The following is a 144,179-nucleotide window of genomic DNA, read 5'->3' as shown; positions in this document are numbered from 1 at the left end:
GACTCAACACCTCTATCCACTGTGTCATGGGCCCCAAAGAGCAATCAAGGTTGGATATTTTTGGTCTTATGAATCCAAGTTTTCGTTCTTATTTGGTCTCCCATCATTGAAAGATGACGATGACAGTCTGCAAATAAATAAATAAATATACAAATTACTCATCTCAAAGGATTCCAATAAAAATAAAAATAATATATAATATCATGAACCTGATGATAGGAGACCAGATAAGGACAAAAACTTGAATTTATAAGACCAAAAAAAATCCAATCTTGACCACCCTTTGTGGCACATGGCACAGTGGATAGAGGCGATGAGTCTCTACAGTCCAGGTAATCATTGTCTGAAGATAGTGGTTTCAATCCTACTCAAAGCAGGCCAGAGGATTAGTTTGCCAAAACGTGGTGAGGCAATAACAACTTTGGAAGGCAGTAATTACTGAGAATACAGTTAAGAAACTCAGCATTCCTATCCTGTTGCGGTTAACCACCTGATGAAGGCCAGAAAAATAGTTGGCTGAAACGTCGTGAAACAATAACTATGAAGATGAGGATAACAGTTCGTAAATAAACAAATAAATGTACAAAGTATTCATCTTAAAGGATTCCAAGAAAAAAATAATCCATGGGGTGGGGGTGAGTAGCATTCTCTTGTTCCGTCAGTCATGACTGTGTAGAAGTCCTGAGTAATTTGCAATTGTATTTTGAGTGTCGGACCATTTATTTATATATCATAGATTTTTTAAAGATTCTTTTGTGTTCCTTCCTCCTTATCCTTATCTGCCTCCCCACATTCTTTCTATGGGCATTTCTTCCATTTTTTTCTGCTTATTTGATTGCCTCATTCTTTTGGTTCTCGTTCACCCCCACCTTCTATAAGATACTATTTTTTAATGCTCCTCATTTTAGTTTCCAATTTCAGATTCCTTCTGGCTTTAATTTTATCCCATAGCAGCTCAAGAGATATTTCCAGATCCTTTCCTGACTTCTAACGTTCTGGCATCAATATATCTCCCTCATTATACTAGAAACCATCACTTCCTTTTCCTCTTTCTATTACCCCCCCCCTTTATCCTATGTATTTTAACATTCTTTTCCTAATGTATCTTAAGCTAGATGTCACATTTTTCTATATTTGTAACCTAGCTCCTTTCTCTTCTTTCTGATAAGAAGCATTAAGCTTCAAAATGCCTAGTATAAAAAAGATTTATAACTTACAACCCCACCTACTACTGATCCTTTTTTCTTATTGAACTGGCAAACAAATTCATATACACCAATATATATTTTATCTTGTCTATATGTTTTCTTTATGTTTGTGTGTGTGTGTGTGTGTGTGTGTGTGTGTGTGTGTGTGCGTGTGTGTGTAAAGAAAGAGAGAGAGAGAGAGATGAAAAAGGAACAAACCAAGTTGTATGTCCATCAACGTTTCGTCTTTATTGTAAAACTCCTTCCAGATGAATAAATTGAAGAAAATGAAATGCCAGTGCAATATTTTGTTATATTACAAAACTGAACATATAGAAGCAAGCAAGGGACAAACGTAAAGGTTGAGTTTAAACCTTTTATTCAAAGTTTAAACGATCGTGAAATGAACTGTTTTGGTGTTAGGATATTCTGGCAAAATACTGTTAGAAACTCGCTCAATATATGTTACCGTGACATAGGCTGACATATATTCAGTGGTGTTTTAACAGTATTTCGTCTAGTTTTTTAGTTTTAACTCCTTTTCCCAAACTTACCGTGTCAAAGAGAGAGAGAGTCAGGCGCCATTTTTAATTTTCTAATACATCGGTAAACACTTAATTTTTTTTCGAACTGAATAAACATAAAAACATATCCAGTTAGGTAGAAAGGTAAATTATATTGCCTTTGATAACATTTATTTGTTATATATTTGTTTTTTGACAACTTTTACGAATCTATGTGTACAGTAATATAAACGCACATTTTGACCCCTCCCTTTACTTAAAGATTCACCAAAAATCAGGAAATCAACCAATTTTAATACAATTTTCAGAATTTATTAAATAATGATCACGGAATATAATGAACCTATTATTTGTATTTAAATCTTAGTGGAAATGTGTTATTTTGTCTAAACAAAAAAATACCTTTACTAAAGTTATAGTTTTCTGTAGTAAAAAAAAAATGAATTAATTTATTTTTGCTTTTTTTTTTTTATAAAAATAAAGCATTGTAAATTATAACAATTAAAAAAATTAATTTTACAGGAACATTACGAAGAAAAGCCCCTAAAGTCCATATTAATGAATTTGATATAACTCGAAGAAAAATGAATTTCTCGAACTACCGATATTATCATTGAATTAAGCATTATTTATTTAATATTTTCGCACAAAGAAATTATAACTGAAAAAAAAAATTTCTACATTTTTTTAAATTACAGGTTTCACATAATTTTTATATGTAAGATTTTAATATTTTCCTTGCTCGCATGAATGTGAAACTTTCGACGTAACATAATTTTTATATAATCTTAAACAGTAATTAAAAAAACATTTAATTTAAAAAAGGAACATAGAAAAATAATTAAATTGAAAATTGGTAAAAATGATACAAACGTTCAGACTAGGAATGTGCGGATGCAGAAAAAAAAAACTAAAAAAAAGAAAACTAGCACCCCTCCCTCCTTTTAATTACATAACGTCACTTTCGGCTGTCTGAAATTTTGGACTTTGTATAATCCGTGCTTACAAAATTTCCATTTGTTGTAATTTTGCAAAGGGAAGAATCCCTCGTTTTGGGGACTAATTAAACTATTTTTTGTACAAACAAGGTGTTTTTTATTCAACTCAATATCTTAGGACTTTACTAATTATCTTTGAAATAGACCCAGGAAACTAATATTTATCTTTTAAAGGATTTTTACAATGAATTTATTTAACTTCAAAATTTAGCTGAATTGGTTGAATTTTTCACAACTTTTTTTTTCACGTGTACAAATATTTTTTCCCCCTTTTGGAAATTAACTTTAATCTTTTTTTTTTCTTTCAAATACAATAAAAAAAAAGTAGTCAGAAACCTATAAAAAAATATGACAAATCAGCTTTCAAATCTAGGTCCCCCTATCTTTATCCATCCATTTTTGCCCGTACTCAGTTTTGTGCATATCAAAATTCTTAAAAAAGTAATATACAGAAATGTAAAGAAAAGGTGAAATATGGAAAAGAACGATTCGTGAAATGCCGATGTAAAAAAAAGCAAAACGCATTTACAATTTTGTTTTTATTTGCATCTTTCAAATGCGAAAAAAAAAAATGTAACATACCTTTAATCGCCCAATTCAACCTTTGCCCTCGTAGAGATGCAAGTAAATATGATTTCTTTTTTATCTATTCTATTTTTGTAATACATGAATATAAAATTTACTTAGTATTTTAGTTTGAACAGCACTAAATGAAAAAAAGGAAACAAAGAAAACACTTAAGCAGAAGGAATTTTTAATTTGTAACGCAGACCAATTTTAAAAACATTATTTTCGGTTTTATTTATTTATTTATTTATTTATATGTTTATTTATTTACATTCGTTTTGTTTATGTTAGGAGTGTAGAAAAATAAAATGTATAAATCTATTTAAAAATATAAAAAATAAAATGTGTTTAAAAATATAAAAAATAAAATGTGTTTAAAAATATAAAAAATAAAATGTGTTTAAAAATATAAAAAATTAGAAAGAAGACGATTCGTACATTACCGATTAAAAAAAAAAGGTTTATGGCTTTTTTTTTATTATTTATTTATTTATGCATGCATGCGCAGAATTTTTGAAACTGGAACTCGTAAACTGGAACGGGATGGATGGTTTCAACGCCCAATCAAGACGATTTGAGTTATATATATATGTGTGTGAGTGTTTTATTTTTTTATTACTGTTTTATCTGTTTGGTTACATATGTTTCGGATGTTGGACCATGCTTACGATCCAACAGCCTTGTCAGATCTTACAGAAATGGTTGTTAGTATTTGGAAGAAGTGTTTTATGATCCAACAGCCTCGTCAGATCTTACAGAAATGGTTGTTAGTATTTGGAAGAAGTGTTTTACGATCCAACAGCTTCGTCAGATCTTACAGAACTGGTTGTTAGTATATTTGGAAGAAGTGTTTTAGAAGCTTCTATTTATTACTCACATTTTTCGTAAATATTGTTTCAAACCTATGAAATTAAACTGAAAACGTTGAAACAATATCTAAGTCGCATTTAAATTCCAAGACTGAATTTGAAATTCCTTCAGCCGAAAAAATCTTCGAGTTTGATGATTTTGTGGTTCTAGGTAATATGTCATCAGATACAATAGAGAGATACAATCTGTTGCTTTTTAGATTTCTAGAAGTGTAAGCCATGTTTAGTTTCAGAACAGTTTCCGATGGTTTGTTGTTCTACACAAGTCCTGGGAGGTGACTGGTTCACAGTAGACAGTTCTCGAGTTGGAATCCACAGAGCAAAACATTCTTCCCATGTTGACACGAAGAAAATATATGCGAAATTGCTACAGAAAGGTTTAATACTTATGGAGCAATTCTGGTTTCTGATTGGTTGGTAGCAGAGCGTGAATTAATTCGATTCGTCAGTTCCTAGCAGCATCATTTATAAATAGAATCTCCCGACTATGGGGGATCATACCCTATTATACTGCAAAAATATTGTAACACTATCAAGGCCCAGAGGCCATTCGAGGATAAGGGTTAATGAATGTACAGTAGTTAGTGGAAATTTGGTGAATTGGATTACTTAGGGGGATGGCTCATCAAGAACTTGTTCACATTGTACTTGAAGATGACCATATTGTAGTTAGTTAGAAAGCAGGAAAACGGAACAGAGTTCCACAGGCATGCAGTTCTAAGAAAAAAACCTTATTTATGGAATCTATGTTTAGGTTTAGGCACAGATAAAGTGGAGGGGAAATTATTGTTGGAATTGCTGTTGTTGGAATTGCTGTTGTTGGAATTGCTGTTGTAAAGTGGCTTGTAGCACTTTGGTTAATTCCGAAACCTGTTCCATTTTATTAACGTATGCACAAAAAAAAATTTCTTCAATTTAATTATAGACAATGAACTTTTCTAAGTACAAATAAGGGGAAGAGGCAAACTCTTACTTTTTGTAAGTGTTAAAAGAATATTTTTTTTATATGTTCCTCGTTAATAAGTAAAAAAAATGTGGAGAAAAATACTCACTTTCTGTAAGTAACGATAAATCCTAACGTTTTTTGTTAGATTTTTTAATTTGTGAGATCGCTTCGAATCCTCTGTCGTCACTGATATTTCCTGCGAAAGGGGTATATTCGTTTGAAGTAACTGAGTGGGCTTTGTTACAGTTTCCAGTAATACTCTGGTGAGTTGCCTTACTTTGTGGTGGAAGCTGATATTTCTAGCATGAGGCTTGTGGTGTACCTTTCGGCGTCTCTCCCAGGTGGCTCTACAGTTTTGTATTTATGATTTAACTGGCCAATTATATTTTTGTAGGAAGGAAGATCCTGGATGTACACATAATCATTACATTAGGGAGTAGTCGTATATGTCACCATCAAAGAGTTTTATATTATTAGACAGGGGCCAGTATTCAGGAGAGATGGAAAAACACGCAATATTATAATTTATCAAGGTCCCTTGTAATTAAAAAGAAGACGAACACGATGAAGCAAAACTTCCATTTCTTTTCTTTCTGAGTGTGTTTTGTAGTGGGCAGAATTTCCACACTTTTCCACAAAACTGTTTTATTTCAGATTACAGCTTATTCTCGAATTGTATTTGGCCTTGTTAAATGGTGGTCTTTTTAGTAGTTTTTTAAAACGCTAATTTTTCATATCTGTTGTACGAATATTTGCATGTTTTTATTTTTGTTCTTTTATTGCTGCACGATTTTTAAACTTGTTATTGAGTCAAAAGCTGGTGTTTGATCAGTGACAGTCGGGTCACTTGAATGAGAGAGTATAATCTTACTAGACTCGAAAGCCATAATTATTCAAGGTACACATAACTAAGGAGAGGCAGTATTTTATTTCAGTAAACATCATGTACTTTATTATAAGAAAATATTAATGACTTTGAGCAGAAATTCTTTACAATAGCTATCCATCTGTGAAACTGTTGTGACTTTGAAGGGTTAATAATAATTTAGACTACATGCTGGTATATTTACTAAGATGAACAATATGTTATGGAAAGTCTGTATCTGATACTGTAGCTATGAATGCTACCAATAACTACCACCATGACTACCACAACACTTAATTGTAACTCTATCCATAGTCTCTGGGATAGTCCATTTACTCCCGAAATAGGATAAATAAACATTGCACTACAACCCTCCTTTTTGCATGGAGTCAATACCATTTTCCTTGTAGTATAAATAGAAGTTGTTGCAGTGTCGTTTCTGCATATGTGCCACATGCTTTTTGAGTGATCGTTTCAAGTGTTGACAAAGCGTTCCACCTGCCTGTTTGATTGTGGGTGGTACTGGGGAGTTGTGAAATATTTAATTTGGAAAGTTTCACAAAACTCCTTGGAGTCTGTGGACATGAATTGAGTCCTGTTATTTACTATACGGTCGACAACTCCAAGCTGGGCAAATAATTTATGGAGGAAAGTGGATCTCATATGGAAGCACTTCCGGCCATTTTGTGTAGCTGTCCACCATAATTAGGTAATACTAATCCTCTAGTGGCCTCGCAAAATCTATATGAATTCTAAACCAGGGTTGGTCTGTTTTGGGCCATGGATTAAAAATGATTGGAGGTGCCTTTGCTGTCAAAGCACAACTCCTGCATAGGTCGACCATGTTTTTTTTTATGTCTATATTGTCAATCGGCAGCATAAAAAATCGTCCATGTAAATTTTAGTGGAACTTTGTAACTGTAAAGATAATAGTAAGAGCTTCTTTTTCGGTTTGTCAATAGTGCTTTTCTGTTGGGTGCAGAGATCTTTACACGTGTGCAATAGTTTGTTTTTTTTTACTTCCGTTCTGCATTTCATATGATACAGACCACTATTACATATAAGATCGAATCTTTTATCGAATGCTGCTTGGCATTCAGGTGTCCATTTCTGCACTCTATCCTTTTTAGTAGCTTATTTAGTGGGTCCCGGAAGTCACGCATATTAGGAAAGAATGTCTTGTAATATTTTTCTATCCCCTAGTACTTAATAATTCTGTAATGTTTTTGGGAGCCGGCATATCTTTTATGGTTTTGGTCCTTTCTAGTTCTGCTATTCTACCTTTTTTTATCAATAATGTGTTCCAAGTATTTTATTTCTTCCATGAAGAAACCGCATTTTCCTTCTTTTAAAACCAAGAGAATATCTTGTGGACATGTTCTTGATGTTGTTATCTGGTCTCACTTATTACGATGTCATCCAGATATGCGATCGCACAATCAAGGCTGCACAACATAGTATCCATAATTTCTTGATAGATGGCGGGTGGTGCCTTGGCTCCAAAAGCTAACCCTTTGAATGCAAATAATCTCTTATGAGTATCAATGCAAAGAAACATCAAACCGGATTGGAATTTGAAAGTGTGCGTCGCTCAAACCAACTTTAGAGAAGATCTTCCTCTGTTTAAGTTAGTAAAAACTTTTCATGGCTAGAAAATGGGTAATTGTAGTACTTTAGTACTTTAAAACTGGTGGAGAAATCAGCGAAAACGTGGATTTCTTTTGATTTCTTTTTGATATAGACAGTAGGAGCTGCCCATTGACTAAATTTAACTTTCACTAAGATGCCGGTTTTTGAAAAGTCTTTTAAGCTTCTTGTTAATCTTCTCCAATAAGGCGAATGATACATTTGTTTTTTGTGTTTTCTTTTTCTAGAATATTAGTTGGGTATAATGTTTTAGTTCATATCTGACTGACATTTGTGCTCATTTTCTCATACCAGCTTAGTAAACTTCAGGGAAACTTTCTTTTAATTCCGACTTGAGAGTTACCTTTTCTGTCATTAGAGTTTTCATTTTCTGACAAAAATTATTCATAGGCTAACCCCACAAATTGCATTGTTGCATCCAATCAGTCACAGAAAGATTTCCTGTACTTTTTCACACAAAAACTTTAAATTTTTTATTGTAACGTTAAATGTAACATTAGTGATTAATTCACCTCCAAATTTATTTTCAACCCAGCCACTGTTCTGGCTGTTTTGCACAGCTTTGGCGTGATAATTTATTTAATCTTTTCTATGTATGCAACGGATTGATAAGTCTAATCCTGAAACTTCTCGTTTTCATTTAATATTTTCACCAGCACACATTTACGTATATTCTTATTGTCCTTTTCGTTTGTTCTAAAGTGTTGTACTCGACTTTTAATTTTGTCCTTTGCTCTTCAAAGGAAGTTTTTCTGTGTAATTCTTTCACAAGTTAGGCAACATTTTGTTATTACCTCAATGTAGGACTCCTGCATTGATAATAATATGGACTTAGTGGTGACTTTCTTTGATTTTCAATGAATTGCCTTTTCTGTGTGCGGGTGGAATAATGTCCTTTCTTTTTTATTTTCTCTTGTGAATAGGGTTTTGATTTGTATGTATCTTTATTATGTATGCAATGCTGAATTCTTCAGTGTTCTTTGAATCTTTTTTAACGCTAATTACTCATTGGCAGTCTTTTACCAACTTTTGTGGTGTCAAGTTTGGCTCACTTTCTAAATTAGCTAAAACTCTGCATCAAATTTCAGAGTCTTTTGCCATATGTCAATCTTTGTACAAATATCAGGCCTTTGAAATCATCTGCATTCAGTTCAGCTACTTTAAATTTGTGGCAATGTTTGTTAGCTATTGATGGAAAATTAATTTAAATAGGTCCTCATACCTTCTAAAATATGTCTTCATCCAGGGTGTAAATGAAATTGCCAATAGTGTTCCAGATTGCGTTTGTGAGAATCCTATGTCATTTCCAATTAAAACAACAACAGAAAATGGAATAAAGATTTAAAAAACTGTTATTGGAAAAACAAGAGAAAACAGACTTATTACTAGAAACTTTAATAAATAAAAACTAAGTCAGTTTTTATTTATTAAAGTTTCTAGTAATAAGTCTGTTTTCTCTTATTTTTCTAATAACAGTTTTTGAAATCTTTATTCCATTTTCTGTTGTTGTTATAATTGGTATTTCCACAGTTGTGCCATAGTTAACTTGAAGTCCTCCATGGTTTCTTATTTTTCACTTTTAAGAAGAGTGAAAAATGATGCTGGCGTTGAATGTGTAAAATAATAATTTACGATCATTACCCACAACACCGGCGATGGAGAAGTCTTAAGGACCTTATCACTCAAAAAATTTAAAAGAACGCCACAACACAGGCGTTAATGATTTAAAATCATTTATTTGAGAAATAGAATCTGTCTTATGTATGACATGGTGAGGCCCCAGTTTAAGAGCTTTGGTGAATATTGATTCACATCTTATTTTTCTTTTTCATCTATCTATCTACTATTATATAAAAGGAACTTTGTGTGTGTGTGTGTGTGTGTGTGTGTGTGTGTGTGTGTGTGTGTGTGTGTGTGTGTGTGTGTTCATTCCCTATGGACTCTGAAACGACTTAGCCTATTTTTATAAAATTTGACACAAATGTACTTTATGTATTTGGCAGTATTCTTAGATAGGTTTTGTATCAGAATGTCTTTGATAAGTATCAATAATCAATAATAAAAAAAATCTGATGAAAAGAAGAACATGTGATTTTTACCCAAGTTAACACCTTATACAGCCTAACATCACAAGTGACTTTGAGAAGTTTTATTACCACACAAGCCGAAAGGCGTGGCATATAAAATCAACAGTAAGTTCTTTGATATGACGGGGGCGCATTCGAAATAAATTTTTCTGCTTAAAGCATAATTGAACTTTGATACCTTACGTTTGCATTTTAAGCTTAAATGCAAGCTATTATAGCTAAAAATATTTTATGAAATGAACAGTAGGTTCTTTACAGTACAATTAACACTATAATGTATTGTGAACTAAGGTACACTGCGTTGGGTTCCCAACGAGAGCAGGAATCCAATCCATCTGATTGAAAATTGGGCAATTTCACTGATTTCGATGACAATAGAAACATAGGAGTGTAAAACATTTCTTGATTATCATTCAATCCAAGGCAACATTGGATCTCTCTGCTAGTTACTATTCACTCCAAACATGGCACATTGCTACTGAAACGTAAGGGTCTACTGTGAATTAGGGACCAAATTTATAGGGGCATCTTAAGTCGGGATTTTCTGCAGCAAAATGTTTGGTGTTATACCTTACTTACTCTTAATCCCATGTCCACTCCTAGCTTCTCATGGCTTAGAAGTAATCTGTCCTAGGTATGGCATGAAACTCTGTTCATTTGTGGGAACTATCAAACAACATTAATCTTTGAGTGACCTATTTGGGGGGTTTGTTGATTGCTGAGTCACCTTTAGTTGCTATTACTCATAGGTCCACTCCTAAGTTAAATAGAATCAGTCGTGGCTGCCACATGAAACTGTATTGCCATTATTCCCTGGTACACTTTAAAGTTTCCATGCATAAGTTAAACAGTACTGAGTCTTGGTTTGACATGAAACTACAACCGGCGATGAGGGCAAAATTTTGGGAGTATTGATTGGTGTGGAATTACTCCTTAGCTGCTATTACTTTCAGACTCACTCACAGTTAGAATGGGCCTCAAAGTAATGACAACTAAAAGATTGACTCCAAATTTCCCAAAGTCCTCAAATTGGAGGCACATCACCAAAGATATTTTCTGGTTATACACATATCTGGCTCATGGTAAATAGTGTTTAAATATCTGATAGTATTAAACATCGAGGTAGGCAAAATAAATAAATGAATAAAAAAATAAAAGTAAACAGAAAACGGTAGAAAGGGCTAAGAAAGATGAATTTCCGAGGGTTGGAACGAGATGAGACAAACCTGCTTCCAAGACACTGCAGGGCATTTCTTTGCATAAAATATCAATCTTATTAACACACCGTGAAATAATTTAATGGAAAAAATCAATCAGTGCATTCATTATGTAATAGGAACAGTATATTTATCGCTTAATTCAAAATGAAATGTAATTTCAACATCTCAAAATTACAGACAACTATTACAGAAACATATTAGTGACAAGTAAATTATGTTAATTTAAATAAATAACAATTTACATTAACGTATTAAGATTCGTTTTTAGTCCATTCATTTGACTCGATCATTCATTTATTGTATCTCCACAGTATAAAAAAAAAACTTGTCAATTTTGCATTTATTATATTTGATAGGACAATTTAGTGTCATGTCCAGGATCAGAAATGACAGCATTAAAATAACAAAATTTGGATTCATTTATGCTCAATCTTAATTAATAAAATCGTCATCAAAATAGTCAAGTTTCTGTTGGACTGATTGTCGAGGTCGAAACCTCAACTGACAAATGACAAGATATGTCACACACATGGTGCAAAACACCTGCCTCCTATTCGACTGAATTCGTTCTTCTTAATGTAGCTCATTCATTCATATGTAAATTAATGCATTTAAACCAAAACTACAGGGTGGAACGATAAAATTGTTGCCCTAAAGAAAATTTATTGAAAAACATCTAAATCAATTCAGGTAACTTTATCATGTAGTAGAGCTGACATCTATTCAATGTAGCCGCCTTCAGCTTCAGCTTCAATCACCGCCTTGATATAAGTCCAGAACTAACTGGGAGCATGCCTTTTCCACAAGCGCCACTGGGAGCTCAGCGAATACTCGTCAGATGGCAGTGATCTAGCTGGTTTTGGTGTTGCGGGGGATCATGTTGGTGATGTTCTCAACATATGATCAAACAAAGTAGTTCAGTGGGTTCAGGTCAGGGGAAGGAGGCAGTGAGAGAAGAGCACAAAGTTGTAGCACTTCTTGTGAAGCCAAGTCTGGATCTCTTTAAACTTGTGTGTCAGTGGAGAGTTCTGCTGTCACACCTGGGGTCTGCCAGCGGTCACCTGATTGCACCAGGGGATCACTACACTTTTCAGCAAATCCATGTGCATTTTAGTGTTGACTTTCAAGCTGACTTCTAAGATGTAAGTGACTTAATGTGGCCCTCACTTGAAACCACACCAAAGATCATAACCATGCCCGGAAACTTCATTGAGCTGTGCCCTCAAGTGTTGAACCGTCCGGATTTACATTTTGAGGGTGCTGGCAATGGTCCTGTTGTCATAACTTGAATCAGTAGAGAGCATGAGTTGTACAGTAGTGCATCTCCAATCTCGCTCGTTGAACATTGTGTCATTTTCAGACATGACAGAAGGCTCCTATCGCTCTTGGGATTGGCAAACAACTGGCCAACTAATAGATGATCTGCAACAAAAAAAAGAAAACCGGTTTTCATCAAACGGAAATGGAATCATGTCGTTTTTTCTAAGGAGACAATTTTATCATTCCACACTATACAAATGAAAAAGAAAATGAAAAATGTTACACTTTAAATATACCAACCATTGTTATATAATATCTACCATGAACATTATCAATGATGATCGAAAACATTCAGTAGAAAAATACACAATAAATAGTGCCTTTTATTCATCAACTAGACCAAAACATATGCAACGTATATAGATATATTAGAAGAATACCTGTCGTGGGATGGGAAAGATTAATTCCGCAAACAGAACAGTTTGTACTAATTTTATGTCCCTTTATGAAGATTAAAATCAAAATGTAATAATACTAAATCTTATTTCTAGAATCCTATAGCATTGGTGGTCAACATAGCTTTTCCTGTGCGGTTTCATTCAGCAGCAACCTGTCCCTTTTGGTCATGAAATGATTTTTTGTGTGTTTATTTAACTAGAGTGAAAATATGTGATCGCTTTATTCGATGCACATGGCGGTGGCAGAGAACATGCTAATGATGGCAATAGCAACAATGAAGCAATGTGCAGTCAATTAATCATGTCGATGACCAACACCACAAACTACCGAACCATGAACCGTAGGTAGAAGACGAATAGAAAGTCGAGCTATTGCTTACTTTCAGCAACGTCCTAACTCTTGCTTCTTTTATTATTTATGTCTTCACATTCCATGAACGAGTTCCTGTTTTTTTGGTTAGAATCTATGTATATGTATATAACACTCATCGTTGGCTAGTTTTTGATATTAATGTGGTGTTTTAAAGGTTCTTAGATCAAGTGGCTTCATACCTCGTCTGAAGCAATTTGCGCTGAGTAATCTAACATTCATGTGTGGTTTGACCTCCATTGCTTCCTCAGGGGTTATTCCTGCGGGGGCTTAGGGCTTGTAGACAGATTTGAGGTTCCTAGTGTAGAGTAATGTGGGCCATCCATAACTGGGTATATTTTATGGAGGAACTGACGATTGGACAGTGTTACTTGATTACTCCCATCTGCTCACACTTGGTATTGTTGGTTCCCATGTGTCTCCATGACTCTCTCCGTCTTCACCCACCGACATGGGTAGTTACCATCCTGGTTCTGGATCTAGACAAAGTCTTTAACTTGGAGTTACCAAAATGAATAACAATGTTGGTTGTACAACTCTCCAAGTTCACCTATTTCTTTTCATTATTCACGTATTTAATATTTATCCCATAGGACAGAAAGGTAGTCTTTAATGACTTGATCATATAGCATTACAGCCAGGAACATGTCATGGTCTTGGACAGAGTTATTGGGATGAGTAAATAATGCATGTGCTATCCAATCATGGCACAGACATCCATAGCTGCCCAGGTTGTCAGCTAGTGTATGTTTTGCTGTCTTACCAGCTAACTCCGAACAGCTATTGCTTTGAGCATAATAGGCTGATAAAGTACATTTCCATATACTCCAGTTCCTCAAAAAGGAGTCTACTGCTGGGATTCAAGTGGTGGTCCTCCATCTGAAGAGATTTCCTCAGGCGCACTGTAAGTATAGAACAAATTCTCAAGATGTCACATACAGTTTTGGCTCTCCTTGACATTATTAAGGCCACTTTCACCCATCCAGTATATCGATCACCATAAAGTTCCTACCTTATATATTGACAGTCAACCACCAATTGTTGCAGTGAAAATTCCAGGTCTGCTGGTGACATCAAGAGTCTCTGGGATGAGATGGTGCAATCGTGTTCCAAGTGCAGCACTGGAATCTGGTTTGCCTGATGTTAAGCATCCAATCCGATCTAGAAAAATTGTTGTCTTGCATTTGCCAGCATATCATTTATGCCTTGATTTGCAAAATAAGAGATTTCAATACCTATGCATAAAATTCTTGTGATATCAGAATTTTATTGCCTTTAATAATAACTCCTTCTACGTAATATAATTTTTCACACAGAAGCCAGAAAACTCAAGCTATAGATGGGAGGTTGTTGCATGATTTAGGGAAACCATTTTGAATTAGATCTCTTAAGATTCTGTGTTCTTCATTTGTGGCTTCCATGGCCACAACCCTTTCTCATGTAATAGCCTTCAATTTAGAACCACTTTTGTACATCAATACGTAAACAGTTTTGACTGCAATATTGATCATGGGTTTTTGGTGGATTGCCTGCTGAGTATCAGGATACACAATCAGGGACTAAATTAAGTTTTCTGGGACGATGTTTTATCTGAAATCGACATCAGCGTCCTTTCTTTGAAATTTAAGAAGATTTTTTTTTGTTTTGTTCTTTTTTTCCAGTGCTTGACTTGAAAATATTTTTATTAGTGGCAAGTGATCCAATATTACCAACAAATCCAGGCATCTGGTAGGATTCTAGCCCATTGACCAGGGCTAAAGCTTCTCCTTCCACTGGTGCATATCATAATTTTGCATCATTTGTAAAATGGGATCCAGCCAGAATAAGCTTTCAGTGACTATCCCCATAACTCATGTTCGATTCATCATCACATCTAGAATGTTTTTGAAAACAGAAGTACAATATTCCTGTTTTGTCTGTAATCTGTTGCCAGTCCTGCCACTCTGTTCATTTTGAATGTTTGGATACCTTTCTCAATCCTCTTCGCTATTTTTGATTCTTGGAATAAGTGCCCAAGTGTTTCATCCCAATAGAACTTTTTGTTCTTTCTCCTCAATAGTTCTCGGAAGGGGGCCATAACTTCTGCTTCTGAAAAGGCATATGCCTGATTTATGAGTCCAGAGTATGACCTAACCCCAGTAATATTCGTGGGGGTAGGGAAGTGAAGGATAATTTGTCATTCTTTTTTGTGGGTTTAGCACCGTTTGCAGTAACCAGAAATCTGGCGAATTCCACTTCCATTTTGCCAAAGTAAAAATTGTCTGGATCAAATACAATTCCCTTGTTTGCACAATGACTGATGTAGTCAACCATGTGTCAGAATGAAGACTCTATTGGGTCATCCCATAGAAGGCTGTAGTCTATGTGCTGGGTTTTATGTGCCATATCCATAGTGATGGTATCAAAATGATGGATTTCACCATCCCTGATCCATGGAATGTTTGACAGTATCTATAGAGTGGAATGATAAAATTGTCACCTGAGAAAAGATGACATGATTCCATTTCCGTTTGACGAAAACCAGTTTTCTTTTTTGTTGCAAACCATCTACTAGTTGGTCAGTTATGTACAAATCCCAAGACCGATAGGAGTCTTCAATCATGTTTGAAAGTGACACAATGTCTAACGAGTGAGATCAGAGATGCACCGCTGTACAACTCATGCTCTCTACTGATCCAAGTTATGACAACAGGACCATTGCCAGCACCCTCAAAATGCAAATCCAGATGGTTAAACACTTGAGAGCACAGCTCAATGAAGCTTCCGGCCATGGTTATCGTCTTTGGTGTAGTTTCAAGCAAGGACCACATCCTGCCCCTCACATCTTCGAAGTCAGTTTGAAAGTCAACACCAAAGGGTACCTGGATATGCTGAAGAGTGTGGTGATCCCTTGGTGCAATCAAGTGGCTGCTAGTAGACCCCAGGTGTGGCAGCAGGACTTGGCGCTAGCACACATCTAAAAGGGTCCAGGCTTGGCTTTAGAAGAAATGCTATGACTTTGTACCGTTCTCTCACTGGCCCCTTCCTCCGCTGACCTGAACCCACTGAACCACTTTGTTTGAACATAAGTTGAGAACATCACCATGACCTCTCACAACACCAAAGCCAGCCTGATTGCTGCAATCCACTGAGTATTCGCCAAGCTCCCGCTAGTGCTTGTGGAAAAGACGTGCTCCCAGTTTTAGACTCATATCGAGGTGGTGATTGAGGCTGAAAGTGGCTACATTAAATAGATGTCAGCTCTACTACATAATCAAGTTACCTGAATTGATTTAGATGTTTTTCAATGAAAGTTTTATAATAAAGCTGTAGCGTTGTTTTCTTTAGGGCAACAAATTTATCGTTCCACTCTGTATATTCGCCACACTTGGTAATGAACGTAATAGTGTCCTTTGTGGCTCAAAATAGTGGTAGACTGTGGTATCCGTTCCATGCATCCAGTACTGTTTTTCTGGTGCGTCATGATATTATAAAAACCTGATTGAATAGGAATGAGGTGTGATGTGTTTCTCTCATGGTGGCATCATTCAACTTCTGTAGGTCCTCCATGCACTTTGGAGACCCCCCCCTCCTTAAATACCAAGTAGTAAGTGTACCTATCAGTATCGGTTCTCTTATCCCCAACATCTATGTCTACGCCTTGTTTCAACTTCTTCCAGTGATGAGGAACGAGTATCGGTGTGTGAATTGCTGCTGGTGTTACATCTGGGATGAATTTTATCTCTAATGGTTTACCTTCCATTGTTTACAGTGGTTGATGTGGGCATGTGTTGAATGCGTTTGACTTCAAATGTTCCATCAGTCATTCCTTTAGTTCGTGTCTGTTAACTTCTGTTGGCTTGAATGAATGAGATGGTTTCTGGTTTCATCAGGAGAGACGTTCTACATAGGGCCAATTCCTTTATGTTTATTTTTCTTAAGGAGCTATTCTGCAATAGCGAGGTCAGAAAATTGGGAGACAATAAATCCAGCTCCTTCAAGGCCGTTTGTAACAAATAAATGACATGTTCTCTGATACATATTCGGCCTGTTATGCTTTTTTCTTCCTACTTTTATGCATAGAAAAAAGTCACATCTGATTTGCAAACATAGGCAAGAGAGAAGATATAATGTTCAAATGGCAACAAAATGGTCAAAATTGGCACAAATTAGGTTGTATTATCAATAATGCTTGATTCAATATACTTAATTGGCACTAATTAATCTCATTTGTGATGTTGACATTGGACTGTCAATTTTTGTTTTTTTTTCAAATGGCCTCCAAATGAATATATTGTGTTACTACAACTAAAAGGAAGAGAAGTTATTGATTTGGTAGTTAGACAAGATTTTCTTCACACTTTTTAAGTTTTAACTGTCTATCTTATTCACCTGATATTGCTTTGTGTGAATTTTTCCATTTCCTTACATTCAAAATAATCTCAAGGTTTCCCTTTTCATAAGATGATGGATTTTTGGTATGAAATCCTGATTAAGGCTGAGGCTGGTTTAAACTCCTGGAAACGTTATTTTAGTATGTCTGATGAATCAAATAGAGTTAAAGTGCCTTTTTTCTGTTACTCAAACAGAGAAACAGGTTTATTTTCAGCAAATTTTTACCAAAAATCGAAAATCTGGAAAAATATCATCATTTTCTATATTGACAGAATGTATACACTGCAAAACCCAATAGTATGTATGATAGGCTTTATGGACTTTTTTGTGCATATGTACTGTCTCGTTTGGGTCGTTGTTTGTGGTATTATACCTTTTCCTAGAAGAAAAATAGGCCTGTTTTACTGCAAAGAAAAATTGTTATAAAAATGTTTTTTTTTTTTTTTTTTTTTTTTTCCCCCTTTTGCAGCAGTAAGCCTTAATTTTTCAGAAATGGTAGAAAATAAATCAATAAAACGACACATATTCTGAAAATAAAACAAGTACTGAATTTGTTGGAATGAAAATCAACACCCAGTTGTCCCACCACAGTTTTTTTTTTTTTTTTTTTTTTTTTTTTTTTACATAGACATCACCACATTATCAAGGCCCGGAGGCCACTCAAGGATAAGGGTTAAAGAGTGTACAGTAGAAATTGGACAATATAGTAATCATTAGTAATGAAAATTTGGTAAATTTGATAACTTATATGGAACGGCTCATCAAGAACTTATTTACTTTAGACTTGAACACAACCATATTGTAGTCAGCCGGAAAGCAGGAAAACGGAAGACAATTCCACAGGCGTGCAATTCTAAGAAAGAAGCTTTGTTCATGGAATCTACGTTTAGGTTTAGGCACAGATAAAGAGTGGGGGGAATTATTGATAGTGTTTACAGCTAGACGAGTGTTTCTTGTGAAAGTTTGGCGAGGAGGGACCATAGATTGAAGCTCAGTCGAACACTTTCCATGAAAATAACGATACATCAGAGTTTGCTGTCTTCATTGAGTGCATAGAGATTAGGTTGGTTGGTTGTTTTTGTTTTACGGCATATCAACCTTTTTCAGCTTATTTAATGCCGAATCTAGTTATTTTGAGGAACGATTTTTAATGGAGTATATATTTTTTTAAAGTCAGATTCTATTTAACCCATAGTTGGGACCCTAACAGGTACTACCACTCCGGGTCAGAGTGGACCTGGGAGCAATGGCAACTAAAGGGTGGCTCCACACTCCCCAAGGACCGCAAGGTGGGGCCTGACCATCGGATATAGTCTTAGGTCATATCCAGGACCATAGAGATTAGGAGATATCCAACACACAGACTAGGCAACAAAACAAAACAGCAAAAGAAACCCGCTTTGAAACTGGGATGTTGAAATATCCAGAAAATGATGGATGATCCTTCTGAAAACCTCCAAGAAGACAACTGTCATAAACGAGATCTCAGTGGATTGAATGTTTTTTTTTTTGTTTTTTTTACACGGTGGTCACCACTTATCAAAGCCCGGAAACCACTCAGGGACTAGGAAACACACATAACAGATTTTGAGATGCTGAAGGAGAAGAACCACACATTTTATGGGCAGATGAAGAACTCTGACTAGCGAAGGGAATATAGAGTTGACTTCACAGTTATCATTAACCTTCTATGTGATAGAACCGTGGCAGCAAATTTTCTGAATGATTGCTCACTCTGTGCCTTTGCTGTAGTATTTTTTGCCCTCAGCTCCCAAATCAAGTTTAGGTCATTCTTGTAATGTCCTTTTTCCTGCTGATTGCGGTGTAAAGTTGATCCTTCGCACCTTCCCTTGCTTTCAGAAGAGATTAGTTTATTGCTAATCTCCTAGGGCGCTTCTACCGGGAATGCCAACTTTTGCAGGTTCAGAGTACTTCTCTTCAGGAGTGCTGAATTTTACAATCCCACTTTCTGATCCTAATGTCACATTTCTCATGATGGGAGAGAAATAAATACAATACCTCAACACTACTCAGTCATCCTCGTTAGTGTGTATGTCCCAACAGTATTTTTCACAACAGAGGCAAAAAATGAATTGTACCAGAACTTTGCATCATTATCAGCAACATACCACGCAAGTTACATCTTTTAAGGCTGGGTGACTTTAATGCCAGAGTGGGAGCAGATCATAACTCATAGTCCTTCTGCCTGGGACAGCTTGAGGAGTCAGAATGGACAAGCATGGCCAACAAATGCTAGAGCTTTGCAGATACTACAAGCTGTGCATTGCCAATTCATACTTCAGAACTAAGCTTCAGTACAAGGTCTCTTGGGAAGATTCCTAAAGAGATATTGCAAAATAATAATAATAATAATAATAATAATAATAATAATAATAATAATAATAATGTATCTTGGGAGAATCTCTCTCTATATAAAGTTTGGTAAAAGTATGTGTTTATACATTAATATGTATAGCATTTACTTCTAAACTAATTAACCATCCATTATGAACTTCGGAACACAGCTTTTAGTTGTAAAGGTGAATGATATGGAATAAAATTTAGTTTAATTTAGTTTTATGCAACGAACTGAAGAACTCGTTTAACCCCAACCTTCATGTTGCAAAACAAGAAACTGACCACTACAAATGCATGGAAAATTACACAAATTTTCTGGTTCACTCAGAGATAACCATGACAGTTCATCCCATCGTCACGCGGGGGAGAGGGAAATATGTATAGGCAAAAGAGTCATCTGCTCCTGATAACAGGAAGTACCTGTGAAGTATCCAGGGAGTGATCTCCTCTGATAGCTGTATACGGGGGGGGGGCATTTACTTTTTAAGTAGATCTTAGCAACGAGTTGAAGGACACGTTTGTCTTACCCTATAACAAGGAACTAAAAACAACAACCTATTTCAAAGTCAAAAACTAGTTAACAATAAGTGTTAAATGAATAATGTGAAATATATTTAGTTTAATTTAGTTTTTATGCAAGGAGGCCAAAAGTGGGTGGAAGCCTTCAGGAAAAATTCAGATACTGATTTGTGTTAAATTTTAACAATAGGTATTATTAATCAATTAATAAATTTTTTCAATTTTTATGTTTCTAAAAATATTTTCATGTTTCTAAAAAGTAATCAACACAAAAATCGTTAAAAAAATTACTCTTCAGTGATTAAACGCATTATAAGCTATAATATAAATCTCACCTGTCTGTTCAAATGCATGTATGTATGTAAGTATGCATGTATGTCTCACAAAAACTTTCGACAGAGGCGACGGATTTCATGAGATCAGTATCATTTTGAAGTTCGACCCTTCGGATGACAAATATCGAAAAATTTAATTGCTTCACCCTCAACTGGGCACTTTTCTACAGGGAGAATCGGATTTTCACTGACATTTTTTTGCAAGTCATTCAATCCTCGCTTTCGCAACGTCGCATAAAAGGCATTATTTCGGCCGCTCGTGATGTTACAACCATGGTAGGCACATCGGTAAGACCATTTGTTTTTATTTTCATCTCTTTTTTCCTCTGGTGCATTACAGGTTCGAGCCTGCTTAATACTCCTATTTTTTTCTTTGTGCTCTCAATTTTCCTTTTTATTTTTTTGCTCAACCAACACCCTTACACCCACCTCCACTTTCTTTTCTGCCTTCGCGTCACGGGTTTGAGCCTGCCTGCTTGCTACAAATTTTTATTTTATATTTTATTTTTATTTTTTTGTCTAACACACACTTCCAAACACCTGGGCAACATCGATCACTGAGGCTAGTCTAATATATAAAGGCAAAATGTGTGTGTGTGTGTGTGTGTGTGTGTGTGTGTGTGTGTGTGTGTGAGAGAGAGAGAGAGAATTTGTATGTCCTACAAAAACTTTCCACAGACGCGTTGGAATGTGATAAAATCGGTATCGTTTTGAAGCTCAGTCTCTAGGACGACAAATATCGAAAAAAATTGGCGAAATTAATTCCTTCACCCTCAACTCGGTCGTTTTTCACAAGGACATTTTCGCAAGTCATTGTCTCCTTTTGATTGACTACCCATAATTCCAACACTTTTTTTTTTTGTGTGATGGATCCATCAGCTAAGACGCTAGGTTATTTTTAATCTTTTTTTCCTCCTTCGCGTAATGGGTTTGAGCCCACCTGCCTACTACCACTTTTTTAGCACTTCCCTCCACCAATTTAACTACAGAATACAAGACATAAGTATTTTTCTGCTTCATTCTGAATCTACCACATTACATCATTATATATATTTTTCTCTTTACGAATTTTCTCATTTTTTTAATGAATCCATAGAAGAAAATGGTCAATGTTGATATACAAATATTGATTGTTCCCCATGAACGAAACAGATCTGTAAAATGTACTGAAGTTTGTTATTTTGAAAAAAATGATTGGTACGATGAACAAAACTTGGGAATGCAGCAAAATTGTTGTTCATTATATATATATATATATATATATATATATATATATATATATATATATATATATATATATATATATATTAAATGGTCAGAAAAAATTTATAAAAATGTTTTTGAATGAGCTAAGATTATATATATTATGTCATATACACATATATTATATAATATAGACATATATATGATGAGAAATACATAGATATATATAGAGAAAAACTTGAATGCCTACTAGACACTATCCTTCAGTACCTAAGATTTCTCTGTACAGGGGTTTGTCAGAAATTCTGATATGAGGACACTTCTCATTAGAAGTAAATCAAAGAAAATTGGTGTGCTGTCTCTTCACGCCATCCAGCACGTCCTCCAGTTTGCAGATGGGGGCACATCTTTTTGCCATAAAGGACAGCTTTGAATATGAAATAAAAAGCCGTGAACAACGAGAAAATCATAAAAATAAATGAAACAAAACACAAAAGAATACTGAGAGGCCGGTACCCAAGATATAAAAGGCCCCTCAACTCATTCATACACCAAGTGGAAAGAGGCACACAATGGTGTAAACCTTCTTTACTCTGGGAGTGTCTCTCCAACCATGACAGAGGACAGGGTCAGCCATCAGGCCTTGATAACAGAGGTCCTGGCCCCCAATCATCAAAGTCAGCAGCCATAAGAAAGAAAAATACAAGAGGCTTAAAAGCACGGCCATGGTTTGTTGCTGAAAAGAGAGTACTACTAAAGTTTGAAAAGTGGAGCAAAATATCAACTCAAATTCTGGCCGAGAAATTGAAAGAAACTGATCTCCCTGAAGAGAGAAAAGCTACACCAGTTGCATGTCTTTGATCACTAGTTTCCCATCTGGGAAACTATATATCAGAAGAATATAACAAAGTAAAAATATGCAACCCTAAAGAAGGCAGAAAAGAACCATCTTCCTATTAAAGAAGAGAAAAACATCTGTAGAAAGGAGTCAAGGTGGACCTGAGAAGAAAAATGGATACTGTTTTGGGCAATGAAGTATGCCCAGGCAAAGTATACAAAACAAAAACGAAGTGCAGAGACCTGGAGGGAAATATTCTTTCATTTCTGTCCAGGCAAACGAAATGTCCCATCTCGAAAAATATGAGCCCAGCGACACAACAGTCTGAAGGTGTTTTATGAGGATGAGATTAAGCACATTGTAGAGAATAGGAACGACCATTAAGACGGGACACACAAAAGAGTGACACCGTCGTCTGATTAGTAGTATATATAGAGCACGCACGCACGCACCGGGGAAGAACGACGACTACGACGATAGTCGACTCGGAAACCTTACATGGCGCTACGAACAGGATTTATTTTTCAACATAATTTCTTTTGCACGATTTTTGGAGTATAATGGCGTCAGGACAACACGAGGACGGCCAATACATGCAGTTGATTCAACAAATAATAAATCTGCAAAGAGAAAACAATGAGCTTCGCGGAGGGAGTGCCTCGAGTCGGTCTAACACCAAGAAACCAGACCGGCCACGTATCGAACATGGATTCACCGACGCGGACTGGGCGCTTTTCATCGACTCGTGGGCCCGATACAAACAAATGTGCGGCCTTACCGACCCCGTGGAAATCCGCAATGAACTAAGGACAGCCTGCTCAAATGAGGTAAATAAACTTTTATTTGACTTAGTTGGGCCTGAAACCCTCAATTCTGTCACAGAGGAACAACTCTTAAGGCATATACAGTTCATTGTGGTGAAAGGTCTACACCCGGAGGTGCATAGACATAAATTTCATAACATCAGACAACAGACGGGGGAGGGACCCGCACAGTTCTTGGCAAAGCTTCGGTCCCAGGCACGGTTTTGCAATTTCACGGTTCTGTGCCCCAACGAGAACTGCCGGCAAGCCGTAAACTATTCGGAGGACATGGTAGCTGGCCAACTCGTAGCCGGTCTGGCAAATGCGGAGTACCAGTGTAAATTGCTGGCCGAAGCAAATATTCTAACCACTGTGGAGCAGAAGCTTCACAGGCTGGTTAGTTTAGAAACTACAGAGACGTCTGCTCCTCAGTTGCAACGAGGCTCAGAGGGACACTCGACTTTTGGCCTACTAACAACCGAGAAAAAACCATCTCGGAAGGAGCAGCCGCTCAAAACCCCTCAGAATAGTCCTTGTGAAGGGTGTGGGAGGACCTCACACCCCAGTGGGTTAAAAGGGCGGAAGAACTGCCCGGCGAGGGGGCTAAAATGTTTTAATTGTGGCGTCACAGGCCACTTACAAAGAGTGTGCCGGAAACAGGAGAGGTCGACGGCGGAGTCAACAAACGATGCCACACGGCAATCGAATATTTTCGGCAGCAGAATGGAGGGGGCACCGGCATGTTACAATCAAAAAGGTAGAATAGCAGCAGTGCCACACCTTGCATGGAGCAGTGGTGGGTTCAGGAGAAGTCCCCCTGAGCCACCACCCTCATTAATGGTCGATGTGTCCCTGATACCAGAGTCCCAGGCTAAATTCGGGTGCGCTTTGGATAAGGGAGTAAGCCGTCGAAAACACCGCATCCAGGCCATTGCAGATACCGGTGCCCAGACGTGTTCGAGTGGCCCAGAAATATTGAAAATATTAGGGTGCACCAGCAGGATCCTGATACCTACCACCCACAGGATACGGGGAATCACAGAGGAACCCCTAGATATCAAGGGGGTGGTCCTGACTCAGATTAAGCTCGGTCAGAAGGAAACGCGACAAGTGGTCTACGTTTCAGAAAACACGTCAGGATTCTACTTGTCAGAATCGGCTCTCAAAGACCTAGGAGTAATCAATCGCGACTTCCCGCATCGAGTATCAAAGGCCGATTTATCGGCTTCAGAAAGTAGGACAGCACCATGTGGATGTCCGAAAAGAGAATCCGTCCCGGACAAGCCAGCGAGGATCCCGTTTACCCCCACTGGAGATAATAGGGAACGGTTAGAGAAGTGGTTACGTGAACACTTTAAGTCCAGCGCATTCAACACCTGCCCCCATCAACCGTTACAAGTCATGGTAGGGAGGCCGCTGAATATAACTTTTACCCCGGGGAACCATCGGCTATACACACACCCATTCCAGTCCCTCATCACTGGAAGAAAAGGGTAAAGGATGATTTGGATCGAGATGTTGCGTTGGGTATTATCGAACCGGTACCAGCAGGCACACCTACGATCTGGTGTTCGAGGATGGTAGTCGCTCCAAAGAAAGACGGGTCACCAAGAAGGACGGTAGACCTACAAAAATTGAATGCAGCAATGATGAGAGAGACTCATCACACACCGTCCCCTTTTAATCAGGTGTCCGTGGTGCCTGCCCAAACCAAAAAGACTGTCTTGGACGCATGGAATGGGTACCATAGTCTGCCACTTTCCCCAAAAGCCCGGGACGCGACCACGTTCATAACGGAATGGGGTCTTATCGGTATCTCAGGGCTCCCCAGGGTTTTCATGCATCCGGGGACGGGTACACGCGCCGGTTCGATGACATCACAGTTGACATGCCTCGAAAGACCCGGTGTATAGACGACACACTCCTATGGGACAGGTCCTTAGAATTGGCTTTCTGGCATACTGTGGACTATATTACCCATTGTGGTAAAAGTGGGATAGTCTTTAACCCTGACAAATTTCAATTTGCTGACGATGAAGTTGAATTTGCCGGCTTTGTGATAACCTCGGACGGCGTGAAGCCAACTAAAAAAATGACGGAGGCTATTCTCAATTTCCCGACCCCAACGAGCATTACTGGTATCAGGTCCTGGTTTGGTTTAGTTAACCAGGTGTCGTATACATTTGCACAGGCCGATATAATGGCCCCTTTTCGAGAGTTGCTGCGGACAAAGAACCGTAAATTTTACTGGGATGACACATTGAATAGACTTTTCGAAGAGTCGAAGAGGAATATCGTTCAGAAAATCGAAGAAGGGGTGAAAACCTTCGATATGAACAGAGCGACCTGCCTTTCAACCGACTTCAGTAAGGTTGGCATTGGGTATTTTCTGTTCCAGAAGCATTGCCAATGCCCAACGAAATTAGGTCCCAACTGTGGTAAGGACCACTGGAAGATGATTTTGGCCGGGTCTCGCTTCACAAAAGATGCAGAATCTCGTTATTCCCCTATAGAGGGGGAGGCTCTAGCGCTGATTTATGGCTTGGAGTCTTGCAGGATGTTCATCCTGGGATCCCCAGACCTATTGGTCACCGTGGACCACCAGCCCCTAGTGAAAATTTTCTCGGATCAGATCCTGGAGAATATAAAAAATCCCCGCCTGTTCTCATTCAAGGAGCGGTCGTTGATGTACAGGTTCCAGATTAGACATGTTCCTGGGAAACTCAACACAGCACCGGACTGCACATCCCGATACCCGGCGCCGTCAAGACACAGCAGACTAAAGGGCACTGACACTTCCCAGCAAATCGAGGGGAGTATACAAGCATCCATCATAGCTGCATACGCACATGACCCCAAGTTCCGAGCGATCACCTGGGATAGGATAGTCGCAGCTGCAGCCACCGATGAGGAGTGCCGAACGTTGGCGTCATACATTCAAGACGGGTTCCCAAGGTCACGCCACGAACTACCACCAGAAATCCGGCAATTCTGGCCGATGGCAGACCAACTATATTGTCTGGAAGGGGTACCCATAAAAGGGGACAAAATTTTGATACCAAAACGGCTTAGAGCCGAGGTGTTAGAGGCATTACACTCCGCCCATCAAGGGGCGAATGGTATGTTGGCTAACGCCAGACAACGGTTATTTTGGCCTGGTTTAGACGCCAGCATCCGACAAACAAGGGCGCAATGTCGGAGTTGCAATTCGATCGCCCCATCCCAGCCTAGGGAACCACTAATGCCACCCATAAACCCGGAATTCCCATTTCAAAAGACAGTCACTGACTTGCTAGATATGTACGGGAAAAGTTACATGGTATACGTGGACCGATATACCGGTTGGATTGAGGTCGCACCACTACCATCAGGAAGGGCTGCAGCGGTGTGTAACGCCCTGAGGGTTTGGTTTTGCACGTATGGTGCGCCGAAGGAAATATCATCCGATGGAGGGCCACCATTCGATTCACTAGAATACAAATCGTTCCTAGAAGACTGGGGCGTAAAAAGGCGCATATCATCTGCACATTACCCCCAGAGTAATGGCCGAGCTGAACTGGCCGTAAAAACGGCCAAAAGAATGCTGATGGACTGCGTTGATGGCTACGGACACCTACATCATGATCGGGCAGCACGGGCGATGATGACTCATAGGAATACGCCCAGTCAGGACCTTGGATTGTCGCCGGCGGAAATACTATATGGTCGAACAGTAAGGGGCCATCTCCCCGCACTTCGCAAAAAATACTGCATCCACAAGCGTTGGACGGAGACCAGAGATTTGAGAGAGAGGGTGATGGCGAAAAGGCACGTACTTAACAAAGAACAGTACGACATACACAGCTGCCCCCTCCAACAGCTCCAAGTCGGCGAGTCTGTGCAGGTGCAGAATCAAGAGGGACCAAATCCACGACGATGGGCGAAAACTGGGAGAGTCGTCGAGACAATGGGTAACAGGCAGTACAGGATACGGTTGGATGGTAGCGGCAGGATCACATTACGCAATCGCCGTTTCCTCAGGAAAATCAAACCGGTCATGGATACGCCGGAGTATCCACCCACTCAACAACCCCATCAACCACCTCCCCAAACACCAAGAAGGGAGGACAGCAAACCACCGTGCAACATGCATGAGATGATGGAGGTGGAAGAAGCTGATTGTGACACATCAGAAACAGATATGGAGGTGGACCAAGATCCGATCAACCACAAGCTAATGCAGACGAGTCCGGTCCCACGACGCAGCATGAGGGTAACACGAGCACCAAGGCCACTTTCCCCTCAAATGCAAGGACCAACTCACTACTACACGGAATTCTCCAGTCACATGACCACAAAATGACGGTAGTGTGGTCACATGGTGGGGGGAGGGCATGTAGAGAATAGGAACGACCATTAAGACGGGACACACAAAAGAGTGACACCGTTGTCTGATTAGTAGTATATATAGAGCACGCACGCACGCACTGGGGAAGAACGACGACTACGACGATAGTCGACTCGGAAACCTTACACACATAATAACAGAAGTCTCATCTTTCATTCGAAAAAAACAATCCACTGGAAAACGCTATAAAAATCCCTGCCATAAATCAATGCACATCATTGAATGACCCTTCTACAAACAAAAACATAAAAACCCCAAATAGCCCTGCACTGGATCTTTGTTCTTTGCCACCAATACCAACAAGTGAAGCACCAGAAATACCACTATCACTCCTTGAGGAAATACCAGAAGTGGATGACGAGTAGCTGGTATTTGAAGAAGAACTCTGTAAGACCATCGAGGAACTCCCAATAGATGGGACTTGAAGGAAGACAGAAGCAGAAAATGAATCTGCTACAGAAATAGCTCGAAAGAGTCGTCAGAAATACACTAAAACATTCCATGACAAAAAATTTGAAGAATGGGCCAATCAACAATGTGCCAAGTATTTTCTGGAAGAATTAAACCATGATTATATAGATAAGGAAGGCTCTATAAGCTGGCTAAGAGAAAGATTGCTCCACTATGTTGAGAAAATTATAATAGCTGCCCAAGATCAAGGCTTGATGACTAATGCTTTTAAAAAGATGAGTGATCTCAGCGATGATAACAAATGCAGGTTCTGCCACACAAAAGTAGAGAGTGTGAGCCACCTGACATCCAGCTGCAAGGTTCTCCTAGAGGACGTCTACTATAAAATGCGACATCATGAAGTGTGTAAATATCTACACTGAACGATCTGTAAGAAGTTGAATATTGAATGCAGCTGCAAGTTTTGAGAACATATACCTGAAAGAACAGCTGGAAACAAGTCATATACCATCCAATATGACTATGCAAACCTTACAGCTATGTATTTAGGAAAATGAGCTATAAAACCTGACATACTGATATGAGACAAGAAAGAGAAGTAAGCAACCTTAGTAGAAGTTAGTGTTCCTAATGATGTTGGGTTAAACAGAGCTGATAGGGAAAAGATAATGAAAAACCGGGGTCTTATGTATGGCATGAAAAGAAACTGGAATTTTAGGAAGATCTCTATCATTCCAGTAATTATAGGAGCAACCGTCGGGTTAGGGTTAGGGTTATGAAAAAGAATCTTAAAAACTACCTGACAAAGATACTTGGTGAACCAAGTTCAAAGGAGAGTCACACACTTGCACTCAAAGGGACGGTTGGAATCTTAAAACAATCTCTCAGTTGAAATGTATAAAATAGCGGGTGAATGTTTGGCATCTGGTAGGATGCCCCATCCCTGACGTGGACAAAACGATAAGAAAAATTTTTAAAAACGAGAATAATGGAAATAGAACAAACCAAGTTAAATGTTCATCAATGAAACGTTAATGGACGTTTAACGTGGTTTGATCCTTTTTCATCTTTCTCTCTCTGTCTCTGTCTCTCTCTGTCTCTGTCTGTCTGTCTGTCTGTCTGTCTCTCTCTCTCTCTCTCTCTCTATATATATATATATATATATATATATATATATATATATATAATATGTATATATCAATTTAAGTATATATATATATATATATATATATATATATATATATATATATATATATATATATATATATACAGGGTGATCCCAAAGTAACTCTCTATTCTAAAATAAGTATAATATATTTTTGAAGTATAACCTCCTATTAATGAATATGAGAAGAAAGTATATTACATGGACTTTTATTCAAAATTCAATATGGACACCACCATTCGCCACCATCTTTTTAGATCGACCATGAACCGCATCAACTGATTTCACAAGAAACTCTTGCGAGATGGAACTAATAACTTCACGTATTCTCCTTACAAAATTAAAAAAAACAAATTCATATAACATAATGAAAAGAGAACAAGAACATAGATTTCATTACCACGCATTAAGTAACAAACACACAAAATTGAGAAACATATTTCAACATTTGAATAAATTATAGTTATTTTAGAATACAGGGTTACTTTAGGATCATCATATATATATATATATATATATATATATATATATATATATATAGATATATATATATATATATATATACCATCAGTTATCATTTCAAAACCAAAAGATGTATTCTATTTACACTCATAAGTACATCTTACAGATGTTTCGTTGAATAGCAGAAAACCATTAACCAACTCCTCAGACCAATGTACGTTCCTCAAAAGCAGTTGGAAAGTCTTTTCATGTGGAATAAAAAAGGATTTAGAGAAAGAAAAATGTAGATAAAAAGAAATGGAAATATTTAAAATTTGTAAAAACATAACCAAGCATGTATTGTAGTGTTTATAGTCACCCTCAAATAATTGAATTTGAAACACCTAAGTTGTGCTCGATGGTCGTACATCAAAACAATATGATATAGATGCAGGTATACCGCAGGGATCAATGCATGGACCTTTATTATTCCTGATAATCATAAATGACCTCCCTGATAAAATTGTCTCTGAGATGGGTATATTTGCTGATGACACCATGCTCTATAACAGGCTTGAGGGGAAAATGAATGAGCACATATCCAAAGCAATGACAGAAATCCTAAAGAAAGACTTTCAGTCTGTAGTAGAATGGGGACAAAAATGGATGGTGATGTCAAGACTTAGTTCCTTTTCTTTTATGGGCTCTCTCTACCATGCTAGAAAGTTACTTACTTTATCCTATACCTTTACAAGGCCATAATTCGCCCATGTATGGAGTATTGTTGTCACATTTGGGCTGGTGTATCTGCTGCTAGTCTCTTACTCTTGGACAGGGTTCAAAAGGGAGTCGCCAACCTAATAGATCCTGAACTGTCGGCTAGGCTTCAGCCTCTGTCCCATTTACAAAATGTTGCATCCCTCTGCCTGTTTTACAAGTATTTTAATGGTAGATGCATCAATGAACTACAAGCCCTTGTACCCTCTCGACCTAAATACCCCCGACAAACATGACAAGCAACAAAATCCCACCCCTATACAGTAAGTATTCCCAGATGCCAGAAAGCCTTCTATTCTAATAGTTTCTTCCCCAGAACTGCTAGACTTTGGAATTCTCTTCCAGGTTCCTGCTTCCCCGTCTGTATTGACATGCAGAAGTTCAAGTGCAATGTAAACAGACATCCCTACATAGTATCCCTGCAATTAAGTCCCAGATAGTAGCCCCCTACATCAAAGTGGCACTTAGCCTTGTTTGGGGTTAAAATGCAATTATATATATATATATATATATATATATATATATATATATAAAGTGAAAATTTGGAATTAAATTCAGTAAATTTTAAAAATACGACAAAATTATTATTCGACAAGGAATATTGCTCTATCCTATATATTGAGTTTTTTTTTTTTTTATCTGTTTGGGATTGTCTTATAAATGTTATACTAATATTTATATGGACTTTAATTTTACAGTATTATACAAGCTGTAATCTGAACATATTTCAAAATTTCAGTTAATTTATATATATATATATATATATATATATATATATATATATATATATATATATATATATATATATATATATATATAATTTTTTTTAAATAAAGATTTTTTTAAACAATATCTGTTTTTCATAGCTAAGAAATTGCGTATTATATAAACGATTAATAATTATATATGCGACTGGAACAACAAATCGAAATATATGACACGATGATCGCTGACAAATATGACATAACGATCGCATTATCTTTGTTGACCAATTTTAGAAATCATAAACTCACATTGTCCGGCTGCAATTAATGCTATTATACATGTCAACAATGTAGTCGTCATAAATTGTCCGAATTTGATGTCAAGTGCGCCAATTGTCTTAATCAATTTGCTGATGTTAACTGGCTGCTTTTTGTCTTATATATATGTGTGTGTGTGTGTGTGTGTGTGTGTGTGTGCGTGCGTGTTATACATATAATTTATTCATATTTATGTGGCAGTTATGGATGTGTTAAGTTAATCATCCTGTTTTGAGTTCTAATCCGTTGTTCATTTGTTGGTTGAGTCTCGCCACTAAATTAACAAAAAATTAACTGAACGTCGAATTTATAATTTAGGACACTCATACATAACTCATAGACATTTTTATCCTGCGCCCCCCGAATAAACAGAGATTGGAACATTCCTGTAATGACCTGGTCCCTGTTGATTTTGCGGTGGAAGTTTAGTTCTGTGCAGTTCTAGGAAGTCCTTCTCTCCCAGGCCCTGCTTTCTCTCTTTAAAAAAGAGTTGGTTTATTTCTAACTAGCAGGCCGCCCGGCATTACCCGTTTGTAAAATATGCTTAAATATGATATTTTGATTAATGCAGATTTCGTATGTATTATCATGTTATATTGAACCCAATATATAGTAATGATTTAAAATGTCACAAAAAAAAAAAAAATTACTCATGTGCCACTAGCAAGAATTGAAACCAAAACGTTTAGCTTACAATTTACTTTTTCCTTTAACATTAATGCCTGAGCTATGAAAACATGTTTGCTGCAAGGCTAAAGATTAAAACATAAATCAATAGATATTACGTTGCGCATGCATATTCATAATGCTGTCGTTCGATGTTCACCTGGCAAATTTCATTTTTTTAATTTTCACACTTTTGCACTGATTTTCCCTGACTAAAACTCAAATATAAAGTTTTGCATGGGTTCGAATACCCAATATATTAAGTTTCATGTTTGTAGACCAAAAATTGACAAAGGAGTTTGGTAGGCAAAATTTTAAGCAAATATATACACATGCATAAATATATATAGAAAGAGGTTTGTGCTTACTATAACCTTTTTGCGCAAATATAACGCACGTATAAATGATGTAGAATATCTGCATGAATATAATTACACATAAAAACCGAAAAAAACTAATAGGGAATTAATGAAAATAAATGTTTAAAGAATATGCAAATTAATTAGATCTTTTGCAGATGAATGCAATTCTATGACCCATATATAAAAAGTTGTATTTTCTTTTTAAATAAATAGAAAAATAAGTTTTTAATATGAATATCAATACACACACACACACACAAAAAAAAATTATAGCAGTATAGATCACTTGGGACGCCTTACTGGGGAATGCCGACAGGGCTGCTCAGGCACTTTTTGCAGATCAATGCCCCTCTTCGGCTGTGTTGACTTCTCAATCCCACTTTCTGACCCTGGTGTCTAATTTCATGCAGTGGGAGAGAATTAAACAACATGCATAACTCATAATTGATGCGCACGCATATGAACATGTGTGTGTTCACATTCGAATGATTTCACATTTGTGACAATATTCTGTCAATAATTCTTTCAACCAACATATTAAAAAAAAAAAACGTTAATTTGAAATATTCAATAATAACAGAAAAGTAAGCAAAAATAAACTCTGCTCACAATTCTAAATCACTTTTGAGGAAGAGGTTTGTTTCGAAATACTGGTTATTTAAAAGAAGAGTTACAAAGACGAGAGTGGTACCATTAAAATAAGCGACCTTTTGTGCTCCAGAATTTATCTTGCTACATAGTCACTACCATTCTTAATTCACTTTTGTCAATGATGGACAATGGTTGTGCATGGGCGTCCAGAGCGTGCTTTGTCATATGAGAATCGTTCCAAAAAGTAAAACCTCCTATGTTTTAACTCAAAATCTTGAAGAGCTACGAAGACGAAAATGATACCATTAAAACGAGCAACCTTTTGTGCTTCAGAATGTGCTTTCTACATAGTCACCACCATTCTCACTGCATTTTTTGCCAAGAATTCAATGACGCATCTCTAGTTCTGACACATTTCCATGACAGGAGTTGCTTTCTAAAAGTCTCACATCGTCAATATTTGCAACAGAGAAATGAACTTTCAGGTCATGAATGCATAAATTCAGTTATTTTAGCAATGAAATTTGCAATCCACTTTGATCTATTGGAGCAAAATAAAAAATAGGAGGCATTACTTTGGAACACCCCTCGTAGTAATAAAAAATGCTCAATATCCTAGATAGAGCATTTATGTTTTGTTTAGGAGAAAAAAGAATTCCTCTGTCTCTTGCTAAGATATTGTAACCAAACATGTAACATGGTGTTGCCTGGGAGTCATAATATTAATAATACAATATTATATTTGGTAACTCGTATAAGTTAGGAAATGTAATGAAAGTGCTCAATATCCTAGGTACAGCAGGAGAAAGAAATTTTTTGCCTTGTGCTATAATAATGTATACTACACAAGCAAAATAGTGTTGGCCGGAAGCTATAATAATAAACTGAAATATTATATCTGGTTAGTCTATGATTTTCTTTTCCTGCTAAACAGTGAGCAAATTAGACCACTGAATGGTTTAAAGTGGCAATTAAAGTGACAATCGAAGCACATGTCCCCACATGTAAGTTCTATAGAAATTCCCTATCACAGATGGTTACATTTCCTACACGTTTCCCAGACTAGCAAGATCAACATGCCTCACTTCTAGATCTATTTCTGAACACAGTGCCTGATGATTGTATAACGAATGCCCACAGCCCACTCAGGAATGCTGATCACGCTGTGATAATTGTAGAAATCGCCCTGAATTCTTGTCCCAAAACTGAAGACCCACTGATCAAAACAATGAGGTATTGCAAAAAGGCTGACTGGGAAGCCACCAGGGATCTCATCAGAGATGCACCACGGGGAAATATCTTTTCTCTTTCAGCTGAACAGTGTGCAAATGAGACCACTGAATGGTTCAAAACTGCAATTGAAGCACATGTTCCCACACGGAAATTTTATAGCAAGCCCCACTCTCCCCAATGGGTTACTTCTACTTGCGCAGCTGCCATTGCTCAAAGGCAGCATGCATACTAAAGACTTATCCTCCAAAAACAAATAGACAAAAGCATATAGAAGCTAGAAGTAATTGTAAGAAGGAAATAGTTACAGCCAATAGAGAAACCACCAGAAAACGCATTGAAGTGCAGAAATTAGGAACACACAACTTTTGAAAAATTTATAGCAGTGTAGTAAATAATGGACAATCAACAATTCTCCTACTATCCAACAATCTTAAAATTATTTGCATGGCAACCAAGAAGGCTAATCTGCTTGCCTGTCGGTTTTCCACCAACTCTATTTAGACTCAGCAAACCAGATTTTCCCTTCCGGATTTTCCTGTGGACAGAAACCACATTAGATTATCTGAAAATTATCCCTTCTCAAGTACATATCATAAAAAACCTCCACAGCAGCATGTAAACCTGATCTCAACCCTGCTGTCCTATTACAAAAAAAATGCTCTGCTGAGGTTGCACCTGTTCTCTCTAACTTTTCAACAAATGCCCTAACGAATTTTGCTTTCCTGACTGCTGGAAAATTGCTTCTGTGGTATCAGTTTACAAGAATTCAGGTGAAAGAACTGACTCATTAAATTATCACCCTATTAGCTTCCTTCCTCCTTTCACCAAAATATTTAAGTCCATAATTAATCAAGCTTTCGTCCACCAATTCACAGCTGCTAAACTTCTGTCCAACCAACAGTATGAGTTTAGGCAAGCCCGTTCTACTGCAGATATTCTAACTGTAATCTCTGAACGTATATACCATGCACTGGATAAAGCAGGGGAGGTTAGGGCAGTAGCCCTAGATATATTTAAGGTGTTTGACAGAGTATGGTACAATGGTCTTCTCATGAAAATCAGATCCTATGGTATTACTGGGCGAATGCTTAACATGATTAAATCCTTCTGAAATAAGAAGAATCCAGGTTGTCCTCGGTGGTCGTATGTCAAAACAATATGGTATAGATGCGGGTGTACCTCAGGGGTCGATCCTTGGACCTTTATTATTCCTGATATTCATAAATGACCTCCCTGATAAAATTGTCACTGAGATGGGTATATTTGCTGATGACACCACGCTCTTTAGCAGACATGAGGGGAAAACGAATAAACAGGTATCCAAAGCAATGGGAGAAACCCTAGGGTTCAGTCTGTAGTGGAATGGGCAAAAAATGGATGGTCACATTCAATGCTGCCAAGACTAAGCTTCTTTCCTTTAATAACTACAAGAAACCTGCTCAACCACTAATAGCCATGGCTAACGATACATTACCTGAAAGTACTATGTTCAAACTACTAGGCTTAACATTTGCGTTGGAACAGATACATTGAGGACATTGCTGCAGCTGCTGCAAAGAAGGTGGGCTCTCTTTACCATGCTAGAAAGTTACTTATGCCTGAGAGTATCCTGTACCTCTACAAGGCCACTATTCGCCATGTATGGAGTATTGTTGTCACATTTGGGCTGGTGCATCTGCTAATAGTCTCTTACTCTTGGACAGGGTTCAAAAGAGAGTCGCCAACCTAATAGGTCCCGAACTGTCGGCTAGGCTTCAGTCTTTGTCCCATTGACAAAATATTGCATCCCTCTGCCTGTTTTAAAAGTATTTTAATGGTAGATGCTCCGACGAACTACAAGCCATCATACCCTTTTGAAGTAACCCCCCCTTGACAAACCCAACAAGCAGCAAAATCCCACCCCTACACAGTAGAAATCCCTAGATGCATGAAAGCCTTCTACTCTAATAGTTTCTTCCCTAGGACTGCTAGACTTTGGAACTCCCTTCCGGGTTCTTGCTTCCCTGACTGTACTGATATGCAGAAGTTCAAGTGTAAAGTAAAGACGTCTTGCTGCTCAACTCCCTACATAGTGTCCCTACAAATTATGTCCCAGATAGTAGCCCCCTACATCAAAATGACGCTGAGCCTTGTTTGGGCTGAAAATGCAATAATAAAAAAAAAAGGCTGGATAAAGCAGATATGGTTAAATGTTGTGTTGCCTAGTAGAATCAACATCATTATATTTCGTCATACTATGATATACAAGAAAAGCTACTTAACGTTGTCATAATTTTCGACACTCATAACAAAAAATACAAGTAAAAACTAGTAAAACGAAATGAATTCATGGTAATTTTTACTCTGTATTAAAGAAGAAGGATCAGAGTTTAAATCGTAAATAAACATTGTTTATTTTATACTCCATAAAACCAGCAAAATTTGATTTGAACCTTCCAAAATGACAAAAATCCTTAAAAAATGACAAAAAATTAAAATGGCAGCAAAATTTTCGTAAATACAAGAAAATCAGCCTAATTAAACATTAAAAATATAGGAAAAAAGTCAGTACAAATATACATTATACCTTGTTAAGTTTTGGTTCAATCATTAACAATGAACGAACGGGTTTGTTTTACTATACACATAGATTTGAGAAAGTTGTCAAAAAGCAAATATATAACAAATAAATGTTATCAAAGGCAAGATAAGTTACTTTTCTACCTAACTGGATAAGATTTTAATGTTTTTATTTAATGTAAAATGTTTATTCGGTTTGAAAAACATACAGTGTTTATTGATATGTTTGAAAAGTATCATGTTGATGGCTGCTCCAGTGCCGACTAAGAATTTAAGGCCGTTGTTACGGACCCACACATAGAAGAAACAACTATGTGAGCTCATACCGACAGGGATCGTTATTGCTACCTTTTGGTTTACTTGTTTCCATGGATCCTGTTGTGTCTGCAGAGGGGTTGGCATCTGTAGGCTCGGTCACCAAATGACTGGTGGTACCAGCATTCATCTAGTTTGTTGATTCGTCCTTGACTTGGGCTGCAGGTAAAGCTTTGATTACATATCTGGGTGGCTGGGCTTCATTGTTTCTGATGTAGAGAGTCTCAGGTCTCGCAATTCTGCCTGTATTTGAGCCATCTCATCTTTGAGGTGTTGTGTGTAGTTTTTGGATCAAGTAAAGAATAGATACCCTGTAGTAGACGCCGCCGCCTGGCGGTGACCGGCTCACATTTCAACTAACACCGGTGATTCGACCTTGACATTAGTACAAGCACATGCCGTTGGTTGTTTGTAAACACGTCAAATAGCAAACATGCTTGAATATTCGCCAGCAATTTTTTTTTTTTTAATATATTTACAAAACTTTTGAAGATTTAAAAGAAAAAATATATATTTACAAAACATGTTTTTTAAAGTAAGTAAGAAAACGAACGTATTTAAATAAAAGATACTTAAATAAATGGGTGTCTTTCTGTTTCGGATTTTTGCGACCAAGATTGATTTTTATGTACCGTGTTTTTTTTTTGGGGGGGGGGAGGGTCTGTGTGCGTTTTTAAGACAATTCAAGATTTATTTAATTATTCTTTAAAACATTAACTTCAGCGACAATTAATATATTTTTAAAATAATATTTTTAAAGATTAAATTTTGACGAATATTCGCGAGCAAGATTTTTTTAAAAATAAAAGATATTTAAATAAAAGGGTGTCTTTCTGAGTGTGTTTTTAATATATTTACAGAACTTTTTAATAACTATTTTATTCTTTTTATCAAACAAAAGTAGAACTTTTATAATGACATATATATTATGGACTGTTTTTCAAACATCGAAATTTTAAAATTAAAGTTAGCTTTATTAAAAAAAAAAAGACGAGGTGGGTTTTTTTTTTTTCAATTAAATTATAAACTTTATTTGAACTTTCAGCAATCTTTTACAGACATAAAAAATAGACTTTATAAATATTTTATAATCATTTTTTAAAAATATATTTAATGAAAAGTTTTTTTTTTTGTCATTTCATTGTTGAATAAAATTTCAAAGTGATAAATGGTGAAAAAAAAAAAAAATATCTCGAAAAAAAAAAAAAGACCCTTGTCTTTTTTTTTTTTTTTTTTTAAATCTCGGTCGCAAAAATCTGAAACAGAAAGACACCCAGTTATTTAAATATCTTTTATTTAAATACGTTCGTTTTGTTACTTACTTAAAAAAAATGTTTTGTAAATATATATTTTTCTTTTAAATCTTCAAAAGTTTTGTAAACATATTAAAAAACAAAAATAATTGCTGGCGAATATTCAAGCATGTTTGCTATTTGACGTGTTTACCAACAACCGACGCCATATGCTTGTGCCAATGTCAAGGTCGAATCACCGGTGTTAGTTGAAATGTGCGTCGGTTGCCGCCGGGCGGCGTTGTCTGCTACAGGGTATCTATTTTTACTTGATCCTAGTTTTCCAAGTAACTCTCCACTTGGTGGACCCTTTGGTAGCCCTAAGCGTAAATTTTGTCGGCTGAATCAGCCACAACATTGAGGGTCAGAACTTGCATTATGTTTGCTGGTAGCCAATCCATCCATAAGCCTCAGAGGATGGGTTCTGCCATGGTGTTGTTCTCGGGGCTTTCTTTTCATTAAATGTAGGAGCTCAGAAGAGCTTCTGTACCCCAGAGACACATTGGAGAATAGGTCTCTGATGAGATCTTCATCTGAACATCCCATACGCTTGAGGATAGCTTCTTTCAGGTGGGTGCATGGGCAATAGTCATGACTGATGATGGTAGAGCCTGTACCACTGAGGCCTACTTTGTCTTCCTGTGTAACCCTCCCAGCTGAAAAGATTTGAAGGTGGATGAACCAACTACTGGTGTTTATTCCATTATATGGTGGTAGTTGTATCAGTGGGGCTGATATATTGATTTTGGGTTCGTCGGACTGTTGTGCCATCTTCTCTGCCAGCCATTTGCCCGTGCCTAACAATCACGTTCAGGTCACCTTCTGCAGCCTTCCAACACCTCCTGCAACCTTCAGCGCCTTCTGTAGCCTTCAGCACCTCCTGCAGCCTTATTCAGTGCCTGTACCCGTCAGGCTACCCGTTCCAGTAACTGTACCCATTCCAGTGCCTGTACCTGCCAGGCTACCCATTCCAATGCCTGTAGCCATCACGCTACCCTTTTTTGTGCTGGTCGACGTCAGGCTACCCACTCCAGAGTCAGTCAATGTCCAGCTGTTTCAGTGCCTGTAGCCAACAAGCTACTCTTTCCAGCGCCGAGTGACATCAGGCTATCCACTCAAGAGCCTGCCAACGTCCGACTACCCATGTCAGTGCCTACTCGAACTAAACACAATCTCCAGGCCTTTCGAATTTGCCACTTGCAATTATTTCTTTTTGGTAAATAAAAGATGATCCGTTGTTTTTAAAAAAATTTCAGTTTTTGTCATTCTTCTTTTGCTATTACCATTACATTATTTTTATCTGTGTCTACCTTATAGTTGTACGATCGATTATCACATCTTCATACCGCCTCCTGACCTGCTGCAATAAGATTTTTATAATCTTTCTTCTTGAGAATACAGCAAAAATTACGATGAATCAATTTTATTTTACAAGTTTTTACTGTTATTACTTGCTATGGGGGTTGAAAATTCCACCTTTATTAGTGTCAAACCTATATTACATTTGGTTAGTGGCATATAGCAACCCCAAAGTGTTCAATATCTTAGATAGAGCAAATGTGTTTCATTGTACAGTTACCAGAGAGGAAAAGTTTCTCTGTCTTTTATATTATGTTATTTACTAGGCAAAGTATATGGTGTGCCTGGGAACCATAATAATATATGCATAGTATCATATCTGTTAAATGGTATAAGTTAGTTAATTCAACGTGTTCAAAATTCTTGATAAAGCATGTATGTTTAAATGCTGCATTGCCTAGGCAAAACACCATCACTGTTTTTAATATTATTTTATACAAGAACGTCTACTCCACAAAGCCTGAGTCATAATAGTAATATTACAGTATTACATTTTGTAAGAGGTATACAGCAATCCATAAGTGATTTTAAATAAACTTATTTTGTCGAATTTGTGAGAATCTGTACGAAATTTCAAATAGATCTCTTTAATTTAATCCGTGGAGGAAGAATGCTCTTGTTCTGTTTTATTTTAAAATCTCTTTTATTGTTTTCAGACTCTGCAAAGGCCTTATTTGCTGAAAATAGACAGAAAGAGTAAGTACTTTGTTTCAATTTGCTTCTCGCACAATTTGTTTTCCGATAGAATTAATTTAGCTTTATTTTTAAACTAGCGGGCTTACCCAGCATTGCACAAGAGGAGAGAGGTGGTATAGTAAGGATATTGAGCAACCCCCAGCTATGAAAAAAAAAAAAAAAAATAGCAGCAAGCGCAAAAAAAAAAAAAAAAAAAAATAGCAGCAAGCGCAAAAAAAAAAAAAAAAAAAAAAAAAAATAGCAGCAAGCGCAAAAAAAAAAAAAAAATGAGATGCAGTAGGTACCCCGGGTGGGGAGAGGTGTAAAAAAAAACGAAAAAAAAAACGTAGTAAGCAGGCTCGAACCTGTAATGTGAAGAAGGAAAAGGTGTAAAAAAAAAAAAAGCGTATGGTTTAGCCGTTGCACCCATGGCGACTTATAACGTCGTGGGCATTTGAAATAAGCTTAGTCATTGCAAGGTGTATGATGACTTTTCAAAAATGTCAATGCAAAAACTGGAAACTTGGACAAAACGGCTCAGTTGACCAGCACAGAATTAATCTTTTCGGCTAATATTTGGATACTTGTCGTCTGAGAGATCGATCTTTCTAACGATACCAATTTTGTCAGTGTTCGTCATGTCTGTCCAAAGTTTTTGAGAGACATACAAACAAACACACACACATTTTGCCCTTTATATATATATAGATAAGAAAATCAGATTTTTAAAAATAAAACAATGCTATTGCAAATAACTTACACCTATATCGATGATGAATAAGCTTTCATGCCATTGAATGACCTTTCAGGATAGATATATCCTTAAAAACCAACCAGCCAACCAACCAACCAACCAACCTATCAACCAAAATATCTGACTACTTATTTTTAAAGTCTTCCAAGAGTATGTTAACTCTTTCTTTCAAGACTTTTTAAAGGGTAATCTCACCAAATGAGCAAAGCACATAATAAATGCACCGACGGCCATGACAACATTTTTATTATGCAAGTTTAATTATAGGAAAAACTCTCCTTTGTATCGCTCAAATGTTTGTCTAATCTAAAAATATCTTTTCTAGTTTTCAGAAAGATCGTATTTACTGAAAACAAAATTGTTTGAGAAAAAAGAAAAAAAAGTGTCTCATCTTTTCATACTATGCCAAGAATGCTTTAGTGTCCCCAATTACTGTATGAAAAATGTACGAATCTCTTAGTAAAATAGTTATCTTCCTTAGAAAAATCAATTAAAGTTCCGAGTTGATGACGTGTTTGCTTTACTTGGATGTCATTACTTATCAAGGCCCGAAGGCCACTCGAGAATAAGGGTTAATGAATGTAAGGTGATGGTGTAATAATCACTTATAGTGTAAATTGGGTAGAATTTGCATTTTTTATGAGAACGGCTTAACAGGAATTTGTTTACATTAGCTTTGAAGGCTACCATGTTGTATTCTAACCAGGAAGCATGCTAGTAACAGTGTTACAAAAGAGAGCAGTTCTGGGAAAGAAGCTTTGTTCATGGACTCTGCATTTAGATTTAGGCACAGATAAAGAGTGGGAAAAATCATATATAGTAATTGTAGCTAGTCGAGTGTTTTTTGTGAAAGTTTGGCAAGGGGAGACCATAGATTGGAGTTAAGTTGAACACTTGCCATGAAAATAGTGATAGAGCAGAGACAAGCTCGCGACGTCTCTTCTGTGGGAAAGAGGTTGCCGGGAAAAAGAAAGGCATCATCTACTAGATTTCGAAGACAGTTTTGAACTTTATTAAGGCAGGATAGGTTGTGTCGGACAGCTCCTGCCCAGATGTGGCAACAGAACTCCATTTTAGAGTGCACCTGGCTCTTATAAAGATAGAGGATTGCATCGACAGTGAGATACTTACTGGAGTAGTAGAGTGATCCAACCATTTTACCAGCAAACTTGGCAACAGATTTGATACATGTGTTCCATTTCAAATCAAGAGTGAAGGTCAGTCCCAGAAGCTTGTCAAGACATGGGGCTTCCCCAAGACGAGAGCCATTCATTTCAATTGGGGTGTGGTGGGGATCAGAGTGATTATGATGAAAGAAGAAAAGCTTGTTTTTCAATGCATTAAATTTAACCAACTACCGTTTTCCCCCATTGCACCACATTCTCAACATCAAGAGTGAGGGAATTAGAAATCATATCCTTGATTTGATTCAAAAGCATAACACATAGAGGTTCCTACCATATGCAGATATAGTTATGAGTTTTGGGAATTTGTTTTGTGTGGTAAATAAATCTACGATATTTAATTTTTCATTGAGAATCTACGATATTTAATTTTTCATTGAGAATCTACGATAGTTAATTTTTCATTGCATTAAATGTTCTACTGGGTCCATACGCCATTAAAAACCAACCAGCCAAAATATTTGATTCCTTATTTGTAAAGTCTTTCAATGTAATATTCTGAGAGTATGTTGACTCTTTGAACGAAATCTTTTTTGTGCACTATTTCCAAATTAGCTAGAGGCATGACAAATATGTTGACAACCATATCATTGTTTTTATTATGCATGCTTAACTATAGGAAAAAACCCGTTAGATCGCTCAAAACCTTCTCTTGTTTTTTTTTTTTACAGACTTTACAAAGGTGTTATTTACTAAAAATAGACGGAAAGAATAACTTAATTATTTCAATTTTCTTCTCACAGTCCACTTTCTATTACATTTAAATATTATGTTTTATAATAAACATGCGCACTCAACGTCACCTTTTTCAATACACGTTACTGCATAGTTTCTTACATTACTGTCGCAAGATTTGTATTATTTGGACGACTATTTTCATCTTGAGTATCATTTTCAAAACGTTTCGGTTGATGTAACTTCCAACCTTCAAGTGTCTGGAGGAATTTGTTTAATTTAGTCTGTGAGGGGCAGAATGTTCTCGTTCCGTCAGCCATGACCAAATAAAAGTCCTACGTAATTCACAATTGTATTTTTGAATGTCGCCTTCATTGAGGATTGAACCTTCAACCTCCAGAAGTTTTCAGTCCTCAGTGTAAGTCACGCTCCAAATACAATTGCACATTACTTAAGACTGCTACACAGTCATGGCTGATGGAATGAGAGCATGCTCTGTGGATGAAAAAGGTTACGTGTAACCAACCAAAATATGATTCCTTATTTTTAAAGTCTTCCAATATAATATTCTGAGAGTATGCTGACCTTTGGACGATATTTTTTTTGTGCACTGACATCACCAAATGACATAACAACTTTTTTATTATGCAGAGTTTAACTATGCAAAAAACTTTCCTTTCTATCGCTCAAATGTCTTCCTTATCAAAATAAATATCTTTTCTGGTTTTCAGACTCTAGAAAGGTCTTATTTCTGGGAAAGAAGCTTTGTTCATGGAATCAGACTCTAGAAAGAAAATGGGTGGAAAGGGTAAGTTTTTTATTTAAATTTTCTTCTCGCATAATCATTTTTCTATTACGTTAATGCTAAAAAAAAAAAAATGTCACTTTAGTACCACTTGCAATATCGGAAGCTCTGACTCCTTGAATTCCAAAATGTCTAAATTCTGTTAAACAGAGTCCATGTAGACCATATATTCAATTTACTGTAAACTCACACTCTAAAGACCATTCTTACATCTTGGAATTGGAATGACCATCTGAATGTTTAGCTTGCAAGACAGGGAAGGGTGATGGTGGTTTAGTGGTTTATGACACAGACTGTCGACTTGGATGTTCCAAGTTTGAATCCAGTTCGTTCCAGAAAAATCACTTTTACTTAGAACTAGTCTGGATGTCTGGCATTGCTCGGGTGTTTGAAGGTGTGTGTTGAGCAAAGAAAAAACAAGTGGTAGTAGGCAGGCAGGCTCGAACCCGTACCGCAAAGGAGGAAAAGAATGTGAAAAAAAAGTGACATCTTTGCCGTTGTGTCCATCACCAAACTGGAAGTGGCAAAGGTTTAAATTAAGGCTAGTCAATCGAAAAGAGGGGCTGACTTTCGAAAATATTGGCAAAAAAAGAGACCCCTGCTAGTAGAAAAGTGTCCAGTTGAGGGTGAAGAAATTAATGTTTTTAGCTTATTTTTGATATTTGTCGTCCGAAGGGTCGAGCTTCAAAACAATATCAATCTCGTGAAAATCCGTTGCCTCTGTCGAAAGTTTTAGGCAGGAATACATACATACATACATACATACATACATACATACATACATACATTTAAACAGATAGGTGAGATTTATATTATAGACTAGCCTGGGTGCCCAGTGTTGCCCGAATGTTTGGAAGTGTGTGTTGAGCAAAAAAAAAAGTGTCAGTGGGCAGGCAGGCAGGCTCGAAACCATACCACGAAAGAGGAAAAGAACATGAAAAAAAAATATGACGTCTTTGCTGTTGTGTCTACTGTGAAACCGGAAGTGGCGAAGGTTTAAATTAAAGCTAGTTAATCACAAAGAGGAATGACTTTTGTAAATAACGCTGCAAAAGTGACCCCTCCTTGTAGAAAAGTGCCCAGGTGAGGGTGAAGGAATTAATCTTTTTAGCCAACTTTTCGATATTTGTCGTCCGAAGGCTCGAGCTTCAAAACAATACCATTCTCGTAAAAATTCGTCATCTCTGTCGAAAGTTTTAGACATACATACATACATACATACATACATACATACATTTAAACAGACAGGTGAGAATTCTATTATAAATGTCGGTAACCTTCTCATGGTCTCTCCAGTAAGTACCTGATGTCTTTCTAGAAAGAATTCTGGCTAGAAAAAATATTGGTGATTTCAATGCCAACATAAGTATCTTTGGATGATGAGCTTGCAAGACAAAATACACAAACACTGTTATATATCGCCAATAAGTAAAGATTATGTCAACTAGTATGAATTTCGGTGAGGATTACATAAGTACATGTCAAACGGAAATAGACCCAATGCAGCTGACATGATTGAAGTGGGGAGGTCAAAGGTTACCTCCCTAAACAAAACGTGCTAGAAATGCACACACAAAATAATAAATGGATTTACAAATGTAAACCAACCAATGTATTCAGAAAATAAAAAATATATTTATGGAATTAATATATGTTATAATATATAATTAGTAATAAGTCTAAACTCATCCTATTTATACATCTCTCTCTCTCTCTCTCTCTCTCTCTTTCTCTTTCTCTCTCTCTCTCCATATACACACATAAAATATTAAGTGGGTTTACAAATGTAAAATGTATTCAGAAAAGAAATGAAAAAAATCTAACGCCTGACTGGCGGATTTGAATTTAGATAAATATCAAATATGACGTCAACGTTGATAAGCAAACTGTGAATTATTTAAAAAGATTCACATGATTTTTGCTCTAAGCAAACACTAAAAATCATCATTACTTCTGGGTCCTAAAATTTTAATCTTATTAAATGTAAAAATAACAACGAAAAAAAAAGGGGGGGGGGTAATAATGCTGTTATGGTCGAAGGGCAAAAATACGACATCAGAGGGAATATTATGAATGAATAATGGAAGATAGCTGACAGGGGCAAAAAAGAAAAAGGAAAACAACAGTGTAAGCAAGATAAAATTGGATTCTGTTGCTCCCCACCACCACCAGTGTGAAATGACATCAACCCTCCCCCTCCTAAAGTCCGACCCTTACTATGGTAAGGAGAGGAGGTGATAGCAACATGGTAGTGTCTGAGCTACCCGCTTAACAGGGCTCTGGTTCAAATTCAGGAGGAGTCGACATCAAAATCTGTTACCCTCTGGTTGTCTCTCCCTGTGTACATGGCAAGCAAAGACATATCAGGCATGAAACTGCATCCCCATGTTATTCACCGTATTACCTAGAATATATATTTCAAAATTCATAATGTTTAGTGCATATTCTCTCCTGATGAATTAACATTATCTGGAAACTGAACTATAATACCCCACAATTAAAAACAACCCATAACTAATTTATGAATGGAAGAGCTACAATAAGAAGGTGACAAAATGATCCATCTTCCAAATCACATTCTTACATCATTCGTAGACATTTATGCTGACAACTCTACAATTTATGGTAAACGACCAAGTTCTCTCTGAATCTCTCTCTCCTCTGATTTTGAGCACATGGTACAGTGGAGAAAGAAGTGGCTGGTTACTTTTAATGCATCTAAAACCAAGCTTCTATCTTTACATCATCAAGAGACTAGAGACTGCAAAGGTAAAATTGTTGTAACTTTGACCCATTAGAACCTAAATTTTCAGCAAAAAAATGATTAAAAAGTTTGCCCTATGTCTAAATACACTTTATGTAAAATTTCAAATGTTTAGACCCAAAATTGGCTGAATAGTTTGCTAGAGACTGCAAAGGTAAAATCGTTGTAACTTTGACCCATTAGAACCTAAATTTTCAGCAAAAAAATGATTAAAAAGCTTGCCCTATGTCTAAATACACTTTATGTAAAATTTCAAATGTTTAGACTAAAAATTGGCTGAGTAATTTGATAGAGACTGCAGAGGTCAATTTTTTAAAAACTTTGACCCCAATTATGACTCCTTAACATTTATTGTTTTGGGCTCAAATCAAATTAAAAAGTTTGGTCCATGTCCAAGAAACCTACATCTGAAATTTCAAGTGTTTAGACCCAAAATTGGCGGAGGAGTTTGGTAGAGTTCTCAAAGGTCAAATCGTTGAACTTTGACTCCTTAACAGCCAAATTTCTGGCCGAAAACCGATTAAAAAGATTTTCCCAAATCTCAATACCCCTTCTGTCAAAGAGTTATTTGGTATGGAAGTGTACACAGATAGACAGACAGACATTTTCACTTTTATATATAGATTATATTAGACCCATTGCATAGCAATGATTTAAAAAGTTAAAAAAGAAATGACTCATGCATCACCACCGAGAATTGAAACCAAATCGTTTAGCTTACGATTTCCTTTTTTCTCTGACGTTAATGCCTGAGTTATAAAGACATGTTTGTGGCAAGGCTAAAATTAAAACAATCCAATAGCTACTACGTTACGCATGCATATTCGTAATGCCATCATTCGACCTTCGCCTGGCGAATTCCATTTTTTAATTTTCACACTTTTGCACCAATTTTCCCCAACTAAAACCCAAATATAAAGTTTTGCATGGGTTCAAATACTCTATACGCCGTATATCAAATTATTAATGAGTTTATATTTTTTTTAATATTTAAGGAACGAGTGAATAAAAATCTATGAAACTTTGAGAAAGTGCCTACAATACTATTCAGCTACTCCACTCAGAAAATAAAAGGATTTAAACTAGTATTAGCGAAACTATGGCAGAAGATAGGAATATCTATTGATATCAGTGTGTCAAGTTATTAACAAGGTTGAGAAAAAAATACAATATGCTCATAACTTGTTTATTTAATAAAATAACTTCCAAACATTAAATGAACTAGGAAAAATGCTTAGAACACAATAACTACATAGCAATTTCTACGTTGACATAATTAGTAGGGGATATGCAATTTTTTTATGAATGACTTGTAGAAGACGTTGGTCTACAAAATTAGTCAAATTTGTGATTTCATCATCAGTTATTCCTTGCGATACCTCTTGGAGAGCATCCCACAACTCATCTTTGCCCTTAAATTGGCATCCACTTGCATAGAGGCGTTGCTTCATGATATTCAAAAGTTCTTAATTGGGTTCAAATATGGTGAATTCGCAGGCCACTCCATATTCCATAGCTCAGAGAACCCCAGTTGTTGCAAATACTCTTTGCTTTTATTTGCTGCATGCGAGGGAGCATTTTCCTGCATAAAAATAATGGTTCTTCAGAACGTCAACTTTGCTTCTCCAGCCATGGTTCAAATTGCTCCTTAAGAAAAGTTATGTAAGCATTTGACGTCATTTTTACGCGTTCTGGGACTCTCCATGAGTCAATTAAAATACCTCTGATAATCCCAGCCCAAATCATTATCCCACCACCACCTTGTTGAGCCTTAAACACTGATGACGATGTCATCCATCTAGGACCCATCCCTTACTCTAGTCATCTGGGCCATCAAGAGTGGCACGCACTTCATCCATGAACAAAACTTTGGAAAAATCCATTTTCATGTTGTCCTCTGCTCATTTCAGTTGGTTTTGTATGTGATGTTGCTTTAATAGAGGCTTTGTCACAGGCTTAACAAACTTCGCCACTTCTTTGAGAAGGTGACATTGAGTACTTTTTGAGACATTCTTCAATCCGGCTTGGTCAAAGACTTCTTGACTTGTCTGCCCAGGGTTCTTAACAACTTCACGTTTAGTTTGGAGTGGAGAACGGCGTGAAACAACTCTAGATTTACCGTTATCAACTCTCTTACGTACTTTTGTAGGGTCCTTGACAAAGTTCTTCACAGTTTGATGGTACCTTCATTTTCGATATTTTGAGGAGTTTTACCTTTTGCTAGCTGTTTTGTAATAGTACTCTTTTCAGAACTACTTAAACCACTTTTACAAACAATTTTATTGACGAAACAAACTGCCTTATTAATAATTTAACACACCTCAAATACCGTGGATTGAGCAATTACGATAGCAATTGTTTACATTGCGCGGATCAGTATGAAAATTTCACAGTATGTGCAGCTTAGCATTGCCAAGGTTTCCAAAGCTTTTGATACGAAACTACTGGTAAGTTTCTGAAACTGGTAAAATAAATGTTATCTTGTTAATAATTTGAGTGTATATTAAGTTTCATGTCGGTAGACCAAAAACTGACAGAGAAGTTTGGTAGGCAAAATTTTTAAACAAATATATATACACATACATAAATATATATATAAAGAGGTTTGTGTTTATGATAACCATTTTACACAACTATTACACAAGTATAAATCATGTAGAATATCTGCATGAATATAATTACACTTAATCTTTATATCTATAAAAGTGAAAATGTCTGTGTATCTGTCTGTCTGTGTGTTTGTGTGTCTGTCTGTGTGTGTACATTTCTCTATGCAATAACTCTGTCAATTTAAAGTCTACGGACTCGAAATTTGATATACAGTGTACTGAGATTTGGGAAAATCTATGTGATCGATTTTCGGCCAGAAATTTGGCTGTTAAGGAATCAAAGTTCAACAACTTGACCTTTGAGAACTCTACCAAACTCCTCCGACAATTTTGGGTCTAAACACTTGAAATTTCAGATATAGGTTCCTTGGACATAGATCTTACTTAATAACTTGATTTGAGCCCAAAACAATAAATGTTAAGGCGTCATAATAGGGGTCAAAGTTTAAAAAAATTTGACCTCTGCGGTCTCTACCAAATTACTCAGACAATTTCTGGTCTAAACATTTGAAATTTTACATAAAGGGTATTCAGAGATAGGGCAAGCTTTTTCATCGGTTTGGGTCGAAACCGTCGTTTAGTTACCAATATATAAATGTATGTATGTATGTATGTATGTTTGCATGTCTGCCCAACACTTTCGAAAGAGCCGATGGATTTTCTCAAGATCAGTATTGTTTTGAAGTTTGACCTTTCAGACAACAAATATCGAAAAATTGGCTAAAAACACTAATACCTTCACCTTAAACTACAGGGGGGGGGGGTCACTTTTTTCACCGATATTTTTTAAAGTCATCCTCTCCTTTCGATTGTCTAGCCTTAATTTTAAAAAATGTCACTTCCGGTTTGGCGGTGGTTGTAACAGCATAGTTATAAGATTTTTTCCTGTTCTTTTCCTCCTTTGCGGTACGGGTTCGAGCCTGCCTTCCTACTACCCCCCCCCTTTTTTCTGCTCAATATACACATCCAAACACCCGGACAACGCCGGACTGAAATGCTAGTAGTTAACTAAAGATGATCACCCCCCCACCAAAAAAAACTAATAGAGAATTGATTAAAATGAATGCTTAAAATAATATGCAAATTAGCTAGATCTTTTACAGATGAATGCAATTCAACGACCCATATATAACAAAGTTGTATTTTTTTAAAAATAAATAGAAAAAAAGGAATTTTAATATGAATATCAATACACAAAGAAAATCAAATTTGTAGAAGTATATCTATATGTCTATAAAAGTAAAATTGTCTGTCTATGTGTGTACATTTCCCTACCAAACTATGCCAATTTTCAGTCTACAGACTCGAGATTTGATATAAGGGGTATTGAGATTTGAGAAAATCTTTCAATAGTTTTCGGCCAGAAATTTGGTTGTCAAGGGGTCAAAGTTCAACAATTTTACCTTTGAAAACTCTACCAAACTTCTCCACCAATTTTGGGTCTAAACACTTGAAATTTTAGATGTAGGTTACTTGGACATGGATCAAACATTTTAATTTGATTTGAGCCCAAAACAATAAATGTTAAGGGGGGTCAAAATTGGGAGCAAAGTTTAAAAAAAATTGACGTCTGCAGTCTCTACCAAATTACTCAGCCAATTTTTGGTGTAAACATGTGAAATTTTACATAAAGTGTATTCAGACATGGGGCAAGCTTTTTAATCGGTTTTTGGCTGAAAATTTGGCTGCCAAGAGGTTAAAGTTCAAAAGATTTGACCTTTGCAGTTTGTAGCAAACTATTCAGCCAATTTTGGGTCTAAACATTTCAAATTTTACATACAGGATATTCAGACATGTAGCAAGCTTTTTGATCAGTTTTTGGGCTAAAATTTGACTGGCAAGAGGTCAAAGTTTACAGAGTTGAACTTTGCAGACTCTACCAAACTTCTCTGCCAATTTTTGAGTCTAAACACTTGAAATTTTAGATGTATGTAGCGACTCGCTACAAATATTAAGTGATTGTACAAGCAATATTTTGGTTCCGCGTACATCCGTGGTTTACACACATAATTTTCGCGATCGTAAAAACTTGTAGTAGCCGACACTGCTACTAACAAGTAGAGCTACATCTCACAAATTCGAGATTTGAAATTCATTTTTTCCTGGCTTGTCCAATCACAAGCCAGCTCTCTATCATGTGACAAAGTATATAAAAGGCAAAACTTGAAACCCTTTTTCTAGCTGATCTGCCCAAACAGCTAACATCGCTGGGGGGCTTTGGCCCCCAGGCCTAACGTGAGTACAAAAAAAACTTCTCTTCAAGCTACTTCTTCATTCCATGTGCCGTACCCAAACGAACATTCTTTGTCATGCTAAAGAACTGTCCTCCACAATACAACTCACCATTCATGACAACACGGCAACACGCTGAAGTCTTTGCTCTTTCTTTCTTTTAACTGGTTTCCTTTGTACCGATGGCTACTAGCTATAAACGTGTGCATGCACCTAAATTCTCCACATGGAAGTATCAAAGCAGCGAGAATTAACATTTACCCTTCAATTTCATTTTGCCTCAGTCAGAGCAAGATTTCTCTCTCTCTCTCTCTTTTCTTTGCTTTACGCATTTAATTCAAAACCTATCAGATTAAATACAAAGATATAGATAGAGTCCTAGCGACCACAGAAGTTACCAACATTAACTTTATTGCCAAAATATTCCTTTCCTTTCTTTATCACTTTCATGAGTCTGGTGCTAAATCAGCACCTGCACAAATAAAAATACATCAACACAATAACATCATTTGCCTTTCTTATATTGTTAAATAAAATCATATTGAACTTTTAAAATTCGCCTTTGTCTTAATGCCATTCCTGATAACTGATAGGTTTTGAATTACCTTTTATTTTCATATTTTTGTTGGGGATTGGGAAACATTTACTTATGCTCACATCACGACCGTGATACAAGGCATAGGTGAATGTTGACCAAGCACCCCAAAAAAGAAAAGAAAATAACGATGTCAAACTTTCCAGAACGCTCGGAAAAATGTACACAGAAAAAAGAAAAATGGAATTTAACGAAACGAAATAAAACGGAAATGAATGAGTAAATGGTATAAAAAAGAAAAGAAGAAAATGGAAAAAAATACCGATGTCAAACTTTCCAGAAAGATCGAAAAAAATGTAAACAGAAAAAAGAAAAATCTGAGGGAACGAAATGAAATAAAATGGAAATGATTTAATGTATGGTTAAAAAAAAAAATGGAAAGAATCTGTTGGTATATACATTTCTTAGTGTAAAAACTGCGAACAACATAATCTATATATGTGTCTTATTGTAAAAATGTGAACAACGTAAGACTAAGCGTGGTTTAGGTGTAAATTTGATATTTTAGATTACGAAAGGCGATAATTACTATGGTATAATTATTTTGACTGGAAAAGTAATATCTAACTGTGGGAGCAGAAATGAAAAAAAAAAAAAAAAAAAGAAAAGAAATTAACGATGTCAAACTTACCAGAAAGTTCGTCAGAACGTAAACAGTGAAAAGAAAAATCGAACTGAACGAAACCGAGTAAAACAGAAATAAATATATAAATATAACGATGTCAAACTTTCCAGAAAGATAGCAAACATGTAAACAGAAAAATAGAACGGAACGAAATGAAATGTAACGGAAATCATGTAATGTATGGTTTATAATAAATAAATAAATAACTAACTAAATAAAAATAAAATGGAAAGAATCTGTTTGTAATTTGTTTGTAATGGTGTAGAAATGTGTAAAACGTGTAAGTAATGTATTTATCTTTCCTAGTGTAAAAATGTGAACAACATATAAGTAAGAGTGGTGGGTTTTACCCAATAGGAAGCAGTTGAGTTTTTGTAAGCAACTAATAAACCCGTAAACAGTGGGCGTCCATAGAAGTTCCTCATGAACGATCAAGCAGCAGTGTAAATGGGGAGTGGGAAAAGGAGGAATTTAATAGAGAGAAAAGATTTTACAACTTCCATTTAATCTAACCGATTTTGGCAGTGGACTTTCACCAGAACAAATATAGGAATGGACGATTATCGAGCAAATGTAGAGGTAATAGGCCTATAGCACACCTCAGATAATGTGCCGCAGTTTGTGCATATCACATCTGCATGAAATCTCTTGATTTTTAATCCTATTAAGGTCAAACTCACACAGGAAAAAATGAGTTCATTTTATTTAGATAGATAGATAGATAGATAGATAGATAGATAGAAGATAGATACATAGAAAGAAGAGGATAGATAGAATAGAAGAAGTAGATAGAAGATAGATAGAAGAATAGAAGATAGATAGAAGATAGATAGATAGAATAGAAGATAGAAGATAGATAGATAGATAGATAGAAGAAGAAGAAGATAGATAGAAGATAGAAAAATAGATATACAGAAGATAGATAGATAGAAGATAGATAGAAGAAGATAGAATAGATAGCGAGAGAGAGAGAAGAAGAAGAAGAGAAGAGATATAGAGAGAAGAAGAGAATAGAGGAAGAAGAGAGAATAGAGAGAGAAGAAGAGAAGATATATATATATATATATATATATATATATATATATATATATATATATATATATATATATATATATATATATATATATATGCACATAAAGTTATGAACAGTACATAGGGCCCGAGCAAAGCCAGGCTGAACTGCATATAATTATTACTATAGTTATTATTTTAATATATATATATATATATATATATATGTATATACAGGGTGACTCCCCAAAAAACGGGACCCAACTCTAATTTGTTTCGTTCGAATGAAATGAAACTTTGGTCATAACTAGTTTATAATATTCAAAACAGCACATCAAAACACTAAGATAGAAGAAGAAGCATATGTTCTAGATGGCCTCCATTTAGCTTCTTTTTTTTTTTTGAGGTCACCCTGTATATATATATATATATATATATATATATATATATATATATATATATATATATATATATATATAATTATTACTATAATTATTTTAGCACACACACACACACACACATATAATTATTACTATAATTATTTTACTTTATATGTATATATATATATATAATATAAAGCTGAATATGTGTGTGTGTGTGTGTGGTCACGAATAGGCTCCTATATGGTTGACTATTTTAAAAAACTGATTACATATAATGATAGAAGATGTATCGAGACACAGGAATGGGTATATTTGATCTGGCAGAACGGTGGTTCATTAAAATTGTGGGGTCTGCGTTTGCACCTGGTCCACAAAGTATGGAAATAAAAAATTAAAAAAAACGTTTACAAGTGTTTTGATATAGATGTACATAAAATATTTTGATAAGTATGTTTTAACTTAAATAGGGGTGGTATAATAAAATTGTGGGGGTCTGCGTTCACGCATGCCGTCCATAGAATGGAAATAGGCACAAACTTTAATAAAGACTTTTCATATCTATCTGCGTAAGTATACTTTGATAATTATGTTTCAGTTTGAAGAAATATGGTATAATAAAATTATGGGGTGTTTGTTCGCACCTAACCTCCATAGAATGGAAATATGTCACAAAGTTTAACAAGTTTTTTTTCATATAGATCCACAGAATATTGTGATAAGTGTTTCAGTGGGAATAGGTATGGTATAATAAATTATAGGGTTTATCTATTTTATTTTTACTTTCACCATATTTTACTTTGGTTTTGATACCCCCAAATTCACAACCCTTCCTTTTCATAACCTATCATATTTTCATAACTCAGAGTCCATTTTCTGTAGACTGTTTTTGAACCCAGTCAACGACGGGTACTTTTGTTAGTATATATATAGACATATATATATATATATATATATATATATATATATATATATATATATATGTATATATATATACTAACAAAAGTACCCGTCGTTAAAAAGTCGGTCAATTTAGCTCTTATGCGTAGATCATCGTATAACGATTTGATCACTGTCTGCCTGACGTAATGAACATTTAAATTAAAATGTTTAAAAATTCAACGCTATTTCACACGGTTAATAGTAGCTGAATGGATATGGCCTCCGCTAATCGAGCCAGAGATGTCTCGTGTCGCGGGGTTCGAATCGTTCGACTGGTAGTAATCGTGACACCCTGCACTGAAGAATCCTGAAAGGATGAAACACTAGTGTCTGTAGGTATTTAATTATTATAGTAAAAAAATAATTATGACAGCCCCTTTAAGAAATTCGTTTCTTATCGTTGAGCACTTTCTGTTGAATTAAAAAGTCGGTCAATTTAGCTCTTATGCGTAGATCATCGTATAACGATTTGATCACTGTCTGCCTGACGTAATGAACATTTAAATTAAAATGTTTAAAAATTCAACGCTATTTCACACGGTTAATAGTAGCCGAATGGATACGGCCTCCGCTAATCGAGCCAGAGATGTCTCGTGTCGCGGGGTTCGAATCGTTCGACTGGTAGTAATTGTGACACCCTGCACTGAAGAATCCCGAAAGGATGAAACACTAGTGTCTGTAGGTATTTAATTATTATAGTAAAAAAAAAATAATGATATATATATATATATATATATATATATATATATATATATATATATATATATATATATATATAACAAATATATATATATATATATATATATATATATATAACAAATATATATATATATATATATATATATATAACAAATATATATATATATATATATATAACAAATATATATATATATATATATATAACAAATATATATATATATATATATATTTGTTATTGTTGTTTTTTTTTTTTATATATATAATTATTATTATAATTATTATTTTAATATATTATACAATGAGGGAGAGGGAGATATGTGGAAATTGCGTTCCGAAGGTAATTACTTGATATTTATTAAAGGATACACATCAATAATTTTAAACGTGTAAAACTATGAACCTTTGAAAAGTGTGCTTAAAAATCGGACTTTATTTTCCAAACAAACGTTATATAATTTTGTGTTGAGAGTTATCTCCCTTGAAATGACCTTGGGAGAAACAGGCAAGGAGATTATCGCCAAGTATCGTTCCTTTTTAGTTTTTGTTTTCGAAAAAGAAAACATCACAGATCGTCGACACGTGTTCCTTAGTGACCGATATGGCTAATTAAGAAAAGCAATTATAGGAACAAGCGGACCCTTTTCTTCCTGAAAAACCATGTCTACCTCGCATATTCTCCAACTGTGTCCAACTTTGTCGCATCGACTGCGGCATTTGCCGATCGTCGTGCAACGCTCCGCTTCTTCACTGACCAAAAAACAGAAACTTCATTTGGCCGACGGACCGGGCCTTGGAGATTTCATAGAAAACCCCGATTTGGGGAAAACACCTGCAAACATCGTCAAAAAGAAAGGCGAAAGGTCAGTATATTTGGGAGATTTTTCTTTGCTTTGTTCGATTGTAGCATAGGTACCATTTGAATATTAAACCTATATTTCGCTTTGCGTTTCGTACGTCTAAATAAATACGACGTCCAACTGGTTCTCGTAGGATCATCGAAGTTAAGCAATGTTCAGTCTGCTTAGTACGTAAACTGGTGACCATTTTGTAGTACGAGGTGCTCAGGTGCTGTACAAAAGCAAACAGAAACACGGCGTAATTGTTATGTAATCAAGTTATTAATGACCGACATATTATTTTAATTATTAAACCATCGACGATTTTTTACTTCATTTTTGCATTTAAACTCATTATTACATTCTGTTAAAGAATAATTTCTTTTTGTATATTTGTAAAAAAAAACAAGAAAAAAAACAATAATGGTACTAGTGCAGTGCACTTATTGATCCGTGCTAAAATAATAACGTTATTATTTAAAAAGCCATTCTTAACATGAGAAGAGGAGGGTGTTTTATAACTATTCTATACTTTAACCTTACAATTGAATAAAACTTTAATTAAACTTGGAAATACGATAAAAAAAAAAAAAAAAAAAAAAAAAAAAATAGTGCGGATCAGTAAGTGCACTAGCACCAAAATAATAATTAATAATAATGTTGTTGTCCAGAATTGTTCTAAACACAACAAAAAAGAAAGGTGCTTATTTTTGGTACCGCGTTATTTTTAAATAGTTTTTTTCTTTTTTTATCAAATTATTAGGTGGAAACACAAAATAGTTACAAAATACCCTCCCATCCCCATGTTAAGAATGGCTTTCAAAATAATAACGCTATTATTTCAGCGCGGTACCAAAAATACATAAGTACCAACAGAAAAACAAACAAACAAACGAAACAAAAAACACATGGAGGTATCTAGATTTCCTTTGTGAACGTTTTTCAAAAGATGCCAATTACGATATTATTCGATTTATAATTTTAAAATTGCATTGCTACTCGTGGGGTTGGGGGAAAAATGGGAAAGTTAATAAACCACGGCGTTAGTTTATTGCGAGAAAAAAAAATGCTGTGTAGGTATTAAAATTTTTTGTTGGTGTTAAATATTATTTTCTGAGAAATCATTTCAAGTTAAAATCTATTGAGAAATACACATTTTATATTGAGAAATATACTAGGTACCTCGCGAAACACAGATTTAACCCCCCCCCTATATGTAACATGATGTAACTAATTTAATTTAATATTATCATTATAACTTTTATACCATTTAAAAGAAAAAGCTTCAAATAAACTAGTAATATTTTTTTACAGCGTACGGAAATAATGAAAACTGCGAGACCAAAATCGTGTTTATATTATCGACGCCTTAAAACAACGAGTTCTTGTTAAATCGATAAAATCAATAAAATATTTTGTAAAAATCAACATTTTTTTCTCAATAATATGTATTATAATTAGTTAAATTACAAAAACAAAAAACAAAAAAACAAAACAGAATTCTAAAAAATAATTAATTTTTAAGATTTAAATAGAATAAAATTCCAATATTCCATGATATGAAGTTTAAAACATAGATTTTTGAGTAAGGTTTTCCAATTCACCTACAACTTGAAATTTTAATTAAAAGATGTTTATTTTTTGGGGGGGGGGTCAACTTGATTTTGCTGCCTAGTTTAAAAAAACGATGTACGGATGTCTCTAATTGATAAAATTAACATAAAACATAGGAAAAAACGCTGATTCCCTGATTCAATTAAAGCGTCTCATGAAAGTTTCATGACAAGTGCTTACTGCTTATCTGCGCTCCAATCTGTCCTCCCTGGCCTGATTTTTACGAAAAACACTATCTAGTTGAAAACACTATCAATAATTTCCCCCACATTAGGTAAAGTTGGTCTAAAAAAGAGACCATATTCGTTAACTTATTTTTACCGAATGTTTACATATCTGAAGTGTGTATTTCTCAATAGATTTTAACTCGAAAAGATTCCTATCAAAAGAAAAAAAAAATGAATGTCTACAGATTTTTTTTCCTTACAATAAATTCAGGCTGTAATTACATGACTGTCCCAAAATATTTATAAAGATTTCATTTGTAGATTAACATCCTAGGTTGTTTTCCCTCGATAACATTCTAATTTTTAGGTGATTATGCAAACAAAACTGACATTCCACTTTTTAGGTGATTATGTAAACAAAACTGACATTCCACTTTTTAGGTGATTATGTAAACAAAACTGACATTCCACTTTTTAGGTGTTTATGTAAACAAAACTGACATTCCACTTTTTAGGTGATTATGTAAACAAAACTGACATTCTACTTTTTAGGTGATTATGTAAACAAAACTGACATTCTATTTTTTAGGTGATTATGTAAACAAAACTGACATTCTACTTTTTAGGTGATTATGTAAACAAAACTGACATTCTACTTTTTAGGTGATTAAAACTGACATTCTACTTTTTAGGTGATTATGTAAACAAAACTGACATTCTACTTTTTAGGTGATTATGTAAACAAAACTGACATTCCACTTTTTAGGTGATTATGTAAATAAAACTGACATTCTACTTTTTAGGTAAACAAAACTGTACTTGTTAAGATAGAGTCGACAGATCGATTTTTAAAATATGTTGTTTTAAGCAAAAATAACAGTAGTACTTACTTGCCATGTCGAAAATAGTAATATATAAAAAAATTACGAAAATTCATCGAGTAGAAAATTATTTATAGTTAAAAGTAATTTTTATGGAAAATTGGAGGAAATTGCATTTTCCTTAGATGTGAACTTCTTGAAGTTGTGAATTTTTTTTTTTTTTTTTTTTGCTAAATTGACTTATCTCTCCTGTTTTGCTAACCTGACTTATTTCCCTTTTCGCCACTTTAATTGGTGACATACTGTTTAAACCAGTGATTCCCAACCTTTTTTATGTTGGCAGAATATTATTGAGCGCTTTAAATTTTCGCGGTACTTCTATCACAAAAGTGAATATTTTTTACTCCTAAAGTCTTTTTGCAATTAAATAATAAAAATTAAGACGATTATATAAAGAAAATTTTTATTCACGTGAATAAAACATATCCTGTATACATTACCTGGTATAGAATAATAATTGTGAATGTCATTTGGACAGTTGTGCCTGATACTTCTCTACTACCGTTGCCATATGTGAACAAATGTGAGTGAGACATACTTCAATGTTTTAAGTTTTTCACATTTTTTATTTTTAATCTTATTTTTATTTTTAATGTTGTTTAGGTAAGAAAATCCCATCTTTTCTTTTTAATCTTGTTTTTTATTTTTAATGTTGTTTAGGTAAGAAAATCCCATTTTTTATTTTTAATGTTGTTTAGGTAAGAAAATCCCATTTTTTTTAATGTTGTTTAGGTAAGAAAATCCCATTTTTTATTTTTAATGTTGTTTAGGTAAGAAAATCCCATTTTTTATTTTTAATGTTGTTTAGGTAAGAAAATCCCATTTTTTATTTTTAATGTTGTTTAGGTAAGAAAATCCCATTTTTTATTTTTAATGTTGTTTAGGTAAGAAAATCCCATTTTTTATTTTTAATGTTGTTTAGGTAAGAAAATCCCATTTTTTATTTTTAATGTTGTTTAGGTAAGAAAATCCCATTTTTTATTTTTAATGTTGTTTAGGTAAGAAAATCCCATTTTTTATTTTTAATGTTGTTTAGGTAAGAAAATCCCATTTTTTTTAATGTTGTTTAGGTAAGAAAATCCCATTTTTTATTTTTAATGTTGTTTAGGTAAGAAAATCCCGTTTTTTATTTTTAATGTTGTTTATGTAAGAAAATCCCATTTTTTTTTAATGTTTAGGTAAGAAAATCCCATTTTTTATTTTTAATGTTGTTTAGGTAAGAAAATCCCATTTTTATTTTTAATGTTGCTTAGGTAAGAAAATCCCATTTTTTTTTTTTAATGTTGTTTATGTAAGAAAATCCCATTTTTTATTATACAATGGTAATTGTGCATATTTCAATTTGAATCCACAATCACTGGAAAGGCTTGCTAATTCTTCCTCTTCACGTAACTCAAAATTGGAAAGATTGATAATCGATAAATCTGAAAAAGGGTTGCAAATCCAATCAAATTCCTCAATGCTGTTGAGGGAAAATATTGTTCAATTTTATTTTCTAAAATGCTTACCAATAATCGGAATCATTTCCGTAACGCAGGTTTTGTGAACTGATGGAAACCTATCCAAATCATCTACCGTTCATTCTATTCTTCCATATTATAATTTTCTTCTTAAAATAATTTATCTGATGCCGTAAGAATGTTTTCATTTTTGCCTTGCATATTGCTTTTCAGACTATTCAGATGTCCAAATATTTCACTTAAGTACTTTATTTTGGACATCTACAATTCATTATTCAGGTATTTACAAAATCTATCAAGTTTTTCATTATCAAAAAAAAAATATATATAAATTCTTTCTGAAGGTCATTTATGTGTGATAGCACCTTTCCTTTCGACAGCTATCTTGCTTCTGTGTGTAAACGAACATGTTGAGAATCAATATCATTGTGCAGCAACTCAAAAATTCTGGACTTCATGGGCCGAGTTTTTATGAAATTTACCATTTCAATAACTTAATTCAATACCTTCTTTAGTTCATTTTATGTTATCTTTGAAACTAAAACTTCTCTGTGTAAAAAAACAAGGAGTTCACATGATGTTAGGATTCTGTTTTTTTTATTTTTCACTAAAGATACGAAACCGTTGACAGAACTAACCATTGATTGTGCTCCATCGGTATATATTCCCACTTATAAATCCCATAAGCTATATTTTTCTAGGTATATTGTGAGTGTATCAAAAATATTTTGACCTTTTGTAGTTGTGAGTAACTGTTTGCAGCATAGAAATTGATTAATTATGGCATCTTCATCAATGACATGTATAAATGCAATTAACTGTATTATTACTGATGTCAGTGGATTCATCGATTTCGAGAGCAAACAAACTATTTTGAAATTTGGATATTACACTCTCCTCAATATTATCAGACATGTCAAGAATCTTTCTTTTAATTGTTTTGTTTAAAAGAGGGATCTTGCTAATTTTTTGTTTTTTTTGCATGCTGGAAGGATCACTGATTCTGCAAAAAATATGAGACTTCGATTTAAGAGCAATAATTTGTTACCTTATATGAAGCTAATTAAGCTTTTTCGGGCACAGTTATTGTTTTTTTTTTTTGTTTTTTTTTAAATAGTTGACTTCGCATTGCATTTAATTCTAACAACCGTTGGAAACCATCAAAATTTTTAGTTTGAAGCCTATGATGATTAGTAGTGTCTTTTCATCTTGGAACCATTGATTTATTAGGCAGCATTTTGGCCGCACACAGCAGAGCAGTTCAGTGAAATCCAAATTCCAAGTAATCATCACTATACAACCCGTGAACTTTTGGTTTTTTAAATGAAGTTGCAGAATTATTGTGATCACCATCGCGTTTTCTTTTTAGAAACTTGTTCATAATAAACGATGAATTGAATCTAAAAATTATTTAAAAATACATCAAAGCAGACTTTTATCGTATTTAATCATGTTTTTTTCATTTTTCCTAGTAAAACCTTAATTTGCAAAACTAAAATATTAAATAAGAAATATGAACAAAGAATCTGTTAATATACATAGATGTTATAAAGCATAAAATTGATGATAATAATAATTATCAAATAATTCAAAATATCCAACAATTTAAACAAACAATTTCTTACACTTTATTATTTTTATTTTTTAGTGTGAACATCATGTTAGTAATAACGTATGAGTTAGTGTTTATTGATACAAACAACTCCGGTTATAACAACATGAAAACTGTTTTCCACCTATAATAACTTGTAACTTTCACCTATAATCTGTTTATGGCACACCAGTAATTATTCCGTGGCACATTAGTGTGCCACAGCGTAATGGTTGGGAACCACTGGTTTAGACCATAGCAATAGACTTTCTTTTTCTAAAAACACAATAAGAGTTCTACTTTTCGTAAATTTTGGATATATTACTATTTTGGCATAACAAGTAAGTTCTGTTGTTTTTGCTTAAAACCACATATTAAAAATCGATCCGTCGACCTTATCTTAACAAGCACTAACAAAACAAACAAACAAAAGATATTTAAAAGTAGTGGGGTCGATTTCGTATATGATACTTCTGGAGTTTACAGGTTTTTTTTTTTTTTTTTTTTTTTTTTTAAGATTATGACATGATGAACGTATTAGCATGAAAATCAATTTAGTATTATGTATGAAATAGGAACGAAATAAAAACAATTAGCAGACATACTGATATAAATCCAAGATGCCCGTTCTGTAAGTCAGTTGATTTAAAACTTGGAATGGATACTGATTAAGATGAAAAAAAAAAAAACGAAATTTTAATCAATTATATAAAAATAATTTATTTAAAACAAAATATTTATATATTCTTATAATTTGAAATATTTATAAAAAATACATAAATATTTTAACTTTAAACTAACAATTATTTTATAATTTTAAAGTGGGGGGGGGGTTCATATGTTACACTTATGCAGTCTATGGACTGTACTGAAATAATAACATTATTATTTAGAAACTCATTCTTCACATAAGGAGGTGCCTTTTTAAATAATCTGTACTTTCTCCTAACAATTTAATAAACAAAAGATACTGTAAAAATTAACTTTAAAATTCTATCTAAAAAATAGCACGATCCGAATGCAGATGCCATATAGATATTATTGTGTTACGTTTGTCCAAACTGAAACCAACTTAAAGCAAAAAATTTTGATTAACGTACTTGCAGAGTATATCTAGCCCTGGCTATCTATCGCCAAAACTCTTATAGGAATTTTGGTACTTTCTGCATTTATGTTACCATGCTAAAATAATAACGCTATTATTTATAAAACCATTCTTAACATGGGGAGGGGAGGGTGTTTTGTAATTATTCTGTACTTTCACCTAACAATTTAATAAAAAAAAAGATATCATAAAACTTGAATTTAACTTGAAAATACTATTTTAAAAAAAAATAGCATGGTTACATAAGTGCATAAGCACCAGAATTTAGGTGATGCAAATAAATAGGTGACTTGAAATCCGCAGCAAACGGTGTCAGATAAAAAAAATTGCGGTTATTTGGAAGTATTACTGATTGCTCTAGAGAATTTAATTATCTATTGAACAAATTTTAACGTGTGGACGCGATTTGTAAAATTTTTTAAGTTGTTAAAGTACATAATAGTTGAATGCATCTCTAAGTAAAATAGAGTTATTTCCCTTAGAGTAATCAATAAGACTTCCAAATAACCAAATTCGTATTATACTTAATTATTTTTTGTATGAAATAATAAAATGTTGTTTCATTGTTTTGAATTTATTTTTAGCATTAAAAAAAATACTAATTTATGAAATATTTATTGATTTCTTTATATTTCTTTTAGAAAAATAGGTAGATTTTTATTTTCTTACCACCTCAACACTCACCTTTAAAATAACTTGTGTAGGTTTTCGAGTATGCTGAAAACGAATATCACATTTAAATTTTGTGCAGACTAGTAGTCTTTTGAATATTAAAACATTTATAACCCGATGTAATCCCACTTATATCTGCCCCTCCCAACTGAACAAGTACTAATGCACAAACGTGTTACAAAACACCCCCATGTTAAGAATGGTGAACGCCACTGACATTTATTATGAATGCATTGAAAAAAAATGTCTTAATATCCAGAAAACTATTTGTCTGCGCATAATTTAAATGTGTTATTCGTTTTCAGCATCCCCGGAAATCTGTAATAGTCGTCATTTTAAAGGTGAGGGTTAAGGTGGAAAAAAAAAGTAAAAATTATCAAAAAATAAAATAATTTTTTATCCGACATTGTTTGCTGTGGACTTCAAGTTGTCTATTCTTTTGATCACCAGAATTTATTATGCTAGGATTGTTTGAAAAGTAAAGCCTTTTATTTATTTATTTATTTTTTTTTACTCAAAAAATGTTGAAGAGCTACAAAGACGAGAGAGGTATCATTAAAACGAGCAACCTCTTGTGCTCCAGAATTTATTTTTTCTACATAGTCACCACTGTTCTTAATGCACTTTTGCTAGGAATTCAATGATACATCTCTACGACAGGAGTTGCCTTCTTTGCGTCTCACACCGTCAATATCTGCAATAGAGAGATGAAACTTTCATGTCATGAATGCATGAGTTCAGTCTTCATAACAATGCAATTTGTAATCCCTTCTGATTCATTCAGGTGGAATAAGAAATAGGAGGTAATACTTTTGGAACATCCTTTGTATATTTCAATTCTACGTACGTCTGGCACGAGTGCAGTTTTAATAATATAATTGTATAAAACAGATACTACACTTTGAATTGTTTGTTTACATAAAATATAAAAATTTACATTTGAAACAATTTTTTTAATGGAAATCTTTCTAGACAAGGCACGAAGCCACTTAATGTTGATTTTTCCGTTCAGTCGCGAAAAACAAAGGATACCCTATAAGAGCAGCAGCGCATGCAATTGTGTTGCAAGGGTTACGCAATTTCCAACAACACCTTTCCTGAATCTGCATTGAATCGGCATTGTTTGAGTTCAGTGCCAAGGAGGAGTCCAGGATGACTGGAAACAATGCCGAGATAAGCAGAGAGCATATACACCACTTAGAAATCCCAAATGGTCACCCATTTAGTTCTGACTAGGTCCAACATCGCTTAACTTCGATGATGCAGTGGGAATCGATGTGTCAACGTGATTATGCCGTATTAATGTAAGAAGATAAAAAAATACCACTTCAAGATTAAAAACTATCCAACATTAAGTGTTAGATGGATAAATTCCGATAATAAAACACCAATTCTTCCTTGTTTTTCAGAAACATTGCTCATGGAATGTGGGTTCTAAAAAATAAAATTAGGAAAGCAAGAGTTGCGATGCTACTGAAAGTGAACCTAACTCATTAAAAGGCCAAAAGTGTGGAGAAAATGGAGCTCGTTGGTCATTGTCGGTCAAAAATGATAAAAATGTCTATTGACTGTCGTCACTAGAATCATCTCAGTCACCACAGTACCACATTTACTCTAGAGGTCATTCTATTTTAGATATCCCCTAATTTGTTTGAAATCTTATTTTATTATAAAGATGATTTGTATATACAGAAATTCATTGGAGTATAATGGAGAGTGGAAGAAAAGAAAACAAAAAAACGATTAGTCAAAGTGTAGTATCTGTCTGGTAGTACACTTTGATTGATATGTTTTATTTTGACAAAGAAATTTAACAAAACAAAATTAGGCACAAACAAACAATTGGGGAGGGGGGGGGGCGTCTATGGTCATCCTCGTCACTGTACCTTTGATTGGTCTATGCTAATCCTAGCTAAAGTTCTCATTCACCATAATACCACACCAGGGGTTGTCCTACTTAATTCAATGTTGTTTTGTTTTGTTTTATAAATAAAAAATATATGTATAATATACACTTTCATCCTAACTTGAAGGCCAAGAAATTATATTTTAGTTTGATTTTCATGTTCAACACAACAGCAACATTACGGAGGTGACGGTGGCTAAGTGGTTAACGACAGGGACTGGCAACCTGGGTGTGCCAAGTTTGAATCCATTTCATTCCACAGAAACTCTTTTGATTCATTTTACTTCAGTACAAGTTCTCAGAAATCAATGGGCCTCCATTCCTGCGGCCAACACTTGATATCTATATATAAGATACATAGATATTCGTATAAAGTTCTTCTTTACATCTCAAACAATGAGTTAGGAAAGATGTTGGGAACATAATTTCCCTTTCCCTAATTCAACATTTAAATATGTTATAGCATATCTTTCGTGTAATCTCTTTATCTTACTGGAATCCAGGACAAGAATTCATCTAGTCTGGTGGAATATCTAGCTTTATGCTGTTAATTGAAGTAACATCACTTGGAAAAGGTGCACCATTTCTTGTAAAAGCCAGTGTAGGTTGACCATAGCGAGGAGTTCTTGATTGTGTTGCAAATACTATGTGATTTTTTAATATTTAGTAAGGGTTTACTTTCAGGAAATGTATCCTCGTACCAGGTTGTCTTGACAAACCTCTTAGACACTTGACGGTAGATTAGAAATCGATGTGTGAAATGAGAATAATAAGTTACCCTTTTCCTTTTTGTTTCAGTTTCTCTTCTTTCTTGACTCGAAGCATTGACGAATACTAAAAAGCAAATGGCTTTTATTGCTACCCTTTTTCTTTTTATTTGCTTCATTGAGATTTGCTTTCTTTCTCACTTTCTAAAGCTATCAACATTCAACATGAAGATATTAAATCAAAGAATTTTCAACCAACAGAAATCTTTCCAAACCTCAAAAAGTAACACCGGGTTTCTTTTACTATACATATAGATTTGAAAACGTTATTAAAAAAAAAGCAAACCCTTTATACAACGGTCCTGGATATGACCTAAAACTATATCCGATGGTGAGGCGCCACCTTGCGGGCTTTGGGGAGTGTGGAGCCACCCTTTAATTGCCATTGCTCCCAGGTCCACTCTGACCTGGAGTGGTAGTACCTGTTAGGGTCCCAACTATGAGTTAAATAGAATCTGACTTAAAAAATATATATATATATATATATATATATACTCCATTAAAAATCGTTCCTCAAAATAACTAGATTCGGCATTAAATAACCTGAAAAAGGTTGATATGCCGTAAAACAAAAACAACCAACCAAAAAAGCAAATATATAACAAATAAATGTTATCAAAGGCAAGATGTTACCTTTTTACTTAACTGGATAAGTTTTTAGTGTTTTTATTTAATGTAAAATGTTTATTTGGCTCGAAAATCATACAGTGTTTATTGATATATTTGAACAAGACAAATGGCGGCGAGGTCTGTTGTATATGTTTAGTCTGAGAAAATGAGTTAAAACTAAAAAATTATACAAAATACTGTTAGAAACTCGCACAATATATGTCAGCCTATGTCTTGGTAACATATATTGGGTGAGTTTCTAACAGTATTTTGCATAATTTTTTAGTTTGAACTCATTTTCCCAAACTTAACGTATTCAACTAAGACCTTTCCGCCATTTGTCTTTTTCAAATATATCGATAAAGACTGTATGATTTTCAAACCGAATAAACATTTTACATTAAACAAAAACACCAAAATCTTATCCAGTTAGGTAGAAAAGTAACTTATCTTGCCTTTGATAACATTTATTTGTTATATATTTGTCTTTTTTATAACTTTTTTGAATCTATGTATATAGTAAAACAAGCACGTGACACGTATACGTGAATACAATAATTCAGCAAAGGCAAAGTGTAGCATCTGTCCTAATACTACATTTCATCTTTTCTATCTTCAATCTGTGAAGGAGAAATCCTTCTAGACCGAGGCAAAATGTACATTTTGTTCTAATCCAGTGTGTCTAACACATGCTAGCATGTAAAACGCTGTTCAATTATTAATGTTGACGTGTAATTTTCATTTCTCTGTCCCCACCCCCGTTTCGATATGCTCTCTTCGTAACTTCCTAAAGCTGCCAACACTTAACATGAAGAACCAAAGAAATATTTCCAAACCTCAAAAAGTAACACCTATATGTAAATATAGTAAGTCGAATGAACAAAGAAAAGCGGCAGCTTATCATGCTCATTTGTTTCGTCTCACACATCGATTTCTAATCTACCACAGCCTCTCACTTAGTGATGTTGGCAACCTTCATGTAGTCCCTCCTGTAGGAAACTAACTAGAAAAATATCGGGGGAAAACAAATGCTACAATAATCATCTGATTCATACGAAATGAACGATGCACATCAATAACAACATCAGACAAAATTGAAAAACTACTTTTTTTTGCGTTGCATCTTTGTCGATCGCCATAATCTCATGTTTTTAAAAAAGAGTGAAAGCTAATAATGTACACACGTATATGAAATTGCCTTAGCATATTATTATATGAATATTGCGCGCGATAAATGTGTAATAAATTACTTTATTTTTTGTTTTGTTTTTAGGTTGCGTTTACCTCGTTGGTTGAAAACAGACATTCCTATCGGTAAAAGCTACACAAATATAAAATCTCAACTTCGTAATTTGGAATTGCATACAGTATGTGAAGAGGCCAAGTGTCCGAACATTGGAGAATGTTGGGGTGGAGAAAAAGGAACGGCTACAGCCACGATTATGGTCCTTGGAGACACATGTACAAGAGGTAAGCTGTTTGGAGTTGTTTATTGCTAAGATTTGAATAATTCAATTTGATACAATGTTGTTTTTTTTTTTTCTTTTTTTCACTAAGGTGTCACCACTTATCAAGGCTCAAAAACCACACCAGGTTAAGAGTTAAATGAGTGTTAGATGGACGGTGAGACAACACTGTGATGATTGGTAATGTTGTTGATGATTGGGCAGAATTTGATTCTTTAAGAAGGCGACACAACAGGCTAATTCCATCTCAAATCATCCAGACCATGACACCCTTACCTCTCAAATTTTTTCCAAACTTTCACCATATGTTGGTATCATAAAAACTAGGGAATCCTGAAAATTTGAGCTTTTAACTCTAAGCGGTTCCGTGTTTGTTTTTTTGTTTGATGCAAGTAGCAGGTAAAGCCAATTAACCAGAAAAATGGGCTTTTGTTCTTTCTTCACTAGCTCACAATTAAACCTAAAAAATGGGTTAATCACGGGGGGGGGGAGCGTGAGAATTTTTAGGGGTTCATAAATGCTACAAACACATTGCCTGGAAAAATATTATTTCAACGCAAAGCCTGGAAAAATATTATTTCAAAACAAAGCCTGGAGAAACTTAAAATATTGCAGTATTAATTAAGAATTAATTATATAATGTTGAATTGAATTTTTAAAAAAATATTTGCAATATTTTAAGTTATAAATTTATTATATTTTTTTTTTACTAGAATATCTTTTTTTTTCTTTTCCAGTTTTAACTAGTCCTTTTACTTTTCCATGTTTAATCTCAACCATATTACTTTTCATGCTTGCATTTTTCTGTGTAATATATATATATATATGTAATGGATACTTCCGTCGAGTTGGATGTATGAGCTCTGCCACAACAACTAAGTTGCTCTAAATACACACAGATGATCTGTTTACAGTGGTGAAGGTTCATGTAGAACCACTGCTAACCTCAGTCAGGCACAGATATATGTCTAAAATAATAAATGAACCTGATAAAGATATAATCTTTAATCAAAGCAAACCTATCAAGATAGGAGTTGATGAATGCATTATACTACTTATCATTACCATTTTCTCCAATTATTTTTATTTTTTTATATATTTATATTATTATTTACTAATAATATCGCTATATTATGTATAGTCTTAAAAAACATAAACTTATATATATATATATATATATATATATATATATATATATATTTATTCATAATTTTTTTTTAAATTTGAATATTTATTTTAACTTGTATGTATTATCGAAATACATTATACATTACTAATGTAGTTTTGGATTTCCTCTATCAATCTACTTAAATTTGATATGACTTGTAATCATAAGGATACTGAGCAAATGCTTTAATAAACTGTCTACTCCCTTGCTTAATCATTCTTATTACTAAGATAGAAACTGAGGATATTAAAAAAAAAACTATCATTTTTTAGGTATATGTGAGAAATCATTTTAGAAACCAAGTTTGATACTAAAATATATTTTTTTCAATAAATGAAAATGATATAAATCAAATATTTAATCTGACTCTGCCCTTCCTAAGTGAGTTATAGATAATGTTATTTTTCTTCATTTCATGATTTCTTTTTTGTTATTTTTTTATTATTGTTAAGCTATAACAACAAATGCACCTGTGATAGCTGATCTCTCATGGGGTCGAATGTAGACTTTGTGTAGAGAACATGCTGGTGACAATATTTTTACATGAAAAAGCATCATAGAAAAAAAAGCATTGTAGAAAATATTTTAAAAAAATAACAATGTTTATAACTCATTGGAGCCTGATTGTCACAGCTGGTGAATTTCATAAAGGCAATCTGCATGTGAGAACGCTTTAGAAGAACGATATGCAATAAAATTCTGTTTTACACTTGGAAAAAAATCCACAGAAATGTATGGAATGCGTCAGACTGTTTTTTCCCCCTCTTGTATGGATTGAGCATCAGTTTTGAGTTGCATAAGGTAATATGTGAGGTGTGGGAGGAGTAAGGAAGTCAGAAAACTAGAGTTGATCGGCCAAATAAAGAATTTCATGGATAAGGACCATCGTGTGTCTATAGAGACAATAAGTGCACAGTTTGATGTCAGTGTGGGAACTGTACAGACAATTATTTGCGAGGAACTGAAGATGCAGAAGATTTGTGTGAAGATTGTCCCAAGGTTGCTCAAAAAAAATCAGAAAGAAAGATGTTGTTCATCACCCTCTCTATAGTCCAAATCTTGCTTCCTGTGACTTTTGGTTATTCCCTAAGCTCAAGGAAAACCTTAGTGGCTGTCGTTATGAGACAATAAAGGAGATGAAAGAGGCTGTGATGAGGGTCATTGACACGCTTACACAAGAGGACTTCCATGTGACCTTCCAGAATTTGTTGCAACGGTATAACAAGGACATTGCAGCTGAAGGAGATTACTTCAAAGAAACTACAATTTTATGTGTGTACTATCAATAAAAGTCTGGAAACTTATTGATGGAAACTAGAGTTTTATTTTCGTACTATCAATAAAAGTCTGGAAACTTATTGATGGAAACTAGAGTTTTATTTTCGTACTATCAATAAAAGTCTGGAAACTTATTGATGGAAACGAGTTTTATTTTCGTACTATCAATAAAAGTCTGGAAACTTATTGATGGAAACTAGAGTTTTATTTTCGTACTATCAATAAAAGTCTGGAAACTTATTGATGGAAACTAGAGTTTTATTTTCGTACTATCAATAAGTGCCCATACAAAAAAGTCTGGAAACTTATTGAAGGCACCTCGTATATTTACTTGAAAACTCACAAAATTAACTTTATTTTTCCAAAGTTGCCAAAATCTGCCCTTCCTCCTTTTCAAGAAAACACATCCTTTCAAAACCATGAGTATTGTTTAGTGTTAAAGTTAAGAAATTACATATCCAAGATGTATAATGAATACTAGCTCAACAGGCCACAAATATTTTAGTATTTCTATAAAGCTGTTAAGTAGATTAATGATTGTTTACATTATTCAAGTAGTAGTGATTGCAGGGGTAAGACAACACTTGATTCACTCATTTAAGCAGTAGGGATTACATGGAAGCCAATTCGTACCTTATTAATTTAACTAGTACCTATTGCTTTACTTATTCAAGTAGTCGTGATTTCAGGAGCGGACAACTTGTACTAATTCAAGTAGTAATGATTGCAAAGAGAAATAACTCATGCTTTACTTATTTAAGTTGTAGTGATTGCATGGGAAGACAATTCATGTTTTACTTATTCAACAATTAGTTATTATAGGGAGAGATAACTCAGTAGTAATCACAGGGAAAAACAAATCGTTTTCCTCTTCGGGTTTTTATTTATTTATTTTTTTAAATAATACTCAGATTTTTTTTTTTTTTTGCTTTCTTCACCCATTGTGTGTATATATATGTCTCATATTCTTTTTTTAATTCTATCTTTTTACTTTTGGTTTTCAGGCTGTCGTTTCTGTTCAGTGAAAACTTCACGCAAACCACCTCCACCCGACCCTGATGAACCTGTTAATACCGCAACGGCCATTGCTTCATGGAATCTCGATTACATTGTCATGACTTCAGTTGACCGTGACGATTTACCTGACGGAGGAGCAGCTCATTTTGCTGAGTGCGTGAGACAGATAAAGCTAAAGAAACCTTCCATGTTGGTTGAGTGTCTCACTCCGGATTTCCGTGGGGACTTGAAAGCAGTCGAAGTCGTAGCAGATTCGGGTCTAGATGTTTATGCTCACAATGTAGAAACAGTGAAAGAATTCCAGTGGCTGGTGCGAGACCCCCGGGCCAATTATGACCAATCACTTGCCGTCTTGGAACACGTGAAAAAATTTAAACCAAAGCTTGTAACAAAAACGTCCATCATGGTTGGATTCGGTGAGACAGATGACCAAATTCAACAAACTATGAAAGACTTGCGAGATATTGGTGTCGATTGCTTGACCCTTGGTCAATACATGCAACCCACAAAGCGTCACATACGTGTAAAGGAGTATGTCCACCCGGATAAATTTAAATACTGGCAGGAACTCGGTGAGAAGATGGGTTTCGCATACACTGCTAGTGGTCCTCTTGTCCGTTCATCTTACAAAGCTGGCGAATTCTTCCTGAAGAATTTGGTGAAGAAAAAAGCTGAATCTGTGTAAAATGTGATAATTAGAATTGTTAGTTCAGCTTTTGGAAATAAATTAAGAATTTTATTTATTTATTTTTTTTATTTATTTTTTTTTTTTTTTTGCATATTATTTTACTAAAGCTGAATTAATGAACGCTTGCTTCCTTAAGCTTTTCTTCTTTTTTTTTTATTGCACAAAATAAATGGTAAAATATTCCTGCAAGAGTGAGTTATATTTTTTTATTGTTTTAATTAACTGTAATTTACAATTTACTCATCAAATCGCCCAAATTATTCTCATCTTTTCATTATATTGTTTGAGTCCCCTCCCCCACACTGATTTTAATATCTCTTTTTCTCTCTATTAACAATCAAATATCTTGCATTCTCTCTCTCTCTCTCTCTCTCTCTCTCTCTCTCTCTCTCTCCACAATCAAATATCTTTCTTTTTTTTTTTTTGCTCTCTCTCTCTCTCTCCTCCCCCCGCCCCGTTTATTTTAAGAAAAAAATCCTTTAAATATATATTTAGGTAATTAATCCTTAATTCAGTTTTGTAAATTTTTTAGTTAAAACTACACACATTCATGCCGAATTATTTTGATCTTTTCATTCATGACAAAGATATCCACTCTTAGTATCAGCAGCAGTCCTTCTTTTCACCAAAACAAGGCCGATAGCCATTAGTCGCGTGCTCTCGTGTAATGAATGAATGCGTGAATGTAGGATTGACATGAAATTCTTAAAGATAAACTAAAATGACCGAAAAATGGGCTGAAATGACTTAAATAAAAAGTAAATGACTTTAATGAACTTAAGGATGAATTGAATGACTTTAAGAATGACTTGAATGCTTAAAAAATAACTGGAATTCTTCAAAAACAACTTGAATGATCTGGAGAATGACTTGAATGGTTTTGAGACTGACTGGTTTTAAAGTGGGTGATCATTTTACATTAAATTAATACAGAAAAGTGATCCCCCACTTTATATCACAAAGTTACAAACATAAGTACAGCATGTAGTAAGAACAGATACTACACTTTGAGATATTAAATCTTTTATTCATGTTAAAAAAAATACAGAAAAAAAAAATCAACGATGAACAAAAAACTTAGGCACACTTTGATCTTGGCCAAAAGGCCAAGAAAAGGTGTATTTATTTGCTCCCCCACTTTGGGATATTAAATCCTTTATTCATGTTAAAAATACATTGAAAATCAACAATGAACAAAAAACTTAGGCACATGGCCAACTCTACACTTTGATCTTAGCCAAAAGGCCAAGAAAAGCGGTATTTATTTGCTCCCCCACCGAGCAAATTAGGCACAAGGCTGATTTTTAATGTGAGGAGTGAAGGGGAAATGGGGACCAACTCCCCAGGGAGTAGGGGAGCTGGATAGTGACAATTGGTATGAAGGGTTGCCCCTACATTGACCAAGGTCTTATAAGTGGGATTACCCCCACATATGGTCTTTGCTTGCAGTATATGCCGGAACAGATGGTATTTATTTGCTCCCCCACCGAGCAAATTAGGCACAAGGCCAATTTTTAATGTGAGGAGTGAAGGGAGGGGGAAGGGAAAAAGGGGGCCAGCTCCCGAGAGGTGGGAAATGGGAGCTGGTTAAAGCTCAAGTATGTGGGGTTGCCCCCACATCCGGTCCTTGCTTGCAGCATCCGTCGGAACAGATACTACACTTTGAGATATTAAATCTTTTATTCATGTTAAAAATACAGTCAAAATCAACGATGAACAAAAAACTTAGGCACATGGCCAACTCAAAAGGGGGGATTGTGGGGGTCGTTGGTCATCCTTGTCACTCCAGGACTAAACAAAGTCAAAAGTTTCTCCCAGCTAGTATCTTCTTTCACCATAATACCGCATTCACCCTTTCATATTGGGGGACGTCCTACTTAACTCCCAATTTTTAAAACATTTTTTATTGACGTGTAAAAACAAAAAAGATAACAATAAAATGGTACAATAATTCATTTGTGTCGAGGGCGGGGGAAGAAAAAACAAAAGGTGGTTAGTAGGACCCTCCCAACCTCGTCTAGTTGATAGACTGCCCGTTCCACTAGGTTTGTAAAAGGAACCTTGCTTCTGCGGGTCAGTCTCTAGGTGGGGATGCCCTCTAGATGGGGGTGAATGGAGAAAATAAATTTTTGTGGGTAAGGGATGGAGGTTAGTTTGTATTTCTTTTTCTCCAAGATGGGTAAAATTTAGAGGAAGGGGTGAAAACAAAAATTGCAGGTAAGAGGGGATGGGGATCTTGGAGGCTTCCTAATCGAGGAGGGATGGAACACACACTCAGCTAGCTGAGAGACTACTTGTTTAATTTTACTTTACAGAACTGCGCGTTCCACACCTAGGCGGGGAACACGTATTCAAATTTGGCTCCTCTTCGTACACACAGACTTGCCACATGTATCCATCTTCTGTCAAATGCCGCGCGATGCAGCCTTCTTCTATCACATCTGATCTTCACCCGTAGTTGGTGTTTAAAGAAAGCGATCAGATCTTGATCAGAAAAAGACAACACCCCCCCGGCAACCTTGCAGACACGACGTCCAAATCACCATTCTCGCCACGGCCAGGATCGTAACGTAGACCATTTGTCTTTCCCGGGTCCACGGCGGCCTCACGTTGTCCACAACATTGGATACAGTAATTGGGCGAGGATGCTCAGGATCGATGCGAGCCGTCACTCCGCTGACATACGACCAGTACTGGCGGAGTTCGCGGCAATCGAAGAAAGCGTGATCTGTAGTTTCTACGGCCGTTGTCCCACAACAGGGACAATCAGGCGACTCCAAAAACCCGGAACTGCATTGTATGTTGTTGAGTGGAAGTGCATTTTGGGCCAATTGCCAGGTCAGAGAGAACTCCGAATTGTTCAGATGACTCGAACCTGGCGCCCAGCTCCACGCGGAGCGGATCTCACTCTGCTGCCACCCCAAACGCGCACATAGCGGGTCGTCGGTGGCCCCCTTCACTAGATCCCTGTGGAGTTCCCTACGGGTAGCAGTCACAAGGTCACTGGACCTTGGTAGTCGTTTTAGTGCGGCTCGGCACTCTTTCATGTAGGCAGATTCTCCCCGGGGCCTGCGACGGCTCTCGATGGAAGGGTCGAGAACGAGGTCGGGGAAGGCGGCAGTAACCACGGGGTGCCACGGTTGGTCATCCTGCATGATACTACACTTTGATCCCTGCCTGAAGGCCAAGAAAAGCTTAAAAAGCTAAAAACAGCATGTATTAACAACAGACCTTTGATCTTAACCAAAAAAGCCAAGCACAAAAGTGTTACGGACAGACTGACCGACGGAGTGACTTATAGAGTTGCTTACACGTGACTAAAAAGTAAGTAAACATCAAGTGTTCAAAACTCATGTGAATGATGTGGCGTCCAAAATAAAACTGACTTTGAAACAAAGAAAAAACAAACAAAAAAAAATCAGTTTCCTTTTATTCGGTCATTTTGGACTCCCAACATCTAAATTTGCATGCTTATACTCATCTCCATCTCAAATGGTTCTACGTTCACATACTGTTTCCTTACAGTGAGCACATTCTAAACATGGCCGCATGTGCCTCTATCTCTGTACTATTACCACAATCTTACAATGAGTTTCTGCACTGTAAAAGTATGCAGGCCAGTAGAAAATTACATTTTAATGCATTTGGTCAAAGTTATTTTGTTGTATTTTTCTTATGTTTCGATTCCCAGCTATTAACTATACTGCAAGATTACCAAAAGTTTTAGTGCTTTTATTTGCCATGTAATTTTGACATAGATAAAGATAAAGAAAAACTTATTGAAAGAAAGCCTATTAAAAAAAGGGGATACCTTACAGCGGAGGTGCTCAATCATTTTAATCCGATGGATCACACAAATGCCCACTAAAAGTCATGTTTGTCATATGGTCTGGTCTTCATCCTTTGGTGAACACTTTTATCATTTGGCCATTTCTTTCATTATTGTATCATCTAGTGGCTGTTGAACTCAGATGAATAAAACTCGTATGGAAATGCAAGAAGAATTGTTGGTAATTTTAAAATGCTTTATTGGGGAGAAAGCAAAATTAATTCCTTATAAATAACTTGATTTTCTTACTTATCGTTAAAGAAATGGTTTATGAACGGTGTTATGACTTAATTATATGAATGAAGTCCTTTATTTGTAAGTGGGAAAAGGTTCTTATAAATTGATTTTAGTCCGAAGTCCATAAACAGCTTGTCGATGTCTGCTGCTCCAACTCAAGATGGCCACTTGCATATGATATTTTGTTATTCATGTGTAAAGACAATAACTTATCCCAAAGTTAAAGCAGGGGAGGCAACTCTTTAAAATAAAGAGTTATTTCCCTTTGACCATACATGGATAATCTCTAGGAAATTTGATCCCTCACTGCAAACTGCCTCCAAACTGTGCCGTCTCGAACATGTGATAGCATGTTTACCTATGGAGCTAAACCATTGAAACATTTTTGTTTCATGTCAGGTGCACTGAGTGTATTTCCATTTACCGCTAGGTTGTCCTACCATGTGCTTAATGAAACTCATTTCATACTAGTTAACATAATCTCTACTTGCTGTCATAGGGTACCAATATATAACACCCTTTTCACTGATGTCATAATTCGCAGCTATTAACTCTTAGCTATAAGTGTTCTCCCAATAATACGTCACACCTCTATATTGCATATGTGCACAGCTTGCCTTCTTCAAAACAGACTCTTCTGTTCTTTCAAACCGCTTGATTTTATGCAGCCAAAGATCGTCTAATTTGCATAGAAACATTGTGAAATCACGTTAATCTGCACGGTCAATGAGAATAAAATTAACTGGGTGTCTGCATTTTTTTTTTTTTCTCTATTATTATTCAGCAGCTGAACCCTACAAGACGCAAAAACACGTGAGCGTTTTTGGAGCAAGTAATTTTCTTATTCATCATTACATTTTCTCTACAGTCTAAAACAGAGTTCGTTCATGCGGAAACTCTTCTCTTATGTTCAGTAGTTTGAGTCTCATTATCCAAAGGGGAATAACTCCACTAATGTCCGTAGCAAAGTTATTCTCCGTAAGACTAAACTGGTTTCCTTCAATAATTACAAGAAACCTTCTCTGCCACCAATAGCAATGGCCAGTGACTCCCTATCTGAGAGCACATCTTTCAAACTGTTTGGCCTAACGTTCACAGGAAACATGAGTTGGAACAATTACATTGAAAACATTGTCAGGGCCGCTGCGAAGAAGGTAAGTTCTCTCTACCGTGCTAGAAAACTACTGACACCTGAAAGTATCCTGTACCTCTATAAGGCCACCATTCGCCCATGTATGGAGTATTGTTGTCACATTTAGGCTGGTGCATCTGCTGCTAGTCTCTCGCTCCTAGACAAGATTCAAAAGAGAGTCGCCAATCTGATAGGCCCTGAACTGGCATCTAAGCTTCAGTCTCTGTCCCATCGACGAAATGTTGCATCCCTCTGCCTGTTCTACAAGTATTTTAATGGTGAATGCTCTGACGAACTGCAGACACTTGTGCCCCCACGACGTAAATACCCCCGACAAACCTGACCAGCAGCTAAATCCCACCCCTTCACAGTAGAGATCCCTAGATGCAAGAGAGACTTTTACTCCAGTAGTTTCTTCCCCAGAACCGCTAGACTCTGGAATTCCATTCCAGGTCCCTGCTTCCCCAACTGTACTGACATGCAGAAGTTCAAGTGTAACGTGAACCGACATCTTGCTGCCCAAATCCCTAAATAGTGCCCCAGTAGTTGCTGCCCCTGATAGTAGCCCCTTACACCAAAGTGGCAATGTGCCTTGTTTGGGATGAAAATGTAATAAAAAAAAAAAAAAAAAAAAAAGATTAAAATAAATATTTGTTGCGGGTTTAAATTGGAACAGTATAGGGAGATGTGTGCTGAACAGGAGACATCGATATTGTGGACAAATTGAAAGAATAAATTAGAGTTCTTATGTTAGTAGATAAAGAAAAGTCAACAAATCACGTTAGTTTGCACAATCGTTGAGGATAAAAATCAACTTTGCACCCCCCCCCTTTTTTTCTGTTATTCAAAGCTGAATAATAAGCTGCACAAACATGTGGGTGTTTTTTAGGCAAATAATTTTCACATCATTACAATTTTTTCTGCATTTCATTAGTTTTTTTGTTTTTTTAAATGCTTGGTTATAGAATATATGAATATTTACAAAATAAATTTGAGTATAATGGAATCTGGGCAATGCCAGGTCAGTAAAGTTAGTTTCATATATAATCAAATGAACGCTTGCAGCTCGTTTTTTTTTTTATTTATTTTTTATTTTTTTAAACTATTAATCACCCTAACAAGGCGTATTGCCATTTAAGCATAAAGGCTTAGTGAAATAGGGGCTAGGATAGCATAAATGAGAAGTTTAGAACTTGGAGCAAGAGTACATAAGAGTTCTCATTACCTGGGTATACCTTTAAGGCAAGGGTCTCCAAATTACAGCCATGGGCCAGATACAATCCACCAAAGTCTTTAATTTAATTGGAGCTTTCATGGAAAATGCAAAATTATTCAGGAAAAATTTTTAAAACAGAAATGTGTGAAAATAAGTGTGGTGGCTTTTCTTTTTTGTTGAGAAAATTATTAAAAGAATAAGGTTTGAAGAAAGAGTTTCACTAAAAAGCAAAGCTAATGAGCAAAACCATATAAAACATCATGTCTAGGACATTTTTTTTTTTTATTTTGGTCAGAGAAGCCTTTAAAAAGTCAGCAATATGGCTGCCCGTTCTAAAATTTTTGGAGACCCCTGCCTTAAGGGAGTGGGTTAACAATAATAAAGTAAAAATAATTAAAAAAAATATAAAATAACAATAACATCTTTTAAGGTAAAAACATTTTATTTAACAAAAAATTTCACGTTTTTAAGTAAAATTTATTTTTATTATATAAAATTTTAAGTACAAAAACAAAACAATCTGTATATCGAATAAAACAATAAAATTATTTAAAAAGAAAAAGTTTTTTTCTCTGAAGTTAAAAAAAACAAAACAAAAGAACTTGCATCTTCATGTTGGTTATTTTAATATTTACACTTCGGCAAGTTAACATCCTTATTTACTTGCCTCCCTATAAGGACAGAGTTTTTGTTAATGTAATAAAAAATCTGACTGCCCCCAAAAAAGGGGCACTCTTGATAAGGACAAAAAATAAAAATGTCTCAGTGTAAAAGGATTTATTCTTCACTGAGCGAGGAGAGAAAACATTGTGTGTAGTATCACACTCAATGTTATTTCACAAATGACGTACCTGAGCTGTGTTATATCAGCCAATAAGATTTTATGAAGGAGAAGGGGTGGGGCTTATGGTGAAATGATGCTGACTGACAACTTCACTGCACCAAGTTTTAATTCAATTGGTTTCATAGCACGATTTTTACTTATGGATGTTGGCAACCATCGCATGGTTCCTCCTGTAAGTACCTAATTCTACAAAGAATCAAAGGAAACAAATACCAATAATAGAATTGAACCTCTTAAAAAGGTTGATGCTGGTTTTTATTATAAAATTTAAAAAATTTAGTATAGTTATGTAATTGAATAAAAAATTAGTATAGTTATGTAATTTAGACATTTTTTGTATACTTATGCAATTAAAAAATTAGTATAGTTATTGTATAATGAAAAGTTTAGTATGATCATTATGTAATTAAAAAAAAAAACGATGGAAGAATTGCTGTTTTTCTGGGTCAAAATCTATTCCATTTGACAAGTTTTGTTTTTTTTTACCTTAAAGTAGTATCTTTTTTTACCTCTTTGTAAGAAGCTAAAAAAAGATACCACTTCAAGTGGTTTCATGCCTTGTCTGGGGTGTTTTCAAAAAAAAAAAAAAAAAATGTGTTCATCCTAGTAGATTCTTTCCAATAACTTCAAGCTTATAATGGAAGAATACTGTTACTGGTCCTGTAATCCTGAAGCGCTGGGTGGCAGATAAATGGTGGACTGGCTGGCTCCAATTGGTATAGTTGTGTGTCACTACACGGATAATATTGAAGCTTATTTCACCAAAATTAAAAAGATGAGACAATCGACAACCATAGACGATTACAGTCACTCATGAAATGCAGAACGATCAAGAGAAATAACGATCAAGAGAATAGAAAGACAAATATGTATGAACACGCACACGTATGCATAAAAAGATATTTACCGAATTGTTTCTTGATTACTTGAAAGTAATGTGCGATTTCCGTCGATGAAAATATGAGTTTTCTAGTCATCAAAGTTGGAGTAGATTATAAAAACTTGATTTCTAAATTTAAAAAAAAATTTAAATAAAAAGAAAAGAAAAAGACTGATTCCTGCAAAAATTGCTAACTTCTGTGTCCTTTACCTCAAAAGTTGAGAGACGATAGATTAACCCTTTTTGGGGATTATTTAATGCCAAAGCACGATCTAGTGTATAGAATTAATTGAAGACAAGTTGCTATTTTTGTTGAAAAGTGCAGTTTCAAACTTTCCACGCAACAAATGACCACGATATAGCCGATTCTTGTTTAGATTGTTTTTATAGAAATCTCTCACCTGAGAAAGTAGAAATAAAATAATAATAAAATAAAAAAATGTGTAGACACGATAAATTATTACAGGAATTTAAGTGTAGAAAAAAAATATTTGATATTCTATTTCTATGTTTTTAATCTAATATATTTTTGGTTTCCACAAGTAAAATGGATTCTCTGTTAGTTTGTAAAAGGATTCAAACTTGGATTTGGTTTAAGGGAGATAACTCGCTCACAATTCTGTGCCAACATAGATTATTATCCTTAATTATTGAGATATATGAAGCAATGCTACTAAGACTAAACTTCTTTCCTTTAACAACAACAAAAAGACTTCTCGACCAACGACTTCCCTGACAAAAGACGGTATACCTGAGTGCCTATCTTTCAAAAAGAATAGAAAGTGGATTTACTTTCAGCAGCTTTGTAACTTTTGCTTCCCTTATTTTGTCCTTTAGTCCTCACATTCCATAAGCTACATTTCTAACAAAGGAGGAGAATTGCTGTTTTCTGAGTCAAAATCTATCCATCTAATACTTATTATTGACTAGTTTTTGACCTTAAAATAGTAGTGATTTTTATTAATTTTTTTTTTTTAGCTCTTTACATCAAATGGCTTCATGCCCTGTTTGAAGTGATTTACATAAAAATATACTCACAGGCAAAATGAATTGGAACAAGTACATTGAGGGCATTGCCAAGGCTGCTGCAAGAAGGTGGGCTCCCTCTACCATGCTAGAAAATTATTCACACCAGACAACATCCTTTATCTTTACAAAACCACAATTCGCCAATGCATGGAATATTGTTCCCCTATGTCACATCACCGCAATGTTGTATTCCTGTGACTGTTTTATGAGTACTTTAATGGGATGTGCTCTGATGAACGCATAGCATTTGTGCATAACCCCAACTAACTCGACAAATAGCAAAATCCCACCCTTTCACTACTGAGGTCCCTAAATGCCAAAAACATTATCTACTCTATTAGTTTCTCTTTTGGACGGCTAGACTTTGGAATTCCTTCCCTGTTTCCTGCTTCCCTGATTGTACTAACTTCCAGAAGTTGGAATGTAATATGAAGAGACCTGTTGCTCCTCAACTCCCCTCAGTTCGCCGTTAGACACAATCTCATTCCAGGTGACATTGTTCCTTGTTTGGGGTGAAAAAAAGAGTAAATAAAATATATTATAAAACGATTGAAAACGATCGATAGAATGAACAGATTAGGTTTCTGAATTTTTTAGATAAAGATCGATTATTTGTATTATTTGGTTTCATCAAACTACTGTTCTCATCTTGAGTGCTATTTTCGCGACGTTTCGGTCAATGTAACCTGCGGCCTTCTTCAGGTGTAGCTTGTCAAACTCTAGAATATTTGTGGACCCGTGGTATAGCGTACAAAGTATTTGATAATATTCAGTTGTAAAATTACATTCTTCTGGAGGTTGAAGGTTCAATCCTCAGTGCAGGAGACTAGGACAGGGATTTTGATCCAAAGCAGTCGCACGTTCTTGTTCCATCAAAATCCTAGGTAGAAGTCTTCTGCACTGAGAATTGGACCTTTAACCTACAGAAGAGTGTAACTTTACAATTGAATTTTACCAAATACTTTATTCACTATGCCATGGATCTGCAAGTATTGAAGGTTTCCGTTCAAAATTCTGTGTGGATTCCAGAGTTCGACAAGATAGATTTGAAGATGGTCAGAGGTCAAATCGGAACGTTGTGCGAATAACACTCAAGATGAGAACAAGAGTTCGAAGGATCAATCCTCATCTCAAAGATTCTGAAATGGAATTTTTTTTCATTGTTGATTCAACACTTATCAAGACCATCAAGACTTATCGAGGATAAGGGTTAATGAGATGGATTTTTGGTTTAATGATGACGAATATTATGAGAGGATTGAAAATGTTTAATGAAATTAACAAAATTTGATGACTTGTGAGGACGATTTATTTCCAAGAATTAGGTTTTCTCAAAAGTTTGTAAACGCTTGCAAAAAAAAAAAAATAGAAATTTTATTCGCCAAGTAACAAAAAAAAAAAAAAAAAAAAATTAATCCTCAAAATAAAGATCATCATTTTCCAAGACAATTTGATTTGCAAGCTTTCGGATAAGATCAAAGTACCATTCAGCCAGCTTCAGATCAAAGAATTCTTCACATGTTTCCTCAGCTTCATCAAACAAGTTGAATCAGCAGCCCTTCCGCATTGAGCGGAAAAGGCCTTAATCTGATAGAGCACAGTCAGGACTGGAGGCTGCATGTGGCAGAATCTCAACGCCGTCCAGTTCTTTAAACTTGTCTTTCGTCTTCCTGATGGCATTGTCCTGCTGCATCAAAGCGCTTTCGGCTGATCAGAGCCAGGTAATTTTGCTTCAAAATTTGTAGATCAAGAAAAGACACAAAATAAGATGCAAAAAAAAAAAAAAAAAAAAAAAAATTGCATAAAAATTAAATTTTTCGCAAGAGTTTACAAACTTTTGGGACAACCTAACATCTGTTGATATCGGATTTGAAGATGCGCATGTTTATTAACGTATTTACTAATGAATCACTACATATCAAGGCCAACAGCTACTCGAGGATAAGGGTTGATGAGATGGATGCATCGTGAGTTGAATGATTTTGTAAAGATTTTGTAATTTTATATACGATTAATCAAACCCAAGTTGTTAGTTTTACTGAGAAGCCAATTGAAATTTCATACTTTCCCCATTAAAAAAAAAACAAAAAAAAACAAAAAAAAAACAAAAACAAACATGACCGCTAGATCTGATTTGAATTAAATTCCACAAAGCCCAACACTGTGCAGATTTTGGAGGTAGAAATCTCTCGCCTGCCAAAGTGGAGTGAAAGATCATTGGTCAAATTAAAATTAAATTTCAAATGCGTTGCGAAGGAAATTGAAAATAATTGAAGAATTGTGGACGGAGGTTGAGGTTACCTTCAAACGATCGCATTATAAGATTTCACTTTAATTTTGTATCCCGTAATGATCCATTCAGTGTTGCCAATATCGCTTGTCATCCAAAGAAAGTGGTACGTGATATTGGAAAAGACGACAAGGTATTCAGAAAGCGCAAATACAGTGTAGGCTGAAATGATTAAAAAAAAATTTTTTAAATAAGAAATAAAAATAAATAAAAAAATAAATAAAAAATAAATAAAAAATGAATAAAAATAAATTAAAAAAATATAAACTAAAAAATAAATAGAAATGAATAAAAAATAGATAAAAATAAATTAAAAATAAATTAAAAAAATAAGAAATAAAAAATGAATAAAAAATAAATAAGAAAAAAATAAACTAAAAATAAGAAATAAAAACAAATAAAAATAAATTAAAAAATAAGAAATAAAAAATGAATAAAAAATAAATAAAAAATAAGAAAAAAAAATTAATTAAAAAATATAAACTAAAAAATAAATAAAAATAAATTAAAAAATAGGAAATAAAATAAATAATAAAAAATAAATAAAAAATGAATAAAAAATAAGAAATATAAACTAAAAAATGAATAAAAATAAATTAAAAAATAGGAAATAAAATAAATAAAAAATAAATAAAAAATAAATAAAAAATGAATAAAAAATAAATAAAAAATGAATAAAAAATAAATTAAAAAATAAGAAGAAAAACTAAATTAAAAAAATATAAACTAAAAAATAAATAAAAAATGAATAGAAAAATAAGAAATATAAACTAAAAAATGAATAAAAAAACAAATAAAACTAAATAAAAAAAAAAGAACATCCAGACAACACACATAAAACACATAAAAAATGCAAAATATGAAGACAATATACAATGCGGCACAATCAATAAGAACAGTTCTGTTTTTTTATCAAAATTGTTCTAGACAAGATGTGAAGCCACTAGATGTAAAGAGGTAACAAGAATGAAAGATGATTATCGCAAAGACAACAGATACCTATTGGCCTTATTCTTGAAAAGACCAAGGATATAAGTTGGAGGAAAACAGTCAGCAGGAAGAGAGTTCCACAAGTCTGCAGTTCTTGGAAAGATGCTACTGGAAAAGGAAACCGTATTACAATGAGGTATCGAAACAGCAAATTGAAGGAGACCACTAGATTAATGAATCAAATAAGCTGAAACAAAGGAAGCAGGAGATATGAATTTATGGACCTTATACCAGACTCGGTTTGTACTTAAATGTTTAATTATTTTTCAACGTGCAATCAAAAACATGGCCGAAACATTGGTTTCTACCTCGATTCAGATTAACAGATTATTTATGAACTCAAGCGTAAAGACTGCTTAGAGGTCGAAGGCAGTAAACTAAAATAAAATTTCAGTTTCTTTGTTTTTAATATGTATCTACCTATACTACCATTGTACTTATATGAAGTGGCTTCACGCCTTGTCCAGAGCGATTTCTATTCAAAAAGAAAATGATGTATTTGCAGACTGTTATCCTCATCTTCATAGTCATTGTTGTTTCACCACTGGGAGGGGGGCACTTTTTGTTTTCTTATTAAAGTTCTAGCCGATCTCAATCCAAGGGGAGATAATTCTTATTGGATGTAAGTTGCTGGAATCCATATTAAATAGAGAAATAGTAAACCACCTCAGCAGGAATAACCTTCTTAGTGACACACAATATGGTTTCCGCTCTGCAAGATCTACCGCAGATGTGCTGACGGTTATATCCCACAAGATTAGTGAATCTCTTGACAAAGGCTTCCTTTCTAGGGCAATTGCTCTTGACATATCAAAGGCCTTCGACAAGGTATGGCATAAGGGTCTACTTCACAAGATTTCCAGCTACGGTATAACTGGAAATGTTTTCTCAATCATTAAATCATTTCTCTCCGATAGGCTCATAAGAGTAGTGGTAGATGGACAAAAATCGGAGGCCTGCAATATAAATGCTGGAGTCCCTCAGGGGTCAATCCTAGGCCCAACTCTCTTCCTGATCTACATCAATGACCTCCCTAAAAACATACTTAAATCATTCGTTGACATCTATGCTGATGACACGACCATCTACGGCAACACATCAAAGGCTGTAAATGACAAAGTTCTCTCTGATTCTCTCTCCTCTGATCTCGAGCGCGTGGTTCAGTGGGGGAAGATGTGGCTGGTTACCTTTAATGCATCCAAAACCAAACTCCTATTCTTACATCATCAACGCTCTGATCCCCATCTGGCATCAATTGTGATGGATGGCTCTCGTCTGGGTGAGGCCCCATGTTTTGACAAGCTTCTGGGTTTGACCTTTACTCCTGATCTGAAATGGAACACGTACATCAAGTCTGTTGCCAAGGTCGCTGGAAAGATGGTGGGATCCTTCTACCGCTCCAGAAGATATCTCACTACTGATGCAATTCTCTATCTACATAAAAGCCAAGTACGTCCAAGGATGGAATACTGTTGCCATATCTGGGCAGGAGCTGCAAAAAACAGCCTATCCTGCCTTGACAGAGTACAAAATAGACTTCGTGGCTTAGTGGGGGATGCCCTTTTCTCTACCCTGCAACCTCTCTCCCACAGAAGAGACGTTGCGAGCCTATCCTTGTTTTATCGTTATTTCCATGGCAGGTGCTCGTCTGAACTCCAATCTCTGGTTCCCCCTCGCCAATCTTTCACGAAAAACACCCGTCTAGCCGAATCCACTGTGAAAAATTTCCCCCACTCTTTATCTGTGCCTAAATCAAAACGTGAATTCCATGAACAAAGCTTCTTTCTTAGAACTGCACGCCTGTGGAACTCTGTTCCGTCTGCCTGCTTCCCACCGGACTACAACTTGGATGTGTTCAAGTCCAATGTTAACAAATTCCTAATGAACCGCCCCCTTAAGTAAACACTTCATCAAATCTCCACACTAACGTACTGTAGTTGCAATAACTCTTATCCCTGAGTGGCTTCCGGGCCTTGATAAGTGGTGATCACTGTGTAAAAAAAAAAAAAAAAATGTAAGGTAGATAACTCTATCATAATTGATTTTTTTTTTTTTTTTTTTTTTAATGTGGAGAGGTGTCCTAACAGTTTCTCACACCATGTTACTTTCTATCTCTACAAAATGTACTATCAAACCATGTATGGAATGCTGTTGTCATATTTGGAACTGTTAATCATTTTTCCCATTTGATAATTCTTAATAAAGTACAGAAACGTATCAGAAATGTTTGACTGCACCCACCCCCACCACTTTCTTCTTTGCTACAACCTCTCCCACTCAGTCTTTTCTATAAATACTATTATTGTGTGTATTCTTTAGAACTGTCTAATCTATTCTCTGCTTCCTTTGTTTCAGCTCATTTGACTCATTGACCTAGTGGTCTGTAGCCTGGGTCTTTTCAAGAATAATCCCAATAGGTATCTCTTGTATTTTTGATAACCATGTTTTGTTTTTATTAGCTCTTTACATCTAGTGGCTTCACATCTTGTCTAGAGCAATTTTGATTAAAAAAAACCAAAAAAAAAAACCCATTTTTTTTAAAGTAAGCTGAATTTTCCCCACATTAAAAAAATAACCTTGTGTCTAACTGCGCCCTCGTGGGGAGGCAATGAACAGTATTCGAAGCAGAGTCACATTACTAATAATATAGACAGTAATCTGTGTCGGATGAAACAATAGTTACAATACAAGTATATAAAGTCACAAAATATTTTATTTGATAAAAATTATTTATCCAATCAACTTAAAATGCTCTATAATGGTTATTTTTTATCAAAGAATATCAGACGCATTCATCCAATCTGGATAAAATTACAAGTTGGAATCCTATCCAAATTTTGACTGTAATCAATTTTTTTAAAAATCAAGGTCAAGTTCAAGGTCGTGATGTGGGACTTCATTGACTACAACATAGCTAGAAACAAAGTGTAGTATCTGTTCTGATGCTACACTTAATGTATTCTGTCCTCGGGCAGTGAAAGAGAAATCCTTCTAGACTGAGGCAATTTTTATTTATGTTCTGGAAGACTAAGGACTAATCACTTACACTTGTGTAATGAAGCGTTCATCCTCTTGGATAAATCATCGCAGAAGCATGGATGTTTTGAATCGCAGGAAGATTGGTCAACCAAGGAAAACTTGGAAACAAGTGATTAGACAAGATTGTACAGAATGGAATATGGATGGAGAGTGTTGAACTTTTGAACGGTGAGAACTAGAAAGAGTAATGCTGGGACGATTAATCAGAATTTAAACTGGGGATTGAAAAAAAGTCTTAACTTTTGGGGGTTTCAGAATTGGAAAAAATTTGTGCTCATTTTTTCGATGCCAAAAATTATTCTTTTTATTGCTTTTATTTGTTTTTTTTTTTTTTCTGTTTAAAACTTAATTTTCCATTGTTTTAATGATGAAATGATAAATATTTATTGATTTTAAACTACCAGTAAAACTATAATCCATAGATGACGCCCACGCGTCTGTTTTTACGTTTGCAGAAATGTACGTTTATATTTCATGATTTTTTTTTTTTTTTGTCGTAATTCAATTCCCCCCCCCTACCAGAAAAAAAAAATTAAGGAAGAAAAAGAAAACAACTCTATAGTTAAAAATTTAAAAAGAATTGGAATCGATAATTGTATCAGAATCAAGAATTTAGAAGAGGTTCAGTAATTGTATCAGAATCAGGAAAAATATTGGAATCATCTTATCACTACGAGAGAGAGAAAGTTTGTGAAATATGAAATGATAATGTTATTATTTAGAAAGCCATTCTTAACATGGGGAGGGGAGGGAGCTTGTAGCTATTCTGTACTTTCACCTAACAACTTAATAAACAAAAATATCATAAAAATAGAATATAAATGTGAAAATACTATTAAAAAAAATAAAACGGTAACATAGATGCATGAGCACCAAAACGTCGTACGCATAAACAAGAGAATCGTGATGTTAAATGAAAAAGAAGGATGGAAATGGTACTTTACCTCCAGGTTCACAGTAAGCATTGTGCCGCCAAAACGCATACAATGCTGAAAAACAGCAGCTCATATTGAATAGGAATAATATTAATTTGGCTTTAAAGGAGTATTTTTCCTGAAATCAAAAACAAAAATTTACATTTTAAAAATCTTATGTTATAAATTTAGCAGTTCTTTCCTGGCGTTACCCGGGCAAAAAACATATTTAAAGATAAAACAAGCCGAGCACGCGGATTCCCTCTCCACAAGTGAATAAATCCGTTCTGGCAAAAATTTGCTTTCGCCATGACTAACGTTTGAGCAAAATTTTTTAAAAATTCAAAGTTGTACGTATGTGCCCAGAGAGAGAGAGAGAGAGAGAGAAAGAGAGAGAGAGAGAGAGAGAGAGGAATGAGCTAAGCAAAGAAGAAGGAGAGATAGAGAAAAGAGAAAAGAGAGAAGAAAAGAAGTTATGTTATATTTTTGCTCCAGGTAATGCCAGGTATCTCTGCTAATATAATAATATAACAAACATAAGGCGTAAAAGGAAAGTAAGTTAAAATGTCTTACTCAAGGGACTTAACTACAGACACCTTACTGCTAATTGGATCATTTAAGATTAAATTTGAATTTTATAAAAAAAACTAGTAGGTTGCCCGGTTGTAAAATACACTTTATTTTTTTATTATTATTTTTTTATTTTTTTTTTTACATGGGGGTCACCACTTATCAAGCCTCGGAAGCCACTCGAGGATAAAGGTCATTACGTGTACAGTAATCAATAGGATAGTATCGTAGTAATCTTTAGTATTGGAGTTTTGATAAAGTGTCTTACTTAAGGGGCGGTTCATCAGGAATTTGTTTATGTTAGACCCGAAGACATCCAAGCTGTAGTCAGGCGGGAAACAGGAAAACGAAAGAGAGCTCCACATGCGCACACCTCCACATAAATATTATATTTTAATTAATGCAGAATTCTTATTTAAACAGAAACGCCGTAGATATTAAACATAACGTCAAATTCCTTCTAAAAACAATTAATAATGTTTAAAAAGACAAAAAGAAATATTTTATATCTAAAAAAAAAAAAAAGGATTGCCTCAGTCGAGTTAGATTTCGCTTGAAAAATGTTAACAAATACCATGATGCTCGCTCCTTCTTGCGACATTAAAACCGTTAATATGATTTTGTGTGCCTTACACCTGGAGCTTGTAAATCTCCCTGGATTAATTACCCAAACAAAATATATAACTTTGTTTTGCATCGGATATATTCATGAAACTGATTAAAATAACAAACTTTATTTTTTCTTTTCGTAAAAAAGGAAAGAAACATGTATTCTATTCTGCAAAAATGACATTCTGCCTCAGTCAGGGAAAGATTTCTCTCTTGCTATTTATTGCACATTTTAATTTAATTCCTATCAAGCTGTTTTAAAAATTATATATATATATATATATATATATATATATATATTCCTAGCAACTAAACATACAGTTACAAACATTACCTTTATGCCAGAACACTTTTTCTAAGAACATTTCCACAATTTCACCAACATCGGACTTTTAAGAACATTTATTATTTTCTTGCTCGTGTGTTGCATCGGCACACACATACAAAAATATGCCAACAAGAAAACATGCATCGTTATTTCTTTCTATTGTTAAATAAAAGTCATATGTTGAACTTTTAAAATCGTCTTCGCCTTAATGCTGATTTTGACAACCTTTTATTTTTTTATTCTTTGTTAGGGGTTGGAAAACATTTACCTATACTCACATCACAGCTGTGATACCAGGCATCGGTGAATGTTGACCAAATCCCCTACAAAAGGGAACCGTTAAAAATTCCAAAATAAAGAAACTGAGACATGTGCATGCAAGTATTATGTTTTTTTTTCTAAACAGTTCACTTCTTGTAAGTAAAAAAAAAAAAGTACTCAAGCTGAGATTGAAACCAAAACCTAAAGATACTAAGTCAAGTACGATAACCATTAAGCCAGCTTGACACGAATATAAAAAGTCTTTTCTAAACCTACTTATTCTTTAACATAAAGAAGCTGTCATGTTTTCCGGACATGCATACGCATTCGTGAAAGAGTTGACAAGCATAAAATTCTAACGACAATCCATGTACCAATTTTTCAATTTTTACCCCTTAGCAGCCCTTTTTTCAGATGAAAACGGATTAAAAAAAAATTTTCCACATGTCTGAATAACCTATATATGAAATTTCAAGTCTGTAGGTTAAAAATTTGTTGAGTATATAGGTTGAGAAGTGTCCTCACACACACATTTTCACTTTTGTATATATATATATATATATATATATATATATTATGTAAACTTAAAAATTAATTTTAAAAGAATGCAAGTCGATTCATCGGCTAATGTGGTCGTCGAGTCTTCTTTGCATCATTACAGGCAGCATTTCCGTTGTTAGCATTCTTCATGACAGGGACCGTTTCTCTGAAAATTGAATGCTTCACAAAATAGCGAACAAAGGCATTTTTATTTGATAAAAATATAACTTTATTTTAACACGGGAGGAGCATATTAAAACTGATCTGAAGCATATGTTGCACACAGTGATCTGACCTGCTCAGCGCCCAATGTTCAACTGTTTTTTTACAATACAATTCAATTCTCCTCTCTTTAAATGAAGAGAAAAGGAAGAGAGAAAAGAAATATACATATTTTGTTTCGGTTTTCAAATTCAGATGTCAGCACGCAAGACTGACCTTTTGGGCACCTGGGGTCTCGGATGATTTTGACTCAACCGAGTTTCACAAATAACTGTCAATCATTGTGCGCCAGCAGCGTCAACCTTTAAAAGTGTACACTTACAGAGATGTCTGCTTGCTTCCCCATGAGAGCAAGCACACGTGTGGCACAGAATTTCTCACCCATTGTGCCACAGACAAACAAAAAGAAAAACGCACAAAATGATTCTAATCCTGACTATGTTTGTCGAAAACGGAACTTTTTAAACAAATAAATGTTTTCAATTCTGAATTTTTGAGATGAGATATGAATGTTTGCGTTGTTTTCTTTGTTCGGACAATTTTTCACATCTTGGGTGTTATCGGCACAACGTGTCGGTCGTTGAAACCTACAACCTTCGTCGGATGTAAACTCCATGTTTCTTTTTTTTTTTTTTTCACTAATAGTGACAATTAGCAGAAGGATTCAGTTAAAATTGAATCATAAAAACGTCTTAAAAAATACCCTAGTGACCTCTGAAAATTGACCTTTTTGTTATAATTTACAAACACACCCTCAAACCCATGGTCCGATTTCTTACAATACAGAGCTAACCCCTTTTCCTTAGTTGCAAAAAACATGGAATTTACACCCGATGAAGATCGTAGGTTGCAACAACCGAAACGTTGTGCCGATAACATCCAGGATGAGAACAATCAAAAATAAACAAACAAATGTTTATTTTTTTTTTTATCTGCATTGAATTAGCTTTCTAAACTTATGTATTTCGATTTAAATGAATTTGTATCGAAATTACCTAAATATTAATGTACATCTCATATATCTATATAAATATTTAATATCAGTGAAAAGGTAAATTGATTTCTTCTTTCTTTTCATTTCTTTATGATCACATTTAAAAGATAAATAAAGGAGCAATATTTTGTTTCGTGTTTACAGCAAAGTTATGAACGAAATGTTTATGTTTCATGTGTTTCAAGTAGCGATCTGTCTTAAGCAATAGCAAGCCGGCAAAACCAATCAGTACTTTAACAACACAAAATACATGCTAACATACCTTAGTTCTGGGATTGAGCTACGTTGTGTAGAAATAAACTAGCAGGAAGACCCGATGTTGATTCTGAACAAGTGGTGATCTATTTCTAAATTGTCAGTGAAAATGTAAATCGATTTCTTCTTTCTTTTCATTTCTTTACGGTCACATTTAAAAGACAAATAAACAAGAAATATTTTATTTCATATTTACAAAACATTCATGAATGCAATGTTTATTATTTTGAATTAATGCAAGCCTAGAAACGAGCTAGTAATCGGTCCTGAACTATCAACTAAACTCAAACCTTTGTCCGATCGCCAAAACGTGGCATCCTTGTACCTGCTTTACAATTATTTCAATAGCAAATGCTTTGACGAACTCATAGTACTAGTACTAATACTTTAAACAAAACCGACAAGCAGCAAAATCCCACCCCTTCCCTGTTGAGATCCCAAGATGTCATTAAGCCTTCTACTTGAATAGCTTTTTCCCTCGGACTGCTGCAATTTGGAATTCCCTCCTGGGCCCCTGTTTCCCTGACTGTATTGACATGCAGAAATTCAAGTGTAATATAAACAGACATCTTGCTGCCCAACTCCCTAAATAGTATCCCTGCAAATCTGGTCCCAAATAGTAGCCCCTTATTCATAAGGGGCTCTGTGCCTTGTTGGGGTGAAATGACAATTAAAAAAGTGAATAAATAAAAAATAAATGTACATATTGAAGGGTGGAGGGATTAGAGAAAAATAAGGCCAGATATATCCAGAAAAGATCAGATACGTTGGATGTTCCAACAGTAATGCCTCCTATTTTTATTTTTTAATCCGTCTGAATAGATCAGGGGGGGGATTGCAAATTACATTGTTCTGATAACAGAAATGATGCATTCATGGCCTGAAAATTTTGTCTCTCTGTTGCAGATATTGACTGTGTGAGACTCTAAGAAAACAGCCCCTGTAATGCACATGCGTCAGAAGCATAGATGCATCGTTGAATTCCTTCATGCAGAAAAAAATTGAACCAATCAACATTCATGACACCTTCCGAACGTTTACAAAGCCGATGCTGTCGATGTCAGTACAGTTAGGAGATGAGTTCATCGATTTCAGAGTGGTGACAGAGATGTGAGAGAAAAAGCGCACTCCACACGCTCATGCACAGCCACCACCCCATCGTTAGCAAAAGTGCATTAAGGATGTTGGTGACTACGTAGAAAAAAAAAAATTCTAAGCGGTTGCTCGTTTTAATAGTACCACTCCCGTCTTCATAGCTTTACAACAATTTTTAGAATAACTCTCGTACATCAAAACTAAGGAAATAAATTCTTTATTCCAGATATTCCATACTTTTATTATTAAAAATATTCATGATGTGGCGTTTCTGAAAAGTTTTATTTTTTACTAATATGGGTCACCGGGTAACAAGGTTGTATGGGAATTCGAGGATAAGATTTGGTTGTTTTGTTTTACGGCATATCAACCCTTTTCAGATTATTCAATGCCGAATCTAGTCGTCTTGATAAATGTTTTACTGCTTAAAGTTGTTTATATTTTCAAATAACCAATTGGCCCTCAACCACAGGATAAGGGTTAAATCGATTGTCAGTTGGACGATAAGAACTATAACGAGAGAATTGGATACAACAGATGGAATAGGCAAAAGATTACTTAAAAGAAATTGATTATCCAAGAGAACGCCTTAAAAAGTATTTGTTTACATTGACTTGAAGATGAATATATTGCAGTCATAGCGAACTAGCTTCCTAGTATTGTTTTTTCATAGATGGGATGTTCTAGGAAATAAACTTTGTTCATGGAAATTCTGAGTTGTTTTTGTTACAGAGAGAGAGAGAGAGAGAGAGAGGAAGAAAAGTTCTTTGTTAAGGCATAATTGTAAGAATTAATAGTTAAACAAAACTATAGAATTGCCAATATCCTAAATCACCTTGATACCAGTACAGTTAGGAAATGGGTTCGTCGATTTCAGAGTAGCGACAGAGATGTGAGTGACAATATGTGCTCTGGACTTTTACGACTGAGGCATCAAAGGCGGCTTGTAAAAGAGTGTTGAGAATGGTGATAACTATACAGAAAAAGAAATTCTGGAACACAAAAGGTCGCTCGTTTTCACAGTGCCACTCCCATCTTTGTAGTTCTTCAACCTTTTTTTAATTAAACATTATCATGCATTACTTTTGGAACAATCCTCCTACTCTTGGAATTTGCACACAATTGGCCATCCAGTTTTCATCAAACAGAAATGGAATCATGTCGTTTTTTGGTTTTTTTCTAGAGCGACAATTTTATTGTTCCACGCTGTAACTTTAACATAATCAACAAAAGTAACTTCACATGCTTTATAGCTAACTGAATCTGTTTTTTTTTTTTTTTTAACTTCAGTTAGTTTTAAGAGATCAAGGGAGCTAACTCTTCCTGGAGTTAACACTTGCTTCCATTTTGATTAAAATTTATATCCAAGGGCTCTTTCAAGAATAGATGCTGTTCCCTTTATGGCTGTTATTTGTATTTCGTTACAGCTCGGTCTTCCAGGGATTTTTTCTAAGTATAATCTGATGTGTGCTTATATTGGTGATCTTTTAAACCAATGCATTTCTGGTGAAAACATTATACAACAGTGTAGTAAATAATGGGCAATCAACAATCCCCCACTATCTAACAATCATGAGGTTGTTTGCTCAGCAACTGAGAAGGCTATCATGCTTGCCAGACGATTTGCCTCCAACTCTACACTGGACTCTGCTAACCACGCCCTCCCTGACTTTCCTTTGCAGACAGACACCACACTAGACGATCTGAAAATCACCCCTGCTCAGGTGCATGCTATCATAAGAAATCTTGACACTGCAAAAGCATGTGGACCTGATCTCATCCCGGCTGTGCTATTAAAAAAGTGCTCTGCCGAAGTAGCTCCAGTTCTCTTCAACTTTACAACAAATGCCTTAGTGAATCTTGCTTTCCTGCCTGCTGGAAAACTGCTTCTGTAGCGCCAGTTTTCAAGAATTCTGGCGAAAGAACTGATCCAGTAAATTATCGCCCCATTAGCCTCCTCTCACTTTTTGCCAAAATATTTGAGACCATAATTAACCAAGCTCTAGTCGATCACCTTACAGATGCTAAACTTCTGACTGACCAACAATATGGATTTAGGCAAGCCCGTTCCACAGCAGACATCCTAACTGTAATCTCAGAATGTATATACCAGTCACTGGACAAAGCGGGGGAGGGTAGAGCGGTAGCTCTAGATATATCTAAGGCTTTTGACAGGGTATAGCATGAGGGTCTTCTCAAGAAAATCAGATCATACAGCATCACTGGAAGAATACATAACATAATTAGATCCTTCTTTGATAAGAGAAAAATCCAGGTTGTCCTTGACGGTTGTACATCTAAACAATATGATATAAATGCGGGAGTGCCTCAGAGGTCTATCCTAGGACCTCTGTTATTCCTAATATTCATAAATGACATCCCTGACAAAATTGTCTGTGAGAGGGGTATGTATGCTGACGACACCACGCTCTACAACAGACACGACAGGAAAACAAATGAACACATCTAAAGAAATGGCAGAAACACTAGAGGAAGACCTCCGATCCATAGTGGAATGGGGACAAAAATGGATGGTCACATTCAATGCTGCCAAGACTAAACTTGTTTCCTCCAATAATTACAAGAAACCTTCCTTACCACCAATAGCAATGGCCAATGACTCTTTATCTGAAAGTATATCTTTTAAACTCCTTGGACTAATTTTAACAGGAAACACGAGTTGGAACAATTACATTGAGAGCATTGCCAGGACCACTGCGAAGAAGGTAGGTTCTCTCTACCATGCTAGAAAGCTATTAACGCCTGAAAGTATCCTGTACCTCTATAAGGCCACCATTCGCCCATGTATGGTGTATTGTTGTCATATTTGGGCTGGTGCATCTGCTACTAGTCTCTCGCTCCTAGACAAGGTTCAAAAGAGAGTCGCCAATCTGATAGGTCCTGAACTGTAAGCTAAACTTCAGCCTCTGTCACATCGACGAAATGTTGCATCCTTCTGCCTTTTCTACAAGTACTACAAGTGAATGCTCTGACGAACTGCAAGCACTTGTGCCCCCTCGACGTAAATACTCCCGACAAACCCGACAAGCAGCTAAGTCCCACCCCTTCACAGAGATCCCTAGATGTAAGAGAGCCTTCTACTCCAGTAATTTCTTCCCCAGAACAGCTAGACTTTGGAATTTTCTTCCGGGTCTCTGCTTCCCCGACTGTACTGACATGCAGAAGTTCAAGTGCAATGTGAACCGACATCTTGCTGCCCAACTTCCTACACAGTACCCCTGATGCTTATGTCCCTGATAGTAGCCCCCTACAACAAAGTGGCAATGTGCCTTGTTTGGGGTGAAATGTAAAAAAAAAAAAAAATAAAATAAAAAAGTTTACATAATTAGTATAAATTCAAAATATGATCCTGAACAAGATGTGATAGATTTTTGACAGAAATTTATCCTCAATTACTTTTTTAAAGATGTGTTTAAAAATGGTGGATCCTTAATTTAAGTCAAAGGGTTATATCCCTCGTTTGTCATACTGAATTGATTGCACAACTTTTCCATCTACGATAAAACTCGGTAATTCCATAAATTTTACTTTTAATTGTAATTATTTTCTATTGGATCATTTTACGTTCTTTTTGGCATTTATATTAATTTCGACACATAAGTACGTGAGAATGTTTTTGGCATTTATATTAATTTCGACACATAAGTACGTGAGAATGTTTTTGGCATTTATATTAATTTCGACACATAAGTACGTGAGAATGTTTTTGGCATTTATATTAATTTCGACACATAAGTACGTGAGAATGTTTTTGGCATTTATATTAATTTCGACACATAAGTACGTGAGAATGTTTTTGGCATTTATATTAATTTCGACACATAAGTACGTGAGAATGTTTTTGGTACTTGTACAGTTTAATCAAGACATTAAAAAATGAAAATATCGAAAAATGGTTATATTGTACATATCTGTTATGGAACGAAGTTCTCAAAAAAATTTTTTTACTTAATTTGATCAAGTAGTTTTTTTTACAACGAAAAAACAATTTGTTATGATACCGAGCAAAAGGTAGTCATGTTTCCGAAAAGCTAGTATTAAAGATGGGAAGGGAGTGTCGGTGCTTTAAACTGAGTTATCTCCCCGTGGCGTGTTCAAAAAATTAAAAGATGGCTACCTTCATTGCATTCTTATAAAAATATATTTTTCCGCTGTAAAAAAAAAAAAAAAAAAAACTACTCGATCAAATTAAGTGAACTTTTTTTTGGAGATCTTCAGTCCAAAACGGATGCGTACAATCTAACTTTTTTTTTTAATATTTTCATGTCTGGATTAAACTGTACAAGTACCATGTTTTCACCTGAAATGTATTGGTTTATGGAAGATTACCAATCTACATTGAACCTTAGAATTGTAAATTTGAATTTTCCAAAATATTACAGAGATCTGAACATTAGTTATATAAAAAAAAAACTTGTATATAATGAATATACACATTGTCACACGGAGAGATTAGAGAAAAGTTTGTTTGCCTGCAAAAAATAATATGAACGGGATAATTCGTGTTTGCTCAAATTTAATTCAAAGTTTATTTTTCCGAATGATATGCACAGATGGTCAGTGAAAGAAGAAAATTATGCAGAATCAATACTGACTTTTTAATAGTAGATTCTATTTAGGTCTGAAGTAAAAAAAAAAAAAATATATGGGACACTTAACTTTATATCTTACTAGCAGGGCTACCTGGTGTTGCCTGGAGCGAAAGTGCAGCATATTTCTTTTTAAAAATTTCTATCTCTCTGTTTTCTCTTTTCACATTTTCCTCCTCCCTTTCTCTCATCCCTTATTTCTCCTCAGCCCAGCCCATTCCTTTCTCTGGACATACATACACAAGTCTCTTTCATGCAGATTCCTTGAGGAATGACTCAATATAAGTGAAGTAACCGCTATCTCTTTACCTGTTTCTATTCGTCTCTATCTTTCTCTGTTCTCCTCTTCCATTTCCACCTTCCCTCTTTCCATTCCTTATTTCTCCTCAGCCTTGAATCTTGACTGTCAGGTTAATATAATTATGACTAGTGTTTATTAAAATATTGACTGTTAATGACCATTTTTCCATGGCTACCGAGTTGAATGTTTTTTTACATCTGCAAACTTATGAAATCAAGAAGGAATATTTATGCCAAGGAGTCGATTCACGGCTTGCATTTCAGCGTGTGATGTAAGATGTCGCTCATAAAATGTGAAGACTAAAGGATAAAGGAAAGAGCTGGGATGCATCTGGATGAATCAAGGACTTTCCTGGTGGCCAACTCAGAAGGGTACTACATCTCTGAAAATCCTATATCCAAAAGCTTCGATCATGGGTATGATTGTTCTTGTCTTGCCAGCCATAATCAAGTAGAAGTGTAAAGTGGTCCTGTGTATGACCTTAAAAGTGGCAAGGCTCCATTTGGGAGCTATAGGAAATGTGGAGTTGCCTCATAGTTACCATTGCTCCCAGGTCCATTTTGGTTCAGAGTGGTAATACCTATTAAAACATCTGGTGCTACCAGATCAAGCTATCTGAAGATATTGGCTTCCTGAAAACAAATGCACCAAATACTGATGCTTTTTTTTTCTTTCCCTTTGAAAAACTCAATCATGTTCTGCAAAGTCAAAAACAAAAGCAACAATTTTCGTCTACAAAACAACCAAACTAAACACCATGAATAAATAGTTGAAGTCATAAAGAACTTGAAGGATAAAAGCTTTTTACCAAAATTTCTGGATTCGGCATTAAATAACCTGAAAGAGGGTTGATATGCTGTAAAAAAAAAACAACCAACCAACAAAAAGGTTCTTTGTGACGCAAACCAAGCAACCAATTAATGTGCCTCTCCTCCCCTACATACTTATTTTTAAATTCTACAGAATGGAACAGTAGCATCAAATCCGTTGCCAGGGCTACTGGGAAAATGGTGGGATCGTCCTACCGCTCCAGTAGATATCTCACTGCTGATGTAATTCTCTACTTGTAGAAGAGCCAAATACATCCAAGGATAGAATACTGTTGCCACATCAGGGCAAGAGCTGCTAGAGTCAGCTTATCCTGCCTTGACAGAGTTCAAAATAGACTTCGTAGCGTAGTGTGGGGTGCTCTTTTCTCTTCCCTGCAACCTCTTTCCTACAGAAGAAACATTGTGAACCTGTCTCTGCTTTATTGTTATTTTCGTGGCAAATGCTCATCTGAACTCCAGTCTATGGTCCCCCATCCTGATTTTCATGAAAAACACTCATCTAGCTTGAACCACTATCAATAGTTTCCCCCACTCTTTATCTGTGCCTAAACCTAAACATAGATTCTATGAACAAAGTTTCTCAGAACTGCGTGCCTGTGGAACTCTGTTCTGCTTTCCAACTGACTACAATATGGTCATCTTCAAATCCAATGCGAACAAGTTCTTGATGAGCCGTCCTCTTAAGTAATCCAATTTACCAAATTTTCACGATTACGATTGACTACTGTACACTCATTAACCTTTATCCTCGTGGTTTTCGGGCCTTGATAAGTGAGGACTCCTATGTAAAAAAAAAAAAAAAAAAAGAAAAAATGTTAAAAGTTTTGCCTATAAACTCACCGTTGGTGTCATGGTTCTTCCTCGATACGTCCGGCCCCATTTGATGAGAATCACAGTCAGAAGCATGTAGAATAAAGATGAAGCGAGGAACGTGATGAAGAATTTTTTATGAATCTCTGCAAGAGAAGAAAATGTAGATAATTAAAATCGAAAAAAGTTGATTGCTTTAAGAGCCACGTTTTCTTTATGCTCACGAATATTAACACGATAACTTTAGTTTGGGTGACAGCCATGCTGAATGGTGGAGTTCAATATTAACACGATAACATCAAGAACAATGAGGATTTCCTCCACACATGGATGGCTATATTTTGCATATCACATAGTTTTTTTTTAATGAAAATCGTTCCAGACAAGACATGAAGCTACTTGATGTAAAATCTAAAAAATTACCATTACAAGGTAAAACAAAAAAACTAGCCATCAATAAGTGTTATATGGACGGTTGCCGGCGGTTGAGGTCAATATCGTTTGCTTCAAGCATTGCTTAGTGTGTGTGTGTGTATATATATATATATATATATATATATATATATATATATATATATAGAGAGAGAGAGAGAGAGAGAGAGGCTTCCTGGCTGAAATTCACATGGTTATTTATTCTCTTTGCAAAAATTAAACATGTCCTGCAAAGCTAAAAACAAAAAACAACAAATAATTCCCTCCTCTCTTTTTCTTTCTTCCTCACTTTTTTTTTTTACTTTTTTGTTTTTGCTTAGTTAGTATGACACTATAATATGCCAGTTGCAGAGAGTGAAAGCCCCTCAATAAGGCCACCTGTTGGCAACCCATAATGTCAGAGGATGGAATTTTAGTGGTTGAGGTACTTTGAGATCAGTTAAGTACCACTTCTGAACGCACCACTTCGGTCCTTACCTTGACTACACAGGTGGTCAGAAGGACCCAGTCTGATCAATCAACTAGTAAAGTCAATCTATCTCTAAACACAACATAAAAGAACTCAAACACAACCTACACTAACTCTCAAGAACTACCAAAATAAAACTCTCATGCTCCAAATTCCAATAAGTAACTAATGAATAGATGTTAGAAAACGCTGACTGAGGGTTAATTTTCAGAGTTGAGGCCCATAGGTTTAGACATGGCTGCAAACTATCCACTTGTGCAATTATGTTATGGAATGGTACACAAAGTGCTCAGAGTCTCTGACACTGATGAGTATACTGATTGTGTAGTCCTTGATCACGCAAAGTGATAGGGTTTCTCTCTTGATGGATCCCAATTGTGTGCTCTGAAATGGATATGTGGGTGGGGAACACAATCAAAGAATCAGATAAGATATCTAAAATGAAAAAAAAAAAAAAAAAAAAAAAAAAAAACTTATCAAGCAAATCAACTCTCACTAAATCAAGATCAAGATCATAAAACTATGGAAAACTTTCCAAGATTCATAATCATAGAATTTCTGAAAGAGACTTCATTGACCAAATTACCCCCCTCCCTTTACTTATACAGAAAGTAATATTCTTCAAGATTCCTGCTAAAATAAGTGAAGAGAAATGGGTGCTTATTAAACTATAGTCGACAAATCAATTTTTTAAATATATCGTTTTAAGCAAGAACAATATTACGCATTTAATTGTCATGTCGAAAATAGTAATATATCCCTAAATTACGAAAACTCATCAAGTAGATCAACTGCTTTGTGTTTTTAGTAAAAAAAAGTATCGCTATAAGCAAAAAATATTGAAGCCATGACATAAGTAATCTAAAATATTCTTTTCAGAGTTATGTCCCCTGAATTTAATCTCTACTGCCTACTTTATCTAATATATAAAAAGTTATATGCCTGTCTGTCTGTCTGTTTCCACATTTTCAAACGCTATCTCTTCCGAAACTACAAGTCGCAGAGCAGTGCTAGGAGCCTCAAATGATTGGATTTTTTATGGACCGTTCTTTTATATGTCTTAAGCCGGTTAAAATAGTTTTTAAGGGGTCAAAAAGAGGTCAAAATTGAAAAATATCATTATACATTTTGTACATTCATCTCGGTTTATTTTTAATTTTTTAGCAGTTTATATATGTGTCACGGTACAGTGGTAACGTCATCAGCTTTGAATGCAACCGTTTGGGGTTTGATTCTAGCTGATGGCGGCCAAATACTTTATTTTTTTTTACTTTCTAGCTGACTAAAATCAAATTTTTTTTAACCTTGACCCCTATTATGACCCCTTAAAATTTATTGTTTTGAGCTCAAATCAAGTTATTAAGTTAGATCCATGTCCAAGGAACCTACATCTAAAATTTCAAGTATGTAGACCCAAAATTGTTGGAGGAGTTTGGTAGAGTTCTCAAAGGTCAAATTGTTGAACTTTGACCCCTTAACAGCCAAATTTCTGGCCGAAAACCGATCACATCGATTTTCCCAAATCTCAGTACCCTGTATATCAAATTTCGAGTCTGTTGACTGAAAATCAACAGAGTTATTGCGAAGGAAAATGTACGCAGACAGACAGACAGACAGACACTTTCACTTATTTATATATATATATATATATATATATATATATATATATAAGTTTAGTGGTTAAAGTTAGATTCTGAAAATCAAAATATAAACAAATATATTCAAGTTAAGAATTTATTTGACACAAGGAATATATAGAGGGGAGTTAGGTTAATTTCCTTAGCTGAACATTTTGCTAACCGCATTTCATTTCCTCTGATGATATGAGCCAGTATTAAAAATCCATGGATTAAGGAAATTAACATAACTCCCCTCTATATATTCCTTGTGTCAAACAATAAATTCTTAACTCGAATATATCTGTTTATATTTTGATTTTCAGAATTTAACTTTAACCACCAAACTTATATATTGCTCTATTGTTAAATATTGAGCTTTACCTTTTTGGCTAGGATCACCCTGAAAGTATTACTTCAATGTAATATCTAACAGGATATTTCACTTGACTTTTAATCTGTGACTTATATATATATATATCTACGATTATACAAAAAGTCACTTTATGTGTGTATGAGTTTCTTCCTCATAGGTTCCGAAATAGCTGAGTCTGTCTTTTGCAAATTTCCCACAAAGGTAATTTATGTATCTGGCAGTGTTCTTAGATATGTTTTGCACTGAAATTTATCCAATAAGTATCAAACATCGAAAAAATCCGATCTTAAATATAGTCTTTCTTTTCTTATAAATAAAAAAAAATTTGCAACACTGACCAAGGGAAATAATTTTATTATTTCCCTTGGTGTAACATAAAATATTCCCCTGTAAAAATTTCTTATCTGTAAGAGAAGAAAGACTATTTTCAAGATCGTCAAGCCCAAATATCAGCTGACCTGATACTGTAAACAAACACAGACAGAATCTGATGAACAACATTATCATTATTATTTCTTAAATTTTTTTCGCAAATTAGTCTGCCGGGAAAATTATTCTTTGTAATATATAATAATCAATAATCAATAGAGGATTGATTCTATAATAATACAGGGTGATCGCTAGAAAAGCGGGAAATTTGAAGGTCAGCTTAGATCATGAATAAAATGTGTGATTGCTATCTTTTTATTGGTTCTTTTGTTGGTTTTCTAGATTAAGACGCTGTAGTGAAGTGCACGGACAACATTTTGAGTATCATATAACATATGTCTTTGGAAAACTTTGTAAAATTTATTCTTTGTAAAAATAAATCGTTGTCTGACAAATTTCCCGCTTTTCTAGTGACTACCCTGTATATATGCAATCTGCATAAATTAAAATATCACGTTTAAGTGTACTGTACAACTGGACAGCGGCAGGCAGTCAGCTAATATATATATATATATATATATATATATATATATATATATGATGATGAAAATAATGGAAATAGTATTCCGACAAAATAGGAAAATAAAAAGGAACAAACCGAGTTGTGTTCATCAACGTTTCGTCTTTATTTCCAGAGGAAGTCTCGAAATAACAACAAAACGTTTATGAACACATAACTCGGTTTGTTCCTTTTTATTTTCCTATATATATATATATATATATATAGCCAGTAGAGTTTACTTTCTAGAAGTACATCCAATGAAACAACATGTGTCTACCAAAGTGCTTAATGAGTGAACATCAATGTTTGTATAAATAAATTTAATATACCTGCTCTGTTCACTCATTGAGCACTCTTTGGTAGACACGTTGTTTCATTGGATGTACTTCTAGGAAACTAAACTCTACTGGCTAAATACAAATGCTCCTGCATAGTTGATGCCATCAATGTTTGTATAAATAAAATAAAATTAACATATATATATATATATATATATATATATATATATAATAAATTCCACAGCCAAACAACGTCGCAGCCCACAAGAGCCATGACAGTCAAAGAACCGGAAGTCCAAGACTCGAGTTTCGCCCTCATTTGGGCTCATCAGTTAGACACATCCGAACTCAGGATTCGAAACCCGAGCCTCTTGCATGCTAGGCAAGCACTCTACCAACTGAGAAAACGCCCTGCACACAAGAATTTATATTAACCAACACAGATCAAGCAAACTGCGCCGAAATCCGACTGTGAAATGAACCTACTTCGTCTCGACAAGGGATGCGGTCATCCAACCAGCTAATAACCCCAAGCCGATGTCTCACAAGTATATATATATATATATATATATATATAGCTTTCACTTTCCTTATCTTGTCCTTTAGTCCTCACATTTCATGAGTGACAAAGAATCAGAAGAACTGCGCTTTTGTGAATCAGAATCTATCCATCATACACGGCAAGTGGCTACATGCCTTGTTTGAAGCAATTTCTATTAATCTAATATATAAAAGGCTCTATGTCTCTCTGTCTTTCCGTCTCCATATTTTCAAACTATATCTCTTCCGAAAATAAAAGTTGCAGAGCGGCGACAGGGGCCTCAAATGATTGGATTTTTTTATGGACTGTTCTTTTATGGGTCTTTAGCCAGTTAAAATAGTTTTTAAGGAGTCAAAAATGTGTCAAAATTTAAATCGTTATACATTTTGTACTTTTATCTATTTTTAATTACTTCATATGTGTGTCACGTTGGTACAGTGGTAACGTCACCAGCTTTGACTGCTACAGTTTTGGTTTCGACTCTAGCTGATGGCATCCAAATTTTTTTTTTTTTTTTACTTTTGAAATCACAACTCTATAATAATATATACGAAATTTGGGAAAATTAAAATATCATATTTAAGTATATTTCACAATCAGCCCCCCCCCCAATGTATATATATATATATATATATATATATATATTTAGTGGAAATGGTAATTAATAAAAACTGAAGAAAGTGCTCAATACTGTTGTAGAGCAAATATGCGTTTCATTTTTTATTACCGTACGCAGATACGGTAATAAAAAATGAAACGTATATATATATATATATATATATATATATGTGTGTGTGTGTGTGTGTGTTCTCTAAATCAATAATAATCTGTATTTTAATCAGCAAAATGCAATGTGGTTTTGCCGGCAAAAACTACCAAAAATTAATTTTATTTAGAAAAATTTTTTTTTTAATAAAAGTATATAACAAGTTGATACTTAAAATTAAAAAATTCAACTCACCATAATTTTCACTGGATGACACATAAGTAAGACCGAGCAAAGTCAGATTCTCAACAATGTGCAAGAAGCAGGCTACAAAAGCGATGAGGCTATACGTTGTATTTTGCGACAACTCTACAGACATGTGGAAATTGTAATAGGCTACCGCAAGCATGAAGCGTGGGGCAGAGTGCAGGCCAATACATGTTCGCCAAACGTAGCGCTGTGGAGTGAAACTTCCGATGGCGGCACTGATAGATGGTAAGTAGTTTGGAACCTGGTGAAAAAAAAAATAAATAGAGAGAACAAAAAATTTAATAAAAAACACTTAGTATTAACTGATTATGACTGAATTATGAACATTAGTGATGAGACAATTCCAATATTTTTGCCGATTCCGATACATATATATATAATTATTTATGAGGATGGTTTTTGACAAGTATTTGTTGACATTGGGTTTGAAGATAACTATGTTGTAATCTGCAGAGAAACAGTCCCACGGTAACGTTTTCCACAGACGGCAGATTCTTGGAAAGAAACTTTGCTCATAGAAATTCCATTTGCCCTTAAGCTGTGCTTGATAAAGAAGTTCTTGCTGTAAATCGCCTCCAAGAAAGAAGAGTGGAGCTCAATCAAGCATCTTCCATGGAAATAATGATAGAGCAGATAAAGACTAGCAAAAAAGGTTGTGCAAAAAGGGGACGAAGAGTACAGGAGAAAACCGCAGTTTAGTGGCCTGAACATAATTTAATGAAAAAAAATTGTGTATAGGTGACATTGTTTTATTTTGTTTTTGTTAAATATTAATAAATTAATAAACAATTCTGAGTTAAAATCTATTTAGTATTACGCTTATAATCTTAAGAAGAACATGTTTGAAATATATACATCTGCTGAAATAATTACTAACTTCCGTTTGCATTTTTTTTTTTATTCACGTTCACCCCTTACAAGGCATATTGTCACTTGGACATAAAAGGCTACTATTTAGGACCATGCTAAGGAAAGATTAACAAGATGTTGGTTTACATTACATTTAAATTTCTGCATATCAGTACAGTCAAGGAAGCAGGTAGCAGGAAGGGAATTCCAAAGTCTAGCTGTTCGAGGGAAGAAACTATTATAGAAAGCTTTCTAGCATTTAGGTATCTCAACAGTGAAAGGGTGAGATTTTGTTGCTAAGTGAGTTTGTCAGGAATATGTCCGTCGACGGGACACAAGTGCAACAAGTTTATCAGAGCACATCCCATTAAAATATTTGTAAAACAGGCACAGAGATGCAACACTGCAGTGATGGGACAGGGGTTAGAGCTTAGTTGACAAAGTGGGATATATTAGATTGAAAACTCTTTTTTGGGCCTTATCCAAGAGGGAGAGGTTAGTGGTAGATAAAGACTCTATTGTTTTTGGGGTTTTGTTTGGGCGATTATTTCAGCATCTGTACACATTTTTATTATTATGCGGACATAATCGCTAGAAAATAATTCATGGAATCCTTGTACGGAAGTTAGCGATTATTTCATCATATGTACATATTTCAAGCATGTTTTTCTTAAGATTACAAGCGTAATACTAAGTAGATTTTAACTTGGAATGGTTTCTCATTTATTAATATTTAATAAAAAAAAAAGATAAGACAATAATCATCGCATATGCACAATTTTTCATGACATGTTCAGACCATTAAACTACGGTTTTACCAATTCATAAGTGAAACCATTTTGAGTTAAAATCTATTTAGTAATACGCTTATATTCTTAAGAAAGAACATGTTTGAAATGTGTACATGTGCTGAAATAATAGCTAACTTCCATATGAGGATTCCATGAATTATTTTCTAGCAATTATATCAGCATAATAATAATGTGCATATATACTGAAATAATAGCGCCCCCCCCCTGCCCCGAAAATAATGGAGTCTTCATACAAATACATGTAATCTTAAAAACATGTTCGAAATGTGTTTATACATTAAAATATGAATATTGAAATGGTCGCCAGAAAAAAAAAAAAAGCATTAGCTTCTTTTAACAAATGGAAGTTAGATAAGGAATAATGACAATTATTTCATCATATGCCCATATTTCAAGCCTTTTTTAAGATTACAAGCATAATACTAAATAGATTTTAACTCAAAATGGTTCTTCAATTACTAATGTTTAACAAAAACAAAATAAAACAATATTTATTGACTGTACATAACTTTTCTTTAAATTATTGAATTAACTGCTGAACTGCAGGTTTACCTGAATACAGAAAAGTTCATCAACAACTAGATTGCGAAGTTGATTTTACAGGTTGTCAAGGTACAAAAGACTGTTCTAAGTGGCTGTTCTCCAGACGTGGCAGCAGTACCTGATTTTAGGAAGGATCCAACTCTTACATAGGTAGAAAATGGCATTACCGAGTCAGGTATATGATCAGCTGAGGTCTGCATTGTGTACTAGTAGTGAGACCCAACGTTGCCCGGGATTGAATGAAGATCAATGAACGTTCCACACCATATTTTTATTGTCATCGAAATCGGTGGAATTGCTTGCTTTTCAATCAAATTGACTGATTGCCTGCTCTAGTTGGGAACCCACTGTGGTATACCTGGAGGAAACTTCACATGCCTTCCTGCAGGGACTTAGTTCATAATAGATTGTAGTCTACATTGCACCGTCGAGAACCTGCTGTTGATTTTATAAAATTATTTTTATATAATGGCTTGCATTAAAGTTTAAAATTCAAAAGTCAAATATCATGGTTCAATTGTCCCCTAAACAGGAACATTCATTTCGAACACACCTTTGTTTTATCAAAGAACCTACTGTTGATTTTATATGCCGGGCTCTTCTGCTTATGTAGTGATAAAACTTATCAAATGCACTTGTGATGTTAGGCTGTATAAGGTGTTAACTTTATTCAAAATTGGAGTGTCTCTTCTTTAACCTGATTTTTCAATTATTGATTAACAACAATCCCAGACACTTGAAGTATATGTGTGTGAAATTTCATAAAAAGTCAGCCCAGCCGTTTTGGAGTCCATAGAGAACAGACTCACACACACAAGATGCTTTTATATATAGGTAGAGATGTGTCCTGTCTGAAATTGATAACTGTATGATTCTGGTGTGACTTACAGGAATAAACAGGTTCTTATGCAAAATTCATTAATCTTGTATGATACAGATGATTTTATTATTGGCATTGGTTTCCCTGGTATATGTCCAGTTCTTTCTACAAAGGTTGATGGGCCACTAATCAATCAATCTTGTAACTGGCAGCACGTTCATCCTAACAATTTAGCTCTACAAGCAAACAAGTCTGTACTTTCATGTTGTTGACATAAGAGTTTTTGACGAATATGTGTGAGAGTGATGCAACCTGGTAGGAAGCGATTTACAAAAAGGTACGTGGGAATTGAAACTCCCAGGCTAACTCGATTATCGTCCTTTAACTCTGATAACTGGAGACCAACACGACCACGTCACTTCCTGTTTCTTATTTCTGTCTTTTTTGTGCTGGACCCTCAACCAGTCAACATGTAAAAAGAGCCACCCTGGTTGGCATGGCCACCCGACCATGCCCTCTTGAACTATCGTCAGCCTCTCATAAATCGTAACGTTACTCTTTTCTCAACGAACTCTTATTCTTTCCTCACGTGTATATTTATGTAAATAAATCTACATTCTTTCACGATTATATATATCGGTATGTTTCTCATTATTATGCAACTTTTTCTTCTCAATCACGTACCATTCAATCCATTAAACAAGATGAGGGATAGGATCCCAATCGCATAAACAGGCTATTCTGTCCTCCACAGATATTCTTGGTATGCCAAACAAACATCCTGGAAAAATAAATCCTAACACAATTCTAGTTTTTTGGAAAAAAAAAAAAAAACCTGCATAAGAAAAGAAAATATAATCCTAACCTAATCTGACTTCAAAATAAACTGACATCATCCAACAAATGATTGAAAGAAACTAATTTGCTTAAACAAAAAGAAAAAAAAAACTAAAATAAAATATGTATCAAGTGCGCTTGAAAGCCAAATCACAACGTAATATTAGAAAAAAAAATACAAATATTTTACTTGTTTGAAATTTATAACAAAATATTTCAGAGATATACTCCATCTTCAGTATGTTGCTTTTTTTTTTCTTTTCTTCTTTCTTGCCATGTTGTAAAGTTGGAGAAAGGAATGTCTGTTTGTAAAGATCCACGCGTGGTTTTCAGCGGTTGTATTTTGAAATGTTGGAATAGTGCGTAGGCAACGCAAGAATAGCCTCAAGGGTGTGAGTTCATATTGAAACGTTGATTTAATTTGAAAGTAAAATAAAATACACATCAAGTGCGCTTGAAACCAAATCACAACGTAATATTAGAAAAAAATAAACAAATATTTTACTTGTTTGAAATTTATAACAAATATATTTCAGAGATATACTCCCATCTTCAGCGTAATGTTTTTTTTCAGCGCACTTGATTCGTATTTTATTTTATTCAAATTAAATCAACGTTTCAATATGAACTCACATCCTTGACATTAAAAAAAATTGTTTTAATTCAATAATTCGACATTAAATGACCCACAGTGGTTTATATGCCGTAAAATACCAATAAACCAACCAATCAATCTAGAAAGGTATTGGATACTTATAGGAGGGATCTTGTGAAGGTTGCCAACATCTTAAGTGAAAGTGTTTCTGTGGAACGAGCTAGATTCAAACATGGTATATCCAGGTTGTTAGTCCGTGCCATTAACCACTTAGCAACTGTCACATATTCTGTTATATATTATTATAATAGCGGGGTTGCCCAGCATTGCCCGGGTATTTGTTTGGAAAAAAAAAAAGGGTTAGTAGGCAGGCAGGCAGGCTTGAATCCGTGACGCGAAGGCAGAAAAGAAAAAAGTGAAAGAAAAGCTGAGATCTTACCGCTACACGTACCTGGTATGACTACATATATGTTCTCTATATCTCATTCCCTATCACAGATGGTTACGTTTCCAACCCGTTTCCCAGACCGGCAAGAACAACATGCATCACTGATGAAGTAACTCCAGTTCTCTTCAAACTTTACAACAAATGCCTTAATGAATCTTGCTTTCCTGCCTGCTGAAAAACTGCTTCTGTAGCACCAGCTTTCAAGAATTCTGGCAAAAGAACTGATCCAGTAAATTATTGCCCCATTAGCCTCCTCTCACTTTTCGCCAAAATATTTGAGACCATAATTAACCAAGCTCTAGTCCATCACCTTACAGATGCTAAACTTCTGACTGACCAACAATATGGATTTAGACAAGCCCGTTCAACAGCAGACATCCTAACTGTAATCTCAGAATGCATATACCAGTCACTGGACAAAGCGGGGGAGGGTAGAGCGGGAGCTCTAGATATATCTAAGGCTTTTGGCAGGGTATGGCATGAGGGTATTCTCAGAAAAATCAGATCATATGATATCACTGGAAGAATACATGACATAATTAAATCCTTCTTAGATAAGAGAAAAATCCAGGTTGTCCTCGACGGTCGTACATCTAAACAATACGATATAAATGCGGGAGTGCCTCAGGGGTCTATCCTGGGACCTCTGTTATTCCTAATATTCATAAATGATCTCCTTGACAAAATTGCCTGTGAGATGGGCATATATGCTGATGACACCACACTCGATAGCAGACACGACAAGAAAACAAATGAACACATATCTAAAGAAATGGCAGAAGCACTAGAGGATGGCCTCCGATCCGTAGTGGAATGGGGACATAAATGGTTGGTTATATTCAATGCTGCCAAGACTAAACTCGTTTCCTTCAATAATTATAAGAAACCTTCTCTACCACCAATAGCAATGGCCAATGACTCTTTATCTGAAAGTACATCCTTTAAACTCCTCGGCCTAACGCTCTCAGGAAACATGAGTTGGAACAATTACATTGAGAGTATTGCCAGAACCGCTGCGAAGAAGGTAGGTTCTCTCTACCGTGCTAGAAATATACTAACGCCCGAAAGTATCCTATACCTCTATAAGGCAACCATTCGCTCATGTATGGAGTATTGTTGTCATATTTGGGCTGGTGCATCTGCCACTAGTCTCTCGCTCCTAGACAAGGTTCAAAAGAGAGTCGCCAATCTGATAGGTCCTGAACTGTAAGCTAAACTTCAGCCTCTGTCCTATCGACGAAATGTTGCATCCCTCTGCCTTTTCTACAAGTACTTTAACGGTGAATGCTCTGACGAACTGCAAGCACTTGTGCCCCCTCGACATAAATACCCCCGACAAGCAGCTAAATCCCACCCCTTCACAGTAGAGATCCCTAGATGTAAGAGAGCCTTCTACTCCAGTAGTTTCTTCCCCAGGACAGCTAGACTTTGGAATTCCCTGCTGGGTCCCTGCTTCCTCAACTGTACTGACATGCAGAAGTTCAAGTGCAACGTGAACCGACATCTTGCCGCCCAACTCCCTACACTCCCTTGATGCCTATGTCCCTGATAGTAGCCCCTTACAACAAAGTGGCAATATGCCTTGTTTGGGGTGAAACTGTAATTAAAAAAAAAAAAAGACGCGAGAGGAAGTGAAAAGCGTTCAAATTTATCGATGTCAATCTAAAAGTTGACTTGAAGTGAATAAGTTAAGAATCACACAGGCGCAGAAATGAACATTGCCTGCAGGCCAGTTTCTGCCCCCCCCCCATAATGTTGGGGAAAACCAGCTTCCCCAAAAAAGGGGGAGTTCTCCAAATGAATAGCAATTGTTTGATATGAAGGGTTTCGCCAACATTGATCAAAGCTAATTTTATAAAAGTTGATCAAAATAAATGTAGAAACGACATCCGTTCACAAATCGTAGATATTATAATCTAGGGAGTATATAAAAATATATATTATAATCTAGGGAGTATATAAAAAGTTCTCCAAAATGGTAACCCTCTTGAAACCCCCTCCCCTCAAAAAAACCCCTAAAATACAAAAGCCTTTCGCGGGCATACAAAAACGCACACGTCACTTTTACCTTTTATGTATATAGAATATGAATATATTAGCGAGATCCTGTGGAAATTCCATGACCATGATTGGAACTCGAAACCTTGACATCTTTAGTCTGAAGTTCTACCAACTGATCTATTTGACCTTTTATAGAAAAATATTAAAATCTATCTTCTGCATGGTTTGTACAGATTTTCAATGTCCATTTTCAAAGACTTTTCAAAGTTTTTCAAGGTCTTCTTCAGACAAAATTCAAGTCTTTAAAACAAAATCTAATTAATAAAAATCATTATGCCTGTCTGTCTCCATATTTTTAAACTATCTCTCCCGAAACTAAAAGTCACAGAGTGGCGCGAGGGGTTTCAAATGATTGGATTTTTTTATGAACCGTTCTGTTATGGGTCTTTAGTCAGTTAAAATAGTTTTTAAGGGGTCAAAATTGAAAAAAAAAAAAAAAAACGTTATACATTTTGTACATTCATCTTAGTTTATTTTTAATCAGTTCATGTGCATGTCACGTTGGTACAGTGGTAACGTCACCAGCTACAGTTTTGCTTTCGGTTTCAATTCTAATTGATGGCACCCAAATACTATTTTTTTTTTTAGTTTTCAAATCACGACTCTATAATAATATAAAAGAGAGAGATAGCTTTAAAAAAGAAAAATGGGTATTTTTTTAATACTTTCTTTCCACCTCAATACTCATCTTTAAAATGACAACTTTTGAAGGTTTTGGGTATGCTGAAAACGAATATCACATTTAAATTTTGCGCAGACAAGTAGTTTTCTGGATATTAAGAACTTTATTACCAAATATAATCTATTATGTTTTTATTGGTAGCTATGTTTTTTTTTTCCAACTGAACAAATACTAATGCGCATGTGTGTTACAAAACACCCCCTCCTCCTTATATTAAGAATGGCAAACGCCACTGACATTTATTAAGTAATACATTGTGGAAAATTTGGTAAATTTTTACTTACTTTCCACCTTAACAATCACCTTTAAAATAACGACTTTTAAAGGTTTTCGGGTATGCTGAAAACTTATATTGCATTTAATTTTACTGAAACGAATAGTTTCCTGAATATTAAGCAATATAATTCTTTATGTTATCAATAGTAGCTATTGTTTTACGCGCAAGCGAGCGCATATTTTTGTGATATTCGTTTTCAGCATACTCGAAAACCTATAAAAGTTGTCATTTTACTGAAAAATATAACACTTTTTTATTTTTCCCTTTTCTATTTTGTTGTCTATGCTTTCCGGGCAACGCCAAATAGCATTGCTGGTTAAATATAATTCGAAAGAAAGATTAAAAAAAAAAAAATGAAAAAAAGAAATACAAAATATAACACACTGTGTGATATAGGAAATAACTTCTTTTTTTTTTTTTATGGTGTTTTGATTACGAATAATTATGCCCCTTGATTTACCTAAAAAGTTATTTCCCTTGATTTCTAAATGTTTAAGTTAGGAAAATCGGGGGAAAAAAACATTACACAAACAAGTAATAATCATTTCTAAGTGACAGTCTTATGAGGGTTGAAGGTTCAATCTTTGATACGGGCGATACTAAGGACGCAATTGCGAATTACTTGAGACTTCAACAAAATCGTAACGGAAAAATCTGACGGAACGAGAAGAAACTACCCCAGATTCTAATTCAAAATTCCATACAGATTCAGGAGTTCGACATAAAGATTATCCAGTTTGACAAGACGCACTCAAAGAAGGTTAGAGGTTACATCGGTGGAAACGTTATGCAAATAACACCTAAGATGAGGAGAGTAGTTCAAATAATACAAATTTTTAAATCGACTTAACATTCACAGGAAACATGAGTTGGAACAGATAGATCGAGGATTTGTCACTCTTCTTTTCTGAAATTATATTTTCGTTGGTCTGTCACTTTTATAACTGAAATAACATTCTTTGGTCTGTCATGCTTACATTTGAAATAGTATTTTCATTAGTCTGTCATAAATAAAATAACACTTTCAATATTTTCATGCACTTTTACAAAAAAAGGCTCTATCACTCGGTTGGTCTGTCACACTTCAATTTAAAATATTTCTATTGTTTTACGCAAGGCAGACTGAGATAATGCTTGCATTTTATAAGAATCCTCCATTATTGTTTTGTTACACCCCCCCCCGTTTCTCTTTGAATTTATTTTCACGTCATCAACATTTATTGTTATGAAACTGAATTTTCACATCTGATTGAAAATGACTCAAAACTGTCTGTGATTAGACGGAATCCCCATTTTCCTCAAAAAAAAAAAAAAAAAAAAAAAAAAAATCTGGGGTGGGGGAATCATTGAAGTGGCGAGGGGGGGGCTGACAGGAAGAATCCTCCCATCTTACACAAAACGTTGAAGAATTCAAAGTGAAGACGCAAAACAAAAGAGAAAAAGAAAGCAAAGAACAATGCTTATTGAATGTTTTGTAAAGTTAGTTTCCTGCAAGGTTGTAATTGAAAAAAAAAAAAAAGGAAAAAAAAAAAAATGGAGGAATTGAATCTAAAATAAATGTTTAAAACGATTCCTGACTGATAAGATTATTCGAATCACCAAACGGGTACAAGTTTGAAAATAACATTCTTTTTTTTTTTTCTTATTCCGCTAAATGCGCTGATTGGATGGTTGCAAGAATAACTAGGTTCCTATTGTGTCTTTTATTAACACTTTTTTATGGAAATCGCCCGAGACAAAGCATGAAGTCACTTGATATAAGCAGCTAATAAGAACGAAAGCTGATTATTACAAAAACAGAAGATGCCTAGTGACCTTAGTTTTGAAAAGACCAAGCCTGTAGGTAGGAGAAAACAGTGAGCAGGAAGAGAGTTCCACAACCTTGCAGTTCTTGACAAGAATCTACTGGAATAAGAAACTGTATTACAATGAGGCATCAAAACAGCGAATTGATGGAGACCACTAGACCAACAAGTCAAACGAGTTGGAACAAAGGAAGCAGTGAATAGATCAGACAATTCTGAAGAACATGTGCCATAATAGTACCTATAAAAAAGACTGAGACTAGCAACATCACGTCTGTGAGAGAGAGAGGTTGCAGTGAAGAAGAAAGGATGGGGCAAACGAAATTACAGAGACGTTTCTCTGCACTTTATCAAGAATTCTCAAATGGGACAGAAGTTCACCAGCTTAAATATAACAATAGTTACTTCATATATATATATATATATATATATATATATAACTACTTAATTTACTCACATAAATTAATATAAGAAAGTATAGATTTATGCGTAAACTTTAAGTATTTACTTCAAAAGTGCTCAATACGTAGGTTGAGCTAGTTAGTAATTTATAAAATATATATGGCGATTAAGCTACACTGAATATTCCGCGTTTCATCCACTCTAGGACTCTTCAGGCTTACCTGAATATATATATATATATATGCACAAATCAGCAGTTTCCTTCAACCAATCAAAATGAAAACAATATTCACTTCCAAATCTCGTGCCAAGTTTAAAAATCCAAACAGAGCGGGTTTTTTTTTTCTTTGATAGACAACACCTGTGTGCAACACAATCCTAGTTGGGAACCTTTGGGGTGAAGGGTCTCAACAGGCACAGCGAGAGATTTTTACAAACTACTAAACACAGCACCAGCATATACACACAACTCAACAAACTCATGTACACAGGTCATACATATACTCTCCCACTAACAAAACAAGCATGTTAACACACACACACATCTACATGCCTATCCCATTTACATACAGGCAATCGCATAAGGTGAGAGCCAAAATAAAGACATGTACTCAATTTCTTCTTCATAACTTGAATGCCTCCTAGACACTATCCTCGAGTGTCTAAGGTCTTTCTATACAGGGGTTTGCCAGAACAACCTGGCATGAGGATACTTTTCCATGGAAGTAAACCCTGACCAAATATTCAAAATTACATAGTATTTGCTGCCCAAATAAGATCTCCTCACTATGGCTAACTTACATTAGCTTTTACGAGGAATGGTGCACCTTCTCCAAGTGATGTTACCTCAAGTAATGGCACGAAGCTGGATACTCCACCAGACTAGATAAATTTTTGTCCTGGAATCCAATAAGACCAAGAGACCAAAATAAAAGATATGAAAAATGGTAAATTGGGGAGAGGAAAATTATGTTCTCAATTTCTTTAAAACTCAGTGTTTGAGAGATAAAGAACTTTAATGCAACATTCGAATATCTATGTATCTGATGTAGAGTTCAAGTGCTATACCCAGGTTGTGGATCGCTTGATTTCTGAGAACTTCGACTGAAGTAAAATAAAACAAAAAAGACAAAATAAATTGTCTTTCACCAGAACGTTCTTCTGTTTTCTTAAGTTGTCAATAACAACTAGTGATGCTTGCCAAAAATTTCCTCTATATTAATCCATTTCTGCCGCCCGAATTATTGTTTCGTAAAATAATTTCAATTCATAAATTTTTCTGATATTTGTTCAACATAATTGATTAGAAAAATGCATTACTTTACATGTGACAGTAACACATCTTTTCACAGCGAAAGCAGAGCACAGACTGGTAGGTTTGAAGGGCTGTATGCACACATACGTGTAACACATCTGATGAGCATTCCTAATAGCCTTGCTTAGACTTTTTTTCATTTTGGAAAAATGTATGATGCAATATTGTATCATGCCATTACTGTGCCATGTATGTACCGCTAAGCTGAAATGGGTTAATAACTCTGACATACCCCTCTCTTTACACTGCCTTGATTTTAGCTGTGATGGCCCCCTTCAGTCCAGATAGTTTGTTTTTAAAGACATTATCTTTGAGATAACCCCATTGATAAAAGTCGGAGCAAGGAGTGGGGTAACATCGAATGAGTATGAAGTTCATTCTAGATCATACCTCATACTGAAGAGATAGATCATCACCAAAGTGTTTTCCAATTGAACAATGATAAAACAAAGATTGTGGGATAGTTATAACTAAAACTCGGTGGACAAGTCAGACATAGATTGAAGTTTATTTGTACCAAATATTGTTGGGTTGCAGAATTGATTATAAATTTTACCAACATCTGATGAGCATTCCCACTGCCATTGTTGAGGCTTTTTTCTACTCTAGAGAAGTTCATGATGCAATATTTTATCATGCTGTTACTGTGCCAAGCTAAACTGAAAAGGTAAAAAAAAAAAAAGCAAAAAAGAAAAAAAATATTGTACACTAAAAATCACATCAATGAATCAAGTAGTTTTATTTTTAAAATAGCTGTACCCGGCCACGCGTTGCTGTGGCTCAGTTTCGTTAAAGCAAGTATTAGAGTGATTTGTATCATACGCATGCACACACGCATACAACACACGCACACAAATACAACTGTAATAACTTGTAAATACGATATTAAAAAATAGCATGGTAACATAAGTGCATAAGAACCATTGCTATTATTAACATCTATGGATTATTTAATGGAAAAGATAATTTTAGCCTATTTTTATTTTATTTCATTTTTTTATTTCAATGACTACTGTTGGAATGTTAATATCTTATATTTAAATAGCTGTACCTGGCAACATGTTGCTGTGGCTTAGTTTCGTTAAAGCAAGTATTAAAGTGATTTGTATCGTGTGCACACACACACACACAGATACACACACACATGCATACACATACACTCACACACACGACTGTAATAATGTAAATATGTAATGAACTTGACGCCGTGCATAAAAACATGTTTCTTAGTGACACCATGTTTTAATTTTAGTAACTGTTCATTTATTTATAAGAATCAAATTCTGGAATATGAGAATTTTCAGCACTCAGCCAATCGGAATGAACGGACTTTGTCAGGGGAGCCGTTATTATTTATGAAATGAAAATCAGAAAGATTATGTATCTATGAGCCAATTACGATGAGTGTAATCACAGTAGCTGTGGAAAATGTACAATTGATCCTGGTCACAACTGGTAGCAGTGTTAGGACTAAATATTTAGAGAGAAAAGTAGGGACTTCTTCCTCTAAAGATGTTGCGATTGTGATGGTGTTGCTCGTCGTATGCAATGTAGCATTTTATTATCACGACTGAATGTGTCTAAAATGGCGTTTGGAAGCAACATAAGATATTGACTATTAGGTTAGATGTAATAAATTTTTATTGCAAACCTACAATACTTTGGTCCATAGTGGAATTTCTGCAGTCATTTTATTATATAGGAGATAAGGAAGTCATATTTTGTGGCTAAGTGACCAGCGAAGATATTTCAACGCCATCTTCAAAACAGACTGAAAACAAAGAAGATAACTCTAAATAATTCAAACTTATGTGATTTTAGAAAGCCATTCTTAACACAGGGATATTGGAAAAACTCAAATTCTCTTAAAAATTACTTGTTCTATTTACATAATTTTTGGAAGACACTATTTTTTTTTTTTCTGTAAGGGTATGTACATCATACAGATTTTTCTTTATTTTTATTTTTTCAAATAGGGAAATTTTGGACAAGCACTCAACTAATTATTTTATACGGATAGATTTTGTCATCCTTTTAAATAATAATGTCCTTTCCTTAATAGGGTGTTGTCTGATTCGGTCACAGGAGGTGCACTTTCCTGACTATTATTACCTCTATCAAAAGAGGGCGGGGGTAATACTGATCCTCTACCAGGAAATGTAGATGGGTCGGGTCTTGGGTATTTTTGTAGAACCCTTACCTAAATATTTGCATGCTTAATAATCTTTACCTTTTTTACATTTTTTTCATGGCTTTCAAATTGTAAATTACTTCAGCCATTTTCAGGAGTGACCCAAGATTTTTGGGAAATAACTCCAGACAAAGCGTAAAGCCAGTTAATGTAAAGAGCGAAAAAATTTTTTTTTAAATAGACAAAAGTGTTAAATAGAAAGATTCCAATTCAGAAAACAGCAATTATTCCTCCTTTGTCCAAATCATGGAAAGTGAGAACTAAAGGACAATCCTTCTGACAAGCACCAAAATACCTATTAATTACAGAAAATAAATAAATACATAAAATATAACATTTAAATAAAAATGGAAGTGGAATTGACTTTTAATGGTCCATAAATTATAAATTGACATTTGATGGCTTGTACAAATTGACTTTTAATGGCCTGTACGCTATAAATTGACTTAACAATTTGTTAAATCCATATCACAAAGATATTTTCGGTCTTTACTTTTATTTATTTTTTTCCACGTAAACATAAGGTTAGTTGTATCATTAAGAATGAGAATATCATATTTTATTAGTCATTGGTATTTTTTAAATTAAAGTTTGATTAAAAGCATTAACTACTTGTACAATAGATTGTTTGGAACCGTTAAAAGTCAATTTTGCCAACAATAGAAATAAAATTATGTTACATACATACAATAATTATGGTATTTTTGTAGAATTACTATGGGCTCCAAACCGTTTTTATTTTGTTTTGTTTTTTTCTTCTAACCCTAGCACTAACAGCACAAAATATGTAGGAAAAAAAAAAAAAAAAAAACGATTTTGAACCCGATTTAGACATAGGAGTGATGCTGTTAAAATACTATAATTTCTAAAAAAATATTAAGATGCAAATCCATACCCACCCACCCCCATTAAAAAAAAATACCAAAAGTAACAAAAATTCTTTAGTTTTTTGTGATGGAAAAAATACATTACATCAAAAATCATGTAAATTTATCAAGTAGTTTAAAAAGAAAAGAAAATCAAATCAAATTTAATGGCTAAACAATACTCAATGATCTCTTGATGCCATTTTGTAGGACAAGAGAGATAACTCCAAGTAATTCAAAATTTTACAAAATTTTAGAAAGCCATTCTTAACATATGTTGGGAGCATTAGAAAAAAAACTCAAATTCACTTAAAAATTATTTTCTTTATAAAAATAAAACTACTTAATCAATTTACTTGATTTTTGGTGTAAAATATTTTCTTTCGGATACATACATCATACAGATTTTTCTTTATTTTTGTTGTTTTCTGGTGTGGGGGATATAAAATCATTTTTTTAAATGATTTTTAGTGATTTTAATAATAAATCATAGCCATTACAAGGTTGATTTTTATCTCAGTAGTTTGAATTGCGTTAAACATTATGGATCAAAACACAGTATCTCACTTACTCATGAAATTTGATTTCCTTAGTTGAAAAAAAACAAAAAAACAAGAAAAGACTACTTGATCAATTTATATGATTTTTGGAATATGGCATTTTCATTCCTTGACGGGTACGTACATCACATCTGTATATTTGTTTTTTAATTAGGTCGAACTCTATATTGTGTTGGTACCAAAATAAATTAAATTAAATTAACCTCCTTCTACAGTATCTGAACCAAGCTTTGAAAATTTTTGTGGCGCTTATGAACTTTTGTTACCGTTATTTTTTTAAAAATAGTATTTTCAAGTTAAATTCTTTTACAATATTTTTTTATTAAATTGTTAAGTAAAAGTAAAGAATAGTTTAAAAAAAACATCCTCCCCCTCTCCATGTTAAGAATGGCTTTCTAAACAATTTTTTTTTATTTCAGTATGGTAACAAAAGTACATAAGTACCAGTTTTGTTTAAGTTTTTTTTTAGGTTTAGTTCATCAAAAGTTGGTTTGATTCTGTTCAAATTCTGTAGAATCACCTAAATTAAAATAAAAAGCATTACTTATACAATGAAGGTACCATTTTTAAAATAGTATGTTCAAGTTAAATTCAAGTTTTATCTTTTGCTCAATAAATTGTTACAAAACACCTTCCCCTTTCCATCTTAAGAATGGTTTTCTAAATAATAACATAAGTATTTCAGCACAGTACCTTTTTTGCATAAGTACCTAAAAAGCAATTGCATAATTAAACTTATTTTCAAAACAAAACTACAGAAAATTCTTAAAAAAAAAAAAAAAAAAAAAAAAAAATGATCAAGTAGTTTTTCATTAAAATAAATTTTATGACGAAGCCACCTCCCATGTTTAATAAATAAGGGGAGATAACTCAATTAGAATTATCGAGATCAACATCGGCATTGTAATCGATATAGTTTCCTATTAAAATCGCTAAGAATCGTAAAAATAAAATAATTTTAGTGCTTCTACATTATTGGGATGAGATTTTGTAGTCAATAAATGGAGTTTGCAAATAAAAAACAATATTTCAACTGATTTTTTTTTGTCAATTCTAATAAGTTACAATGGTATCTTCCAAATTATGCAGTCGGAATTACCTGAATATTACTGAATTATTAAAAAAAAAACAATTTTAATCGTGTTAGCAGGTGAAAAATTGCCGCCATCTTGTTTGGGTCAAAACGGAAAATTACCTCCCTTTTGAAATCTCCTGTGTCTTACAATTGTTTTCTTCAAATTCTATTTTTCATTTTCTTTAATAAATAATTTTCTACCTTATTGATTTTCGTGATTTTGGATATAATCATCTTAAAAATACGAGGAATACGTAGATACCATTGTTTCCATGTGAAATTCAGTATTATGAATTTCGAAATTTCGTTCTGATAGTGCAGAAGCACCATAATTTTCAATATAGAAAAAACTACTTGATCAATTTATGTAATTTTTGGAATATGACACCTTTGTTCCATAACCGGTACATACATCATAAAGATTTATCTGCAATGTAGTTTTCATTTAATTGTTTATTTTGGTAAATTTTTACATTAGGTCCACCTCCACAATTTTCTTTAAAATTACAACTTTTCGATTATGCTGAATGCGAAAATCACATTTAAATTTTGCAAAGACAAGTAGTTATCGAGATATGAAAATCTGTATTATGCATTGTAATTCTCTGGCGACCATGTTTATACACAATAAACAAGTCTGCTTCTACTACTAATGTAAAAAAACAAAAAGTCAATGTTTACGAGGTGCCCCAGGGGAATTTTGGGGGAATTTTTGACACCCCTAACAAAAAACTGTGAATAAAATATAAAAAAACTCGTAATTTCTTTTTAAAGTGGGTTGTTTATTTTCTTTATGGAATGTACTTCCAAAATAAACTATTGAAAGCATTTAAAAATGATAGAAATATTATTTTTTTTAAAATAGTGTTTACAAAGTGCCTGCGCGCCTTCATGCAGCCATTTTGTTTACGTAATGAAATCAATTGAATTTTACGAGTGAAATTTTTTTCAATTTTTTCAATTTAAAAATCTATCAAAATTTTTCTATTGGTTCAATTTTTACGATATTTTCAGATTCAATGTGAAATTTTATGCTCTTTCCAATAAACCGAATATAATATTATAGACAAGAGTTTTTTTTAAATTCACCGCCCCCATTTTGAAATGTCTATTAAAATAAAAAATAATTTTCTCACCTTAAATTTATATATCAGAAATTGAAAATAAAAGATCAATAAATAAAATAAGTTAATTTAAAACAAAAAACAAAAATACAGTTATTTGCAAATTTACCTGTAAATTCCAAAGTTTAAAACCTTTTTTTTATAAACCACGTTAATTTTTTTTTTAATGAAACCTTATAATCTTCTTATATTGCACAGAAAGTTTCGTTTTATTACGAAAATTATTTCTATTTCATTCAATGTTTTTTTTTTTAATATTAAAAAAAAAAAAAAAATTCACTCCATAAAGTGGAAATAAAATATATTTAATCATATATATTTTTTGAGAAAAGAAAAAAAAAAAATTTTATTGTTTTTTATTTTTAAAGCAAAAACTTATAAATAAAATGTGACTAGTTTTCAGATTTGGAGCCACAAATTTCTTCAAGCGCAAGGCTAGACGGCTAACGCGAACATGTGGTTTTTACGTCCTTCTATTCATCCGTAGTTCAAAACAAAATGAATCACTGGTGCGATATGTGGCTAAACATCGTAATAATGTTTACGTAATGGCGGGGTTTTCAAATACTTGTTTAAAAAAATTCTTTTATTTAAAAAATACATGGAATTTAAAATAAATTCTTAACAATGAAAAATGGAACTAACCATTGAATAGTATTTTTTATAGGTAAGTGATTTTTTGGCATTAAAGAAAACTGATTTAAAAAACAAATATTGCATAATTTGCTGTTAAACCTATGTTTTTTTTAAATTTGGTCTTTGCTCCTTTAATTGAAAAAAACAAATTAGGGTTTGAATTATATTTTTCAAGTAGTTATAAACTTCGGAAGATAGTAAGTTGAATTATTAAAGTTCTTATCACGCATTTTTAATGGCCACTTCTGATACACCTACCCCGCGCCATTTAACCCCTAAAAAAATTAAAAAATGAAGATCTACTTTTTTTTGTCCAATACGTTTAAAAAGGACTTTATGAATAATAGGAAAAGAGAAATTTTGAAAAAAATAGATAGCATTTTAAAGTGGGGATCATTTTCCCATATAAATTTAATGTAAAGTGATCACCCACTTCTTGGCCAATTAGCGCTCGAGACATGTCACCGTAGCATTATTTCAAGCTTGTCAAGCGTGGTGAGGGTAAGGAAGTGTGGCAAGCATGACAATTTTGGGGGAGGGAGAGGATTACATTTGAAATATAAAATAACGATATATTTAATTAAAATTTTAGTAATGTTGGGGGGGGGGTTAAAACATAAAATAACACGATAAATTTAATTTTCGTGGCAGGAGAGGGGGATACCAAAGTTAATTTTATTATTATTATTATTATTATAAATAACAAAAAAAAAAAAAAAAAGGAAAATAAATAAAGTAAAATCAATGTTTTTATTTTATTTATTTTTCTTTTTTTTTTTTTGTAATTTATTATAATAATAATAATAAAAAAAATTAGTTCCACATTATCTTTTAATTTCATTCCATCGCCCCCCCCCACGTTTTTGTGAGTCTAAAAACAAGCATAGTCGCCACGTACATTTATATATGAAACATGCGGATAAATGTTTGTAATACCGTGAAAACTAGTTGCTGTGCCAGACCCAATTTTAAATGCAATATTCGTTTTCAGCACACCTGGAACCCCCGAGAGAAGTTTTTAAAGGTAGGTTGTGTGTTAATAATTAATTCATTTTTTCGTTTTATTTTGTCCTCCCCCCCCCCCCAAAAAAATGGTGATCTATTTAAACGGATTTTATGAATAATATGAAAAGAGAAATTTGGTATTCCCCCCCCCTCCCGTCACGAAAATTAAATTTATCGTGTTATTTTAGGTTTTACCCCGCCCCCCCTAAAATTTTAATTAAATATATCGTTATTTTATATTTCAAATGTAATCCTCTCCCTCCCCCAAAATTGTCATGTTTGCCGCACTTCCACACCCTCCCCGCGCTCACCAAACTTGAAATAATTCTATGATGACATGTCTCGTTGAATGCTAAGTAGCCAAGAAGTGGGTGATCACTTTACGTTAAATTTATATGGGAAAATGATCCCCCACTCTAAAATGCTATGTATTTATTTTTATTTCAAAATTTCAGTTTTCATATTATTCATAAAGACCTTTTAAACGTATTAGGCAAAAAAAAAAAAAAAAAAAAAAATTTTTTTTTTTTTAGGGATTAAACGACGCTGGGGCACTAAGTGTATCAGAATCGGCCATTAAAAATGCCATATATGAACTTGAATAAATCAACTTACTATCTTTCAAAGCTTATAACTACTTCAAAAATGTAATTCAAACCCTAATTTTTTTGCAATTAAAGGAGCAAAGACCAAATTAAAAAAATAAAAAGATTAATAGCAAATTATGCAATTTGTTTTTTTTTTAAATCGGTTTTCTTTAAAAAAGATTTAAAGAAAATCAACGAAATTTTACTTACTTCAATTATAAAAAATATATATAAATTCAAAAAAATCACTTACCTATAAAAATTCTATTCAATGTGTACTTCCATTGTTAAGAATTTATCCATATTTATACTTATATTCCATGTCCTTTTTAAATAAAATACTTTTTTAAACAAGGATTCAAAAAAAAAAAAAAAAAAAAAAACGTGAACTCATTTTTTGACTGTTCAAATAAAGGGAGACAAATCTTTGATTTTGTTTTCGCAATTATCTTACGGTGATTTATAAACGCCATAATTAATCTTTTTTTTATTGCGTGCTGTTAACCAAAATTAGTATTTTTGTGCCTCCATAGTTGAAAAAAAAAGCACACATTCACTTATAAGTTTTTGTCGTTAAACAAAAAAACCAAGTCGACCGATTTTTTTTTTTAATTCTCTTAATGAAATACACGAGTTTTTGATTATTATATTTTATTTCTACTTTATCGAGTGAATTTTTTTTTAAATATCTAAAAAAAAAAAGAAGAAAACATTGAATGAAATAGAAAAGATTGTCGTCAGCGTCTGGTATTTACTTGACGATATAAGCATAACATGAGCTTTCATTAAAAAAAAAAATAAATCAACGTGGTTTAAAAAAAAAAAGGTTTTACACTTTGGACTTTACAGGTAAATTTCAAAATAACACTTCTTTTTTTATTTTAAATTGGAATATTTTATTTATTGATCTTTTATCTTCAATTTGTGATATATAATATATATCTAAGTACATTTTTTTGTATTTTCTTTGCACACTTTATCTTCTTATATTTTATTCTATCCTTTTTAAACCAAACAAATCTAACCCTTCTATTTTATTTTATTTATTTTGTTTTTATTTATTTATTTATTTACTTTGTTTTTTCTCAATGTAATTTTTATCTTATTTCTCAGACATCTTGACCCTTCTTGATTCACTTATTTTAAAAACAATTTCCTGACTAATTTCTTTTTTACCATGTCACATCGACGTAGTAATGCGGAGGGGGAATCCCTATTTAGCTTATTTAGATGACAGAAGAACTTTTTTCCTTTTTTATGCATAATCTACTCTCATTGAAATAGATTAATTTAAATATGAAGTCGACCGCTTGACATATAAACACCCGAATTATTAACTGTGCCTAAAAAGGAGTCGTAGACGAAAAAAAAGACGCACGGACTTTCTTTACTGGTAAATATTTCAGACAAGAAATTGTCTTGATTTCAGATTGCGTATTAGCTTCTATATTTCAGCCTAATTGCCCAGTTTTTAATTTAATTCATGCCTGGCCAAGTTACTGTTGTAAAATCTAAATGTGACGAAGTTCAGGATCTATTCAAAATATATAAGCAGAATATTGGTTTTCTTTCCTTTCCTCCTCAAAGAAGGGAAAGCTCACTAACGACCACAAATGTAAGGTGTGCTCCCCCCTACCACAATGACCTGACACAGTAAGGTTAAAATTCCCTTAGCGGCACTTGCATGGTGGTCGAAGAGATCCATTTGCCACCACACCGAAATCTAATTTTTAGCTAAGTACATTTTTTTGTATTTTCTTTGCACACTTTATCTTCTTATATTTTATTCTATCCTTTTTAAACCAAACAAATCTAACCCTTCTATTTTATTTTATTTTATTTATTTTGTTTTTATTTATTTATTTATTTTGTTTTTTCTCGATGTAATTTTTATCTTATTTCTCAGACATCTTGACCCTTCTTGATTCACTTATTTTAAAAACAATTTCCTGACTAATTTCTTTTTTACCATGTCACATCGACGTAGTAATGCGGAGGGGGAATCCCTATTTAGCTTATTTAGATGACAGAAGAACTTTATTTAAGTACAATACTTAATAGTAACAGCCATGGTAAGGTGCAAAAAAAAAAAAAAAAGTGCCACCTAATTTAACTTTTAGTATTCGTTACCTAAATATGCAGTATCTTAGCTGTGATACTAGAGCTATTCTTCCTGAGTGGATGCTATGCTCCGTGCGTTACTTTAATGTCTTCCTATAAATACGAAATACGGAATTCCGATCCACCATGAACTAGTTCTTGTAACTGGAACAAACACCTAACTGCTAGCTACGGAATCCCAATATACATTTTACCTCCAAGACGATTACCTGTCTAGCCTGCATGCGCAAAAAAAAAAAAAAAAAAATTACCTGCCACTCTAAATCCTAATGTAGATCTGTTTCTTGTAAATTAATAACCCCTATCCCTTGAAGGCTAACAATCTGCTCCTTCCCACCAAACCGCCACTTAACTCCTACATTTCACTCCGTTTTGTACTGGAATCTTTAACTAACTTCCAGCCCCTGACTCTCACATGCTAACTTCTTAGTCATCACTAAACATCTATACAATTCTACCCTCTAGACATGCATTGGAGTTCATTCCTATTCCAGTTGGTATTAAACAGCCAAAGTATGTACTCGGAAGCAAAGCACACCGCACTGCATTACACAACTGTCTCCTCTTAGATAGCTTTGCAACGCTAATACGAAACTGAACCAATGCTCCTTGATATGCTTAATGTCCATAACTTTTACTTGAAAGCTGAAAACATCTCTCAATAATAGAAACTCACCTTGTACCTCCAATTTTATTCGCACCTACTAAAACCAGCCCATATATCTATTTACCAAATTACACATGACTCAAAACTTACTGTTTTACCCGTACTATACTGCACTCGCATCTCATGCCCTGCTATCATCTAAAATATAGTTTTTGGCACAACTCGTGGTTCAATTCTTAACACCTACTCACACTTTAATATTATACTAGACCCAAGCTCACATGAATAAAAATAAATAAATAAATAAAAATAAAAATAAAAAAAGGAAAAAAAATAATAAAAAATATATATAAACAAAAGTGTAAGCCTCAAACCACATTATCCCCTAACAAGCCTCCTTACAATCATAGTTGCTTACACTGCATGAGCTTTACTCAACCCCTTTATCCACTAACAATGAAATAACAATATCCCTAATCCACTTTGAGGAGTGTAACTATTTAGCAGATATAACCTCTACAAACTAACCCAATAACATTAACTAACCTCGCGGGGTTGCAGAAATACCTGGATTAGAACCCAGGCGCGGAGCAAACCCTCTCAGTGGTGACGGACCCAGTGAATCTTTCCAGATCATCCGTCTAGGAGAAGGAAAACTCTGAAACTAAACCAGAGAGGAGGGAGGCCTCTTCAGTCTTGGATGACAACCTTCCTAGAGCTGGTGACTCAAACAAATTACCGGTTTGCAATACCTAAATTGCTTAAGGAGTAGATAGGTCCTGCCTATCGCCCGGCTTCCATACTCCTTCTTTGCCTATTAGTCAGGCGCAGAGATACTATCACAGTGATTCGACAGAAACACCCATTGGTAGATCTTGTTTCTTGTCTAGGGCAATGAACGCCGTTTCCCCCACTCCCGACACACCCCACCCCTTAAGCTGGGCACTTGAGAATGCTTGAGTACCACATATGCCTGAGCAATTAGATTGGGTTGACCTTCCTCTGATGGGTTGAGGGTACCGGATTGACAGTTACTGGCTGCTGTTTCCGACTGGTAGTACAGGAGCCCTAACTCTTTGGTAGCGCTTAGAGCGGCTGCTCCATCAACAGTTGAATAATATCGGGATGTTTGCAGTGCCATGGCGTGCATGGAAAGGGACCCTGCACTCATCCCCGGTGGGCTTTCCTGAGGCCACAGTCCTAGTTGATGGAGGGTCAGCTGATGGTCTACTTGTGATGCATGTGTGATATTCTGCATAACTTCCTGTTCAGCTTCCCCTAACCCAACTGAAACTCGGTAAAAAACATGATGACAGTACAATCTAAAAATAAGCTTAAACCAGGCTTAGGGACAAACAAATCCAACTTGCCTCCTCCCTTGAGGCTTGCATTCACAAATATCCGTGGGCTTAGAACTAATTTGGCTGATGTTGAAGCATTTCTCCTAACAAATACCCCGGATATCTTAGCACTAAGTGAGACTAACCTACACTCCTCCATCCCCTCTAATTACTTTAACATGCCTGGATATCTCCCACTCTGCCGTAAGGACTCTGACAGACATATGCACGGACTTGGAGTTTACATTCGCTTGACTAGAGAAACAAACCTAGAAACAGATGATCAAGCCTTTATGTGCTTTAGACTTATCATGCAACACAACATTAGCTACTTTTACTTTCTCTACCGCTCTCCCTCGACCCAAGACTGCACCATAATAAACAAAGTATCTGACAGCATAGACACAGCACTCTCCTTCGACACTAGCGCCCAAGTACATGTATTTGGTGACTTTAATGTCCATCACAAAAACTGGCTTAGATTCTCTACTTATACAGATGCAGCAGGCAGCGCAACTCATAGCTTCTCTGTATCTCACTCCCTATCGCAAATTGTTACTTTCCCAACCCGCTTCCCTGATCAGGAAGAACAACACGCATCACTATTAGATCTGTTTTTGACCACAGTTCCTGACGATTGTGTAACGAAAGCCGACAGCCCACTTGGGAACGCTGATCATGCGGTAATAATGGTTGAAATCGCCCTAAACTCCAGACCCAAAACTGAAGAGCCAGTGCTCAAAACAACGAGATATTATAAAAAGGCTGACTGGGAAGCTATCAGAGATCTTATCAGAGACGCCCCATGGGGAAATATTTTTTCTCTTCCTGCTGAACAGTGTGCAAATGAGACCACTGAATGGTTCAAAACTGCAATCGAAGCGCATGTTCCCATGCGGAAATTCTATAGCAAGCCCCACTCTCCCCAATGGTTTACTTCGACTTGCGCAACTGCCATTGCTCAAAGGCAGCATGCATTCCGCAGGTTTAACCGACATAAGTCCAGTTCAAACAGACAAAAGTACATAGAAGCTAGAAGTAACGTTAAGAAAGAAATAGCGACAGCTAAGAGGGAATTTACGGAAACCACTAAAAAATGCATCGAAGCACAAAAATTAGGAACTCGTGACTTCTGGAAAATCTACAACAGTGTAGTAAATAATGGGCAATCAACAATTCCCCCACTAACCAACAATCACGAGGTTCTTTGCTCAGCAACCGAGAAGGCTAACATGCTTGCCAGTCGGTTTGCCTCCAACTCTACACTGGACCCTCTAAACCACCCCCTACCTGACTTTCCTATGCGGACAGACGCCACGCTAGACGATCTGGAAATCACCCCTGCTCAGGTGCATGCTATCATAAAAACCCTTGACACTTCCAAAGCATGTGGACCCGACCTCATCCCAGCTGTGCTATTAAAAAAGTGCTCAGCCGAAGTAGCTCCAGTTCTCTCTAAACTCTACAACAAATGCCTTAATGAATCTTGCTTTCCGAGCTGTTGGAAAACTGCTTCTGTGGTACCAGTATTCAAGAATTCTGGCGAAAGAACTGACCCATTAAATTATCGCCCTATTAGCCTCCTCCCACTTTTTGCCAAAATATTTGAGACCTTAATTAACCATGCTCTAGTCCAGCACCTTACAGATGCTAAACTTCTGACCGACCATCAATATGGATTTAGACAAGCCCGTTCCACGGCAGACATCCTCACTGTAATCTCTGAACGCATATACCATTCACTGGACAAAGCGGGAGAGGGCAGAGCGGTAGCTCTAGATATATCTAAGGCTTTTGACAGGGTATGGCATGAGGGTCTCCTCAGGAAGATTAGATCTTACGGTATCACTGGTAGAATACTTAACATAATTAAATCCTTCTTAGATAAGAGAAAAATCCAGGTTGTCCTCGACGGTAGTACGTCTAAACAATATAATATAAATGCGGGAGTGCCCCAGGGATCTATCCTTGGTCCTCTGCTGTTCCTGATATTCATAAATGACCTCCCCGACAAAATTGCCTCTGAGATGGGTATATATGCTGATGACACCACACTCTATAGCAGGCACGACAGGAAAACAAATGAACATATATCTAAAGTAATGGCAGAAACACTAGAGGATGACCTCAAATCAGTAGTGGAATGGGGACAAAAATGGATGGTAACGTTCAATGCCACCAAGACAAAACTGGTTTCATTCAATAATTACAAGAAACCTTCTCTACCACCTATAGCAATGGCCAACAACTCTTTAGCTGAGAGTACGTCTTTCAAGCTCCTTGGCCTAACGTTCACAGGAAACATGAGCTGGAACAATTACATCGAGGGCATTGCCAGGGCCGCTGCGAGGAAGGTGGGCTCTCTCTACCGTGCTAGAAAACTTCTAACACCCGAAAGTATCCTGTACCTCTATAAGGCCACTATTCGCCCATGTATGGAGTATTGCTGTCACATTTGGGCCGGTGCATCGGCTACTAGTCTCTCGCTCCTTGACAGGGTTCAAAAGAGAGTCGCAAATCTGATAGGCCCTAAACTGGCATCAAAACTTCAGCCTCTGTCCCATCGTCGAAACGTTGCATCCCTCTGCCTGTTCTACAAGTATTATAATGGTGAATGCTCTGAAGAACTGCAAGCACTTGTGCCCCCACGACGTGAACACCCTCGACAGACCCGACAAGCTACAAAATCCCACCCCCACACTGTAGAGATCCCTAGATGTAAAAGATCTTTCTACTCCAGTAGTTTCTTCCCCAGAACTGCTAGACTTTGGAATTCCATTCCAGGTCACTGCTTCCCCAACTGTACTGACATGCATAAGTTCAAGTGCAACGTGAACCAACATCTCGCTGCCCTAATCCCTACATAGTACCCCAGTAGATGTTTCCCCTGATAGTAGCCCCCTACATTAAAGTGGCAATGTGCCTTGTTTGGGGTGAAAATGTAATAAAAAAATAAAAAAAAAAATATATAAAACTTTGAATAAATTATTTCAATTTTAATAGACATTTCAAAATGGGGGGGGGGGTGAATTAAAAAAAAAAAAAAACGTTTGTCTAAAATATTATATTCGGTTTAGTGGAAAGAGCCTAAAATTTCATATTGACCCTGAAAATATCGTAAAAATTGAACCAATAGAAAACTTTTTATAGATTTTTAAAGTTTAAAAATTGAAAAAAATTTCACTCGTAAAAGTCAATTGATTTCACACGTAAAAAATTGGCTGGTTGAACGCGCACGCACCGGCACTTTGTCAACACTTTTTTTTTTCTTTTCTTTTTTTTTCAAAATAAAAAATAATATTTCTATTATTTTTTAAATAACTTTAATAGTTTATTTTCTGTATGGAATATACTTCCAAAATAAACAATCCACTTAAAGAGAAATTACGAGTTTTTTTAAAGTTTTTTTAAAAAATATTTTATTCGCAGTTTTCTGTTAGGGGGTGTCAAAAATTCCCCCAAGATTCTGATACTGCTACTGGGGCACCTCGTAAAAATTGACCAAACAAAATACCAGTCAATTGTAGTTGTCCAACATCAAACACCTTCAACTTCTCCATGTTTAGAACGGCTTTCGGAATAAACAATTAACAATTCCGAAAGCCGTTTTGAACATGGGGAAGTTGGGGGTGTTTATTCACGGCCATCGTAAGAGATATTACGATAGTCGCGATTTATTTCCAAAGTCATTTCCTTATTTTCAACCTCCCTCCTTCTTAAAGGTAAGTCTTCGGGTGGTCATACTTTCACCAAAATACCTTTATTTTGGTACTTGTACAGTTTAGTTAAGACATTAAAAAAATGAAAATATCGAAAAAAGTTTAAATTACGTTATGGAACGAAGTTCTCTGAAAAAGAATTTCACTTAATTTCATCAAGTATTTTTTTTTTTTTTTTTTTTTTTTTTTTTTTTTTTTTTTTTTTTACAGCGAAAAAACAATTTGTTATGATGCCGAGCAAAATGTTCGATTTTTAGGAAGAAAAGCTAGTATTAAAGATGGGGAGGGATGTCAGCGCTTTAACTGGAGTTATCTTCCTTTGTCATTTCTAAAATTCAAACAATTTTTTTTTTAAATCCAAGATTGTCGCCTTCAACGCGCTCTCATAAAAACGTTTTTTCCGCTGTAAAAAAAAAAAAAAATACTTGATGAAATTAAATGAATTTTTTTTTCGTAGAACTTCGTTCTATAACGGATACATACAATTTAAACTTTTTTCGATATTTTCATTTTTTAATGTCTTGACTAAACTGTACAAGTACCTTTATTTTTAATAGGTTCAATTCTAAATAAGCACTAAAGCAACAATTTACAAAAAAAACAAAACAAAAAAACAATGTAAATAAATTCACGATTTTTTTTTTGGGGGGGGGGGGTTGTAATTTATCTTTCTTTTCATCTGTGATTCTTTCGGCTGTTGCCGTAACTCCTTACCAGATTTTACCGAGCCAACATTGTCCGCCATGGGGGTTGATCTATAAAAACACCAAAATTATTTGAAACAATATTTAGCTGAAATAATAATAATAATAATAATAATAATACAACAATAATATAAATAAATACTGATTAAATTAAATAACCAAAAATTTCTCGATAACTGAACGAAAGAAGTGTGTGCGTTTGTTTTGGTTTTTACCTTGCAATGCGTACGCGTCGACTGTTCGAAATCGTACAAGATGGACCAGACGACACAGAAAACGAGCCCAAAAACCGGCAAAAATGCGACGATACAAGAAACGACAAAATGATTAACACGAATACGCGAATGGCCAAACGTATCAGCCATTTTGAAACTCATCAAATTCGATCAAAGAAAAAGAAAATCAACTTCTTTATTCGCGCAGAAGAGTTCTACTACAACCAGAAAAGCAGCTGAAACAGGACGACGGCGATGACCCCTATGTCATGACCTTTCACCTTTAAACTTACACTAAATGTAAAGGGTCATGGTTTGGCAGTCTTGCAGTTAAGTCCCGGCAAAGTTCGACAACTCTAGAAGGGTCGCATCGCATTAATATTTTACATCGTCATCTCACGATTACGATTTATTAGTTTTAAAATAAAAAATATATATGTAATTAATAGAAAATATTTGGTAAATGTTACCTTACGCTATAACAGAACACCGATTACTCTAATTTGTTTTTTTTTTTTTTTAGAGGCATTCGAGGTCGCTGACAACGAATCTGATAATCAAAACCCGCCGCAAATTATGCACCCCTAGACCTTGGGACTATTTTGTGCCATTTTACCGCCTTCGGTAGTGTTTTTCTTACATGATACGTTCGCATGTCTTATCACATCGCGTAGGAATCCTGGCATGCCGGAATCTGTAAACGGTCATTTCAAATAAAGTTAAAAAAAAAACAAAAAAAAAAAAAAAGTGGTTTATTTATTTTTTTTTGTCTTACGTAGTTTTAATGCATTTTAATTGATCTAAAAAAAAAAGGTTTTCACGAGCGGTTTGCAAAAACATAAGCACCAAACACATTTTTATGTTTTTCGTTCTTTTTGTGTGTGTGTGTGGGGGGGGGGCATTAACGGGTGCTTCTGCAGTTTAAGTAACCATTTTTCCGTAAGTAACGCGGCGACATTTATCATTTCACAAAAATTCTGCTTACATTGGGGAGGGGGCGGTGGTGATGCTGGGGCATGAAGGCGGTGAAATGGCACAAAATAGTCCCACGGTGTAGGGGTTCATACCATGCAAACGGTAAATTTGCGGCGGGTTTGATTATCAGATTCATTGTCAGTGACCTCGAATACCCCTAAAAAACAAATTAGAGTGGTCGGTGTTCTGTTGTAGCGAAAGGACCTTACGTAACATTTACCAAATGTAGAGTTGAATGTAATAATCAAAGAGAAAAGCGCCCCCGTGTGTGTGTGTGTCGTGCGGTCATACAATTTACCTTCGGATGGGATCTGAGAGAACGAGAAATTAAAGATGGCAGCGATGGATTTATAAGGTGTAGTCTCGTGGAATCTCACGAGATCTCATCTTCCACTGCACATATATGCAAATGGAATGGGGTCAGTTTTCTGATAAAATGTCTGTTGGCAGAGGCAGTGGGTAGAGACGTGCTGGAAGTTGAGAGAGAAAGTTGTCAGTGACGAATTCTAGCTGGACTTTTGCGTATTGCATTTGGTTTATTTTGTTTTGCTGTTTACCAGCCCATTTAACATCAAGCTATTTCGGCATAATGGGGGACAAATTCGACCTTAAATTAATACTGGAATTCGACGGTTCGACCCCGGTATTTGACTGGGTGGAGAAGGTGGAACTGCATTTCCTGTTGTCTAGTGTGAAGAACATTGAATATGTGGTTCCTCTACGTCTGTCCAGCAGGACTTTCGCAGTATATCAACAGCTTAGTCCTGAAGAAAAACAGGATTATGACAGGATCAAGGTGGCATTATACAAGGCGTTCGCTATCAACCCCGCCACTGTTTGGGAGCAATTTGAGGCAAAAACCTTGCATCCCGGTGAAACTGTTGACGTTTATTTGGCCGAGCTGACGAAATTGACGGTGTTGTTTGGTGGGTTGCCTGAGCGGGCCTTGGCAGGCAAATTTTTGGCAGGGATTCCAACCGGAGCAAAGCAACTCCTGTGGGCTAGCTCAAGCATAGCTTCATTGTCCCTTAATGGCCTGGTAGACCGGATCAGGACCGTGATGAAGAATGCTTATGAGATGGGAGAACTGGTAGTCGCTGCTGCACAGCGCGCATTAAATGAGGATAGACTGTCCCAGGGTCCCGTCTTGCGTAGTGAAGTCATGTGGTATAGGTGCAATAACCAGGGCCACATTGCGAGGAACTGCCGGCAGCAACTGATAGCTATTCGCTGCTACCGATGTAATAAGACTGGTCATATGTCCCGGGGTTGTTCGGGAAACGGGGGTCGGGGACAAGGTGCCAACGTTGACCTCTTCCCCAAACAGAAATTAGACGAGGTGCTTCCGACCATTCAGGTCTATGTCAATGAGACATTGTGCTCAGCACTCTTCGACTCTGGGTGTTCTTGCACTGTAGTGAGTGCAGGCCTCTGCTGCACTTGGAAGAAGAAGACTACTAGATTAACCACCCTCAGTGGAGCGACGCAGACATGTTGCAGGGTGGGCACTGTGAACATTCGCACTAAAACTGGAAATTCAGCTAACATCGAAGCGCTGGTAGTACTTGAGAAACCGCTCAGCTTTGACCTGCTCCTAGGCTATGACGCCATCAGAACCCTAGGTGGTGCTAACATAAAACAGACGGGGGCGATACAGTTTCAGGAGAAGGTTCCAGTGTGTGCTGCTTTGAAGATCAGCCAGACTTTATTGTCGAGTTTGACCAACAGCACAAGGCTTGGACAGCCGTGTGGAAGTGGTTGGAAAACCAGGAACCAGCCGAACTGCAAAATGAGGTAACAGAGTACCATGTGTCCGACCAAATGAGGCCTGCATATGAAGAGGAACTTCGTGATTGGATCAAGGATGGCTGGTTGATTCCTACACCTATGAGAAACTTGGACCTCCCAAAGGCCTGATTCTGCTGATGGCGGTCGTTCAGCATAACAAAGCAAAGGTGATGGACTATCGCGAACTGAACACGCATGTTGATGCGTTCACGGCAGATGCTGACGTTTGTGCAGCAAGTTACGAGAGTGGCGCCAGCAGGGTTCCAATGTGTCCCTGCTGGATCTAAGAAAAGCATACCTGCAGTTTAGAATCAGTGAAACAATGTGGCCATTTCAGACGGTAGTGTTTGCTGGCAGAAGGTACTGCCTTACCAGACTAGGCTTTGGGCTGAACATAGCACCCCAAATAATGAAGACCATTATTAACACTGTGTTGTCACAGGAAGAGACAATAAAAGATGGGACATTGGCGTACCTTGATGACATATATGTGAATGAAGACATTGTGTCATCGTCATGTGTGAGGGCCAAACTGGCTGAGTTTGGTTTGACGTGCAAGCATCCAGAACGTTTGGTGAATGGCGTTCGTGTCTTGGGTCTGAACGTTCGACAGGAGCGAGGGACTTTGAAATAGAGGCGCGGAACTGCAGTTCCTGAAGTGCCCGATGTCTTCACGAGGTGAGCAGTATTCTCCCTGTGTGGAAAACTTGTGGGTCACCTACCAGCATGTGGATGGACTCGTGTGGCAACAGGCATCATAAAAAGGAGGGCAAGTGCAGTCACCAAAGGCTGGGATGATGAAACAGCCGACGATCTATTGGTTTGCATGGTGAAGGAGGCACTCGCAAGGGTAAAGCAGGATGACCCCACCAAAGGAGACTGGTGTGTGCAGGGAGACAAACTGAATGTGTGGGTGGATGCAAGTTCTCTGGCAATTGGTGTGCTATTGGAGAAGAATGGTGCTGTGATTGAGGACGCTTGCTGGTTGTGACTGGCGAGTGACACTGCTCATATCAACCTGGCAGAGCTCGACGCAGTGATAAAAGGCATCAACCTGGCACTCCAGTGGAAAGTCAGGAAATTACACATACACACAGATTCACTATGCGTGTACCACTGGATATCAGACATACTGACAGGCAAGACTATGGTGCGCACTAAGGCAGCCAGCGAGATGCTGATCAGACGGAGGTTGGAGACCGCAAAAAAGCTGGTAACAGAGTATAACCTGTCTGTGGATGCGGTACTGGTTACTTCAAATTGCAACCTCGCTGATAGGCTCACTTGGGTGCCACAGAAATGGTATGACACCATGAAGAAGAAAGCCAAGCCAGTACCATTATGTGCCACCTCTATTGAGGTGGCGGATGAAATCAGGAAGATACACCACCTCAGTGGATACCCCGGAGTGAGACAGACATGTTATTTTGTGCAGTTGTCCAATCCGTCAGTGTTCAAAAGTGTAGTGAAAGCGGTAGTCAAGGAATGCCAAACATGCCAGTCAATCGACCCCACCCCGGCCAGATGGCGGAAAGGTCAGCTGGGAGTAAACGCGACTTGGAGCCGACTGGGTATGGACATAACCCACTATGGCAGCCATCACTTCCTCACTGTGATCGATTGTGGACCGACAAGGTTTGCAATCTGGCGCCCATTAATAAGACAGGATTCCTCCAGTGTAATCTGTGAATTGGAGTCCATATTTTATGAAAAGGGGCCTGAAGAGATCCTCACAGACAATGACACGGCCTTCTGCAGTGGGGAGTTCAGACGTTTTGTAGACGAGTGGAGGATCCAACTCAGACACAGATGTGTATATGTACCAAGTGGTAATGGCATGGCAGAGCGGTGCCATCGAAGTGTGAAGAGGATCGCAGCAAGAAAACAATGCTCGATCACAAAAGCGGTCTATAGATATAATGCAACTCTAAAGAATGGCATGACTGTTGCAAGCAGGCCCACCAATGCGATCTATTGCTATTGCGTGCGCATCAAGGATATTGACACATGTCTGCCTGATGGCAGGAAACCCGAGGGCCGTATGAGTTAGGGGATACTGTTTGGGTGAAGCCTCCCAATAATCGATTCACCAGCAGCTTTCAAAGAGGGCGAATCACTGGCATTATCAGTGAGCAAGCTGTGTTAATCAATGGTACTCCACGCCATGTGAAGGATATCCGGCCTGCCCTGAATACGAACCAGTTGGAGAGTAGCAGTGTTGGTGAATCGTCCAACAATGACCTGTGGATCCGTCCTATTCCCCGCAATGGTACAACTGTGAACCCCAAGCTGACGCTGATAGTTCCAGCACCCCTTCTGAGAGCTCTGATGAAGATGAAGAAGTCCAGCCTGATGATATGACTGTACACCCTAACGCTGATGCTAATGGTTCCGACACATCTTCTGAGAGCTCCAATGAAGATGAAGTAGTCCAGCCAATCCCCCTTCGTAGGAGTGCCCGCAACAAACGACCGCATTCACCATGCCAAATGTGTGGTCTGGAGACCAGGGGGGAGTGTAGATTTGAATGGAATAATCAAAGAGGGCAGCGCCCCCGTGTGTGTCGTGCGGTCATCAAACTTACCTTTGGATTGGATCTGAGAGAAAGAGAAATTAAAGATGGCAGCCATGGATTTATAAGGTGTAGTCTCGTGGAATCTCACAAGATCTCATCTTTCACTGCACATGTATGCAAATTAATGGGGTCAGTTTTCTGATAAAATGTCTGTTGGCAGAGGCAGTGGGTAGAGACGTGCTGGAAGTTGAGAGAGAAAGTTGTCAATGACGAATTCTAGCTGGACTTTTGCGTATTGTATTTGGTTTATTTTGTTTTGCTGTTTACCAGCCCATTTAATGCCAATATTATATAATTAATATAAAAAAATATGAAAATTTGTTCCATTCCCATCTAATAGAAGAGTTGTGGAGGCGGCGTGAGAAAGGACACGCATTTCCACAAATTATTAAAAGCATAAGACAACAATACACTTTTTAAGAAATGTTTAATTTTCAAAGTTGTTTTATTTTGTATAAATTTATATTTTGTTACGTGGTTCATTACTTCAGATTTTATTTTGCATAAATTTATATTTTGTTACGTGGTTCATTACTTCAGATTTTATTTTGTTCGTTTTTCTGTTAAGACAATAATCCACTTTCTAAAAATTGTTTCATTTTTCTTTAAATAAATATAAATATATAAAAATGTATATTTTGTTCGTTTACTTTATTTAATCAAGTGCTTACTTCCAATATTAAAATATTTTTTATATCAATTACATATTGTATTTTAAAACTTTATAATAATTTTTATTTTTATTTTAAAACTAATAATTCGTAATATTCGTGATTTGACGGTGTAAAATACTGATGTGACCTTTCTAGAGTTGTCGAACTTTGCCGGGACTTAACTGCAAGACTGCCCATGGTTTTAATCAATGGCAGCACTGGTACAAATCTACAGCTCAACCTAAAAAAAAAAAAGAAAAATTTAAAAAGTACAGAAAAAATTATGTATCGGCAACAAACCGGAAAAGTGGTTAAAAAAAAACAAAAAAACTAACAAATAAATGTTACCAAAGGCAAGATTAGTTACTCTTCGACCTACCTTGATAAGTTTTTTGGTGTTTTAACAGTACTTATGCAGTTTAGCAAAAATATTTAAAAAAATCGAAGATAAAGAAAACTCTCTATGATGTATGCACCTGTTTTGGAATGAAGTTCTCATAAAAAAATAATTTTAAAAAAAATCGCTTAATTTAATTAAGTTTTTTTCTTTCCTTTTTTTTTCCGATCGCGATGGAGCCATTTTGGTAGTTTCCAGCTACAAGGAAGGGGTTCAGTGGGAGATAACTCCTAATTTTTAAAATTTGTTAAACAATTGGAACACTGAAAATGTACACAATAAAACAATACGTTTTATTGTTGTGGTGATTATTTATTTGTAAATATGCTTTTTTTTTTAATTTGCATTACAAATAAATAATCAATGCGACAATAAAATACATTGTTTTACTGTGTACGTTTTCAGCGTTCCAATTTGGGGGGAGGGCATTTAAATTATCCAAATAAACAATTGTTGATGCTTACTGCTTTTTTTTTTTTTGCATCAGTCATTTCCGTATTACGTTATGGGTTTATGTTTATGTACACATGTGCAACTGGAGGTTGTAAACCGGATGTTGGGTTACAACACCCATTACAAGGTCGCTTGAGTTTTATAATTATACTAGACTACCCGTGACCCGTTGGGTCAGTATGTTATATTAGCTATGGAATTAATGCATGAGCGTGACACTTGTGACATAAAGAAAATAATTTTTTTTGACATAACAGAAACATTTCTATGAAAGTATATTAAAATGAAAAAAGAATATAGATAGATTTCTATGAGTCGTTCTGTTTATTATAATTAATTATTTTTGAAAAAAAAAATTAACAGTTACTGAATTATAAGTGGTTGGCCATACTTATAGGTAAATGTGTACTGAATAGATACAATAATACTTATTATAGTTAAATTCAAATTTTGATAGATTTGCTTTTTTTTTCTTTTTACATCGTTCATTTCTATATTATGTTTAAGTTATTTTAAACCCCACTCTTCCCATGTTAAATAATAATTTCGAAATAATAACGTTAATATTTCAATGTGCAGGTCATGCCTCTATTGGAAGTTTAAGGCAGACATGCAAACATACATACATACATACATTTATATAGTGGTAACTAAAAATTTTCGACCCAAACTGATGAAAAAGCTTGCTCTATCTCTGAATATCCTTTATGTAAAATTTCAAATATTTAGACCAGAAATTGTCTGAGTAATTTGGAAGAGACCGCAGAGATCAATTTTTTTATAACTTTGACCCCTATTATGACCCCTTAAAATTTATTGTTTTGGGCTCAAATCAAGTTATAAAGTTAGATTCATGTCCAAGGAACCTATATCTAAAATTTCAAGTGTTTAGACCCAAAATTGTCAGAAGAGTTTGGAAGAATTCTCAAAGGTAAAATCGTTGAACTTTGACCCCTTAATTGCCAAATTTCTGGCCGAAAACCGATCACATCGATTTTCCCAAATCTCAGTACCCTATATATCAAATTTCGAGTCTGTAGACTAAAAATTTACAGAGTTATTGCATAGAGAAATGTACACAGACACATACAGACACACACACACACACACACACGCACACACACACACGTTCACTTTTATATATATATAGATATATATATATACATATATATATACATATATATATATACATATATATATGCATATATATACATATATATACATATATATGCATATATATACATATATATACATATATATATATATATATATATATATATATATATATATATATATATACGAGGGGCGTGCAATAAGTAATGCCCTTGACCCACTTCCCATAGCAGTAGAGCAACAAAACTTGGCACAGTTATTAGTCTTTCTCTGCATAGGAACCACCCAGAGTTAAGCATTTCTCCCATCGTTGGATGCAGCTCTGGAGACCGTTTTTGTAGAACACCCCAGGTTGGTCCTCCAACCACGACTTGACTTCAAAAATCAAGTCTGCATCATCTGGGAAACGCTTTCCTTTCAAAAACAACTTCATGGCTGGGAAGAGGTGAAAGTCAGAGGATGCAAGCTCAGGGGAGTAGGGAGGATGGGGAAGGATTTCCTAACCACACGCCCGTGCTTCTGATCTGGTGACATGCGAGTTGTGGACCGGAGCGTTGTCCTGCAGGAGGAGGGTACCTTTGCTGATCTTGCCCCGCCTCTTGATTTTGATAGCTTCCCTTAATTTCCTCAAAAGTGAAGCATAATAGGCTCTTGTAATTGTGGTTCCCTTTGCCAGGAAATCTGTCATCACTACTTCGTCCTGCTCTCAGAAGACTGTGAGCATGACCTTGCCAGCAGAGGACTGCACCCTTGCCTTCTTTGGAGGTGGTGAGTCCAAGTACTTCCACTGTATTGACTGGGCTTTGGTCTCTGGATCATAGTGATGGACCCAGGTTTCATCCTGTGTAATCAGTCTTTTGAAAAACTTTGACTCATCTTCTTGGCATATCTCCAAATTCATCCTCGAGCACTCGACACGTTCTCGCTTCTGGAATGGTGTGAGCAACCTGGGAATCCATCTGGCAGACACCTTATGCATATGGTCATGAATGATAGTTTTCACAGACCCTGTACTAATCTTGACATCTTGGGCTATTTGGCAAAGAGCAATGCGCCGATCTTCCAAAATGGACAGATGCCTCATCAATGGCAGAAGGGAGGGGGGGGGCGATCAGGTCTGGGAGTTGTTTCCACAGACTTCCGGCTATGTTTGAATTCACAATGCCAGCGTTTTACAAGGTCATATGATGGGGCATTATCATCATAAGTTTCTTTCATTTCATCAAAAGTCTCCTGTTGTGTGTGTCCTTTGAAATACAAAAACCGGCTCACTGTTCGACATTCAACAGACTCCATTTCACACCTGACTCAGTTAAAACACCTGTAAAACAGAAACCACAATTAGTTCAGAGATGTAATTTGCCATATAACCCGTAGAGATATAAATCATTGCATTTGCAAA

General features: G+C 35.1%; 2 protein-coding genes across 2 annotated transcripts; one reads left to right on the top strand and one right to left on the bottom strand.

The window, feature by feature from the left end:
• The first annotated feature begins 56,435 nt into the window (after positions 1-56,435).
• On the top strand, positions 56,436-73,238 carry LOC145259214 (lipoyl synthase, mitochondrial-like). Its single transcript, XM_080117048.1, has 3 exons — positions 56,436-56,818; positions 68,840-69,036; positions 72,483-73,238. Exons 1-3 carry the CDS (start codon positions 56,616-56,618, stop codon positions 73,178-73,180), a joined length of 1,098 nt encoding a protein of 365 aa, XP_079973174.1. The 5' UTR covers positions 56,436-56,615; the 3' UTR covers positions 73,181-73,238.
• Positions 73,239-80,018: 6,780 nt separating this feature from the next.
• Positions 80,019-135,082, bottom strand: LOC145259213 (acyltransferase PGAP2-like). The gene is made up of 5 exons (XM_080117047.1): positions 134,824-135,082; positions 106,613-106,868; positions 101,039-101,154; positions 89,614-89,722; positions 80,019-84,802 (listed from the first exon to the last, which is right to left on the bottom strand). Exons 1-5 carry the CDS (start codon positions 134,983-134,985, stop codon positions 84,654-84,656), a joined length of 792 nt encoding a protein of 263 aa, XP_079973173.1. The 5' UTR covers positions 134,986-135,082; the 3' UTR covers positions 80,019-84,653.
• Positions 135,083-144,179: the final 9,097 nt, after the last annotated feature.

This window comes from Euprymna scolopes, chromosome 34, assembly GCF_053919585.1.
Source record: "Euprymna scolopes isolate OS-2025 chromosome 34, ASM5391958v1, whole genome shotgun sequence".
In the NCBI taxonomy this organism is placed as follows: Eukaryota; Metazoa; Mollusca; class Cephalopoda; order Sepiida; family Sepiolidae; genus Euprymna; species Euprymna scolopes.
The sequence above is the reverse complement of the archived record's forward strand: the minus strand, read 5'-3'. Positions and strand labels throughout refer to the sequence as shown.

Bases quoted from the DNA above. Each gene is read 5' to 3' on its own strand.
- LOC145259213 (XM_080117047.1), bottom strand. From the start codon at position 134,985: ATGAGTTTCAAAATGGCTGATACGTTTGGCCATTCGCGTATTCGTGTT. The intron at 101,155-106,612 runs GTGAGTTGAATT...CTTCTCTTGCAG, and splicing joins GTCATCCAGTGAAAATTATG to AGATTCATAAAAAATTCTTC. The intron at 84,803-89,613 runs GTAAAGTACCAT...TAATCATTTCAG, and splicing joins TGCTTACTGTGAACCTGGAG to CCTACACTGTATTTGCGCTT.
- LOC145259214 (XM_080117048.1), top strand. From the start codon at position 56,616: ATGTCTACCTCGCATATTCTCCAACTGTGTCCAACTTTGTCGCATCGA. The intron at 56,819-68,839 runs GTCAGTATATTT...TTTTGTTTTTAG, and splicing joins GTCAAAAAGAAAGGCGAAAG to GTTGCGTTTACCTCGTTGGT. The intron at 69,037-72,482 runs GTAAGCTGTTTG...TTTGGTTTTCAG, and splicing joins TGGAGACACATGTACAAGAG to GCTGTCGTTTCTGTTCAGTG.